The sequence below is a fragment of the Hyperoodon ampullatus genome (assembly GCF_949752795.1).
Source record: "Hyperoodon ampullatus genome assembly, chromosome: 11".
NCBI classification, from domain to species: domain Eukaryota; kingdom Metazoa; phylum Chordata; class Mammalia; order Artiodactyla; family Ziphiidae; genus Hyperoodon; species Hyperoodon ampullatus.
In genome coordinates this window covers 98962318-99104923 of record NC_136924.1, presented here as the reverse complement: position 1 = coordinate 99104923, position 142606 = coordinate 98962318, and the positions used below count along the sequence as shown (strand labels likewise).

General features: G+C 51.8%; 2 protein-coding genes across 2 annotated transcripts; both read left to right on the top strand.

Annotated features, from left to right (window-relative positions):
- Window positions 1-57248: 57248 nt before the first annotated feature.
- On the top strand, window positions 57249-136809 carry PRMT8 (protein arginine methyltransferase 8; the record flags this gene model as incomplete). The annotated part of the gene is made up of 10 exons (XM_079715126.1): window positions 57249-57323; window positions 86142-86327; window positions 99171-99326; window positions 101457-101520; window positions 114242-114384; window positions 114954-115041; window positions 122244-122359; window positions 127533-127683; window positions 135843-135964; window positions 136726-136809. 10 exons carry the CDS (start codon window positions 57249-57251, stop codon window positions 136807-136809), a joined length of 1185 nt encoding a protein of 394 aa, XP_079571252.1.
- On the top strand, window positions 112121-112753 carry LOC307059965 (forkhead box protein R1-like; the record flags this gene model as incomplete). Its single annotated transcript, XM_079714235.1, has 1 exon — window positions 112121-112753. The coding sequence occupies one exon, from the start codon at window positions 112121-112123 to the stop codon at window positions 112751-112753; it is 633 nt and encodes a 210-aa protein (XP_079570361.1).
- Window positions 136810-142606: the final 5797 nt, after the last annotated feature.

The window sequence follows — 142606 nt, the reverse complement described above, 5'->3', positions numbered from 1 at the left end:
CTGACGCCACTCACCGAGGGAGGCTCGGCACCTGCAAGAAAAGGTCGCAGGGAAACGCAGGTTTTTGTCAAGTGCCATTCGCTCTGTAGTTTCTCACGTGCGCACAATGAAAAGCAGCCCCGCGTTCGCCTTGCCATTTCCGGGATAGACTAATTTTAACATAACCTGAGCGAAAGCTCCCCCTCCCAGCACACCCCCCCACACCCCCTCACGCCCACACATACACCATAAAGTAGCACTGCGTCCAGATTCTCGGCGGTTTCATCCGTGCTTTCCCCTCTCACCATGGGATAGGTCACAGAGGAGCTTCCAAGAAAATTTAGCTGAAGGAATTTCCAGACACTGAAGCATAGAAGCAGGTGTTCAGGTGTGACATGGTGTGTGTGTGTGTGTGTGTGTGTGTGTGTGTGTGTTGGGGGGACGGTGAGCATGGATGAATCTCGGTCTTTTTTTTTTGTTTAATAACTCACTTTCCAGCTGCGATTTCCGCAGGGTCTGGGAGTTTACGTGATCCATGATGAAAGGGCAGGACCAACTGGGGGGCCCTGGGGAAGCGCCCCAGCTCACCTGTGGCTGGTGGGATTCCTCGCTCTGGGGCAGGGCTGGTGTGTCCCAGGGAGAGGCATGTCTGGAGAGGTTGTCTTTACTCTGCTCTGTAAATGGTGCAGAAAGCGAACCGGGCCCGGGGGTAGCAGAGCCCCTGGTCTCGGTTCTGCCGCCTCCCCGCTGCACCAATGTCCTCCTGTATTAAATGGGGATAATTAGGCCCGTCCTGCCACCCCACAGGGGAGGGGCTTGTCATACAAGGTTCATGAGGTTCCCCCTGCAGAATGCTTTCCAAACCGCACAGCGCTGCATGGCTGCAGAGGCTGATTGTTTCCTTCCTGTGATAACATCACATGTTTTCATCGCACCTTCTCCAACCTCACAGGCTCGTGGGTTCTCTCCGTGTCCTAGCTGTGGGATTCAACGTGTTACATGTCACCTGTACGGAACCCAGTGCTTGGTCTCAGATACCACTCCGTGTCCGAAAGGCAACAGAGGCCCGGATCTGACCGATTCCTTCTTAGGAGGAGTGATGGTGGTTGGAGGGAGGGGTGGGGACGGGATGGGTCCAGGACCAGAGTCCACATCGTGCTGAGGTTGGTCTAAGGCGAGGCCGTCGCTGCCCTATGACTTTGAGTGAAGGTTATTGGGCTCCTCGGGTCCCCTTTACCCACCTATAAAAAGTCACGACTGGGTGAGGATGGGCGTGATCCAGCTATGCAGTGAGTTCACCTAAAGTCCTGAGATATACTAGGCTTTTCTTGCCTCACGGCTCTGTCACATTTGTCATTGACACTCACTTGCTTTTAAAACACCTTAATACGGTTTCCACAGGAACGCTGGGTAACTTTCAAGTTCATGCCTTTGAAAGGCAAAAGCTCTCCGTCTTTTCAACGCTGGCAGCCCCAGGTAAGCCGGGGGCTGAGCCACTGTGACAAAATTCCGGTTTCATCCATCGGAACCCATGTATCGGCTTTCTCTTTTTATGAGCTGCTACTGTCAGAGTGCAGGAGATCTCTATTAATAGACTAAAGATTTCATGCTGCCGGTGGTTTTTCTAAGAGGAGGCAATGATGCAGCCGGCCAGGCTCAGCTGCCCCATTTTGCACAAAGTTTTGGCTGGGTGCACGGCCGTAATTGGGTTATGAGGCTGCTCCTGTGATCGTGCGGCCTGGAAATGCAAAAGCCATGAGTCAGTTAAACATCAAGCTGCAGTTATTTCCAGCTGATCAGTTGCAGCGTTGAGACCCGGGTGATGGAGAGAAGGATTCAGCAGGGGAGGCTGCCCGTGCTCTCCACCGGTGCCCTAGCCTCTGCCTCTGGGAGTACAGCTTCCCTGTGCCTGATCTGGGCAGGCTGCCTCGCTGGTGGGGGGTCCAGCAGACTGGAGGGTCCAATCGGCTCAACTTGATTCAATTCAGCAAACAGTTACTCAGCTCCTACTGTGTGTCCAAAGTACACAGAAACAAGGGTCTTCTTTTTGCTTTTAAATTATGGACCTTAAATATTCTATTTATTGAGATTGATCTATTGATATGCTATTCTATTGAATTGTGTTCTAACAATTCAGATGATAAACTAGATGATCATCCTCTTCTCCTTCAACCACCCCCCTGAGGTATCCAAGGTTCCTTTGCACTGTATACTTCCATAGGGTTTCTATGCCTCTGCAAACATAGTCACACGTGTAGGAATGTTATCATAACAAACATGGCATAATACAATATGTATTTTCTGTACCTTCCTTTTTCCCCCTCTTAACCATATAACAAAGTGTCTAGGTTAATACATATAAATCTGGCTCACTTCTGTTCAATAGCTGCATACAATCCCATACTACTTTTACGGAGCCAAACTTGGGTCCACTCCCCCGAGCGAGCAGTAAAGCCAATCTACTGACACCAGGTTTTGGTGAAGGAAAGTGCAATGTTTATTGTAGGCGCCAAGCAAGGAGTCCAGGTAGTTAGTGTTTAAAAGCCCGGAAATCCCCAAAGGCTTTCAGGGAAAGGTTTTTAAAGACAGGGTGAGGGAGGGGTATTGTGGGATGTGTCATTGGCTCATGGACATTCTTCTGATTGGTTGGTGGTGAGGTAATCAGGAGTCAGCATCTTCAGCCTTCTGGTTCCAACCGGTCTGGGGTCTATGTGCCTGTGGGCAGCATACCATTAACTTCTCCCGCCCAGTGGGGGCTTCAGTATCTGCAAAACAGCTCGAAGGTCTTGGCTCAGGATGTTATCTATAGCCCTTGAGGAGGAACTAAAAGTCCTTGACTTTGTTTAATGGCTAAATTATTACTATTTTGTCTTGCTTGACTGTTTTTCTTTCTTTCTGCATTTTCTCATTTCTCTGATTAGATTTACTCTTTGGAACTCGGGGAAGGTCTAGGAGGCTAAAGGTTTTCTACAGACAAGAGGCAGGTGGAGGACATAGGGGGTGGGTGTCTGGTCCGGGAAGACCCCATAGCGTCCTGCTCTGTTCCACGATGGGGACTGCACGGTTCCTTTAATCCTTCTCCTTCTAATCTACTTTCAGGTTATTTTCAGCTTTTACTCCCAGAAACACCTTCTGGGAGTGTTTGTGCCTAAAACAGGGGTTTTGGGAGTAGACAGACCTGGGTGTGAATCTCAGCTTTGCCGTTTACTGTGTGAGCTTTCGAACTGTCTCTGAGCTCTTCTAACCTCAGTGTCATCTGCTGCAAAATGGGGCCAGTGAACAGCCTGAAGTGATTCAGTGAGGTTCACAGGACATGCTCCAGATCAAGTGCTTACATGAAGGGCCTGACACGTGTGGGTGCTCCAAATATGTCAGGGGTACCTGTGGGTTTGGAAGTCTTTCTCTGTCTTGCCTGATTTCTTACTGCTGAAATCAAAGGCTAGGACTCTCCAGGGTCTGGGGAATGCAGAGCTAGCTATGCCAACCCTTTAATACCTGCAGATAAAGACACAGCATCCTCTGGGGGGCGGAGCCTGGGGACACCCCAGGGAGGAGCTGGGCCTCCTGCCTCTGCTCTGTGGGCTGAACACCTTTGAGGCTCCCCATCACCCCAGATGGGTATGTTGCGTCCAGAGAAGTAGAGGGGGTCTCATGCAAGGTCCCTCCCCTGCTTCAGCCCCAGTGCCAGGCACCCACGTGGCAGGCAAGCTCCTTCAGCTGCAGTAGTGACTGCCACCACCTGTGTGAATGTCACTGGTACTTCTCCCCAGGGGCTGTTGTCGTTTATCTAGATTTATCTCAATTCTCAGTGGCTGCAGCTGACAAGTGCCATAAAGCTGGTCTTGAACCGTCATTCTCCTGTGATGAAAAACTGAGAAGACACAGGGTCTGGATGTCAGGCCCTTGTGTCCAACAAACAGGTCTCAAGGCAGGACATTCTCCTGACCACACCTGCGTTCATGGGCTGCCCTCCCACTGCCCCCCAACCAAGAGGTTGACGTGGTTTTTTGTAGACCCTCTTCATTCTAGGGTCCTGGGGCCACTGGGGTCATTCCTGAGTATTTCCACTGTTTCTCTCTGGAGGCTCCAGGGCCATCAGACACATGCACCCCAGTGGCCTCCTTGACAGCCCAGCAACCCCCGGATGTCCATGCGGTTTGGGGCCCTCCATCAATTTGCACAGGTTTGCCGTGTGCTCAGAATTTTCTAGGTCAGAGATGCAAATAGTGGCCCCCACCCTGGTTTTCCTCATTGGTTCATGGTGAAATAAGAAAAATAAGAAGAGTGGTGAGTTTTCCTAATACTAGGCATAGTCAGTTTCAAGGACTGTTCTTTACCCTCTGAGATGGAGAGATTACCTTTTGGGCATTAAAATGTCGTTTTGAAAATGGTGGTCATTTCTTTTTTGACAATTGGAAGCATTTAATTTTCAGTGATATTTTAATTTCTGTGATTTTTCTGTTCAAGAACTTGGCCCATATGTCCACTGGGCATTAACATTTGTCATGTTGATTTGTAAAATAGTCTAGAGTTTAAAAACGTCGACCCCTAAGGAAAATATTCGCAAAAGTATCCCAACTTGTCATATGTCACTTAATTTTATGGTTCACACTTTTTGATGTGTCGTTTAAATTTTATATATTCATATTCTTTTTGCAATTTAGATAAAGCAGTGAAAAACAAGTCTCTTTTATACTTTGTCTCAAATTTGTATGTTATTTTTTCATTTAAACTTCAATGTCTTAAATTTATTGGTTTCTCCCCTATTTGTTTTTATGCCCTTATTTGGACAGATCAAAAAACAAGCAATCCGGGCCTCCCTGGTGGCGCAGTGGTTGAGAGTCCGCCTGCCGATGCAGGGGATACGGGTTCGTGCCCCGGTCTGGGAGGATCCCATATGCCGTGGAGCGGCTGGGCCCGTGAGCCATGGCTGCTGAGCCTGCGCATCCGGAGCCTGTGCTCCGCAACGGGAGAGGCCACAACAGTGAGAGGCCCGCGTACCACAAAAAAAAAACAAAAAAAAAACAAAAAAAAACAAGCAATCCTTTATGGAGTCCCAAACTTTCAGAATTTCCCTTATCTGCTAAATCCCAATGCCTGGAGACACTGCTCTAGGTGGCCTCTCCTGGGTAGCGCTGGTCTCAGTGGAACAGGCTCATCGGCCCCAGTGTCACACCTCATTTAAGGGTGATGTCACCGACACAGCTGAGGGCATTGTCATCTGTGATTGATTTAAAAAAACAAAAACTGATGTATTTTCTGATAACTTCCTTATTTCTCTACAATGTTAGATTTGCCTTTTCTCAGCTTCCATCCCAGTGTCTTTCCTGATTGACTTGTTGGCGTAAAACTCCACTGTTAGCTCACGGTTACAGCCTACATTCTCAGCAACGGCTACTGATGCTTACACTTTTCAATAGGCACTAATTCAATGTGTTATCATTTCAGTTGGCAACAGCTACTGTTACCATCTGACTCAGAGTGATCCATGTGGGAAGTAAAGATGGGGGTGACTCTCTGGGACCTCACATTTATCCAATAGTCATAAAAAGTGGTGCCTTCTGTGTCACCCAGACAAACTTGCTCTCATCCACCCATTTGCTCTCATGCGTGAAACTGTTGCCTTAATTTTGGAGCATTCATTGTTCTCTGTGGGAATTAGGCATCCCAAACAGGGCCAGGAATGGAGAGGGTGGTGTGGCAGAACATTTAGGTGCCATGTGGTGTGGAGAGAGCCCTGGGTGTTTGATGTAGCCAGCTCTTCTTCGGACTGTAATGTTTGTGTGACCTTGGGCAGGGCAAGTCATCACTTGCATGTGCCTCATCTTTCTGCATCTGGAAAACAAATAGGGTGGCCTCTACTGGGATGCCCACACAAACCACTGAGGCACAGGATGAAGATATTAGACCTTGTGTTGATTCTTATTTTATCTTTAAAAATAATCTATCTGGATAGTGATTGGAGCCCTGTGCCAGCCCCTTGTATGGCGCCCCCTGTAGGGTGCTGAGGGAAGGTTCATTATGCAAAGGTGTTGGCAGTGGCCTCCCTACTGGTTTGTGAGCTTTCAGCATGCTGCAAGGTTTTGCCATTTCCCCAAGCCACGTTAAAATGTATTATCTAGTTTGAACCAAACTAACCCTTAAAATGGGTGAGTGACTTAAAGATTCCTCGAATAAATGCATGGATTAAAGACAACAGTGATTTTGCAAAGACAAGAAAACAGCAAGAAAAACATCAGAATCAACCCTTCTTCTGTGCCTGGAACAATCTCTCCATCACTATCATTATGAGCTAAAAAACAATGAAAGACTTAATTGGATAAGAAGTTGACTTAACCCCCCCCACACACAATTCTCTAGGCTTTAAAAATACAGACTTACTTCCTCTTGTTAATGATGCACTTTGTGTGGTGTGTCTCCTACCCAAGTGCTAACCAGGCCTGACCCTGCTTAGCTTCCGAGATTGGGCACATTCAGGGTGGTGTGGCCATAGACTGTGTGGTGAGTCCATAGTGCCCTTGTGAGTTACCTTTCTTAGCTCTGAGGATCATAAAAGAAAGCATGAATTGATGTATTAAAAGTTTTATGTCTGAGATATTTGAATTGATGTATGTCAAAGCATAATACCAAAGTTTTTTTCAAAAAAATGATGCAAATTCTACCACATTGCTCTCACTAAAAATATGGTTGTGGCTAACATTTTAAGGAGAGCAAACATTTTGCATAATTAATAAGTAAATTTAAATATATTGGGAACATTTTAAAATTTTCATGGCATTCTTTCAAAAAGCATTTTCTGTTTGCTTTACAATAAATATATTAATACAGAGGTACACACATATAACTTATATACAAAGAAATACCTGTTTGGGGGTGTGACCCAGGATTTTCACTGATAGAGATATCCCATCAAAGAAGGGTAAGGATGTGAATTTGGCAATTGTGGAGCAATCTTCTGGCTGTGATGTTTTCCTTGGGATCTCCTTCAGAAGCCAGGTCACATTAACAGGAAGAAACATTTGGGAGGGGTATATCAGGATCTAACATTTAACATTAATTTTTAAAAGATCAATCATAATTTATTGAGATCAACAAATAACTTCCACCTTTTTGTCACTGAGGAACACAGAAACATTAACAGAGGGATACGGGTTTTGCTATTTCAAATGTCCTTTGTTGCTGAACTGCTCAGAGATGCTATATATTTTCAGGGAGTAGTGGAGTGAATCATTAAATGAAAATTTACTACTTATATTTTTCTAGAAAAGATAATACAATGGGAGCATCTTAAATGATCTCTATTTTCTAAAACTGTCCTGAAATGTATAATTCTATCAAGGTGCAAATAGAGCAAAAGCACAATTGCCATTTAGAAGTTTTCTAAATGAAAAATAAATGCAGATAATACAAAAATGTTTTGAGAAACAAACAGTGTCTTAAGGTCCTCTTGGTCTTTCGTGATTTTGACGAGTGTGGCGGGAACCGGTGGCAGCTCTGTCCGAGCCTCCTGAGCAGCAACCCACCCCTGACCTGTTCCTCTCCCCCGGCACGTGAACTGCCCAGTCCCTCCTGGGGGGATGGGAAATAGGAAATTCCCAATTGGACCTACAGTGTGGCTGGGATCCCAGGGTGGGTCCTGGACCTGTTGTGAATCCTCTCGGATGCACTCTCTACTGGGGGATATGAGGCCATACTTTGGCCTCATCTGTATTGCTCTGTGCCTACATCTGCTACCAAAGATAATTTTAGAAAGTAAAATGACAGATTCTAGATCCAAAGTCTTTTATGGGTTGGATTATTATGAAGCTTGAGGAAAGTGTAGACCTTCTCTCTGGGACATACATGTGTGTTTGTGGGGTAAATGAATGAATGAATGAGTGGTCCGAGGACAAAGCCATTGTTTGATGACCTTGAGGATGATATATAACCCTGTGGGCCCTGCAGGTGTTCCTCCCTGTAGACCTTAAAACCCCAGGGAAAAAGCCGCAGCTCCAGGGAAGCGTTATGGGTCCTATGATAGCATTACATTTTATAAGCTATTAATTCTCAAACTCGACATGTCCAAAACCAGCGTTCTTAATGACGACTCCCAAACCTGCTTCCGCTCCCCCTCCATCTACGTGGCCCACCATCCACCTAGGGTTGCTCAAGGAAAACCCTAGGGGTCGTCCTCGGTTCCCTTCTCCCCCAACTCACATCCAATCTACCATAAGGTCTTGTCAAGACTGCCTCTAACACATTTCCCAAACCGGTACAACTTTGTCTCCCACCCCGGCCAAAGCCCTCATGATTTCCCGCCAGGAGCGCTGCAGCCAGCAGCTTCTTACATGGTATTCACCCTGCTGCTCCTTCCCTCTTTGGATTTCTCCATGGACCATGCGGAGTTATCTTTAGCCATAAACTGACCACACCACCCTTCCTGGTTAAAACTTTCCAAGCGCTGTCCATCCGACTTGTGATAAAATCCAGACCCATTTCCCTGGCCTGGGGTCTCGTGACTTAGACATACAACCCGGCCCCTCCAACCTAGTCAGTGTCAGCCTTGCCTTTCTCCCCGACACCTGGTACTCCCCGGCCACAGCTGCCTTTGTTTCTGTTCCCCAAGTTTGTTCCTACCTTAGAGACTTGCATTGGTTTCCCTTCCCGTGATACACTCTCCCAAATCTTCTTATAACTGAATCTATTTTAATAGCCTGCTTTCAGCTTAAACATCATTTTTTGAACCCAGTTCAAAGTGCCCACCCCCCGCCCCACCCATTCACTCTCACATCTCCCTGTGATATTTTCAATATATTATGTACAGGGTGATCTCAAAGTCTTCGTGCTTTTCCACACATCTATGGAAGTGGCCAGGAGTGAGGAGGCTGTTGTCCTATTCCTCCTTAGCCTGGAACCCAGACAAGGATTTGGGTTAATTTCCTTTCTTATCAGATGTGCTATGGAGCTTTGTTTCCCGGCTATTCTGGGTCAAGGAGAGCGCAATTCCCAGATGCTGGGAACCCTCTTCTCCTGCATGCGATGCCTTCCTGGACCTCATGGCGATCACCCTCCCGGGCATTTCTCCGTTCTGGCAACTTGCTTCTTGTACTATTTTGGCCTGTTGGTGTCTAAGGGGATGGGGACAAGGGGAAGGATGCCTGGTCTAGACAACAGCCTTGGGACCACGGTCTCTGGCAGCCGTGGAGCTCACCTTCCCAGGGCAAAGTCCCAGGGAGACCAGCACATTTCCCCCAAAGTCACCCCCTTTTAGTCTTTTTGCAAAATCTGATTTTCTGGCCACATTCTCAGTTCCCTCTAGATATTTCTTGTGATCAGTGTGTGTTGAGTGAACGTCTTGGTCAGAGGGGAAATGTAGAGGTCAAATCTGCCTCGGCGAGAAGGGCTAGGCATCCAGGTCGTGCCAATAGCACCGTTTCAATGAGAGGAGCTAGGCTGGTACGTTCAGGGCAGAGTGTGGATGCCGCTGCAACCCCTGGGGCAAGAGAGCAAAACAGGGAGAAACCCAGGCGATGCAGTGATGGGCTGGCCTGCTTCCAGGGGTGAGAGTGGGGGCACCGACGTGGTAGCCTGGCACTGTTAGCTATTATTTGAGTCTTCATTGTTATTGTTATAGCAGCTATGGTGTTTCAGCCACTAGCTTCTGATAAACTGGGTAAACAAGTGCATCTCAGGGTTACTCGAGGGTCATTGGGGCAGCACCGATGGGTTCTGTTTGCTGGTCTGATGGCTTTAACGGGCTGGGAGGGGGAAGGTGGCCATAGTCGCTGGCACACAAAGCAGTTTGTTCTGACCTAACACCTGACATTGGATCCTCCTGTGGATGAAATGCTCGCCAGCCTGGAATCCCCCCTTAGCGATGGCCCCAGCACACATGTATGTGCAGCCTGCCCGTCCATCCATGGGACCTGTGATGGTGGGTGTTTCCTGTGGTCGGGTGTGAGGTCCGTTGGTCCTTCAGGACAACCATCTCTGAGCCGTGCACCTCCTGGTCCCACCAACAGGGGCTCCTGTATGATTCCACCTGGATTTAGAGACTCGACTGATAAGCCTTCACTCTAGGCCTGCATCCTGGCCCGGGATGGTGGGAGGGGCCGCGGCCCTCCTGGGGATGCACAGCACCCTCCTCCTTGCCGAGCTCACCTTCTCAGGCACGCGCACTGCCCGCAGGCCTCCCGGGCCTGGGCCCGTAGATGTTCAAAGTCCAGGAGTGATTCTCCACGCTTGGGTTACTGACCAGAGGGGTGTAAGCGAAGCCTCTAAGGGTGAGACCCTTGCAGTCAGGCTGTCTGTCCCTAAGTACGGACTCGCTCGTCACCCACCGCTGGCATCCTCACGCCTTTGCTGTTTGCCCCCAGTCTGCCCTAAATGTCCCATCTCAGCTGCTGCTGGGCCTCTGCCCCTCTTGGTAGCTTCCTTCTCCTGTTCGTAGAATCACCGGCCCTCCTTCCCAACAGCTCACTCCCCCATCCTGACCCCCTGCACAGCCCCACTCTGGCCGTGCTGCATAGGCTGCCTGCTATTCTGGGAAGACGCCCATCCTGGTTTGACCCTTGTGGGTCGCCCCATGCCAGCCCGCCTAGGCCCTCTGAGCGGGTTCTGGGAGCCGAGGCTCCGGGCTGGGCACCGGCTAGAACTCTTTAATTCAAGGGGGACCAATCAGACTTGTACTGGAAGCAGTGTCCCAGATGTGTGCCAGAGAGGCTTCTTGTGCAGCCAGCAATGCCTGTTGGAAAGGGCTGGCTCTCCCCACTGAAGCCTGGGAAATGGGAAGCTATGCGCTTCCCATCAGCTCAGCCTCTGATGGAGGCTGTTGGTGGGAATAGATGGGCAGTGACGCTGTTAGAAAATGGTGCTTTTCTCTTCCCGTTCCTCTTTTATTTTAAGCAACTAGCAGGGCCTCCTCCCACCTCAGTGTGCTTTAGTGCAGTGGGCTGGCCCCGTTTTCCAGAATGGTGTTGATTTACTGCTTCAAAAATAAACGTGCAACCACGTTGACGGATTCCTTTGGTAAGAAAAACAATTGTGCGTGTCTTTGAATGAACTAACCAGGAGGACCCTTTCTGAAAAATGGGGAGTGAACTCTGGGGCGTCCGTGAGAATGAGCTGGGAGGGTGAGGGCTTCCCTTTCTCAGCAGAATCTGCTGACCCACAGTGAACATTCTAGAGAGCCCTGGTGGACCCGAGATGCAAAGAGTGTCAAGACAGAGAAGGGTGTGTGAGGGGGTGAAGGGAGCCCGGAGCATTTTATGCTGTGTCTGGACAAGAGAGCGAGGTCTCATTTTTGTTTTCCCAAAGAGGTACTTCGTATCAGAATACCTAAATGATGAACCAGCTGATTCTCTTCTAAAAATAGATATGTGATAGTATCAGAGCTGTTCTTTCTTGATTTACAAATGTTAGCTTTACTGGTGGCGTTGCCTTTGTTTTGTTTGGGGGGCGTACCTAGTCCAGCGTTCGTTTTCTCCTCGTCCTTTCATACCTTCTCCGGATCTCCTGTGCCGTTTCGTACCTGTGTGCCTTTGCCTGTGCTGTTCCCAGTGCCTGGAACGTCCCCTTGTCCTGCAGGGCCCCTGCTCCACTGCCCCCTCCCTCACCCAGTGACCAAATTCCTACTCATCCTTCCAGACTCAGCTCAGACATCACTTTCTCAGGGGAGCCGCCCCTGTCTCCTTTACCTCCACCCCCGCCCACCCCCTCCCCGGCCCCCACGCCAACCCCTAACCATAGGCTGCTGCCCGCTGATGTCACTAACCCCGTGCGTATATTTCCCTTCTTCCTACCCATCTGTTAATTACACTTGCAGTTCATGTGTCTCTCTTCCTGTCTAGACAGTACTTTTGGGGAACAGTGAATGCATTTCAGTCCTTGCTGTTCCCCTCACAGTGCTTCTGCACCCTGACACATCACAGGGTACCCTGATGTTGGTGTCCGTCCCCCTGCACTCGCCTCTTCACCTGGCCTCGCTCTAGACGCCGTCCCTCCTCGAGAAGAAACCACATGCCTGTGGCCACACCTGCCATGAAGGGTTCTTATTTTTATGGTGGCCAACGTGTAGACTTGCTCAGCAAATTCCATTTTGTAATCTCTACCCTCTCCTGCCTGTCTCGGGAGTCCTCCATCGTTTTGGCTTCAGAACCCCTGTATAATCTTGAAAGTCACTAAGGACCCCAAAGAGCTTTTGTTTAGATGGGTTACATCTATTGATGGTTCCTGTATTACAAATTAAAACTGTGAAATTAAAAATAATCTATTAACTTAAACATAACAATACGCCCATTACATGCTCACATAAATATTGGTGAAACAAAAAACTTGAGTGAGGGGGTAAGTGTTATTTTTGTATCAGGGTTTCTCAACCATGGCACTCTTGAAATCTGGGACCAGATAATTCTTGGTACTGGGGGGCTGGCCTGTGCATTGTACAGCATCCCTGGCCTCTGCCCACTAGATTTTAGGGGCACCCCTCCTCTCAGTTATGACAACCAAATGTCCCCGGGGGCAGTGGGGACAACCTCACCCTGGTTGAGAACCACTGTTTTACATTTGCAAATCTTTTTGATGTCTTGATTTACAGAAGACAGCTGGATTCTTTTATTTATTTATTTATTCATTTTAAAATTTATTTATTTTTTTTGCGGTACGCGGGCCTCTCACTGCTGTGGCCTCTCCCGTTGTGGAGCACAGGCTCCGGACGCGCAGGCCCAGCGGCCATGGCTCACGGGCCCAGCCGCCCCACGGCATGTGGGATCTTCCCGGACCGGGGCACGAACCCGTGTCCCCTGCATCGGCAGGCGGACTCTCAACCACTGCGCCACCAGGGAAGCCCCATGTGAGATTTTTGGAACATCACACATTAAACTTCTTTGGAAAATGTTTGTGCAGGTCTTTTCAAGGTTGACATATCTCGTTATAAAAGAAATTATATGTGTTCATACTAATCTTATTAGAAAAGTTTTTAAGTACTGGGCAGCTGTCAAGGTCACAACGACAGATCCAAGTTTTCCAAAATTCTAGTTTCCTCTGGAAAGATCCAGTTTTGTCACTGGCCAAAAAAATACTGTGAATTTTTCTCCTTGAAGTGACCGGCTCACTGAGTTTTGAAAAAAATGGTTGTCAAGTACCAGAGTCTACATAACTGTAGTATAAATTGTTCTTTTGAGTAAAAATACTGTTCCGTGTAGAAAACAGCTGCTTCGGCCCACGACTCACCGGCATGTGGGCTTTTCCTCCTGCCACCCCACCGCGTCCTGATGTGCAGCCCAAGTGCTTTCTGGGTACCTCCCTCAGCATCCCAGAGAATATTATACAAAGTGTATCAGGAGTCAAGATGCAATAAAATTCACGTTTACTGCTTCATCAAGGGCATTCCTAAGGGAAACTAGCTATTTTTCTTCTGCCATTCCCCACCTTCAGCTCCCCGTGATGACCATGATGACCAGCCCTGCCTTGACTGGCCCTGGGGCCCAGCAATCCACCCACTGTACACTCAGCACCATCAGTGCAAGTATCAACACATTGGCAAAGGTAAACAACACCTTAGATTTACGATGAAAATAGTTTTGATCCCACTGAGCCCTGAAGGGGTTTGGGGGACGCCAGAGGTGACCAGTGGATGCCTTCTGGTCTGCACCAGCCTTGTTCTGCTTTGATGGTGAAGTGAAACCACTGCAGGAGTCCATCTTGAGCAAACAGGAGCTGTTCATGTGATGTGCTGGGGAAGTGCCAAAGAAGGGCCCGTGGAGGTGATCTGATCCAGCCCCTTCGGGTTACAGATGAGCATACTGAGGCCCAGAGAGGGGAAGTAACGGACCCGGAGTCTCACAGCTACTTGGGGCAGAACCAGGCCTAGAACCCAGGTCTTCTGATTCCCAGTCCAGTGCTCTTTCTACCACACCCCTTGGTTCTCAAGCACTCTTGGGGCCTCTCACACACGTCCACCAGCAAAAGGATGCTTGCGAAACGCGGGGTGACCGTACTTCCTGATACTTGCATATGGACTGTCCCTTTGTAAGTTTCCTTTTGCCCAGCAGCATTTGGGAGGCTGCATGTTATCTGCAGTTGCTTGGCCTACCGTGACTCTACCTGGCTACAGGTGGACAGGGGGCTTAGTGATGCCTCCGTGCTCTGACAGTCAGGCCCCCTTCAGAGTTGAGTAGCCAAGAGAACCCTGTGGATTTTTCTGCTCCATTAGGTCACATCACAATATGATTACTTAAGGACTCCACCTTACACCTTGACTCACTTAAAAGAAGCCTCTGGAACATGTTCAAGGGGGAGCTGCCCTAACACCTTCACCTTGACCTTGCTCACTTCCTTGATCCCAGCCATCTCTTTGATCTACTGTGCCTCGTGCCGTTTCACGACAAAACTGCAGCCATTTTTCTTGGTCCGGCAGGTGGGGAGTAGGGAAGATAGATGTGGCTTCTCCCCATAGGTAAGCTGCAGGACGCCGAGTCGAAGTTATTAATGGCGGTGAAGATGAGAACATCTTCCCGGTGACCTGCAATTTTCTTTAGGGAGAAAGTGCCAGGCCTGCTTGGCCTTCAGGTGGCTGAGCTGAGAAAATGGGGGCCCCCCTTCCTCTTGGCTTCATTCAAACACCACGGAGAGAGGATGAATACATCCTCTCTGGCCAAATGCCAGAGCACGGGAAATTTTAGAAGGAGAATCTGAAATGGGACTTGAAAATTATTTCCAGCCATGCGCTTCTTGCCTTTCCTCCCCCCAGATAGCTCTAAGAGCTAATGTCCTGAGTGGTCTCCTCAGAAGCTGCCCTGGGCTGGGGTCCCCCTGTCCAGGGCTGGAGTGGGGGCTAGGCAGCCTCTTCTGGTCCCTTCCTGCAGTTCCCTGCTGGTAACTGAAGGCCAATATCCAAGGCCGTACCAGAAGGGCATCTGTGTGGCCTGGAAGCCCCTTGTTTCATAGATAACCCTGTTGCAGCCTGCCTGCACCCCCAGGCTTAGGAACGGGGCTTGCTGTCTTCTGGGCCTCTTCCCAGGACATCTACCTCCCTAGAGTGGGATTCTGGGGTCGGGCTTCCCGAGGTGGAGGAGCCCTGGATTGCAAGACTTGTTCGTCTTGGGGCCCCTGAAGGGCTGAGGAACGTTCAAGCCACAGCCCCGGTTACTGTGGGAAGGCTGGGCCCCCGGCCAAAGGCTGCCATAGAAACATCGAAAGATCCGAGAGGCAAGTATCTCTAAGACATGGTGGGGCACAAGGAGGGTACAAGAGGGGCCAATCAGAGGACTGCTCGGCAAGCCCCATGTATCCGTGGGCAGAGCGCAGCTTGGTTGGCATTTCAAGAGGAAAAAAAAAAAAAAAAAAAGACATTCCAGCCTGTCCAGAGCTTACAACCTGATGGGGGAGACAAGTAAGAACTGGATGGGGTCATGTTTTCATGTGATCAGAGAGCCCCTCCCGGACTCCTGGGGCCTCAGGCCTCAGCGGGCGGGACCGCAGACCTGGCGCTGCGTCCTGAGGGTGGCGGTCGGCACATGATCTTGGGTGCGGATCCGCAGATGAGGCTCAGGACGTGGCCTCTGACTTTGGAAACCTTGCTTTCTGCTGGGAAAGGCCAGAGGCTCCACTCTCCATGCCGAGGTGACCTCGAGGTGGGCCTGGGGGTGACGTGTCTGGCTCAACGACTGGGGGTGGGGGGCACAGAGTCAGGGGGCATCCTTAGAAGCGAGCTCCCTTCTCGGAGCCACCCCTGCACAGCTGGAGAGGACCGGCCTAAAGCAGCCCACCCCGAGGGCACTGCACCCAGTCCTGACTTGTTCAGGCCTCCAGCCCCCTGCTGGCTCAGATCAGCCCCGCTGGGCTGCCCCCTGCACGGCTCACATCAGGCCCCCCGTGACCGGGTCCGGATGTGGCTCAGCTCATGTGGTACCCTGGTGCTCTCGTTCATGGAATCCCCCTTCTCAAGCCCAGCCCCCAAGCCAGGGCTCCCGGCGGGGAGGGGCCTCCGGTGGAGCACGGTCTTCAGGGCTGGGACGACGGGGTCGCCCGTGTCTCTGGCAGAAAGTTTACGACGGGCTCTTTCAGCTTTCAAGAAGCAGTGATAGGCTCAGGTCACTTCCGGTAACGGGGGCTTATTGTAAGGCTACATGAGGACATGGCCAAGGCGGGCGACCTCTGGCTCTCAACCGCGTGGAGCCCTGGACGGTCTTGGGAGCCCAGCATCTGATCTCACCTGGAGACTGCTTCCTGCTTCCGGCATTTCATTTGCATCTCTCTCAGCTCCTGCGGCCACCGCCTGCCCCCCCGGAGGCTCTGGCTTCTCTGTCCTTCTGTCAGTATCTCCTTAAGTTTCCTCTAAGTCCTTAAGAGGGAGGACACGGCTGGGCTCTCGGGGCTGGGGCCCCAGCAAGCCCACGTCCTGGACCGCTGGTTGGCCTCAAGGTGGCCGCTGTTGGCTCAGGCACTAATCCCACGTCCAACATTTGCGGCCAGGGTGGTGGTGTCACAGGGTACAAAGCATGGTGACCCGCATGTGAGGCGTGGCCTATGGATGCCCTCTTGAGATCTGGACCCAGTACTCGAGGGGAGCCCGTGGCAGGGCCTGGGGTGAGGAGAGAGCTGCGAGCTGGGGTCAAAGGCCCCGGGTAGCGCGGGAAGAGCCTCAGGGACACTTCCCCACGTTATTAGAGGTCCTCATACGTGCCCACCAAAGGCCCTTCATAGACCCCTAAGAGGTGGGATGGGAAAGGACTGTCGGGAGGCCCAGTGCAGCAGCTGCCTCTCCTCCAGCTCAGGTGCTGAGTCTCCTGGACCCCCGCCTGCATCAGCCCCCTCCCCTCCCCGGGCACCAAGGCATCTCCCACCTGCCCCTCCGGGCTTTATATGGGAAAGGCGGGCAGCAGCAGGAACCAGATAGGGACCAGGCTGCTCCTTTCAGAGCCAGGATTACTCATTTTAGAGGAGAGTATTTACAGTTTGATGGGAAGTGAATCACCAATCTTGATGAAGGACCACATTAAGCGAAAGCTCTTTAGAGGAGGGCTGAGGGGGGCTGGAAAGGAAGGGAAGCCACCGCAAAGGAAGTCGTTCACGGCTTAGCATCTGACGCGGCCTAGGCCAAGGCCAGGGAAAGCTGGGTCCCTGTCCCTCACCCAAACCCGACCGTGATTCACCCGCTCGCCTTTGCCTTTGCCGCCGGCAGGTTGGCAGGGGAGAGCCGGGGCAGGGCTGGGCAGGGGCCTCCAAGCCTGGGGGTGGAGGCGTTAGAGCAGGAGGACCAGGACCCTGAGACGGGACGGGGGAGCGGGGGAGCTGGACGAGGGGTGGGGCGCCGCCCTGACGTCTGCTTCTGTGCCCCCTCCCGAAACTGGACAAATCCTCCCACACCCCCAAAAAAGACAGGGCCATTCACTGAGGTGTGGGTGCTTCCGTGCACGCCAGGTGGGAGCTGCTCGGTGGGGGGTTCAGGGCAGCAGCCCCACCTGACCACCAGGGGTTCTCTCCTCAATCGTGTCTGAACTGCCACCCCAGGCGACAGAGAGGACGCAGAGACAGGCAGCCCGCTCTCTGGGCTCTGCCCTGGCTGAGGGCACATCCGGCCAATGGCCTTGACCTCCAACCCTGCTGCTGGTGGCGGAGGCCGGGGGAGGGATGGTGCAGTTGAACTCGTTAAACTGAAGATGGCTGGCTAGGTCCTCCCACCTCCCTTCCACAGACGGCCAGACAGGCGGGGGGTGGTGGAAGACCATTTTGCAGAAATGAGAGCCTGAATGCCCAGGAGGTCAGGTGACATGTCTCTGCCCTCCCCCCACCCCATCAGGGACACAGAGAGGGGACAGGGCTGCAGAATGCAGTGAAAAGAGCGCGGACCATGAGCATGCAGTCCCGGCTTTACATCCAGTTCTGCCTCTTGCTAGCTATGTGACACAGGGAAAGTTCCTTAACTTCTCTGAGCCTAGTTCCTCATCTGTAAAATGAGGATAATAAGTCCCACCTCGCTGAGGAAATGTGGGGATCAAGCAAGGACACGTCCATGGACTGTTTAGCCCAGCTCCCGGCCATGACCATGTGCTCCATAAAGGTCGCCTTCCTTCCTTCTCGGAGCCACAAGTCCTGGCAGCCACATCACAGTATGCTAGGGCAGCCACACACACGCCACCCCCAGAAGATGGCCACCTCCTTGCTGATTCACCATCCACTGCGGCCCAAGCTACAGTCTTTGCTGGGACAATGACTCTCTCTCCAACCTGGGGGACAGGGCCATTAGACGAAATGTTCTCGACATTTTTCTGGATCACAGACTTCTTTGAGAATCTAATGAAAGCTATGGATTCCCCTCCCAAGGGGGGACGGAAATAAAACCCCAATACCCACACATCCACCAACACCATTTTCTATAGAATTTCAGGGGACTCCCAGAATGTCCTGCAAAACTCTTTTGCCAGATGGAAAGCCAAGACACATGAGCATAAATTCAGCATTGTGAGTGGCCTGCTGTGTGGCCCAGCTGTCCCCCAGTTTGCAGTCTTTCCCTTGTGAAATGGCCAGGACCATCCTTCTGAATCTACCCAATGGGGTAGGAATAAAAAGTCAAGGCATGAGAGTGGGTGATCAGGAAGGTGACCCTGGAGGGGGAGCCTTCCAAGATTGCGTCGTCTGTGCCTGGAGGACACATAGCAGTGAGGATCAGATGACAAGGGGCTGAAACACTGGTGGTGGCCACCATCTCTTCCCTCTTGACTAAGGATTGAACAAGAGAGGGGAAAAAAAGGCCGGGAAGGGGAGGGGCATGTTATCAGACAGAAAGAATTGAAACCCTCTAGCAGGGAAAGTAGGTGAACAACAGAACAGAAGCTATGAGCTCTCTTAACTCAAAGGCTTCTTGGTATGGCCAGGACTGGGGGCCTGGCCCGCTGACTATCCCAGCCGTGGAGACACTAAAGCCAGAGAAATAGTGTCCCGGGGGGATGGTGCCACAGTGGTTCAGAGAGCACCAAGGCGCCCCCCGCCGGAGGCTCTGTCCATCTTTGGCAGCGAAGGCATCTCATAAGGACGAGATGCTCTTTGGAGTTTCCGCTCCACCAGGATCGAGTGAGGTCCGCAAGGGCTGGAGCCCAGGCTCACACAGCCACCCTGTCTGTGGGGAAGCACAGATAGCCTTCTCTGGCTTCCGTGAGGCCCCAGGCTCTGGCCGGCATTGGGGCACCCGACTCAGCCGCAGGCTCTGAATTCTCAACTCCTGGGTGGGGTGGTGGGGGTCGGGGGAGCCTCCCCGCCACGCTGAGTACACACACCACTGACTCCACAGCCACCTTGACCTTGAGTTCATCCTGACTGCATCAACATGTTTTTTTTTCAAAAACATGATTTGAAAACCATACATAGTAGAACATTTGGAGAATATAGAGCATCAATACAGGAACGAATAACATCGAAAACCAATACAGAAAAGAAGAAAATAAAAATCGCCTGCAATCCCACCACCCAGATCTGAGCACTTGTTGACTTTTGATGAGATCTTTCCAGTCGGCCTCACCCCACCCCGATTCAGCAGAATTTAAATCATATAGTCGCCATCGCCAGCTTGCTGGGGCTGGGGCCCTGTGTCTCAGATTTCCTGTCTAGAAAATATAGCTACCTGCTAACAAAATTAGCCAACTGCTTTGCCGCTGTGATTGCATCTGTTTGGCCAGGTGAGAGGTGTGCCCATCCATTATAGGCAGCGAAGATAAAGACAGCTGGAGTAATGGCCTCTTTTAAAGCCGCGCAGCAGCCGAGCGAGGGAAGCTCGGGGCTCCTAACTCTTCACGAAAGTACGTGTTAAAGAAAAACTTCCCTGACTTGAGAGCAGGTATATCCACACCAGTCTGCTAGGACCAGGCACCACAGATCCATCTGGGATCTGTCCAGACCCGTGCCCTGGCCTCTGTGACGCAAAGTCGGAACAGCAGCCAAGCCCCAAGACAGAGTTTACAATTTGCTTTTTGAGCCAATCAGAAATCTGGACAACACTTCCTCTGGTGCACACTCTCTCTGTCCCATGCCCCTTCCATTTGTAGGGCCTTCCCCACCTTTCTTAATGCGATGGGACCCTCCCCTTGTTTGGCAAGTAATAAACTCCGTGTCTGCTTTCCACGGCTTGGGTGGCCTTTGTGGAGTTTTCCCGTTCTCTGGGTCTCACGCCACTCACCTCTGCGGTCAGTGGCTAGTTACTGCCTCTCGAGGTTGTCACCTGAATTCCTCTTTGTGTGCCCTCATCGCGGCGGGGGGTGGGGAGGTTTTGCCGAGTCTCTGGGGAGAAGGTCAAGGCCTGGTTTATTTGCCAACTTGCTCAGAGGGCCTCCACTCGAAAATGATGGGCCCCATTGGGTTACTCCTCACCCACTTGCTTTTCTAGGTGGGAAGTTTTCTTTTCTTCAGTCACGTGTGTGTAGAGGCAGTAGGGGCGTGACAGTTTATGTTTGTCAAGGTGGCCCGAGGACCTGACGGCAGGGGCCACTATTCCAACTTCCACCTTTCGGTCAGATACCTTTTGGTCCCTCAACGGTTCTGGGGACACTTGTTTTGGAAATCAGAGCCTGGTTTGACTGACTAGAAATACAAGAACTTCTGGGTGCAGTTACCAAATATTCACTCTTTGGCGATCAGCTCTGGACTGGGGTTCTCGGGGGCCCTTCAATGCTTCCTCTCGGATGGAATAGATGGGCCCGCTCACCTCTCCCCCTCCCCATTCTTCCCACATGTCTGGGCAAAGTTTTTTTTCTTTTTTTTCTTCTCCCCCTATTAGGCATGACTTCAAGCCAACGTTGAAAGAGTTCCCATTCTCTGGGCCCAGTGTATGGCGGGGGTGGCCGTGGGAGCTACTATATGGGCATCCCAGTCTAACACAGTGGCGGCTGACTCTCCCTCCTGCCATGGCAAACCAGCTGTGCTCTCCTGAAAGCCTTGTTTTGTTTTGTTTTTATTTATTTATTTATTTATTATTAGTTTCTCCTTTATAACAAAGTGAATCAGTTATACATATACATCTGTTCCCATATCCCTTCCCTCTTGCGTCTCCCTCCCTCCCACCCTCCCTATCCCACCCCTCCAGGTGGTCACAAAGCACCGAGCTGATCTCCCTGTGCTATGCGGCTGCTTCCCACTAGTTATCTACCTTACGTCTGGTAGTGTATGTCCATGTCTCTCTCTTGCTTTGTCACAGCTTACCCTTCAGCCTTGACTGCAGATGCAGTCATTGTGTTTTCTTTTGCATAACTGGAATCGGGACCTCTTGAACCCTACCTGCAAATGTATGCAAACAACATGCAGAAGTTTGTGACAAACACTGGCAAAGGAAAACCTTTTGCACGTGGAGTGCAGCTGGCACGTAACACCTAGTGGGGCACGGTTGGCGGCTGGAGACACAGGAGTGAGGGGGCTTGGCTGGTGTCTATAGCAGCAATGGGAGACCTTGGGGTCTCCTTCTCAACTGCCTTGCAACTCGGGGGGGTGGCCCGTGAAGGGGCGGGTAGAGTTGGGGGCTCCCTGTCTCTTTCTCACTAACGGTGGTGTCTTCAGAGCCGGGTGGGGATAGAATCTGTAGGCCGCTCCTGGGACAGTTACAGGTGCCACATCTGGTGCTGAGAAAGCGTTAGAGAGGACCCGAGCCCTCCGACCTCCCTATGCCATTACATTTACATTCATCTCTACTGCTTTATAGTTAACTTCCAATGAATACATTTCTATTGCCCCTCTGGGAGGTTAAGCTTTGGGTATTTTACTTTTCTAGGACCCCTATGGACTACCAGAAAACCATTTAAACTCTAAGTCTTAAAAACTTGAAGACACTTCAGTGAATATCTGGTGCGGCCCCTTTGTTGTACACACGAGAGGACTAAGACACAAGTAAAGGGCTTTAGCTCTGTTCACAGGTCTAGACTCTTAACCTGCCATGCATACACCTCTCTGGGCGACATTAATGATTGAACAGCAGGCTCTCGGCAATCCAGGGGCCATTTGAGATATCCTGGGGACAAAAAATACTTGACTTCTTTTAAAGGGTCAACGGTTAACTTTACCAATGAATACACGCCTCTGTCACTCTGTGGAGTCTACATGGGCTGTGGACATCACCAGCTTCTAATTGTGCTTTTCCAAAGACCAACCAGTTGGTCGGGCTGCCATGGTTGCTCTTAGACTTGCCAAGAATTTCTGGGCTTTCCAAAATGACCTACTTTTCCTGATCACTTTACTTTCTGGCTACTCCTAGGCAATGATGTAGTTAGAAGTTACGAAGAAGAAGATAAAGAAGGAAATGGCAGAATAGGGTGCAGGAGTAATGAAAATAAACATTTATTGAGCACTAACTATATTCCTGACATTATGCTTTGTGCTTTACCCAATATTATCCCCATTTTACAGATGGAGGAAGTTGAGGTTTAGAGAGGTTAAGTAAGTTGCCCAAAGTCTCACATCTAGTAAGTAAGAGGAGCCATGGCTCAAACTTGGGGCTTCCTGATTTCAGAGCTCAAGCTTGTCACCACCATGTTTATGGGGCCATGGTAGAGGGAGAAAGCCAGCTTTCCAGGAAACTTCTCAACGGCCACAGCAAAGAATGTTTCTTTTATATCCTATCCTTGCTGTTTTGATGACTGGTCTTGATGGGATTTTTAGGACCACAGTGGAAGTGAGGGCAAGAAAAGGGGGACAGAAATTCCCTGGATTCGCCATGCTCAGGACTTGCTTCTTCTTGCCCACTTTTTCCTGCGACTGATAGACCGCAATTTTTCCAGCAGGTATGGCCTGAGGATGCTGCGGCTTTACATTTGCACTGGTAAAAGCACTTTTCAGGCTCAGATAAAAATTCATTTCGCTGTTTATTTATCCATCCAACAAGCATTCATTAAACACCTCCTGTCAATTCTTGAGCCAATAAATTAGCAAAGTCACTGACCGACAAACCTAGCTCACGTTCAGAAACAAAGCTTTCTGTAGATTCTCCAGGGCAATTTTTTATAACCCTTTATACTTCCCACTTCTCAGCCAGTGCTTCGCCAGCAGGACCCTCTACCGTGAAGGAAGGGGGAAGAGATGGAGATGTTGACCTGCTTAGCGCCTGAGCTCAAGGTTTTGGGAAGGATATGGAAGCCAAGGACTAACAAGAGGCTTTGGCATTATTTGTGAGTATCCCTTCTCCCTGCTATTCCATTTCCTTGGGCACTTAAGCTAGGCTCTTGATATAAGGGCCAACTGTTCCCTTAAAAATCCATCCCAGCATCCTCAGCGCAACCTCAGAACTAACTGCCGGTTGCCACTCACCTGCCCCAACGGAATTAACGGAAACTGCCAACAGCCCTGCCCTGACCTCATTGGACGGAATCACGTCCTCAGCAGACAGGAGCTTCTTTTTCTTCTGAAACAGCCTCCCTCCTGTCTTGGAGCAGGAAGTGCTCCCACGTGCAGTCCACATTGCAGACAGAGAAGGGAGTTGGACTTCTTATTTATCCTCATGACAAAGCCCATTACGTGCTCACGTATGAGTGTCAGGACTGGTCCTAGGAAGAGCTGCTGGCAGGGCCAAAGACAAGCCAAGGAGAAGGTGTGCCAGGGAATTAAAGTGCTTGAGGAGGGTCAGCGGTCCCCTGACTGCAACCAACATCAAAAAGCATAGTCACTTTGGGCTGAACTGGTCGAAGCCAGTGAGGTCACAGAAATGTATCTGTTAGAAAGATCTGACTGGTCCTTTCCCCAGAGATCTTGTAGCATAGATACAGGCAGATGGAAAAGACATGCAAAGCATGCATCACTGCATGAGTGTAGGGGTCAGTACCTATTGGAGAGTGGTGAGTGGTGGAGGTCACAGGAGTGTGTGTAGAAGGAGTGAAATTAGCAGAAGAAAGGCCCTAGGATTCAGGGTTTGCTTATGGTAAAATCAGAGACACCTGGAAGGATGGGGCTAGAAACCCGAGTCAGAACTGCCCTTGAAAGTGAGATTTATGATTGAAACAATGGTATCCTGAGAATTTCTAGTTTCTGGTTTCAGGTGTAAGATTATGGCTGGTGGGTGAATGTATACACCTACAGGTATACACGTGTACCTATCTGTCTTGGACTTTTAGAAGATTTTCTCTGGCTGAAGATTGTTGGCTAGGTTAGAATATCAAGGAAGGTTATAGTTGCTTTTTCTCCATGTCTCCAAGAAGTTGGACTTTCATAAACTCTAGTGGAGGTTTGTAGCTGCATAGAGGGAAAAGCACTGGATTTAAATTTGAATCTTGCCCCTGCCAAGCTGTGTGCTCTAGGACAAGCCATTTACCATTTTTGGCAGTGCTCTAGAGAGTAACAGCTATCTTGCAGGATGCTGTTAACGATCAAGAGGGAGTACAACCAGGAAAAAGATATGTAAACTGTAAAGAGCTGTCATCACCTTACAATGGTGATGGTGATGATCTTTATACCCCTGGGATGTTGGTGCATGTTCTCGCCTAGAGCAGTTGTATGTGCAAGATGATCCTTCCAGCTTGAGGATTCTCGTAGTCAGGTTAAAGGATGCTGCTGTTACCTGGGGTTTAACACACTGGGCCCTACCACCTACTGCTTTATCCCAGAAGATGTGGGGCTGAGGGAGCCTCCATTAGTAATACTCAAGACCTGGGTTACAAATGAGTAGCATGTATAAGGGGGAGGGGATAGTTAACAGCTTTTGAGAGCCATCTGAACGGCAAGTTATTTTTGTTCAGGAACACAAAGCAAACATTAGCGGTGAAAGAATGCAAACCACATCTTGCCTATTTAAAGCAATAAAGGAAGGGAGCACAATTACACAGGCAAAGAGGCTCTTTCGTTTCCCCAGCCATGAATTCTGGTTAAAAAGTGCACACAAACCGCAAAGATAGCCGAGACCGTCTCCTCAACTGCTAATGCAATGTGTTTCTTCCGTGTACTTCTTTAAGAAAGAAAAAAATACCCTAAAAATAAAGCAGCGTCACACTTTCTCCAACTTGCTATCTCATTTGAGCTTTCTGTTTATATTCTGTTGAGAAAATCTCAAGACATTATCTGTTTTCTGTAAAGTAGCAGTTGATTTTTCCCAGGCGTGGAGGGGGAGGAGAAATGTAATTTTTCTAAGCACACACTCATTCATTTACTCACTACTAAGACCTGTCACCTCCCGAGCTCTCTCTTAGGTGGGGATTAACAAAAATAAACTAAAAAGACCCTGCCCTTTGGGAAGAAAAGACATACACCCTAGCATCTCTCTTTGATTTGTCAAGAGAGAGGTAAGAGGTTTGAGGGTGAGAAAGAGGCACAGTTATTTCTAGTATATCTGAGCTTATCGGGGTACATTGAGTGCCTGATGGGGATAAAGTGGGCATTAGCACTAGAGGTAGGCTTAAAGCAGATCACAGGTGGCCTTGGACAATGGGTTAAGGCTTTGTGACTTTATGTTTAAGGCACAGGGAGTAACATTTTTTGAGCAGGGGAGTAGCAGGATGGTCTGGCTATAAATAGAAACTGAAATTTGGCATCTCAATTTTGAGAATGAACCTAGAAGATAATTGCACGGGTGGATTTAAGGTGACTTGAGAATGTTTGAAAGGGAACAGCAGTTTGGGGCTGCCCGCCCACTCGTGTCATCCTTGCTGTTTCTCTTTATTTGGCATGGAGAACTATGCACGTGTACCAAGGAGAGCTGGATTCTTTTGTAATTCACTCTGTGGCCGAAATAGACAGTTGAGAAACCTAGAGGACGTGTCTGAAATGCTGAATGGGAGGAACTGGTTACCCCAGGCGGGAGATGTCTCTTCCTAAGGCGGGGGTGGGCACAGAAGCCAGACACGATAACAGGCTCTGGTGACCGTGATGAATGCATGTTGATGAGGGAGGGGAGGGACGCTGCGGGCGCCAAGCTCTGGCGATCTCGGCTCAAGTCTGAGCGTTGCCACTAATCTGCTGTGTGACCTTGAACAAGTTGCTTTTCTTCTCTGGGCCTGAGTCTCCTCCTGTGTAAACTGAGAGGTTAGACTGGATGGTCTCTAAAGTTCCTTTGAGCTCTGACATTCTGTGGGTCGTGGAACTGAGCGAGGCTGCGGTCCCTCTGGCATGGCATGTGGGGTCCCCAAGTGTCTCTTCCCACTCTTTGGTGCTGAGGAAGACAACTCAGCAGGGTGTGCTTTCCCCCAGATCCTCGGCCAGGTCTTACAACCTGAGTTCAAGTTCTGGCCTTGCTGTCTCTCAGCAGTGTGAACTTGGGCAACTCACTTAATCTCTGTTTCCTTTTCTAAAAAATGGGTAAATTCATGTATCCATGTCCTCCAGCCAAAGACTCTTCCTTTTGGCCAAAGGAGATAGAGCCAGGCTGTATGACATTCATCTCTGACATCCAGATCTTGCTCACTGCTGAATTTTTGCAGGTCAAGATCAGGAGGGGGTCCAGAGAAAGTAGTGTGTAGTTGGCCTAGGGGGTCAATCTTCTTCTGGTTCCTTTGCTTCAAGGTGAGTTGTTAGCTCCTGTGACTTGCTCATGGCTGCAGAACAGCATCAAAGATCCTGGACAGAATATATCAACCCACTGCAACACAGGCAACCATTGGAAACAAAACGATGTTTAGTTCTTGTGACTGGTCTCAAAGCCAGGGAGCCTAGATAAAACTCAGACAATGAAAACATGTCCCAGAATCCATCTGGGTCTGCTTTAGAGAGCCAGGTGGCTTCTTCTTGTACCTGGTCAGATACCGTCCTACTTGTCCTGAAGTATTGACATATAGGGATAGCAAGACCTGTTTGCTGTAACATCAGTTTCTCTTTGACTGCCTAAGAAGAAACTGAGGGGTCTGTGATTATCCAGCATGAGTTAGCTCTGGCTAATGACATTTGAACTGACCTACTGGATTTCTAGGGCAGAGGGTGCTGTTTTTTATGATGTCTGTTAGGGTCAGAGACAAGTTTGGACCACCTTTCTCAGTCGTGTTAATCCCCCTCCCCGTGGGAACTGTGGCTCTCAGAGCGCGTGATGTGCTCAGTGCTTGCCTCTTCTGGAGGTCTCTGAGTATACGCTTCAGGGAAACTTGGAGGGGTGGTAATTTGAAGCATCTGAAAGTCTCCAGTAGCTATCCTTAAGAGATAGAGTACGTTCGTGTGTTGGCGGGTGGGTGTAAGCATCATGTCCACAGGAGAAGTAATCCCCTCGTGGGGCACATACCGTACTAGGAGAATATGGTTTAGCACCATAAGGGTGGGCCAACTTTTTGTCCCTCAAGGTGGACAGATTCCTTGAGTGGATTCAAATAGTTCCTGCAAAGCAAGAACAGATGGACTCTTGTAGCTGGAGGAGCCGCAGTATTAGTTCCCCTTCCTGGTGAACTAGGTTTCGCCGATAGGGTTGTAATAACCTCAGCAGAAACATCTTGTGGAAGTGCAGGCAAATTTCAATTTTTAGAGACTCAAGTTTGGAATTAATAATGTGAGAGAAACTTAAGAGCCAGAAGGGCCCACAGAAGGAAATCCACCGTCTTAAGTGTTTAAAGAAGTGTTATTAGAGTTTGTCAAAAATCAGTTAAATTCAGAGCAAGAGCTAAGTTTGAAGAAAAACAAGAGTTTTGGTTTTTCCTAAGTGGCAGAAGAACATAGGGAGTCAAATAGCAGGAGGACGGAGGTAAGGGAGCTCGTGCTGAGAAAAGAGAGCAAAGCACAGTGATAAGCAGTAGATGACACGCACATGAATGAGAATCTCAAGGGCTGTGCACACCCCCTACATGAGCCATTATCACTATTCTATTTAGTTGAATATCATATGTGCATATGTATAATTTTTCTTTTTAAACAAGTTATGGAAACGGCAGAACTTACTTCATGAAACCAGTGTAGAAAACTTAGGAAGGTTGAGTCGTGAGAATTTGAACCATGGCCTCATTGAAAGCAAAATATTGTGCTGACATTATTTGTATAGGGCAACTTATTTTTGAAGACCCTGAATCAAGCCCGAGACTCTACCTCAGAGCTAAAGCCTTTTCTAAGCAGCTCAACAATGTAGTAAAAATAAAAAGACTATTATGTAAGTATACTTTTCAGTGTCCACGCAAAGAAACACAATTGAATAACTTCCCTTTCAGATGGTTTTGACTGTTCATCTGGGCTCTAGATGTTCCTGGAATGTACACACAACTACTGATGGATATTTTGGGTCAGTTATCTTTAGTTTTCCAAGAGAGGGAAAAATAGAGGGATAGAGACCCAAAAATTAGAGGAAACTGGTTTCTAATAACATGAAATTATCATTATAAGGCTAACGAAGTCTCTTCTGCATGAAGAGCTAAGGAAGGTTAGATATAGAAAAGCAGAATTTGACATATGCACTCGAAAGAGTGGCTTCACACTGTTTTAGACAATAGCATGGGCCCTTGACAGTTGTATCGAGCTGTATGGTCAAAAGCCAGCACTTATTTATCCCCAACGTATGGAAACTAAGGTGGGGGGTTGTGTCTCCTGGATTAAATGAAATAATCTCTGTCTTAGACAAGACAGATCTTCATGCAGATTCCTCTCAAATGAACCATCTTGTTCTTGCCAAAATTCCCCCAAGTGGCCATTGCAATTCCAAATTGTCTCTCACGTTGTGTTAGAGAACTGAGAAATGGGTTAAGACAACAGAGAATGTGGAAGCAGCAGGCGTGAGGCCAAGAAGAGTGCTGTTTTAGGTTAAGAAGAAAGACCCCGAGAAAACCAGAAGACTCAGGAAGGAGGCTGTGTGTCTCGGGACCCTGCTCAGAGGCCAACGGCTGGTCGTCAGTGGTCAGGGGCTGACCTGAATCCTCCAGATTCCAGGCAGATGGAACTTTAAAGAAGGCAGTTCCCCAGAACAACACAAAGACAAGATTGGGCAGGGGCCCTTTGGAAGGCTTTGAAACAGTGACCTGGGGTAAAGTTGGTCCCAAAGGATGCCGGTCTGAGGAGGTCTCCTGAACTCCTGCATCCCAGACACCAGTGCCAGGACAGACTACTTGATACCGTGTCTGTGCTCTTCCTGTCGGCTTTTCCACACACAGCCCTTAAGACATTAGACAGACAGACAGACATAGGAGCAGCAGTTAGAATGCTAGACAACAAGTTCCCCAGGGAGCAACCCAAGTCTGACCAGACAACCAAGCATTCCCGCAGCATCTCATTCCTAGGAGAACAGAATGAGCTCAGAGCTCAAGGGCCTCGAGGTGATCCTGGAACTCAGTTTGGGCCGAGCTCCCCTCCAGCCATGGGCCAGCGGGTGGGAGGCCTGGAGGCATCAGATGCGAGGTCCACAGCAGGGAACAGAGTCTCTGGGTTCCAGGAAACGAGGCTTCTCGGCTGTGGCTAAGCTCACTCTTCAGGGAAACCTCCGTTTCTGCCAATTGCCTCTAGTCAAAACCCACCCAGAACACGCCTGCAATTGAACAAAATGTTTATTTCCAAAATGTTTAGTTTAAGCAGGCAGGGGAGCAGGTCTTCGGTAATAAACTTGTAAAAAAAATAATTTCTTTTAAAACCACCAACCTTTTTTTTTTTTAAAGAAAAAAATTTATTCAGAAGACTCAATCAATCCATGATAATCACAAAACAGCTGGGCGATCTCTGTCTCCCTTCCACACTAACCATCCATCCCATGGAAGACCAAGGAAGGTCAGACCTTCCAGACTTATGCAACGCCTGGCTGCTGCAAAATTCTATGGAGACTTCTTGTGGGGCAGCAGTTTCCCAACTCTTGTGTCTCTCCCTGTCATGATGATGCAGGTAGCAAGTCTGGCTGTGCTATTCCTTATCATTGTCTGTCACCCATCTGCAACACGATATTGTACAGATAAGGAAAAAGTAGTTCCCTTTCCCCCAGAAGGTTGAGGCTCAGGTACAGGGGTAATTGTCCTGTGCACACAGGCATTATTTAGGCCGACTCAGTGACTTCAACAGGCTAAACCATGTGGTCAGGTTGGTTGCCAGCTGCATAATGCTCCCACATCTGTAGATAGAGACGCTCTAGTTCCATTGTGCATTGTTTGGTGTTGAACAGAGGGCTAGATGTTCTCTGCTTCCAGACTTTGCCACGAATTTTCTTCAGGTATTCTAGATCAGTTCCCAGTTTCACAGCTCTGTCTTCATATTCTTGCCTAGTTTTAGCAATAAGCTCAAGACAGCCTAAACAAGTGAGCTGGGAAGCTGCAACTCGGGAAGCAAGAGTCTCTCCTGGCACAGTCACCATGGGGGTCCCTGTCCAAAGGACATCCATCCCTGTGGTGTGTCCATACAGAGTGGAGTGTCCACGCAGACATCAGCCAGCTGGCCTCTCCTAACATGTTCCTCCCTAGGAGCAACAGGTGAAAAAATGATACGGTTCGGGGGAAGGCCCATATTTTGTGCGTGCTGTTGAATATTAGGTTCTCCTGCTGCTGGAAAACGCAACAGCCACAGTACACTATTGGGAACACACTTCAGAATATTTGCGCACATCTGCAAAGTAGATGGGTCAATTTTACATAACTGATTAAAGTTACAGTACACAATGGCATCTTCCGGTAACCCGTACTGAGAACGTGTGGTTACAGTAATGGTACGGGGAACCTCCTCTCCAGTGGCGGCCTTCTTGTTGATCTGGGTAGTTGCCAGCCCATTGCTAATACTGAAGCCATTCATTGGTATCTGAATTTGTCCTCTGTTAATCATTTCAGTAACTGCTTCTGCAGTAGTATTCATAGGAAAGACAGGCATATGTATATTAAGAGCTGTACTACGGCTGTCTGCGTTGTCTTCTCCATCAGGACATTTCGTCTGGACAATTTTCACACCTGGTAGACTATCAAGAAATGCTTTGAGGTCGATGCCATTCAGCACAATCCGATGGTCATACATGTGCCCATTGGACTTAAAATCAATGACGGCTTTTTTCTTCAGGTGAGGGAACATATTAGCATGATCACCAATAAAGAAAGTATGGGGCATATAAGCCAGTTTCTCAGAATACTGCTCAGCAACTTAGGCAGGTGAAGTTTCCTGAGCCATGATGATATAATCCGTGAAAAGCGCACCACTAGTCCCAGGGTACCCCAGCCACATTGTCTGAACAGGAGCTGGCCTGAGAGCAAAGAGTTTGTTTCGAGCACCCTTGGCATAACCATTCATATTCACAAGGATGTGTATACCATCTTGATGGATGCGATCAGCTGCTTTCCCATTGCATTTAATCTGAGAAAGGTCAATGCAAGGATTGGCTTCTGCCGTCACCTTCACTCGGAAGTTTGTGCCATCGTCTGGGCTCAGGGCATAACAGAATACCTCGAATTCATCAGGATTGTGTGTGCCTGGAATAGACTGCATAAGATGAGAAGGAGGATGATTCCCAAAGTCAGAACTCACGCATCCTACACGCAGTCAACCATCACTGTAAAACCACCGACCTTTTAAAGAAATATGAAAACTTCTGGCATCCAATGTCAGTGAGCTAGAAAGATAAGGCATGTGGAATGGCTCGTTTCCCAGAGAAGCGGGATGCTCGCTGTGTTTGCGGAAAGGCAGACGTCCCCACAGACCTCCATAACCCCGGACAGCCGGTGATTCCCATGTATTCCGAATCCGCCAGCCTCCTGCGTCTGGGATCTCACAGCGGCTGCCCCCGTTGTACTAACTCTTGTTATTTTGCCAAAAGACTCCATGTGCCTCTCACTCAGAGGGCCAAGAACACAGAAAGCTGTAGTGGAGGGAAAGAGGACCCAGGAAATGGGGGGCTGTGTTTGGGGGCCGCTCAGGGGAGCCCTGATTAAACTCCCCCTAACCCCGTTCTCCAGGCTCTACATCATCAGTTTTGCTCAGCGAGTGGAGATCCGTGTGTGCCTTTACCTCCAGGGTTTTCCGGGGGAAGGAGGTGGGGAGGTGCCAAGTGAGGGCCCACCTGGGACTAGCAGCTGTTGACAGGACAAGCGAGCACTGCTGTAAATCACTGCCTCAGGTGGACAGCTGTGGCCAGGGTGGCTTAAGAGGGGACCATGGAGGCAGAGGGAGAAGGGAGTGGAGGCCTCTTTCGGCAAAGCATCAGCCTGGGACGTGGGGGTCCTTTGCTCGAAATCGTCATTTCGGTACTCAGGCCACTGCCAGGGACCCTGGGTTCTGACTTTGCCACAGGCTTTGGGACACAGGGCTTGCTTTTCCAAATAAACATTTAGGAGTTTTCAAAGCCTTGAGCTCAAACCTGCCCCTGGAAATGATACGTTTAAAGGGAAGACTCCCCCGGCCGATCTTGCCCTGGCTTTGATGTTGAGGCTTTCCGCACTTGGCGGAGTCCAGGGGCTGAAAAACCAGGAGATGGGGACCCGTGTCTTGGGAGAGTAGAACCAAGCTGAATAGGGGCTGGGGAGTGGGGGGCAGAAGGGAAGGTGGTTTCTTCATGGAGAAGGACGTGGTGGCCGTGGAGGTGCCTGGGGAGGGTTTCAGTGATGGACCGCCGGAGACTGCGTGGACGCCCGGGCTCCTGCCCCTTGCTGGGCTTTGGACAGGCGTCCAGGAGGGCAGCAGGGAGTGCAAGGCAGCAGGAGTCCGAGTGTGGAGACTCACCCAAGCCCCCAGCCCTCTTCCGTCCTCTCCCCGTGACCCCCCGCAGGTTTAAGGAGCTCGGGGGTCAGTCAGACTCTCTCAGGGGCACAGAAGCCCTCTGGGGTGACCTTCAGAAATGGGGATTTATTGTAAGGCTATTTCTGGAAATTGGAAAGATTCCATAAACACTGAGGGCAGATTGGCTTCCAGGAGTTTGGAACAGGATTCTGGATCTCAAGCAGCTCCAGGGATCTTGCTTATCCTGGCTTTCTGGCAAGATGGACCCCCCGGACCATGCCACCTGGTGCTCGGGCCCCCCGCCCCAACCCCGCTGCTCTCAGCCACCTGTGCTTCTGCTCACTCTCGGCCCCGAGAAGCTCACTTGCGCTTCTCTCTCTGTGCCTTTTAGCTTCTAGTCACACGACCAGCTGCCTTTTCTCTCGATGCAAATCTCTGGAAAGAGTTCGATTAGACCATTGTCACCACGGCCCGTGTCAGTAGCCACGTGCACGCGAGCCCACCTCCGGGAATGACACACTGGCCATCGTGAAGTGAGATGTCCACCGGTCCTGTCGGCTGTAGCTTGGATAACAGAATCGCAGATGACAGCCGGGTGTCCTAGGTGGATGCAGACCGTTTGTGTTGGTGGTGGGATGGGTGTGTGTGCAGGGCGTGTGGAATGAGGGAGCAGCAGGTCTCCTAAGACTTGGCCTGTCTGAACTTTGTCCCGGCGATAAAAAGTATGAAGCTGGTGCACACGGGAGACAGCCCTGCCCGCAGAGCTCTTTCTCCCCGAGTCAGGTCTCCCCGAGCGAGGCTGGGAAGTGCCGTCTCGTTCCCAACTCTCTCTCTCTTCCTTTTTCGGGTCCTGTAAGTGAGAACAAGAAGAGGCGACTGGAAGGTTTGCAGAGCTCCTTCTGGCTACAGGAGATAATTCTCAGATCGCCCTAAGGAACGGGCTCCACCCTGCCCCTGCTTACCTGACACCTCAGCCCATCCGAACCTGTTCCTTTTTACGCCAAACTGAACGTTTCTGAATTCCAAAGTAGTATTTGGAACCTAGTGAGTCCTTAAATGCTTGGTAAATGAATGAATGGACGAATGAATGAAAGCCATCAGCCCCTCAAGGAGGGCTGGCTGGGAGGGGGTCGAGGCGTCCGACTTTGGTAGAAGAAAGGCCTCTCTTTGAATCCCTTGCCAGCTATGTGACGTCGGGACAAAGTACTTAACTTCTCTGAGCCTGCCTTTCCTCAACTGTAACGTGAGGATAATGCCCATGGCTAAGTGCTTGGGGCATCGCCGTGACCATAGGGTTCCCAGCACAGGGCCCGAGGCGAGGTGCTCATGTTCTGAGAAGTGTAATGACCAGGCTGGCCCCAGGGGGCTGGTGGGCAGGGGCCACTCACCCACCGCATGTGGGCACGGGGCGCGAGCCCACCAGGAAATCAGCCGCCCGACCGTGTCTGTGGACGGGGAGGGAAGGCCAGGCCCAGTCCCAACCCTCCTCACTCCCAGGGCGTTAGCAAGGCCGCCAGGACTGCGGTCCGCTTCCAACCAGGGCTAGGCTAACAGTGAGGCAGGCGGGCCGTGTCCCAGCCAGGCAAGAGCAGGATCCAACATAGGGGTGACACCACCAGTGGTGCCATGGGGTCCACGAAGTCTTAGAGGCCAGAGACCCATTGCCATGGGTCAATGCGGTGGGGGGTGGGGTGGGTGTGAATGGGCAAATTGAAAAGCCGAGAGCCAGCAGGATCAGAGAACAGGAAGCCCCGGGGCTGGGGGCTGGGGGGAGACACCGGCTGCCGGGAGGGTGACCTCTGGTTGGAGGCCGGGAGCGCCTCCTTCTTGTCTGCCCCGTCAGTCCGCCGAGCGCCAGCCTGATGCCAAGCAGGCTCTTACAGTCGGAGTCTGTGATGCAGTGCGGACCGGAGACGGGGGAGGGGAGGGTCTGGGCGGGGAAAGGCACTAGGTGCCCAGAGAAGCCCCAGCGGGGGGACCCCTCGCTGCCGGTGGCTGCTGTGCGCTCGTGCACTGGTAGAGACAAGCCGTCCCCATCACCGTTCCCCTCCCCCCACCCAGCGGGTCTCCTCCATCACGGGTCCACCTGCCCGCGCCTCTCGCATCCCGACTTCTCATCCCACGGTCCCCCAGCATCAAGGGCCTGGGAGTCTTCCTCCAAAGACTCCTCGTAAGTCCCCCGCGTCGTCGTCACGTGCTTCGCTATGACCCGCCATGTCAACCACTCCTGCACTAAGCATGTCGCCTCCTCCGCCTCCTCGTCTGCCCGGCTGAGCCACCGCCGTGGGAGGCACCTGGACTCAGTCTCGCTGGGTGGCCGCTCTGCTTCTGCTCGGGCTGGCCGAGAGCGGCTGAAGGCCACACGAGCTCCCGGCTTCAGGCCAGCACGGGGCTTCCCAGCTGTGCTTAGTCCCTGATGAGGCCCCAAGGTCGCACACACCCTCACCCCGGGTCCCCACAAGTGCCATCCCAAACCCTCAGCTGTCTCCCTGAGCTCTGTTTCCTGCTAACCTCCCCTCCCCAGCCCCAGCTCCCGGCAGCCTCACCTTGTACTTCAAGGTGAAAGTGAAGTTCAGGACGTGGGAGGGCCCTTCGGCCCGCTCCTCCTGGCAGCCCCTCGTCCCACGACACTGGTGGAGGCCCTTGCGCCCTGCGCCTCGCCTCTGAGTCCCATTCCCTCCCTGTTGCCTGCGGGGGGGGGCTTATTCCATGTTTGGTGGTTCTCTCCCTCCCTGGATCTTTTCCTCACCGCCAGCTCCTTTCCCTTGGTGTTTAAACTCGCTCCTGGCTCTTTCAATACAATTTACGAGAAAACCCTCTTTCAACCCCAGGTCCTTCTGAAACTGGGGACCGGTCGCCGCTTCACTTGACAGTTCAGCGTTCCTGAAAGTACCGTCTGCGTTTACTGTCTCTACCGGCATCCCCTCCTGTCCACCTGCCAACCCTCACAATCCGGTTTTCATAGATCGCCCGCCTCTGCTCTCAAAGATGCTGTGCAACTACTCAGCTGAAATCACTGCTGACCTCCGATTATAAAGCCCAGTGGACACCCCTCCCGGGCCCCCCATACCTCCAAGGCTCCTGCGAGGGTTGCCGTTGACCTCGCCTCCCCCGAGATGCCCTCTTGCCCTGACTTCCCTGACGGTGCTGTCTCTCAAGCCCTGCTTTCTCAGTCTCCTTGCTGAGATCCTCTTCCTCTGCTCACCCCACTTAAAGATTGGGGTCTTCCAGAATTCTGCGTCTGACCTCTGCCGTTCCCAACTGTCGTGTTCTCCTTGAGTTCAAATGTTATCGTGGTGGTGATGACTGCCACCTGGCATGGGCGCTCGGCCAGAGGTCTTTCCCGAGGACCACCTGTCAACGGGGGACCTCCTCCTGGCTACCCCCAAACTGAATTCCTTCCCTTACGCCCAGCCTGCTCCTCCTTGGTTCCCTATCTGGGTAAATGTTGTCTCCGGCCACCCACTGGCCAGATCGACCACTGCACTGAGACCCAGCTGTGGCTCAGCCCACCCGGGTGCCTGCTCTGCACGCAAACCCAGCCCTCACGCTGTCGGTGGAGTTCATCCTTCATCTCAGCTGCCACGGTGTCCTCCAGACCCCTGACATCTCTTGCTGGGGTGTATGCAGCCTCTGTCCCCCGCCCATGCCCCCTCCCATTCATTCTCCACGCAGCTGCCAGGATGAGCGTCTACAAATGCGACACTGCATCCTCCCACTTAAAATTCTTCACGGCTTCCCCAGTGCCTTCGGGATAAAGTCCAAACTCCTTAGCGGGGTGTCCAAGGCCCCCCCACATCCCGTGATCTTGATGAGCCTGGCGAGTGGGACCCGGAGACTTGTGCTCAAGTCCCAGCAGCACTTTTGCTGTGTGACTTTGAGGAAGTTACTTAACCTCTCTGAGCCTCTGTGCTCTTCTGTGTCCAGATGTTGGCGGGGGGTGGGGGAGGGCAGGGCAGGCGACGCCTGCTCTTTGGAGGCTGAGTCTGTTTCTGTAGCTGTCTTTTTACCTCTGTCTCAGGGCAGGTGCGCAGCCAGTGGGGCCTGCTGTTTCCTGCCCTGGACCAGCGCCCGCTCTGTCTCTGGCCCATTAGCTTATCCCCCCGATAGTCGCCCGGTGCCTCAGCGCTGGCTCCTGAGCTGTGTCCTCCCCAGAAGCCGCCCCTATCTGATCCTTTCCTTGTTTCCACGCCACTGCCACTGTCTGCAGCCCCCGCCGGGGCCCGGTGCCTTCCACTTCTATTTGCTTAATTTCTCACCACTGTTTAGGGTTCTTCTCAGGCATCACCGGCTGGAAGTTTCTCCTGCACACGCCTAGGCTAGTTGCGGCTCCCAAATGTTTCCATAGAGTCTTTCCATCGTCCCGTCAAGGGCCTCACCTCCCATCTCTCTCTCGAGGGCTCTTGGCTGAGCGAGGCAACCCCGGAGGGTATAGGGACCATGTCTTACTTATCTTTATATCCCTAGTGCCCAGCCCGGCACCTCAGGCTGTCCATAAACCTTTGTTGAATGGACAGCTTAAACTTGGACTTGTCTCCGGGAGGTAGTGGAATCCTCACTTTCATTATTTATCAGTTTATAATGCTCTCCTTGTTTGTTTCTGTTCCTCCGGAGAGTCGGGGCTTGTCAGTCCATCAGATTGTAAGCTCCCTGAGGGCAGGGTCCCTGTCTGAGTGGTGCAATCAGCACACAGGTGACCTTCATCTGTACTGCCGACTGCTCGGCCTCGGAGAGGTGGGAAACGTCACGTGGGGAGACTGGGTCCTTCTCCCACTTTGTGCAGAGCAAACCCAGTGGCGTGGAGGGTCCAGGGCTGTCCCCGAGGCACCGGCTCATGAGAAGTGGCAGTGGTGGTATGAGGCCGAGCACATCTGGGGGATGTGCAGAGCTGAGGCCTGGTTGCCTGGGAGGGCGCTGGACATCGGACCTGGGGACCGTCAGCCAAGGACTGACCTTTCCCACCCAAATGGTTTGAGCTTTTGTTTTAAAATCAGTTTCAGGTCGGTCAGAGCATCTCTGAATGTCACTTGCCACCTGCTGAATCAGTGAACTTGCCTGTTTGTCTTGCGAGGGATCCCTGGGGGTTTCTTCTGCCTGATGACCTGGGCTGAGCTGCCAGCCCCCTGCCGGCCGAGTCCTCGTTGGCTCCGCAGCCTGCCACCACCGCCCGAGCTGTTACACTCCTGGGGTACACATTGCTTTGATCTCTAGCGGATGTGGAGGTGGAATGCAGGCAGGCGATCCGCACAAACCTCCCTAAGTGTGGTCCTGCCAGAGCGAGCAGCGGCTGTCCCCTCGGCCTCCCTAGGAAGATGAGCTTGCCTCTTCCCCCTGGCCAGGGGTCCCCGCGCTGGGGTCCCAGGAGGCTGATGCTGGGGTGGGGAGGCACAAGCAGCTGCTGTGCTCAAGTCCTGGGAGATCCCTGTGCCCCAGAACACTCTTGTTTGTTACGGTCACTCTCTTCCCTGTCCTGTGGGTGTGTGATGTGCGTGGAGGAGGGCGCTCTGAAGGACGATGAACTTTGTGCCTCTAGTTCTGTGCTTTAGACATATTTTCCCATGTTAGAGCTTTGAAAGTTGGTTTTCTGATAATTTGCCAAGAATGAGGTTGGGCTGGGTGCTCAGCCTAGCTTCAGGAGTCATGTGCTTTGTCTACTAAAAATCTAGGCATGTTGGTAGAGGGAAGACCTCATTTGGGTCACTGGTCCTAAGACCGATTTTAATAAAAATTCCTTTATCTGCCCTCCCAAGACTGGAGCTTCCAGAGCAGAGGCCCAAATGTTTTCTGGCCCCGTTGGGAGCCAAGCAACTTTGAGGGGAGCTTCAGCCGGCAGTGGGGGTGGGTCAGGCCAGGCACACAGCAGCCCTTCTTGCTAGGAGCTGGGTGTCTAGGAATGAGGGAGCCTGTGGCCTTGCCTCCAGAAGTCTATGGAAGGGGACAAGCCCTCCTCCACGTGCAGTGACAGAAATGTGAGCCTGTCGGGCGAGGCGGGTGGAAATTAAAACGTCTTCTTTCAAGTCTGATTCTCTGCATGAAAGAGGTTCTGCTATTGGCAGGTATATAAACAGTGAATCAGGCAAGCGCCTGCGAGCGCGTCTGCATTTACAGGCCCTGGAGGACTCCCTTCGAGCCCCAGCCCTGGTTCGGCCGCAGACACATGTTCTCCCTCCCTCTCCCCTCTCTCTCTTGGGGCAGGCTTCTTGCTCAGGGCTGTGCAGGCAGGTCAGGAGAAGAGGCAGACGGGATGAGTCCCTGCAAAACAGCCTTCTCCGGTGGAGCCCTCCCGGCTGGGTTCATAAGGATGGTCGCCCTAGAGCTCTGATGGCCACCTCTTGCCCTCTTTCTCTTTTCTGCCTGATAGAAGGTCTGCAGCTCTTTGCACATTCTGACGTGAGCATCCAAGCATGCAGCAGGGCTGTGAGCCAGATAGGGACAGGGCTTGGAGTCTGTCCACTTGTGCACGGTGGAGGGAGGAGGGGCCCTCAGGAACCGGGCTGGCCAGGCCCGAGTCTTGGAGAAACCAGGCAGCATCTTGAGCGAATCAGCATCCTGTATGTGTATGTATATTTGCAGGAACTTGCATTTGTAGGGTCTGCCTGGAGTGTGATTGGCTGTAGGTGGGAACCAATTTTCCTCCGGCAGTGCTGGATGTGAGGACGATGGGGAAAGGGGTTCGCGAGGGCTGTGGGGCTGCAGGGGTCTATTTACAAGGCTACCTGGTTGTACAAAAGTTATTTTAAACAATCTGCTTCCTAATCTTGCTCCAGAATAATTAAAGGTAGTGAGCCTGAAAACAAGGGTTAGGGGGAAGGGATCAGAACTGGGATGTGGCCATTGATTCATTCACTCTCTCACTCATTCATTCATTCAACTAGTGTGTATAAGCACCTTCTGTGTGCTCAGCAGAGAGTAGGGCCAGGCACGGAGAGGGGGACACACAGAAGGCCTGGCTCCGTGCTCTTGGGGCTCACAGTGGGGAAACCGAGAGGCACGGCCAGGACACGGCGGAGCCCCCGTGCAGCACAAGACTGGGAGGTAGTTGCACTTTGTTCATCTTGGACTGGAGAGGAGGGACGTGGGGTGCCCCGGGTACCTGGATTTCCCTGTGGTGGATATTTCTATGGTCTTTAAGTTCGGAAACATTTCATCTGAGCCTTTTGATGGGGATCTTTAAAAGGACACCACCCTCTGCCTTAGGAAACGGAACCCATGGAACACAATTTCATCTCTTTGTAATGGTTTGGTCCTAACCTTCCCTTCCCTTGACTGTCCCCCAGCCTGTTCTTGCTTTGCCACTGCGGTACCCTAATCGGCCGTAACCCTTACCAGTCGAGGACTGACTGGAGGAAGGACAGAAGCGATTTTGTTTAATGAGCAAAGCTGAGCCTCGTATTCAACCTAAGCGTAATCAGCTTTGGCTTGGTGACTGGGGTGTTGCAGGGACAGTGCGATGGCTGTTCTTGTACTCTTCTGAGAGCGTTCTCCTTGCCTTGAGCTGTGTTCTGCAGATTCACAGTGGCTGGATGTGACTTTTGACTAAAGTAGGACAAAACTCTGTAAGATGCTGTGTCAAAGTGAGTGACATGGTGTATAATACTTTGAGAGTTTAAAGAAAAAAAAAAGATTCCCCTGGGGCTGGGAGGCCATAGGAAACGTTTTATGGAACGGAAGGTTAGCTAGACCTTGGGAATGGGATGGTGAGTCGAGGGGAAGTGGCCACATTATTGAGAAGGGGTACACTGAACTCTCCAATGGAATCAGGACATCTTCATGATATGTACACATAACTCTTCATGAATCTCTATGTGATGCCACATCCTCCATCCCACAGCCCATGCAGGAATTTATCCTGTAGAACCTGGGCCCCTCCGCGTTCCACGGGAACCAGTGGCACATTTGCTGGCCATGGGTGCTGCCTGGATTGTGAGTGTGAATCACAGGACAGAAACTTGTTCCCCTGGCTTTGACTCCAATGACAAAAAGTGGGACAGCATCACGGAGCTTCCATGTGTGCTTCAAAGGCAGAGGAGGAAGACGGCTGGTTTCATCTCCTTCTTGTGCTGTCAAAGGCCCATCCCCTTCTCTAGAATCCAACTTTCCCTAATGTTTCAGAAGGATGACAAAGTTACACTTGGAATCAGGGGCCACCTGTGGGTATCAGCTCATGTGTGCACCTGTTATTAATGAAAAACGTGAGGAGGATCTTTTTTCACTTTATAAATCCTTGGGAAATCCAGAATAATAGGGAAAAGCAAACAAAACAAAACAAAAAAACAACAACCATCCAACTGGGCCTAAGACCCTTCCAACAGATGGCCAGTTGTTCATCCACTTAGAATGGGAGGGGGAGCTTGTTGAAATCAGTCACTGTCAATGAATCAACAACTATTTTTCCAACGCAGGAAAATTTAAAATAAAACGTGGAGTGAGGCATTAGAATCCATTCATTCATCTAACCACTCTTTATTGAGAGCATATCACTTCTTTGGTTCAAGATGAAGGTTTCAGCAGAATTGGCAATCTCACCCTTCCATCCCAAACTCCCAGAAATGACAGAATATATACTTTAAAAAAATATAAGCAGTGCCAGAAATCAAAAAAGGATGTCCCTGGTACGTCAGACATGGACAAATCCCTGAAGGATGGAAAGTAGTCAAGATCAGACTGATGAAGGAACTCACAGCTCCAAACATCCCTACAGAAGGATTACTAAGAAATGGGCTCTGGGACTGGAAGTGGCGGACATGGGGCAGAGGGAAGGCGGGAGGACAGGAGAGGGTGAGCCGTTGGGGTTACCAGGAGGATCAGGCAGGCAGGTGAATCCCTCCACACCTCCACATCTGACCCCCATGGGGTAGGCAGTGGGCAATAGAGATTGCTTGGATGCTTGGGTGAGAAAGGCAGAGCAGTGTTCCGGGTGGCTGACACAACCCAGGAAGAAGACGTCCACTTCTACACTCCCTGCTCACTCACTCTACCAAGAGCAGGGACTTTCCCTTGCTTACATTGGAAAGGCTGGGGTAAAACCTGCCCCACCATATATCCAAATCCTTCCCTCTGCTGACCAGGCCCACATGGACTTTCTGATACAAAAGATGAGTGTGCCTCCAGGATTCACCAAAGAGATGTGCAAAAGGTACTGATTGCAGCAAACAAAAGTTCACACTCAAGGAAATGCTAACGGTGTAAGCAGAATAGGACTTTCCCAGAGCCTTTGGAATAAGTACAGCTATCGGATCTGTAAAAAATCAGCCAGAGACCTTGGAAACTAAAAATGTTCACAACGACACGTAAAAATCAACAAATGGGCTGGACCAGCAGAGTGGATGTAACTGAAGAGAAATTCGTGCACTGGAGGAGTTCTCTGCAGCATGTGGTCTAAAGGACCACGAGATGGAGATATGGAAAGAAACACTGAGATGTGGAGGACACATTCTGTCCACAAGAAGTTTCCAAAGGAAGGAAAGGATGGAATGGAAAGAATAAAGTAGAAAAGAAACACTGCTAGAAAATTTACCAGGAGATAGAAAAGAAACCATTTAAGACAAAAATCCCAAGATTAAATAGGCTGACCAAGGAACAAGTAGGGAGAGCGACAAACACCTATGACTAGTTACAGCACAACCGCAAAGTTAGAGGAAGACTACTAGAAAAAACAGAAACAAAAACTTAACTTCCAGAGAGAAGGAGGGGGAGAAAAGGGTGATCTAAACAGAAGAAAGATGAGAAGGACAACAGACCTCTCACTGGCTACACTGGATGCAAAAAGGCAGTGGAACCACGGGCATGAACCCTCGGGGGTGGGGAAGACCGTGAGCCAGGAATCTGTCCCCAGTAAAACTCTCCCTCAAGTGTATAGGGGAAAAGAGTCGTTTTGGACACTAGGGATTCAAAGAGTTTACCATCCACTGGCTCCCTCTAAAAAAATTAAAACTGGTCACAAAAAGCAGGATAAAAGTGGGAGTGAAGAACCTCCTTTTGGCCAACTGCACACACTTCTGTCTCTGAAAGAGACAGTTTGCTCCTAGTGGGGGATGAGTGGACTCACCCATCCTCTCCCCAGGACAGCTGGCTGAACAGAAGCAACGGCCGCTATAGAAGGTCTTTGGCTGCCTTTGCGCGGTCACCATGGTAAAGTGTGCAATGGACCTGATGTTGGCGATCTCCTCTCAACCTCCATCAGAGGCTTTGCTTTTGTCTCTGGAGCCTAAAGAGGCGTGGCTACCTGGCTGGGGCTGCCAGCATCCCATGAAGTGTTGGCTGTCTCTTAATTCTCAAATCCATCCCATGAGTGTTCAGAGGGGATGAGGCTGGGAGAGTCTCTCTCTCCCAGCCTGATGTTCTGGGTGGCAGTGGACACACCTGTGTGACCTTTACCCATTAGAAGCAGCGCGATGGCAGACTTAGGTTGCTAAGAACAAGCAGGCATATGCCTGACTGGGAGGTCTGCCCAGTGGCCTGCCCCAAGGTCCCCGGAGTCTGAGCTGGCAGAGCCAGTCCTGGCTGGTAAATGGTCTGGACCCCGTGGCAGGCCTCTCCACAGAGAAAGGCTTGGAAGCTCTTTAAAAATTCATGTTATTAAAGTAACCTTCTCCCTCCAATTTCTCTCCTCTGCATAATTGTGTCTGAGAAAACCAAGCGAGGTTAATGTTCCAGGCATGAGTTTGTGCTTCCCTGGTGGCAGCTGTTCATGGCTGGGCCTCGTTCCCTGTGGGCCAGAGCTGGTCCCAAGCCTCCTTTACCCGCATGGGCCTTGGCCCAGGTTCTCCCTGGCTCTCCAGGTTGGGGGAGGCTGGGAACCAGCCGTGCCCAACCGGCTGTCTTCAGAAGGGCCCCAGGAACTTGGCTAGTGTTTTTATTATAGTCCTAGACTGTGCAATCTAGTGGGGGGCCCTTGAAGCCCTAGGTCCTGCCCCCTGGCTCCAGGCATCACTAGATTTAAACCGTTTTCCTTAGATAACTATCTTCATTGCTTAAAAAAAAAAATGTCCAAAGACACAGCTACCGTGACATCTCTTGAAAAGGCTTTCCTGCTTTTCACTTGCTGATGGCCAAGAAAGGTTAAATCACTCCTGTGCAAACCCACTGGGCTCAGCGGAAGGACCAGCCTGAGGGCTGTCCCCACTCCCGAGGAATGCTGGACACACATGGACACACATGTGCAATCTTTGCCCCGGAATGAGGAGGCCTCTTGGTTCTTGAACCTGCTGTGTATGTTACATATTACATGTTTTTACATGTTACCTGTTAGTGTCGGGTTTGGCCCTCCAGTTTCTTTATTCATGCTTCAGGCACTATCCACTCATTTAAAAGCATCTCAACGGAAGTGGAGGACACTGTGGGAGTGGGGGCAGAGAGGAAGAGGCAGTGGTGGTGGGGAAGATGGGAGAGGAACAGGAAGTCGTTTGTGACTGCCTTGCAAATAGACGCCCAGCGGTCCCAGTCCACGGATGCTTTGCGCGGGCACGGAGAATGCGGAACCCTGGCTGGCATATTTCTCCATAAATTCCCAGCTAGAGGGACCCTTTCTGCAAGCCTCACTCGGATGCAGTGGTTTAGAACAGATGATTCCTACCAGGAGACCATGAGCATTTGAGATCCTCAGGGGGAAGAGGTGGCATTTAAGTTTTCTTTTTTTTTTTAAAACAGAAAAACCACTTTGAAGATAGGTTGGGTTGGGTGTTCTTGTGGCCCACATGCTGGAGCCCTTGGAGCACAAGCTTTCCCAGTACTTTGTCTTTTCTTTCCTTTTGTTTGGAGCTGGGGAAGCATCTCTCCTCTGGATGCCACCACGGTTCCCAACGACAGAATGGAGAGTTGAGAGTGACCCACGGATTCAGCTCGTCGAAACTCTACAGAGGAAGAAGATGGCCAGGAGCACCAGGGACTCGAAGGGCCGGGATGGACCTTAGCCACCCCCTCCCACTTCTCTCTTGATAACTCCCTCCCCAGGGTCTTCAGCAACTTGTGGCAGAGCTGGGATTAGAATTTGAGACTCCTGATTTCAGTTCAGTGCTTTCTTTGCCCACCCCTCCCCAGAGCTCCATGCTTTCTCTGCAGCCTACCAGCCAGGGCACAACTTGCACCATCAGGCAGGAGAATGAAACCCCGGTGTAACCTGATCGGGAAGAGTGCGGGGTGAACTTCCACCCCAGAACCATGCTCTCATCAGCGTGGAAATGATGCTTGATCTTCCACCATTAGAGATTCATTCCTCTGTCACTTGGAGGTGAAGCCGGCTTCCAGAGTCTCCTCCTGAAATTTACGTACCTCTGGGAAGGCCACCCATGGCTGACAGCTAGCAACCCGCTTGGGCTGTTTCTCCAGGAGAGGTGATAGCTGATGGTGGAGGGGAAGGCGGGGCAGAGAGATAGGAAACTCGCTGAAGCAGGAGGACAGAGCTGGGACTGGTGTGAGAACGGGTCCTCCCTGTTGTGGACCTTCCATACGTGCCCACTCCAGTATACTTGCCCACTACATGTAGGGCAGAACATGACCAGATACACTGGTGGGAAATTCCTGTCACCGAGGCGTGAGCAAATGTTTGGAAACTGAAAGGGAAAGACAGGGCTGCCCACCCATCTGCCCTCTGAGTACGCCCAGCCCGAGCCATCGACACTGGGGCAGGCCCCGTCTGCTCTCCCAGGGTATCGTTTGCATGGATTGACCTGCATGGGCGCTTTCATCTATGGCTGAACGACAGAGGTGCTTGTGCTGTTATTTTGTGATCGGAAGACAGGCGAAGAGACTGAGGCGGCGGAGGGGATGGGGTGTGATCTGTGTTCCACCCTGACATGGTGCCTTGTGTCCTGGCAGACGAACGGAAGGGTTAGGGTCAGAAATGGAAAGGGCTGTTTCCCCAGAAGGCTCAGTGAGCCTCAGAGCACGAGAAGTGAGCTTGGGGGCTCGGCAGATCCGTCCCAGCTTCTGCACGACATCGGGAATTGCCAGGTGCACAGGGAGACAGCAGCCTCCACGGCCATCAGCATCCTCCTGAAGGACATTGACAACGGCAAGGCTCCGGGAAGCAAGTTCAAGGTTACTGGACGTTGACCAAGGAGAGCAGAGACGAAGAAGAAGAGTCAGCGTGAGTGCGTGCAGTGCGGTCCTGCAGGGTCCCCTAGAGACTCTTAGGAGGGTCTTCGGGGGCTAGGGCACTCTAAGGGATTCTCTGTCACATGAAGTTTCAAGAAGAGGAACTTTGGACCATTGTTACTTAGTTGTGACACAGGGTGGAGTGGCCTGGTTATACTGGAGTTCCTCTTACACCAGCCCAGCCCTGCCTGAGATGCTGATAGACAAAAATGCCTCTGATCCTAGGACAGGAAAGGAGCCCTTGGCCCTGCTTAGAGAAAGTCCAGTAGTTCATGGGTGCAATCTCCTTCTCCCTCACCCAAGTCAAGGCCATGATTCTACAGGACTGGAAACTTTGTCCCAAACTCGGCTTGGGAAAGGGCAGAGTTTTCAGGGACTGCATTATCCAATCAGGAGAAGAAAGGGGGAAGCCTACCCTTGTCTTACGAACTTGAGGGTAAAATGAGGCGGAGGAGGGGGATGAGATTTGCTCAGAGCCTCCCAGCCGGAAACCGTGACCTGGACCTTCCAGGGCTGGTTTATGGGACAGCGGGGAAAGATACAGATGGAGATTTGTTTCAAAAAGAAAAGGCCATCTTCACAGGCCGCAGAAGAGCCAAGGTGTGTAAGCAACGCCGTTCTGATGTCATTCTCCCCCTCTTCCTCCGCCATCCACCTGCCAAAGTGCCGACTCCTTCCTCCCGGCCTGTGATTAATCCCAGTTTGTTCAGGATGCCTTCACTGAGTCCTGAAGCTGTTGAGTGGCACATGTGGCCACTTGCATAAGCTGAGTTTTCCAGAAGTTAAGGGAAAAGGGCAATGTCCTCCACACCTGCCAGTGGGGTATGCGACCCGGGGTGACACCACTCAGAGCAGTTACTAAGCAGATGTGACAGAAAGAGCTGCAGCAAGAATGCGGTTTGATAGGTGCCATTTAGATGGAGTGGCCCTGTCTCGAGCCATCGCCCGGTTGACAGGTACTGGGCCTCTGGGGGTGTCCTGTTTGGAGAGTCGAACAGAACAGCAGATGCCATTTTGCAGACTGAAGTTGGTCACATCCACACCCAGCACACCGTCGCGCCCGTTTACTGAGGTGTGCAATGAGCCTGGCTCTGGGTCAGGCCTGCTGCACAAACCTGACCCACCTTTGTTTTTTTAAATTGAAGTACAGTTGATTTACAGTGTTGTGTTAATTTTTGCTCTATAGCAAAGTGATTCAGTTATATATATATTTTTTTTCTTTTTCTTTTTTCTTTATTTCTTTTTTGCGGTATGTGGGCCTCTCACTGCTGTGGCCTCTCCCACTGTGGAGCGCAGGCTCAGCGGCCATGGCTTACGGGCCCAGCCGCTCCGTGGCACGTGGGATCTTCCCGGACCGGGGCACAAACCCGTGTCCCCTGCATCGGCAGGCAGACTCTCAACCACGGCACCACCAGGGAGGCCCCATTTTTTCTTTTTAAAATTCTTTTCATTATGGTTTATTACAGGATATTGAATATAGTTCCCTGTGCTCTACAGTAGGATCTTGCTGTTTATCTACTTTTTTTTTTTTTTTTTTTGCGGTACGCGGGCCTCTCACTGTTGTGGCCTCTCCCGTTACGAAGCACAGGCTCCGGACGCACAGGCCCAGCAGCCATGGCTCACGGGCCCAGCCGCTCTGCGGCATGTGGGATCCTCCCGGACCGGGGCACGAACCCGTGTCCCCTGCATCGGCAGGCGGACTCCCAACCACTGCGCCACCAGGGAAGCCCTTTACCTACTTTCTATGTCATGGTTTTCATCTGCTCATCCCAGCCTCCCACTCTGTCCTGCCCCCCTCCCCCTCCCCCTTGGCAACAACAGGTCTGCTCTCTACGTCTGTGAGTCTGTTTCTGTTTTGTAGGTAGGTTCATTTGTGTCATATTTTAGATTCCACAGATAAGTGATATCATATAGTATCTGTCTTTCTGTCTGACTTTCTTCACTTAGTATGATCATCTCTAAGTCCATCCATGTTGCTGCAAATGGCATTATTTCATTCTTTTTTATGGCTGAGTGTATTCCATTGTATGTATGTACCACATCTTCTCTATCTGTTCATCTGTCGATGGGCATTTAGGTTGCTTCCATGACCTGGCTCTTGTAAATAGTGCTGCAATGAACATTGGGGTGCATGTATCTTTTTGAAGTATGGTTTTCTCTGGGTATATGCCCAGGAGTGGGATTGCTGGATCATATGGTAGTTCTATTTTTAGTATTTGGAGGAACCTCCATGCTGTTCTCCATAGAGGCTGCACCAACTTACATTCCCACCACCAGTGTAGGAGCGTTCCCTTTCCTCCACACCCTCTCCAGCATTTGTTATTTGCAGACTTTTAAACAATGGCCATTCTGACCGGCATGAGGTGCTACCTCACTGTAGTTTTGATTTGCATTTCTCTAATAATTAGTGATGCTGAGCATCTTTTCGTGTGCCGACTCGGCCCATCTCTTTCTGCAGGTGGGGACTTCGGGGCTCAGAGAAGTGGAGCGATGTGCCCAAAGTCACAGAGGAAAGTATCAGAATCTGGATGTAAAACCAGGTCTGTGCTCTTCCTCCTGGTGGAGTTGTGGGGAGGCATGGGCTCTAGGCTGTGTTCAGTCTCCCACTACGAGCGTGTTCACCTCTGGGCTTGGTGTGGACTCAGTGCCTGGCCTGGCACTCCTTGGCCTGCAGTCACTGCTCTGAGGTCCCCAGGCTCCCCCTCCTCCTGTGAGGCCCTAGGAGAGAAGCAGCATGTCCACGGGAGAGGCCCTTAGCTTTTCCAGAATATTTCCATCCCAGGAGGGGGAAGCCCTTCCCTCTGTAAGCCACAGCTGCATTTGAATTAAACGGATACCCGGACGGTCCATGGAACTGAAGCCACTCTTTCCTTGCTGTGTGATTTTTAAATGTCACCCAACCTTTATGCAGTTTTTCCCATGGAATAACCCTGAGAGAGATGTGAGGATGATAACTGATTTTTGTTTTCCCCACAGGCGAATCAGCCCCAGAGTGGACCGCTCCTGATAGGATGAGAGCTCTGGCCGGTTCGCCAGCAACCCAGCTGACCACTGTCTGGACCATCACCCGTGGCCAACGTTGTGTACTGGGGACAACACATTAATCTGAATAAATTTTGAAGCCAAGACTCATGAGACAGGTATAAATTCTATTTGCACGTACCTGGAAACATAAAATGAGGCAGACAAGCGATTTTTGTGTAATCTGCCAATCTGCATGATTCATGCATCGATACGGATCACTGAGACCTGATAGGGTTGTAATTGACCAGAGCCCCGCAGCCTGGGCTGTCAAGGAATTCGCTGGTTTTCCCATTGACCTCTGCTCCTTGGTAAGCGTCTGGGAAATCATGTGATGACTATTTATAACGACCGCTTGGTGATGACTTTGAGACTGCTAAAGTCAAACAGGATGGTTTAAAAAAATGGAATCTGCCCTTTGACCTCTGGAAAGCCCTAATCCTGGCCCAGTGCTGGAGTGACCATTGTAATGAACATTAGCTGCAGGCCCCCTTTGTAAATCTCTGACTGGACAGGAATGAACCTTCCATTTGATCACTCTGACACGTTGGGGGAGAGTGTGTCCCACTCCTCAGCCTTTGTTTTGGTCATCAGAGTTGAGTTTTGGTTTGAGATGCATGTGACCGGCCTTTGTTGTTATGTGGGTGTGGTTAGAAACATAATTCATGCCAGACATAAAAAGGACAAAGCAGAAAGGGGATGTGGGGCTTGTCTCATGCAAACCCCTTCTTTTAAAGAAGAGGCAGGGGGCTCAGAGAGGGAAAGTGACTTCCTCAAAGCCACCCAGCTATTGAACAACAGAGCTGGGACTAGAGCACAGATCCGACGGCCCCCGGCAGTGATGTTCTCCCCCCGCATCACGCCGTAACTGTCCCATGTGGATAGACACGGTCTTCTCCGGAGAGATGCTGGGAAGGAAACTCACTTTTCTTAGAACGCTATTTCCTAGGAAATGTGCTTAGTGCTTTATCTACATTGGTTCATTTTATTCTCCCAATGCATCTGCCAGAGAGCGATCACCAGGAAGCCACTTTTGTACCGATGGAGAGGCTACGTACTGGTCTGTAAGACCACAAAGCCCAGGCCCTTTCTCCCAGGCTCTGGCCAAAGGTCTCTCCTTCCTTTTGCTTCTTCTTCCCTTGGCCTCTCTCTCACACTTTCAGGCATCCTCTGATAGCCTGAAATGGGAGGTTTTAAGTGGTGTAAGGTTTCCTTGGGTTAAGGGGTCACGGGTGGGTCACATCTCATGGGCAAGTCTGAACACGACAAATGTTATCTCAAAAGGGACCAAACAAGACTCCTCTGGGAAGTGGAGGTTGTGGTTTTCCAGGTGGCGGGTTTCTATCAGGCCCCGTGAAAAGTGGCAGTGGCATCCTGCCTCCAAGCCAGGCTCTCCTTCCGGCACAGCCTTCTGGAAGGAACGGGAAATGAAGGTGGCCTCAAAGGCCTGAGTATCCTCTGTGGCTATCGCACCCAAGTGGCAGGCAACTGATACCTACTTTTTTTTGGTCTTTATTATTTTTCAGACTATAGAGCCTCTTGGTCACATCCAATTCATGCCTGGCTGCCTAGACTTGGAATCAATCTGGTTTCCCTCTAGGGAAAAACACCCCATGTCTCAGCCCATTTCGTGAACACTTTGCCAGGCTGTAGAGCTCTTGGTGTAGAAATGCCTTTTAAACAAGGATCGTGTCTTTTATTTCATGGATCTTCCCTCTCAAGTGCTTAATCCAGGGCTTTGAATGCAGTCAATATTTTTGTACTCGACATTGGAATAGCAGAGGGGAAGGCAGGCTGGATGTGCACCTTCCAATGGAGGCTACACTCCAAGGAATCAAATTTTGGAAAGGATCTGGCAATATATACTAAAATGATATCACTTTTGGGAAACTATCTTATGGAAGCAAAGCTCCTGTTTATAAGGGTGTATGTAAAAGAACATTTATTGCAAAATTGCTTAGAGTGACATTCAAGATACTTAGAATGACTTGAAAATCCATCAGTAGGGTGCTGGTTTACAAAAGCATGGCTTATCCACACGTTGAGACGTTTTACAGCTTTTAAAAATAATAACTTGGATTTACATGTAATAACATGGAAAGGAGTCTATAATACACTGTGTAACAAAGAAACCAAGTTGCTGAGCCGTGTCTATTATTCCACGTCTATACAACACATATACAGAGTTTCAATGTACGATTTTACGACTTTACCATGGTGTGAAAGTGATCTGCATTCAGTAGGAACCATACTTTGAATGTTGAGTTTTGATCGTTTCCTGGGCTAGCGATAGGCAGGGAAACCCTCCCTCATGATGCTGGGCAGTGGCAGTGACCAGGTCTCCCCGTCAGCCCCGAGATCACAGTAAACAACCGAACACTTATAACTGTTCTGTACTCAGACAGCCGTTCTGTGTTTCACTTTCAGTTCAGTATGCAATACATTACATGGTGTATTTGACACTTTATTATAAAATAGGCCTTGGGTGAGATGAGTTTGCCCAACCGTAGGCTAATGGAAGTGTTCTGAGCATGTTTAAGGTAGGCCGAGCTAAGCTGTGATGTTTGGGAGGGTTAAGTGTATTAAGCACATTTTCGACTTATGATATTTTCCATCTGGGAGGGTTTTATCAGGCGGTAACCCCATTGTAAGTCAAGGAAGATCTAGTCATACGTTTGCATGAGAAACAAATGGAGGATACACAGCAAAATGTTAGTATCACCGTAGAGGGGTAATATGTTACATTAAAAAAAATCTAGCAGAGGTTTATATTAAAGAAAAAAACCCTTTGGGAATGGAAGAAATAGATCAGGGTGGTTAACTGGTCCAGAAAGGAAACAGGTGGAATCAAGCACAGCTTTCTTTGCCGCCCCCATTCTCTGTGCACCTTCAGGTAGGGCCACCCCTGAAACTCCAGAGATCAGCCCTGCACTAGGGCAGGTCACAGTGTGTTATATGCCCCAAGAGGCATCAGTACTTAATGCTTTTGGGGGGCCAAGGCTGCGAAACTTCCCATCCATAAAAGTTTTGGAAGCACACAAGAACTTTGGTATCTTGATAAAGAAGGTGTCCCCAGCCTTACCTGAATGGAGGCTACTATGCTTCTGGTCCAGGCCTTAAAGCCTCCAGGGTCTCCCTGTCCATATCTATAGATAGCTCTTGCAGGGCCTTCCTGACTCTAAGCCATTTATTATAGCTGTATTTAACCTATAAGAACCAATCCATATGACCTCTGATAGTACCTGAATCCATAGCCAACTCCTCCTGGAAGATAGGTCATCAGGGTAGGGCTGTCTTTTCATCTTTTAGTCCAGAGTGCCTGGCACAGTGCTTGGCTACTGTAGTAGTTGTTGTATAAGGGCTAATGGAAGAAAATGTGTGTTAAGTTACTGCCCCAGATAGACTGAGTTGATTTCTAGCTGGCTTTGGTGGGGGGTCTCAGGAGAGATTTTCCAGAAAAAGGCGAGCCTTTATGAAAGACTTGAAAAAGAGGAAAGGAGTAGCGTGTACAACTTCCACCAAGAAGAAAAAGCTGATTTTTTGTTGTGACAGCATTTTAGAAAGAATATTTTAGTATCTTTAAGGGCTCTGCTACTGTGTCCCTCTTCTGCTTTCTCCAGAGAAGTTTGGGTTCCACCGTAGGCCACTGAGAAAATGTCTGGATGTCTTCTGAGTCCTTCTCACCCTGAGAGAAAGGCAGGTAAAAAAAAAGGTCTAGCTTTTCAGGGGCCTAAAACACCAAGGATTAAGCTCTGAATGCAGAACTACTAAGAAAATGCCTCCCAAATATAGTGAGAATAAATAGTCAAACCAAACAGTATCATATCCCGCACACAACCACAATGAGTTGATTCAATCAGACATTATCCGAGCAAGGAAGGAAAAACATTCTGGTTTTAATGGCAAGGAAAAAAAAAAAAAGGGAAGAAACCCAAATTACTTTGCAGGCGTTGGTGGCACTCTTACAAGTTGTTTTTCGGAACACAGTTTAAGAAATAATTCAGCCTTGGGTTGGGGAGAATTAGGACTGTAGAGGCTCTTGTGCAGGAGAACTTCCCAGGTGTGGGGCTGTCTGGAGGCTCAGCCAGGTAGTCGGCTGCTGCAGCCTTGGCTTGTCTCCCATCTCCCAGAAGACACGAAGCACACGGCTGGGTTCGCTGCTGGGAGGTGGTGATGGATAACGGCTGTGGCCTGATTCTTGAGGAGCCATGGATTCACTGCAGCGTGTCTCGGCCATATGTGAGCCCTGGCCACGTGTGAGGTTCCCTGAGGAGGAAGAGGGGGAAGACACACGCTATTTCTTACACAGCCCCTTGTACTGAAGCAACCACACTTGAACAAGCAAGAATCTGGGCTTTCCCAGGCAGTATGGTCCGCAGGTCAGAGAAACGGCATCCTGGCCCCCAGGCACTGGATTCGGGGAGGCAGCAGAGGAACGGTTGGTTGGCTCTTGAAGTAGAGCTACTACACACAGTCTTCACCTTCCAGAGGCCTGGGAGGAGATGATTATGGGATGGAACTGCAGAGGCCTTGCTCAACCTTCCAGGGTTTGCAGCTCTGCTACAACAGCTACACCAAATCATTAGTCCAACTGAAACCTTCGAGTGACAGGAGACTAAATTTCTCTGCGGCATCTCGTACAGTGGGATAACTTGTCCAGTTATAGTCCTCCGCCAAGGTTTCGTAACAACCTCTGCATATGCTCAGCCAACCCCCGCACAGCTTCACGCTCTCAAGAAGCTCCTGGACCTCAAGAACCGCTGTGTTAGGGCCAGATAACGTGGGGGTTGTTGTAGTCTTGGGGGGACTCGCCTGTGACTTGGGGATCTTTCTCTGTGGGTCTTTTTATCTCCTCCAAATATCCTTATCCAACTATCCTCAACCATGACTACCCGTGAGCATCAACCAGGGACTTAAAAAAAAAAAAAATGCGGACACCTAGCCCTCACTAGATTGTAGTCTCTGGAGGTGGAACCAGAGCAATGGCATTTCTAAAACTCCCCAGATGATTCTCAACAAGGTTGAGAACCACTCCCTCGTTCCTGGAACCTGGGTAACCTCTTGAAGATCATGCCGGCATCCTGGATTCGCATGCCGACTCTACCACTGGGGCAGCTCTCTGTGTTTTTGTGTCATCTGTTATGATGTGGGGACAGTGACAGCATCTCTCTACCTCCAAGAGTTGTCGAAAGAACTTCATGAGGACACATCTGGGAAAGTCTCCAGCACATAAGGGCTCTATCAAGTTTAACTCAGAGCCTAGCACAGTGCCTGGCAAACGTTAGCACCATGTCCGTGGTCTGACCATAAGCCAGGCATTGTTTTAAGCATTTTACATGTACTATTCAATACATTTTGTTGCACTGAAGATCTAGCAGAAGAAAAATGACATGAGCAAAATGTGTCTTCGGGACCTCTTCACCCAGTAGGACCTACTGTCCAGACCACTCATTTAACTCACATCCTGGAGAAGTCCCCTGTACTCCTTGTCATACGTCCTTTTGCCTCCCAGCAGAGTCCTTTCCAAAGCTCTTCTACAAAAGTTCTCTCTACGTCAAAGCCTCCAGGGTGATTAAATTAAGACCTGTTCAATGGTCATTCCAGTATCTTTTGTTGCCTGTTGCTAAGCCCAGGGCCTATTCATGAGCTACGTATATAAGTGATGCCCAGTAGGTTCTTTGTGGAATGACTAAATCTTGCAAAAGACTATGTGACATACCTATACAAAAGAGAAGGAGAAAGACCGAATTCTTGTGAACAGGGGATGGTGAGAAAATGCTACCGCAAAAAGCCCACTATGTGCTAGGCACTTTTTATGCATCATGAATTTTCACAACTCCAGGAGATGGGCATCCAGGTAATCTTTTGCTGTGTAGCAAATTACCCCCAAACTTAGTCTCTTAAAAGTAACAGTTATTTTGCTTGTGAATTTGTAAAGAGGTGGGAGCGTAGAAGGAGCAACTCCTCTCTGCTCCAAGGTGGCTCTGCAGAGGACAGGAGTGTCCACTTTCAGGACGGCTCAGTCTTGTCCTCCAGCCACTCTGGAGCCACCCTGGTGGCCTGGCCTCCTCAGGCACAGCCCCAGGCTGGCTCGGGGTTGGATGGGTCGGACTAGAAAACTCTTTGCTATGAGAATACAGCTCTCCATCTCAGTCTCTCCACTCCCCCTTCCAAGGGGAGCCGTGCTTGGGGAGAAGCCAAGCCAAGCAAAAGATTTCAACAGAGAATGGAGGAAACACACCCACTGAGGTTCTCATAGCAACATAATCACGCACAGGCAGCAGCCTATTTCGGTGGGAGCTTGTCTGAGCTTCCCTCCCCGCCCCGGTTAGTCACAGAATGGATGCACTGCACAGGCTGCAGCAGTGTGAGGTGGGTTAGGGTGGGGAGAGAGCGCTGGACTGGAAGCCAGGGCGCTGGGGAGCTGCTCTGAGATGCTCCGTCAGCTAGCTGATGGATCACAGACACGTGTCCTCTCTGTGATCTCGGGGTCCTTCTCCGTACAATGAGAGGATAGGACTGAAGACCTGGGAGGATCCTTTCTGCTTTCCGTTGACTGTACAAGTACTGAGCCTCTCTTGGTAGGAGATCAGGTGTCTCAAGATCTTTTGTCTCTAAGAAGGATGCTTAGAGAAAATGGGGTTCAAGAGGGTAAAGGTCACCCCTTAGATTCAGCTCATTTGCCCCCCACCACCTTCTGCGTGTTGGCAGGATGTGAAAGGGAAGGAGAAGGACCAGGTGTTGCCAGACTCTGCTCGCTCACCCTGGACACGCATCCAGCTTTGTGGTCGGAGAGAGGAGAGGGTTAAGGTCATCCTTTCATTTAAATGAAACACACACACACATACACTCACACACACTCACACACACACACACACACACACACACACTCACCCATTAACTCAAGCCTCTTGCCCACTCTCCATCCCCTCCTCTCCTCTCCCTCCTCCACTTATTGCAATGCATCCTCTCTTTCCCGAGGACCAGGTGATGGAAACGTCTTTAGATCCTGGCCCATTTCTTCAATGGACCCGGGTTAGTTAAGGACAGTCAGGCTCACACCTCCTGCTGTCAAAGGTGACGTTAAATAACACACAGGGCAGGACTGCTCTGCCTGGGTAAGCACGGGGGTGAAGTGAAGAGAGCCAGGATGCCCAAGGAGCCCCGTTTAGGTCCCTGCCCTTGACTTGTGAACTGAAAGCTTGAAAGTGCAGCTGTCTTCGAAGGAGTCAGCCCCCGAGGCCTGTTGTAATGGGGGACACAGAGCGCGCCCCCCCCACCCCGTTTTAGTCCCCACCCGCCTGACAGATGGCCAGTAAGACAGAGAAGAAGAAGCTCTCAAAGTGAAGACAGGAATGCATTGTATAAAAATTCACACCCTCTGCTGCCGCCCAAACTCCCTTAAAAAAGGATCAAGAGAATCCTAATGGGTACGTGACATCCTCCTTCTCTCCCATAAAAGGGACTTCAAAATCTGGTGATGCTGGGGGAGGGGCGAGGAGGGAGAAGAGAGATGTGTGGGCAGGGGGCTGCCAGGGGAGACCGGGGCAGGGGGAGCGCGGCGGAAGGCTCACCCATCTGAGTTTCTCCCACCCTCTTTCCCAGGCCACCTCTGGCTGAACCTTGGTCCCACCCTCTCGGCCTGGGCGAGGCTTGGAGCCCCAGGCCCTTGGAGAGGGACAGTGGGAGAAAAAAGGGGTCATGATGCCACACGTAGCCCTAGAGTTGAAAGAGTTAAGGACCCTCCCTCATCCAGGCATCCACCCCGTGGCTCCCCAGACCCCAAACGCGGAGGGAGGATGCAGGAATTGGCAGCGGAGCCGGAGAGCTGGGGGTAGGGGGGCTGGGATGGGGGCGAGGTGACCGTGGCCCAGCCTGGCCCAGGGCCCGTCCTCGGTGGGAAGACGCACACCGGGTCCGAGGACCTGCCGGAGCCCAGCCCCGGCGCCTGCCTTCTCTGAGCCTCACGCGTGGCCCGGCTGCGTCCGCGCAGCCCTCGCCCCCCCCCTCCCCGCCTCCCCGCCTCCCCCCCCCCCCCCCAGCAAGCTGTCCACGGCGCCCGGGAGTGGAGGCGGCCCAGAGACCCCCGGAGCCCGGGCGCGGGGGCCCTCGGTCTGCGCCCAGCAGCAGCCTCCCGCCCGGCCCAGCCTCCTCCCCGCCCCCACTCACCGGCTCAGCCCCCGGGAGGGACGCGCAGGAAGCGTGTTGCTTCGCCCGCTGATCGGCAGAAGTTGAGAGGAGTTGTCGACTGCCTCGGCCGGCCGGACTTTGCGAGCAGCCGGCGAGGAGCCGCCGCCGCCGCCGCCGCCGCCGCCTCCGCGGAGCCTTCGGGGCTCCCTCCCTCCTGCCCGGCCCGCAGCGCGGGTGGAGAGAGGCGGGGAGGGGGTCGCGGGCGCGACAGGAACTCGAAACTGTGTGAAGGAATCCGAAGCCGATGAGAAGGGAGGAAAAGCAAACAAAGTGGAGACTGCAGGAGAGACTCCGCCGTGGTTGATGGTACCGGCTGATGCTCCAGCAGAGGGACTGGGTTGGGCTTTTATTTTATTTTATTTTTTTCCTCCCATTTTCTCTTTCTCTCTCTCTTTTAAAGCTACACCAGCTCTCTCTTTCGGCACTATCTCTGTATCTCCAAACCCTTGCTGGCTCTTATGGGCATGAAACACTCCTCCCGCTGCCTGCTCCTAAGGAGGAAAATGGCGGAGAACGCGGCCGAGAACACCGAGGTAAGGAGGCGAGGGGCCGGGCCCGGAGACCCCGCAGCCCGCCGGGACCCCCGCGCCGCGCGCCGCCGCCGCCGCCGCCGCCGCTCTGCACCTGGTGCCAAACTTTCCCAGCTCCATCCCGCTTGCTTCTGCCGGCCGTGTGCGCGTGTGTGCGTGTGTGTGTGTGTGTGTGTGTGTGTGCTGGGTGCGGGAAAGACAGTGCCTGTCTCAGGCCCCCTCCCTCTTGAAAATGCAAAAGAGTCTCTCTCACCCCATCTCCCTCTCCTGCCCCCCGCGGCTCGCTTTCCATCCCCCCCACCCCTAGTCCCAAACCCTGGGCGGCCGCGCTCCCCTGTCCTCCCCTCTGGGCTCCGTTAGGGCTCCAGGGTGCGGGTTTCAGCCGGATCGGGATGGGTGATCCGGGGGGCAGGTCTGCTCCCTGCTGCGCCTTGACCGTCTCCGGCCGGCCGCTGCCTCGGCGTTACCCTCCAAGCTCGAGCTCTCGGTCCCCGCAGCACCGCGGAGAGCTCCGAGCCGCGGGGATGGGAGTCGGGGAGGGTTCCCCCGCGCGCCGCGCCGGCATGGCACTTGGGCACCACCAACAGACCCTCGCGCCCAGATCCGGGCCGGGGAGAGGTCTGCCCTCCAGCACCTACGAGCCGCCTCTGGGACGCTAACCCCGGGGAGGGAGCTCGGGCCGCGGCCACCTTCAGGACCAGGGACAGCGCCCGTGCCTGCCGCAGCCGAGCCCACGCGGGCCGTGGGGCCTGCGCGCCGCGCTGCAGCGGGAAATGGGTCCGCAGCCGCTCGTCCCGCAGCAGTTCCCAGGAGGTCGCTCTAGCTCCGCAAATTGCGCTCTCGTCCCCCGCCTCCGGCAGCCCAGCGGCTGCCCTTTCTGTACTCTGGAGTTGGCTCGGAGCCGCAAAGACTGGAGGCTGCGTTCCCTGGCCTCGCTCTGACCCTGCTGTCATTACAACTGGGTTAGCCCGTAGGCTCTGGGCACCTGTAGTCACGAAGGGGATCCGCGTGGGCAGCCCCCTTACCTTCGTGGAGGAACGGTGCGCCGAGGGGTGGGGGCGGAGTGGGGTATGTGTGTGAAGATCATCCCCTACTCGGTGGCAGGAAAAAGGCAGAGAGCAAATTCCCGGCTCTATTAATAGCCGGGTGTCTGGTGGGGCTGCTGCCGCGCACTTCACATATGGTTACCATATGCAGCGTGGGGCGGGATGGAGGTGTGGCACGGGGATGGTCCCTCTGTCTTGCTGGGTTGCAGGAAAGGGCAGAGACCCTTCCCGATCTTCTTCCCTCGAGGTCTGAACTGCAGCTACCCCCTAACCCCCCCGCGTAGGCAGCAAAGCTCTTAAACTCTCCGTTCTCTGAGAAACTGGAAGCAGCATGCATCTGGCAACTGTCGATTTCGAAACAAACACGCTCTGGGGGAGAACAGTGGGGTGGGGTGTTCCGGAGCTAATGCCGTCGCCTTGAGTTAGGGCAAAGCATGCGCGCCTGCGGTCCCCTCGCCACTTCCTCCCCCACCCCCGCCCCCAGGCGAGCAGACACGCAGAATGATGTGTAGCGCAAGGCAGAGAGCTAGCCTCACCAATCCCTCGCCCTCCTCCCTCCTATCGCCCACCTGCAGAATGGGTTTCTAAAACTAGCTCAGAGTCCAGGCTGCACTTCTGTAATCTGTTGGACCAGCGAGCACGTAGCAGTCCCTGCAGCCGTGTGGCTGGAGCGCTAGAAGCAAGAAAGAGCTTCTCTCTACCCATCCTCCTACCGCTCGGCTTCTAAAAAAAAAAAAAAAAAAAAAAAAAAAAAAAAGTTTTCGCAGGTCTCTAGCCCCCCGGCACTCTGGTTGTTGCGCCGGGTCTGGGTGCAGACCCCGGCCAGGTTCCGCCGTGTGCACGGCGATGTGAGCTTCCCCACCTCGGCCCGGGTTCAAGGAGTCCGGAGCAGGCAGAACGACGCGCGCCAGGCTATTTTTACATGCTTCCCCCGCAGCTCCGCGCTCCCCCTTCTCGGCGGTTGCACATGCCAGCTCTGCTCAAGGCATCAATGAAAACAGCAGTACAGGCGGCCGAGCTCCTGCGAGCAAAAAAAGAAAAAAAAAACCCACGTCCAACGCCTGGCACAAAGTGGGGGGGGGGGTGGTGGTGGGCAGATCCAGCTGGGGCTCCGGGAAGGGGAGTGAGTCTGGGGTTCAGTTCTTCACGGCTTCCCCTGAGAACGGGAAGAATTCAGACTTGGTCAAACGTGCCCAATGGAGGCATCCAGGCAGCGTGACAATCACTTGGTTTTCTTCCAGGAACTGGCTGTTTTTGGAGTGAGCCAGGACTAGAGCAGTACTTCCAAAAGTGGGGTGTTGTGGGTCTGCCTGCATTTATGGAGAGAGAGAGGGAGGCAAGGATGCCTCTGTGGGGTGTGTGTGTGTGTGTGTGTGTGTGTGTGTGTGTTGTGTCTGTGGTGGTAACGCTCCTTGTTTTTAATTCAACACATCTTTATCAAACACTGACTCTGTGCCAGGAATGATTAGGCTCTCGAGATCCAAAGATGAAGACACCAGGCCCCTGCCCTCAAGGAACTCACAGTCCGGTGGACGGTAGTGCCGGATGATCCAGATAGTTTGGTAGCACCTTTTCCTGCCTTTCCTTGGTGTGGTTTACAAGCACTTTATTTCATTTCATCCTCACCATGATCCTGTGAGATAAGCAAAGATTTGTTTTCATTTCTTAGCCCCATTTTACAGGTGAGGATGCTGAGGCTGAGAGGTCCAGCAAGTTCTGAAAGTTACCTGGTCAGCTAGGACAGACAGCCTTGGAGCACAGACTGCCCCCACTTCTGATACACTGCCTTTTGCCCTACATTACTACTTCTATTCTTTTATTATTATTATTATTATTATTATTTTGGCCGCACTGTGCAGCATGCGGTATCTTAGTTCCCCGACCAGGGATCGAACCCATGCCCCCTGCAGTGGACGCAATGATTCTTACCCACTGGCCCGCCAGGGAGGTCCCTACGTGACTTCTAAAAAGATGCCACGTTTGGATGGGAGCGGGAGAGAGGATGTTTGGGAAGGGAGAGAGGCAGTGTTGGGACAGGCGAGGGTGACCTCTCACAAGGTTTTTAGGGAGAGATATTCTAATCCTTAGGCAGGAAGGAGAGAGTGGGGAACAAAACTACCTGCTTGTGAGCAGAGCCTCCCTTGACCGGTGAAGTTTGGAGCTGGGGCGGGGGCGGGGAGCATCCAGGGTGCAGGCTGGGTGGGCACGGTGAGTTCCATTTCCGCTTTTTCTGGCTCCGTCCCTCAGATGCGCTTCTCCTCCTCAGCCGAGGGCATCATCCCCTGCTCCGCCTGTGTCATTAGAAACCTTCTACTGTCTGGTCTCCTCCCCAGGCGGCTGTCCGTGCAGAGGCCACCACCCTCACTATGCCCTCACTAAGGCGACGGCCTCTCTCCTGTTGTCCTCTTCTCGAATCCAGCCCTCGACGGGCTTTCAGAAGTACAAATCTGCTCATGATCAGACATTGCTTTCAAAACCTACCGTGTCGCCCTGTTGCCTTTAGGACACAGGATAAAGCCCATTTCCTTAGCCCTTCAGTACCTGCCCCATGCAGTTCTCTGCAAACACTGACTTCACGCCTGAATGCCTTTGTGCTTCCTGGTTCCTCTACCTGGGCTACTCTACCCACCCGCCCCCACCCCACCCCCCACCCCCCGTCCTCTCTGGAAACAAAAGATCTTCCTCAACCAGCAAGACCCAGTTCAAAGGTCTCTTCCTCTGAGCAGCCTTCCCAGATCGGCCATGTATCCTCCACCCCATGGAGAGTGAGTTTTCCTTCTCCTTCTTCTGCGTTCCTAACACCTGTCTCTCGCTTTTCCTATTACAAGATAATTGGCTTTTTTAAAAACATCTTTATTGGAGTATAATTGCTTTACAGTGGTGTGTTAGTTTCTGATTTATAGCAAAGTGAATCAGCTATACGTATACATATATCCCCATATCCCCTCTCTCTTGCGTCTCCCTCCCACCCTCCCTATCCCACCCCTCTAGGTGGTCACAAAGCACCGAGCTGATCTCCCATTGGCTTTTTATATGTCTGTTTCTTCAGTTGGATAATGAACTTTTTTGGGGGGAGGGTGTCTACCCTGTTCTTAACACTGTGCCTGACACACAGTAAATTAAAAATGCTCACAACTGTTGACTGATTCATGGGATTATGAACAAGCTCGTGAGCCTTCTGGGTGTTAATCACTCACGGCTTTCTGAAAACTGGGTTTCCCATCTCCCACTCCTGTGCTTAGGTTATTGTGGACCCTGAAAACTCAAGCAATGAGTAGAGTTTCTGGGAATCGAGGTGCTGCAAAGCTCAAAGCATGGGTGCACTTTGGTTGCCTGGGTACCTGCTTAATAGTCCATTACTACTGACTCTTCCCGTGGGGTGTTTGTCTGAATAGCAGATAAGTGGATTAATCACAATGCCCAGTTATGAAGCCTGGGGGATGATGGACCCTTCTGAGCTTCTGCTGGCTTTACTGGTTCTCGGTGAAAGCCTGACGCATTATTTACGGTGCGACTCCCTGATGGGGTTTTTCACACCTCAAAGGAGAACCCCCAGGGGTGAGAAAGCAGTTTTAGCAAAGGAGTCATTTTGGAGACTGGTTTTTGAATGTGCTATTGACTTACTGGCCTGGGGAGAGAGATGGGCTGGGAAAATTCCTACAATAGGACAGTGGGGTTAGGGTACCAATGGGTGATGCCCTGTGAGTTATGGGGAGAACTGGGCTGAATTCCGACCTGGTGTACGTTGGTGGCTTTGGTTCATGGTTCCCTCTTCTCAGGGTTTTTGGCTCAAGCGTGTGGTCCTAGAGCACAAAGGTGAGGGGAGGAGAAGAAAGAGAGCAAGAGGAGGCTGGACCCAGGCCCACTTCTCTGGGGTCTGCATCGTGTCTCTTTCCGACGAGCGTGGGGCTCTGGAGCCAGACTGCCTGGCTTTACACTGAACTCAGTGGACGTGTTGTTATGGTGAACAAGTCCCCGAACCCCTCTGGGTCTTGTACGGCTGTTGCGATGATTGAAAGAATTAATTCGTGCAAAGGGTTTAGAGCATGGTGAGCTCCCGAGGCCCGCAGGATCGTCAACCTGTCAGCTTTTAGGAGTCGCGCCAGAAAAGTGCCAGCTGGATGAACTCTACTACTTCCTTATTTCTCCAGCTGAAATGATCGCCAAACCACAGTCTACATCCCTCAGCAAACACGGGTTTCAGCCCTGAACTGAGCTCAGGAGAATTAAGAAGATGCCCACGTATCTTTTGCGCCCCCTGCCCCCGAGAGATTTGGCCCTTCAGAGAGTCCTCCGTTGACTTTTGGCTGTCAAAGAGGGTGAAACCACACTCCCGTCTCTGACTCAGGAGTGGCTTTCATTTCCTCCTCGGTGCTAACTGCGATGTGAAGTGATTATCACATTCCAGCGTGGAACATGCAAAAATCTGTAAAAACAGCATTTACACCTTGCAGTCTACGGTGCCAGCAGGAAAAAATGGGCAATGTGGCGAGATGTGGGCTGCCAAGGTAACTGGAAGTGGGACTGACTGTGTTGTTGTGTGACAGGCAGGCGTGTTGTCCCATTGTGCACCGACTTGGCGAGAGGAGGGGAAGCGCAGGTGGGAAGGGCCCTCCGGAAGGCCACTCTGTCCGCACTTCCAGCCCTGAGCCCACTTCTTGCACCCAGGATGCAGTTGGCCCCTTGGTTGCTTGTTACAGAGCTTCACAGGAGGCAACTTCCCCAAACCCCTTGTGCAGCTCAAGAGTCAGGAAGTTAGTTCTTCCTCAGGTCTGAGCTCCATCTCTTCCATTGCAGTTGGAGTCACCTTGGTTTATGTTATTCTAAAAGGAGATTAAAAACCTTCTGGTTGCCTTTGCATTTGGGGCTGCAGGAGAGGTGTCTCACCCTCTTTACCAGCCTCTGTTCCGAGTGATTCCAACGCCTTCCTCTGAAATTCTGGATTAGCCAGGAGAGGCGTGTTTGAGAAGACATGCCCCTCCGGTGGTACCCGGCCCGCTGGATATTTCACACCTCAAATGGCTTTTCTCCTTCACTTGTTATTAGAAGTCCCTCAGGCATCACAGCTTTCTCCAGATTTGTAATGGGTGACCCATAAGCAAAGATCTCTTTTTAAAGTGTAATTTTATAGGAGCAAACAGCTCGATGTATACATTTTCATAAAGTCATAGAATCTTAGAGCCGGATGGGAACTTCAGAGCATTCAAATTAAGAGACGGGAAAACATTGCCAATTTCAGAGTGCTTCGGTGTTGGTGTCGGGTCCATGTTTCCTCTTAGGTCAATGCCATTTCTACCCCCTTTAGCACCGGCTTGACTGTTTTTACATTTGGTGCTAATTTTCTGGTATATCCTGATATGTAATATCGAAAACCAGTGTTTCCCTACGTAAGAGCTAAGAATTGTGCCTAGCAGGATCTCTCTCCCTTTCGTACGACACGTAAAATGCTTTGGCATATATTGTCTTGTTTAATGGGTGCCATCATACATTACATACTTACACACATATGTTACATCCTGTACACCATACGTAACATGTCAAGTTACATATTATTCCCATCGTACAGATGAAGAAACCAAAGCACGGAAAGTTAGTGTCACTTGCCCAAGATCCCACAGCTAGTAAATGATGGAACTCAAACTCTGGTTTTCTAGCCACTGAGACCTCTGCTTTTTCCGGTCCACCGGGCTGTGAAGACAGCAGAAGGAACAGAGTAGACACTTACAATACAAAGAGAAAGGATGGAGAAATTAACAGGAGAAACAAAGAATGCTGGATTGGGAAGAAACCGAGGAAAAGATACCAGCCCCGGCTTTCTTCTCCTGCTTTCAGTTCTCACTGCTATGCCCCGTGGGTGGCGGGGACCCAGTATAACTTGTGGCCAGGACAGTCCTCGTTCCTCCGGGATGTCCCTGGGTCCGGGAGTCCTAGCTGGTGGGCCAGGCAAAACTCTTGACTAACCAAGTGTACCTTTTTGGAAGCTGGACCAAGGCCACCATGTTAAACCTGAACTCTCGTCCAGCTTCTTGCATGGGCTGAGATGAATAGCAGAGACTTCAGGACAGGAACTTGGTTTTTTACATTTATCTTTGTAGTTTTATTTCATTGTCTGGGGCTCGTGCAACAAAGTACCACAGACTGGGGGCTTAAATAACTGACATTTATTCTCTCACAGTTCTGAAGGCCAGATGTCTGAATCCAGGCGTCAGCAGGGTGGGCTCCTGCTGGAGGTTCTTAGGGGGAAACCTGTTCCCTGACTCTTTCCCCGCTTCTGGTGCTTGTCAGCTACGCTCTGGCTGGTAGACACAGCACTGCCCCTCTGCCTCCGTCTTCATGTGGCCTTTTCTCCTACGTGTGTCTGTATCTCTTCTTCTTGTCCAGTATGTCCCTGTCTAGTATGGCCTCATCTTAATCTGATTACTTCAGCGAGGTTCTTGTTTACAAATGAGGTCAAATTCACAGGTAACAGGGGTTAGGGCTTCCATACGTCTTTTGCGGGGACTCGATTCCACTCATAACGTCATCCAACGTGGCGCCCACACGTAGTAGGTCTGAGTAGAGAGTGGCTGGCAGATGGCAACGAATCTGTAAAGAGGGCTCGGAATAGTTGCGGAGTCAGTGAAGGTTGTGTGTCTCCTTGAAGTCTCTCTCCTGCTGCTTGCCTACTGTCCACCTTGCCCACTATTTCCGCAGAACCTTGGTCAGGCCCCCTTGCCTTGAGTTGCGGCAAAATTATAACAAGAGCTGCCATTTTCACGTCCCTATTTTGTGTTGGGCACGCTGTTCAGTGCTTCGTATGCATCGCCTTGTTTAATTTATGCAACACTACAAAGCAACGCTTCTTATTCCCATTTTGTAGTTGAAGAAATGGAAACTCACAGTGGTTGGTTGTCTTGACGAAGATGATAGGACCCGTAAGTAGTCCTATACTACAGTCCTGCTGCTGACCGGGGCCTCTTACCCCTCTTTTATTCACATCCCCAGCGGGAAGCTTGTCCTCACTTTTGCCCACACCAGGTCCCACCCACTGAGAGCCTCTTGGGGGCTGGAAGGAACTGGTAGACATCCGTGTGTGGGAGAGGGTGGAGGCTGGCTGGAGCCTGCCAGCCTGTACCCGGCTTCACGTGTTCAATCCCCTCGTCCTCCCGGGGGATTTGCTTTCCATCGTTGTCAGAGAATTATTGTAGTGGTAGCATCGTGAGTCCATTCCTAGCTTCCATGAAGGGCTATTCTGGAGGACAGGAGCAGTAAAAGGACTTTCTCGGCACGTTAAGCCACGTGGGTCACTGGCTTCTGGGCCTGAGGCAGTTTTGTGCAGAGGTTCGGGGCGCGGGCCCTGGGGCTCGTGCCTGGGTGCAGACCTCAGCCGGGCTGAGTCCTGGCGTGCACACGTTACACCGTCATCTGTGCCCGGCTTCATCATCTGTGTCGTGGTGGTAGCACCTTATCCCACGGAGCTATCATGAGGGTTAAATGAATGACTTCGTGGGAAGCTCACGTAGGTACACGGCATATGCTCAAGATGAGCTACGATTTATCATCCGGGCTTGTCCGGTGGTGTCTCAAAGGGGCGGGGGGCTCACAGGTGAATAAAGGGCCTCCACTGGTGACGTGATGGACTCACTGATCCAGACATTCTCAGGAGGGACAGGGTTCTCCGTGCCCCACGGGCTGGCCTGCCCAACTCCACACGCACACTCAGTGTTGGGGTCCAGGGCTCCGGTGTTCGCAATGTCCACAGCAGGAAAACCAAACCTCATGAAGCCCCCAGAGATGGAGAGAAGTGGGGGGGGGGGGGGTAGATGGGCACCCACTTCAGACCTCTGGGCCTTCTCTGGGCGCCCCCAAGCCCTGCTGCTGGGACAAGAGCCACTCCTACTGCTCATAACTGGATTGATGTTCCCCACGGTCCCACGGCAGGAGAACAAGGCCTGGCGGGAGGGCAGGAGGACAGAAGCGTCGCCCAGGCAGGCGCCGCAAATCGGGTGTTAATTCCCGAGTTAAACGCCCTGTCCTCTTGGCCATGAATCCAGTAAAGGACATTCACGGGGGGTGAGGCCCAACCAGAGGGTGGTACAGCTGAGACCAAACCACTATAAAGGGCACTGCGATTAGCAAATCCCTCCTTCAGGTCCCCACCTGTGGCTCTATTGTGAAGGATCATCTCTCGTTAGCGGAAGGGAAGGGAAGGGGTGGCCTTTAACAGCTGGGGCCGCCGGAAAACAAGAGGCTGCAATTCCCCCAGGCGCATTACATCCAAGGGCTTCATCTCGCCCTGACAGGCAGTTATGACAGCACTTCTCTAAGGAGACGCAATCAGAGAATCCCACAAAAATGATTGCAGCCCATCACAAGGGTAAATGGGATCCTAATTAAGGGATGTTCGCTATTAACGTGCAGCAGTGGGATGTTCGCTCTTAACGTGCATCAGTGCAATTCTTGCCTTCAGGTACCGAGCAGGGAAGTGATGAATATTTATTGAATGAATAAAGGAAATAAACTTGCACATCACACGTACACCAGCCAACTTCCTTTTGTTACAGAGTCTGTCTGCTCCCAGCTCTCCAGAGTGAAAGCTGCGGTTCCCAGTGTACAGTCAGGGAGGGTTTTGGAGGCAGACGTGAGTTTGAGTCTCATCCGCATCCCTCTGGGATTAACACCCATTTTTATAATCCATGCAGGTTAAATACAATCACAGGAGAAGACAGAAGGAAGACACTCGACACATGTTTTCACCTTTTTCCTCCTGTTGTAACTTGGCGTTTATTTGCTTAGCTTTTGTTTTGCTTTTGGGGGAAAATTTGCAGTGCAAAGTGGGAAGAGTCCTTTCGGATTTCACGCGGGTGGATGTAAACGACCTGGTCCAGGCTGCGGGGCGGCAGGTGTGTTTATGCGTGGAGGTGTGGACACGCACGTGAGTCTGCGGGGCCGTCACGCAGACGCATGAGCGTGCGCTTATGTACTTGTCACGCGTGGTTTGCAGTTCACAGCAGGTAACACACAGTGAGGTGCACATTTAACCACGAGCTTGGAGCTCTGGGGTTGACCCGGGGACTGATGACTCAACGTGGTGGGGTGTGTTGTATGGGAGGCACCTGGGGGTGGGAGGGGGCGGGGAGTGGGGCCCTGGGTGGGAATCTTGTAGAGCGGATCTGAGGGTCAGGGTCAGGAGGGTTAGCAGCCCTAGCTTTGCAGCTGATGTACGACCTTTGTTACGTAGCTCGGGTGCTGTTTTCCTCAGCTGGGGGCTGGGTGGCCACCCTCCCTGGCGCGACACGCTCTCCCCGGGCCATCTCACGCCTCCTGCCTGATGTGCTGAGGATTCCCAGCCGAAGCCCAGACCCAGCCCCCGAGCTTGGACTGTATGTCTGGCTGCCCGCAGGACACCTCCGCTCAGGTGCCACAAGGGGACCTCAGACTCCTCAAGGCCCCTCCTGGTGTCACCTCTTCCCACCTCTCTGCCCCCTCCTGCTTGCTGGTCCTCATCTTGCTGAGCGTGAAGTTACTCAAGGCACAGGCCCCGTCTCCTCTGCCCCGTCTCCATGGCTATCCTGGACCTCATCGGCTTGTCCTTTGCCCTGAGTTTGTCCTCCTCCTTGGGGTCCCACTTTGACCGTCCTGGGCACGCCCCCCCATCTCTTGCCTGAATCTCTGCATCACCTCCTGGAGGCCCCCCACACAGCCGCGCCTGGCTCTGGTCTGTCCTCACAGCAGCACGAACATGCCTTCTGGAGTGGCGACCTGACTGTGCTTCTCCCCTCCTCAGATGCGCTCAGTGGTTTTCCCATTATCATCGGAGAAGGACCCACCTCCTTGCCGTGGCTTAGCTGGCTCTGCAGGCTCATCCCCCTGAAAACTGTTCTCTGAAGTCCCTCCCTTCCGCTCCAGCTACACTCACCTCCTTCCCTCCCCTCATCACCTCCTACTCTTCTTCAGGTCTCAGCTTAGATGTCACCTCTTCCAGGAAGCCTTCCCTGGATCCACCCCCTCATCTAAGTCAGGCTTAGCTCTCCCGCCCTGTGATCCTACAGTACCTGTGCATCCTCTGTCGCGGTGTGTATCGCTTTGTACTCACTGGCTGACTTCCTCATCTGCGAGTCCACCGTAAACTCTGTGAGGGAAGGGCCTCCATCCGTGCTGTTCACCGTCGGATCCCAGCACCTAGCACAGCGCCTGGTACCTGTTAGAGGTTACAAACCTTTTGTTCTACGAGTGATCATTGTGACATGGACCTTTCCTGCACTGAAAATGTTCTGTGGATGCTGGCGTTTAAATCATTATCTATGGCTCCCTTCTTTCTACACTGGCTGGGACTGTCAGTCACCCAGCGTCCCCTAAAGAGGAAGCCTCTGAGGTCATAGCCATCATCTGCCAGCCCAAAGCAAGGCTGCAGGTAAGCTGCCCCAGACACATGTTCACCGCTGCGCGACAAGGGCAGGGCTGCAGAGAGAACGGTGACACTCAGTGCAAACTGGGTAAGAGGAGATTTTTCAGACAAACAAGGGCATACGTTTCGTACCCTCCTGAACAGCAAGCCTTAAGTCTCAGAAAGGGCGGAAGGGGGCGGTCAGGGCTCTGCCTGGGCCGTGGGGGGAATTCCCTGCACTTCTGCGGTGGGAAGAGGGGCAGAGAGGCCGTGGAGGAAGCCCTGCAAAACCTCACTCGAAGCAGGGCAGTCTCGGGGTTTGTATCAGACAATGTATTTTCTTCCCACTAGGCCTGATGCTTCATCATCGGCTGACGTGAGCAGGGGCCGTGGTGGGGTGGGGGAGGCAGACATGTCCAGACAAGGGGTCTGAACAGCCCTGAGGCTCTGGCTCCTAGCTGCAGGCTCTCGGGGGCCCCAGCCTCCTGCTCCGGGGCCGGCGCTCTGCGGGAGGATGCGACTGTCTTAGGCCGGCGCTGTCATTCACTCTTCTATTTATAAAGTTAAAAATAAGATGCTCCATATTCCAGGAGGGAAGGAAAAGCAAACCAGCGGCTTGGGCTGCCGGTACAGCAGGGCCCTGGGCTTCTGTCCACACGGCCAGCTCTGGTGGCTTTTCCTGGAGGCGTCACTGAAGCTCGGCCAAGCCTGTGCCCACCTCCCTTTCTTCTTCCAGCTCTGCTTCAGCATTAGAGACCAGAGCTCTCAGCCCCACCCCCGCCCCGGGAGGGTACTGCACACGCCCTAGTCAAGGCAGCCGAGTTCCATCCTGAGCACCAAGGGGGCTCGGCCTCGGCCTCGGCCTCCCTGGATTATTCACTCTGGTTCCTCGGGCCCTCGGCGGGTACCAGGTAGCCTGGGAAGAGCCGAGAGGCTTGAGGCTGAACCCGCGGCCCTGACTCTGTTGCCATCTGCCCTCTGACTCTCAGTCACCCGTGTGAGAAACGCCTGAGTCGGTCCTTGTCTATCCCACCTGATAGGGCGGCCCCGAACTAGATGGAGGCCAGGGCATGAGGACCTTTGAAAAGCCGCGAGGCTTTGTGCAAGTCTTAAACTTTGCTGTGACTCCTCTGCTGCTTCAGGTGCCTTCTGGGCCAACTTTGTGCCTGTTTGCCCTTATCGAGCTGCCAGCGGGGATGGAGACAGCTCATCACCATCCTCCACATGGCTTCCCCTTCCAGACTTGCCCACGTGTGCTAAACTTGTGCTGTTGAGCACGCGAGATGCTTTCCCCTCGAGGTGGCAAACGGTGTAGAAAGTGGAGGTTTGGGGAAAAGCAAAGAGGTGCCGTCCGTCTGGGTTTGGCGGGGAGCTGACCTCTTCTAGGGTCCTGGCTCGAACAAGGGCGGAAGGGGAGGAGGCTGGCAGGCAGGTGTTTGTCCCGGAGGACGAACCTCCCTCCGGAAACCTCTGCCTGCGCTTCTGCTCTCCGCCTGCTGGCTCGGGCTCTCCCTTCCCCAGGCTGGGCCCTCTGCGCTGCTGAGAGCAGTGGCTCTTTCCTTTTCAGGCAGGAGAGACGTGCAGGGCTCGCGGTGCAGCTGGCGGGGCAGGCAGCCTCAGCTTCTTGGCCCCGGGCTCTGGGGACCTGCATCTTGGAGAGGCGCCCGTCTTGGGCAGTGGTTCCTTGAACCCCCGCATGACCAGACACTTGAAGTGCCATGGGTCTCGCCTGTTTCGAACGTGTACGGGGTAGAGGGAACGAAAGGGAAGGCCTGAGTTTCAAATCTGTTAGTGCCATACTTCCTTGTCTTCCCCAGTGTGCGCTGCTGGACCATTATTTCTAAAGTACTGGGACCTGCCATGTCTCCCAGAATCCAGGCCGAGCCAGGACGTCATATTCCTTTGGTACCGTGGCTGGTGCCAGCAGCCGAGCGCCATGCCAGGGGCCCAGAGGAGGGGCGATGCTACGGCCATCCCTGCAATCACCATCCTCTGACACCTTCTCGCCCCAGGCCTTGGAGGCCCCCTTGTTACCGACGGCAAAGATCTCTAATCTCACCTGGTCGATCGACGGCCTCCGGCGCTGTTTGTGTTTCGTTTTCCCCGATTCCCTCTCCTCTTTGGGGTCCTGCGTCCCCCCTCCTCCCACCTCTCCCGCACCTGTGACTGTTCTCTCTCCAGCCCTCCCGTGGATCCTTCTTCCTTCCCCCTGGTAGTGACCCTGACCCCGGCTTCCCGTCCCTGGATGACCTCATCCTCCTGCACGTCTTGTGACGTCCAGACCTGCACTGCTGGCCGGGTTTCTCTTCCTCAGGGTGCGGCAAGCACTTCAAGTCCACCACGACCCAAACCGAGCTCCCTACCTTTCCTCCGAGCTTGTGCATCTGTTCCTGCCCCGGCTTCCTGCCTCCTTGAAGGGCACTAGTCAGCAGTCACACCAGGGGCCTCCCCAGAGAATTTGCAAGAGACTCCTGCCAGATCTACCTTCTTCCCATCCCATACTCGCATCTCCCTCTCCCTATCCTGCTGCCTCCATTATTATCCATCATCATCCTTTGTCTGGATCACTGCAGCCGCTGCCCGCTCCTGTCCCTGCCCTTGCCAGCTCGTCCTCTTCGTGACAGCGTGATGCCTGCACTCCAGGAGGCCTCAGTGGACGCTGGCTGAGCGACTGCATGAGTTATGGGTAGAGATGCTCTGCTCAGAGGAGCAAAGGCGGGTGTTTGTTCTGCAGCTGCTGGACGTTGTGAGTTAGCATCAGGGTCACCGTTCTCCTTGTCTTCTGGCCCTGGTGGAGATGCTTGGGTATCAAAGCACCTTAGGTTTGAGCTCATGGGGCTCTGGAGACCTGGGTGATAGTCCAGACTGTGCAGCGTGCTTACTAGGGGACATGTCTTTTCTGAGCTGTCTTTGCCCCTGAGAGCACAGCAGAAAACAAAAGCAGGGAGTTTGAGGTTCTTGGATGCTCCGCGTTTACCAAGGAGCCTTAACCTTTAGGAGGAAGAGGGACAAAGATTATGGCAGGCAGTGAACCTGGAGAGGCGGCTGAATCCGTAAGGAGAGGTGCTCCGCTCGTTCCTTCTGTGAAGCATCGTTCAATCCACCCAGCACCACCCCACCCTCCCAGAAAGTGCTAATGGGAGGCTGCCAGGCTGTTCTTCTTCCCCTTGCCGTCGTGACAAAATGGGCTGGGTCTTGGGGGTTCCAGAAGCCTCTCTGCAGAGCTCTGATTCCTAACCCAAATAGGGCAAGTGCCTATTGAGCAGATAACTCTTAAGTTTCCGTATGTTTCGGGGTGAGTGGGGATTTTGTATTCGGGTTGAGGGGCTGGCTGAGTGACCCCCAGGGAGTCCCTTGGACCCTTTGGGCTGGTTGATCACATCTTACCTGAAGCCAGGGGACAGGACCCGTGAGTCACTGAGATGCCCTTCAGGTTTCCAGCGCTAACTCTGCTCTTCCTGTCACAGTGTTCGGTGCATGAATTGTGCCCGTGACGGGGTGCATACCATCTTCTCTCTTCAAGGTAATCTCCCTGTCGCAGTGTCTACACCTCGCTGTGCCTGGACCTTTTTGGAAAGCCGGCCGCTTGCCTCTTGCACGTGACTTTCCCGTCAGTATCAGGGAAAGTGTGTGGTACCCAGCATATGAGTAAAGAGAACACCACAAGTCACCAGTGGGAAATGTTTAACAGTGATGGTTTTAATTCAGTCCGTTGCCTCGGCAGAACCATTCCCTACAGTGTATTATTTTGCAGTACTTTATGCCGTCCAATTTTAGATAATGAATAATCACAGTCATATCTATGACTGTGGCTAGATATGGCTCTAGTGATTTCATCCAAGGAGCCTAGTGTGACTTAACACACCTGGGAATCCTTTTCTAGGCCCCAAATCCTGAAGGCTAAGGAGGAGCTGGGCAGAGAACCAGGCAGGAGTGATAGTGACCGTCCTTTGGAGAGGGAGGCTCCGAGGAGAGGTCTGCTGTCAAGGCCAGAGAGTTGATTTTAGGGCCAGAGCCGGGCTCTGAGCCCTGACTGTTCCAAGTGTCAGGTTGCTGTGTCTATTTTCCAGTCTCGGCTAAATCCATCCTCTCTCTTCTGCTTCCTGCAAGGTGGTCTCTTGTTCCCCACAGAAAGCCAAAGAGCTCAGTCTCCTTCGAGATAGGTGCCTGGATGGCTCAGTGCCAGAGTCCTGGCCGGGGGTGGAACCAGGACCCTCCCGCTCACCTTGCTGGGAGCGCCAGGGACCAGATCCGTGTTGGGGTATGGCTGGTGTTTCTAGCCGCAGGATGTGGTTTGGAGGGGAGCTGCTCACCCAGAGCCTCGGAGCCTTTCCGAGTCCCCCAGCTCTTTCACTGGGGATCCCCATCATGGCTGGATTAGGGGGTCGCCCTGCCCCAGGGGGAGGGGTATGCATGAAACGATGTGCAAGCGTGCTGGTGTCTTACACCTGCTCCTCTAATGTGCTCTCCATCCTTCTCCACCCTGCTCTCTGTCCCCAGAGAGCTGAGCTGCATGGACAGGCTCCCCTCCCACCCCAGCTCCCCCAGGCTGCTGGCTGGCAGGGTCCCATGGTGGGGTGTTGTGAGCTGGGGCGCCACCAGCGGAGCATCAGCAGATCAGAGAAGGGAGGGGAGTGAGCTCAGAACAGTTATTCCTCCAGCTCCTTCCCTGTAGGCTCCACCATCGACTCTTCCCCTAAACCGAGGCTTCCATGTAGCCTCTCATGCAGCCCTCACCACCTCTGGGCTCCAGTAACTTCTCTCTTCTTGAGCCCTGACACGTAGAGGTCACCGTGGGGTCATCTTACCAGCACCGGGGGCTTCCGCTAAGCTGCTTTTACGAACAGAAATACTTGACGGTGTTCACCCAGCACCGACTCTGCCCCAAGCATCTTCCCAAGCTCTTTCCATGGATAATCTAATTTCATTCTTAAATAACCCTGAGAGCAGATACTCATAATGTCCCTGGCTTGCGAGAGAGGGAACTGCGACTCAGAAAGATGCAGTGAATGTCCCAGGGCCACAGAGCAAGGATGTGGCGGATGCTGGATCCAAACACGAGCAGCCGCGTCCCAGGACCCAAGTTCCTGCTGATTACTGGTGGGATCCCTGGACCAGCCACGTCCGCATCATCTGGGGACTTGGGAGAAATGCAGATTCTCAGCCCCGCCCCAGATGACTGGATCCGAGGCTGGGGGTGGGGCCCGCAGTCCCCTCTCCAGGAGTGGGATGTCCCCCGGGGTTTGAGGACCACTGCTCTCACTGACCCTGGCTACCTCAGCTGCTGTCCCTTTCCCCCAGCCTTGTGTGGCTGGGCTGCTGTGGCTGGTTCCTCCTCCGGCCTGCTCTGGGGAACAGGCTCCGTCAGCACCAGCCACTGCCCTGGGCTCCTGTACTTGCTGTTTTCTGTGTTTGGTGACTGTGACCAGCCCAGGCTCTCCTCCCAGCTGGCTTCTCAGGGCTGTGCTCCTATTTTTCTGGGCTCATCTTCCATGGATCTCCTCCTTTCCCTGGGCTTCAGTCCTCCAGGTGTGAGCACAATGCTGATAAGTAACAGGAGGACATGGGCCAAACCTCCCTGCACAGATGTTTCATTTGGCCTCCCGCTTCCTGCTCCCCACAGGGGTGTCCGCATCCACCCCCTCCCTCCGCTTGTCCACGCGGCCCACGTGGTCTCCGCATACATGCCTGCTTGGTCCACAGTCTCGAATCCGGTGCCGCCACTTTCCACGGATGGGAATCCAAAGCCAGAGAGGGTAAAGGTTGGTCAAGGCTGCCCAGCGAGGCAGGGGCAAAGCCGGAGCTGGAGAAAGAGCCCCCAGGTCCCAATGTGGCCTTTGCTCATCACGTGGTCCTTGCTCTGGGGTTGAGGGTCGCTGAACCTTCACTGGCTGCCCAGTCAGACACTTGCCTCTTCAAGATCTTTTACGAACCTACATACAGGTGGGCCCTCGCCAGTTTGTTGGAGATGGGGTCCAGGGAGGGGTGATTCACGAGAGGGACAGATGTTTGTGTTCAATGGGGAAAATGACCAGGTGCTTAAGAGGGTCCAGGACGCTGCACGGTGGGACCTAAGTGGGATGACTTTGCCGGGAAAGTGTTTTCGTGGAGGCAGGGCTGTCATTATTGGTTTCCTGCCTGTCAGAGTCTCGGCCTTGGAGCACCACTGCCTCTCCTGAGTCTGACTCCACCTTCCACCAGTTTCTGACTCTATGACCTTGAACCAGTGACTTGTTGTCTCTGAGCCACAGGTATGCCCTGGGAAAATGGCCTCTTGGGCTTGTCTTCATCCTCTTTCCCATCATTATAACAATATACTTTCTTCCTCCTCTCAGGAGTCGTCCCTTTATCTTCTTTGTTGTTATGTTCCTGGTCTCAGGTAGTTTCTTCACATGCATAATTCGGTCAGTCTCAGCTGAAGACTTGAGGGGCCCTCACTCCAGATCTCCAAAGCCCCCTCTCTGTAGAGTCTCCTACCCTCCAGCACTCTGCCTTTCAAATGCTAGCTGTCCTGCTTTCCTGATTCCCACATCTGTCTCTTCCACCAAGGAAGAGGCCTCACTCTGCCTGGGTTTCCCCTCCCTACAGCCCAGCTCAGATATACCAGGTAAGAAGCTGAGCCGTCATAGGGTTTGCCTTGTTGGTTTGTCATCTTTCAAAGGTACAGTTCTTCATTGCCTGATGTTCAGTGTCTTGAAAACTGTTATTTCACATGTTTTGTTCAGCATTTAAACTGACTGTCAGAATTGCCTGGGAGTGCTTTGAAAAATCCAGATTCCTGGGATCTGTCATTGGCTAAGTTGAGGCCACCTTTGGAGCGGATCTGGATATTACTGGATGGCTGACATTGTTCCCTTTCTAGCTGGAACATCAGTATTTTCAGTAAATACATTGGAATCTCTGATTAAAGGAGTTAGTCACTTCTGCTAAGAATCTGGGTGGAAGGATATTTATTTCGAGCAAATGGGTTTCCTAGAACTGGATGGAAAGTGTCTGGAGGAGTCCTGGGAAACCAGATGGGAATCTGGATTTAAGCTGATGTGGCTTTGGTCTTGGCCTACAACTTGTGATTTTCTTTCTGATTTATGACTTTGTAGCTCGTTTATCTCCAGCCATTGGCTTATTGGACAGATGATGGGGCCAGAGACTCTGTGAGGGGCCAGTTCTTGGGTCCTGAACAGCCCCACTGTGGGGACTAAATCAGCCAGTCAGTTTCTCTGAAACTCAGCACCATTCCCTGCACTTCTGGTCTTGCAACACTTTGCTGTGAAGAGATGGTTGGAAAAACGTCTACAAATACACTTGAATCTGTACTTGAAGCCACTTGCAGTCTACATGGATGGAAATATGGGGGTTAGTAAATGCATTCTGTATTTGCAAGATATTTCCTTTTCCTAGAAATCCTGGGAGATAAGACAGTTCTCGGTAAAGACATTTGGAGCACCACTGAATCCTCCAAAGAGTGTTGAGTATTATTCGGATTCTTATGATTATTCTTCTCAGTTTTGTCTTCCTTGCTGGCACCTCCCCGCCCTCTCAAGGGGCAAGAAAGGTGTCTGGTTGCATGGTGGGAAGGAACCTTGCATAATATATTTATGAAGGGCAACACTGACCCGGTAGAAGCGTAAGGATACTTTTTTTTTTTTTTAAAGAAGATGTTGGGGGTAGGTGTTTATTAATTAATTTATTTATTTTTGCTGTGTTGGGTCTTCGTTTCTGTGCGAGGGCTTTCTCTAGTTGTGGCAAGCAGGGGCCACCCTTCATCACGGTGCGCGGGCCTCTCACTGTTGTGGCCTCTCCCGTTGCGGAGCACAGGCTCCAGACGCGCAGGCTCAGTAGTTGTGGCTCACGGGCCCAGTTGCTCTGCGGCATGTGGGATCCTCCCAGACCAGGGCTCGAACCCGCGTCCCCTGCATTAGCAGGCAGACTCTCAACCACTGCGCCACCAGGGAAGCCCCTGTAAGGATACTTTAATCATCACATCCTTATTGAGCCCCAGCTCTGTGCCAAGCATTAAGGGGGAAACAGTGACACGTAAGATCTGGGTACCGGTCTGAAGGAATTTACTTCTTGGCTGTAGAAGCAGCACCTACAATAGTGAGAATATTTGCATGAGACTGTTTGCCGGTAAAAAGGGACAGGACAGCTTTGGACCAACAGATGCCACAGGAATCCAGAAGAGGAGGAGGAGAGGCCAGGTGTCAGCGTCTGGAGAAAATGACTGAGTTTCCATGATGGGCATGTTCTTGAAGAGAGCAACTGCATAATTCTCCGAAAGCTCTGGGGAAGAGGGGTAGATCAGAGCCCAGGGAGTAGACGGTGTGGAGGGTGAGGACAAGGGTCAGGCAGCCAGAGGAACAGAGCGCTAAGGGCAGCCAAAGCCACTGTGTCCAGGGCCAGAGAAGGGCGCAGGCAGCGTCCCCAAATAACACCAGGGCAGAGAGTCAGTTGGCCAGAGATGCAAGTCTTGTTCTCCTCTCTCACACTTTAGAATTGCCTCTGAATATTTACACACACAGCATCTTTAGTCATCACAGAAGCCCGTGGAAGAGGCAGGACACATAATTACTGCCATTTGACAGAGGAAGAAACTGAAGGTCGGAAAGGTTAAATGGATTTTGCATCATAACCTGAATAGGGAGAGACCCAAGACCAGAACCCACAGGTGCCCCGAATGTGTGACCTCTGTCTGACACCCTCTGCCTCCACGGGGACCCCGGCCGAGCGTAGAGTCACCTGCCCAGCTCAGGTCCCACAGGGATGATGTGACCCATATCTGGGATGAAGGCTTCGTCCAGCTCCAGGCAAGATGAGGGTGGGGGAAGAGATTGGCTGTATCCTTCTGCACATCTGTCCATAAAGGAAGCAGAGAGGGTGCTTGGTGACGTCCTTCAAGTCAAAGGAGAGAGAGGCCCCTGTTGGCTTGCGGAGGGGAGAGGGAGGGAGGGGAGGAGATGCGTGGCAAGTCTGCTTTGTAAGCCCATTAAGGAGGAAGAGCCAGGAGCCAAGCATCCAATTAACTTGACATCTCTTGCAGCCAAAGTATCTGAGGATATAAGAAGAGAATTCAATAGGTGGAGGCTTGGGGGAAAAGTGACTAATAGCTGGAAAACAGCCCCAGTTTATTTAAAAAACAGGTCAGGCGCAACAACTCCAATAGATTCCTTCCCAGCAGTTCCAGATCTGGGAGAGAGAGCAGATGCCGTGCGGCTGCAACACCATCCTGATGTGAAGCAGGCATGGACGTTGTGCCACAAACAGACTGCCAGGGGCTGCCGGGAAGCGCCGGGAAGCACCGGGACACCGTACACGGCTGCCAAGGGCTGCCCTTGGAGTTGAGCCATGCTGTGACCCTGGCCGTGACTGCAGGATAGGGATCGGCTCAGGTCACCCAGCCCGCAGGTGGCAGAGCCCTCACCCAATCCAGGTCCTTTTGCTGTGAGAGCCAAGGTGCTTTCTGTAACCCGTGGCTGCCTCTCCTTCAGGTGACCTTGGCCCGGCCCTGGCATTGTCTGGGCACCTCAGTAGCACCGAGGCAGAGCCAGGCTGGCCTCTGAGGGCTGCGCCAGGGGTCACAGAGGAATGGCTAGAAGCTGTCCCCAACTTTGCCTGGACCAGGGCTTCACAGGGAGCCCCGGGAGGGCTTGTTAAAGTGCAGGCTGGCAGTCCTCACCCTCACAGGAATGGATTCTGCTGGTCTGGGGTGGGGCCTGATACTCACCCAAGGTGACCGACACAGACTGTAAGAGAGAAACACTGTTCTCAGTCAGAGGCCTCAGAAGTCTTCCCTCAGAACATTAATTTCTAGAGGTGTTTATAGCTCTCTCAGGGAAAAAGAATGCCACAGCTATTACATTGGTAGCACTAGACACCCTCATTCCCTCTTGGAGATGCACGATTCCTTTTAGCAAATTAAAGCCTTAAAAGGATTGCAATTAAGAAATCTCTTTATATTTTGTAGTATACACATATATCAAATTGTTACACTGTATGCCTTCAACTTACACAATGATATATGTCAATTTTATCTCAAGAAAGCTGGAAAAGAAAAGAAATCTCTTTAGCTTTTTTTTTTTTTTTTTGGCCCAAACTCACTTGACCACAGAACCCCTTGTTCCAGGAGTGTCTGTTCTGTGGGAAACAGTGTGGAAAAACGCAACTCCAGACGAGCCGTTCTGAGTCTCTGGGATGCAGTGGAATCACGTGTGTGTTGGAATAGATGGCTGGGCTCCACCCCAGAGAGTCTGATTTAGTGTTGCCAGCGAGGCCCGGGAACATGCATTTCTTACAAGCCCCCAGGTGATGCTGATGCTAGCGGTGTGGGAACCACCCAGTGAGAGCCACGGGCACGAGGCCTCTCTCTGAGCCCTAGGGAAAGAGGGATGGTGAGAACTGAGAAGGGTGCATGGCAGGACCCGGGGGAAGAGGCTTCCAGGGAGCACAGCCTTGGAAGGGGCTTGAGTCTGAAGGAATGAAAAAGCATGTGAGGGCGGGCTCTGCTGAGATGCCAGAGTTAGAGTCAGGGACACAGTATAATAGAGAGATGCCAGCTGGTGACAGCAGCTGACGCTCTGTGACATGCATCAGTGTCTGGCCTCACCACGGGGGGCTCTAGAGAGAGTCTGTGCCTTTAAAAAGCCAACGTGAGAGAGGTGCATGAGGGTGACAGTTGACAAATGAGCAAGCCTGGGAGCCATGCACAGGGAGACAGCTCCAGCTTGTAGGACCAGCGGTGTCTAGACCCTTCTCCCCGTCCCCGAGTCGTGCAGGCTTCCGGCCCCCAGGGGGAATAGCAGTGAGCCAGGTCCTGGCACCTGCTCCAGCACTGTGTGCTTCCTGCTGGGGAGGCTGACTGCAAGCCTGCTTTGCTGAAAGCTCCTCCCTCAGCCCAGGTGATAGGAAACACGGGTGCAGGAGAGTGGATGGGAGGGTGGAACCAGGCCCATCTCTGGCCAAAGGCAGGCATGAAAGCTTTGTATCTGTGGTGTGGTCATGGGGGACAGGAGAGTCCCAGGTGCCCGACACAGCCACGCCTGCCTTGCTGCTGCCCGGCACCCACCCTTAGAAAGCTCCCCCTTCAGCTGAGCTCTGACCCCTACCTAGAGGCAGACAGATGGTGCTAGAAGATCTAGCTCCAGGTCACTACCGACTGCATGGACCACGGTCAAGATGGCAGTCTCGTGAGTAAACACGGGGGGAGAAAAGGGTGATCCCAGGCTGGGTGGGGAGACGATGAAGGCAGCTGGGAAGGAACATGCAGTGAGACCTGGGCCGGGAGCCCCCTGCTCCCACGCCCTCCTCTGCTCGCCCTGGGCCCCCCCTACCCGCTGAAGGCCCCTTTCTGTCCCTCTGCGGGACCTCAGCGTGGCAGGCCGACGCTGAGGACAGACTCAGGTTAGCAAAAGCTGCCTTGACATTTGGAGACAGAGCAGGATTTGGCTCCTTCAGGGGCGCCTTTTGTTCTCAGGAAAATCATTTGTACAGCTTGGGCCAGTGCCAGGGACTGCCATTTATAGCCCAATGGGCTTGGGGTGGCTTCGGCTGCCTGGTGCAGAGAGCGCTGGCTGCTCTCCGCCCCCGGCCGTCTGCCTTCCCCTCGGGTCTCCCCCACTCCCTCCTCTCCCTCCTCAAAGCCTCTCCTTCCTCCCCCCATCCCCTCCCCTATTTTCTTAGAGGTCCCAGTTCTAGGTTTGCCCACGTGACCCCAGACACCTTCCCTTCCTCACGTGGACCTCCGCTTCTCCTACAAACCGGAGCCCACTGTCTGCTCCCTTTGGAACTCAGTCACCTTGGCGAGGTGCCTACCTGTGCCAACCTCCACCGAGGCATTGTCTTCTGTTTCCGCATTGCCTTTGACCTTCATTCTCCCCTCCCAGGGCTGGGCTTCCTGCCGGGACTTGCTTTGCCACCCACTTCTGAGCACAGGGCCTGGCTCCCAGCAGAAGCGGTCAAGCTTGGTGGGACTGAACTGGCCCAACCACGGTATCAGGGTCAAGAGCACAGCTTTGCTGTCAGACAGATAATAAATGGTTCACATCTTGGCTCTGTTAGTTGCTAGCTCTGGGCTTAGCAATTGACTGAACTTTTCAGCTTCAGTTTCTCCGCCTGTAAATTTCAGTACCTCACTTATTATTAGGCTTTTATGAGATAATATTTGTGAAGTGTTTAGCACAGTGCCTCGCACTCAGTGGGCCCTCAGCCACCGTTAGGGATCATCACCATCACCACCACCATCATCACCATCACCATCACCACCACTGTCACCATCACCACCACCATCATCACCATCACCATCATCTTTACCATCATCACTATCAGCAGCAGCATCACCATCATCACCACTACCACCACCAACACCACCATCATCATCATCATCATCATCATCTACCCTCATTTTTAGGTGCAAGTGGGGTTAGGTAAAAAAATTCTGTCCCTGAATCCCCAGCCCTGCCCATGGAAATCCCACCCACCCTTTGAGGACCAGCTGGACCCCTCTTCGGCAGGGAGCCATCCTCCAGTCTCCAGCTTTGGTGTTTCCATAGCCTTTTATCTTATCTCAGCATTTAGGAGCCTGGGCCTATTCGCTGCAGTGGGATGGGGTGGACCGGGGAGATCGCAGGTGAAGTACTGGGGAGAAACACTGTGCTGAAGATGCCCTGGGGAAGGCCAGGCCTGGGGGCAGGACACAGCCTCTGAAGAGTCCCGATCAGCAGTTGGTGCTAAGAATAGAAGACAAAGTCACAAATCCTCTCAGTGGAAGGTGACCCTGAGCAGACTGGGGGGCAGGCAGCAGTGGGAGGTTTTCCACCAGTGCAGCGCCCTGAGCCCTGGGCCCTGGGGAGGAAGTGGGAGAGCAGGACAGGGCAGGCCAAGGCTGGAGACAACCACGTGGATACGTTACCAGAACCAGACAAAGAGTCTCAGGGGACCCCGTGGAAGGGACCTTGGACTCAGAGTTGCATGGAGCTCAGGGGTGCAGGAGGCCCCTGTGACCCTGACTGTGCAACAGCCTGGTCCAGCTGGGACTTTTTCTCTCTTTAATGTATTTAAATGGAGTCAAGATTGGGGTGAGCTTCACGCACAGAGCCTCCTCCAGCTTTAGAGGTGACTGCTCAGCTTCCTGAACACAGCATCCTCTGGACACATGAGGCTAGACAAAGGCTGGCTTTGTTTTAGTGCCCTCGTCTGGTCACTGGAGTACAACACCTGGGTCACACATCTTTAGAGGAGAGGCGGTCACAGAACTGGAGGCACGAGGACACGTCCTCCCAAGCCCCTCCCCCCAGGTCCCCTGGTACCTCCAAGGTCCTCGGAGAAGGATGCTTCCTGCTTCCCTCCCTGCCCCGTCCTCACTCCCCCTCCCCCCTCCCTGGGGGTCTCTCCCAAGGGAACCCCTCAGCTCCGCTCTGCAGATGGTTTCCAAATCCAGAGAGCCAGCCTCAGTTTCCCATCCGAGGTCTGGGATCACATTTCCAAATTTCTCCTTTGGGCTGTTTACAAATGTAGTACTTGTTAGTGGCATACATTTAAAGATATATCTATATATATATAACAAGCACAAGGAAGGAAGCATGCACTGTTCACAGCCCGTGAACAAGCACCGTGACAACTGCGGCCCAGCCCACTGCCGTCCCCTCCTCTGTCACAGGCATGAAAACGTTTTAATTCTAAAAATGCGATCGCACTGTCTACTCATCTCCCACTGGTTCTCCTCAACCCACAGTTTGTCACGATCGCGTTTCTGTCATTAAACACTCTTCTGCGACATTTGAAGTGGCTGCGTAGCCTCCGGTGTGGACGCACTGTAGTTTGTACAATCGGTTCTGTTTCATGGAACCCCCAGGTTGACTCTTTATTTTCTGCCATGACCAATAGTGTCGTCACAAAATGCGTACAGCTACGTGCTCGAGATTATCCACGATCCTTTCTTTAGGATAAATTCCCAAAAATGGAATGGCTGGGTTAAAGGATTTGTGCTTTTCAGTGCATTTTGTCAAACTAGTTTCCCAGAAGTCTCACTAAAGATATATGTAAGCACCTATTTTTCTGCGACCATTACAAACGCAGTTTCAATCTTTTGGGGAGGGGGAGGTTTGAGCTTATTTGGTATTTAAAAGTTATAACTTTCTGTGTTCGTTTGAAGTTACCCGATTTCTAGAGAGGTTAATATATTTGCAGCACGTTAATCTGCCGTTTGTGTTTAGCCTCATGTGAATTGACTGTAAGATCCTCTGTCCAGCGTTAAATCGGACTGGCTTGTCAGGGCTCTCTCCATAGTTAGGTTATTAACCTTTGTCTGCCATGTACGTTAGAGATATCAGTTTACCGTTGACCTTTCGGCTGTGTTTATGGTACTTACCGGCTGGGACGGCATCACTGCCTCCGGCCAGGCATCTTTCCTTATACGATGCAATGACACGTCCAACTTCTCAGAGCCAAATCGAAGTTCATTATTTCCCCCCGCCCCACACGGCTCTTCCTGCTGACTCACTCATTTCTGTTAATGTCACCACCACTTTCCTAGTCACCCAGGCTTGAAATGTTGAAGTCATCTCTGATTCCAGCTTCTCTCTTCTCCTCTCCGTTCCGCCAGTTGCCAACTCCTGTGGGTTCTATTTCTGCTATTTCTTTTGCAGGCAGCCCTTCTGACACCACAGCGGCTCGTTATCTCTTGACTGGACTTTGGAGCCAGCCTCCGAGGTCATACCTGCCTCCCCAGCCCGAGGGCCCCCCTCTTCCTTCCCCCTTACCCCTCCTGCAGGCTGCCGGCACATCAAGTTTCCCCGGCTAGACCTCAAACCTAGAACTCCCTGGTTACAAACTGCCAACGGCTCCCCGTCGTCTAGTACTTAAATACAACCTCTTAGCCTGGCTGTAATCTCTGCCAGCCCAGTCTCCCACTATCCGGGCCAAGTTCCCCAGACACACTCACTGCTGTTCCACACTTTTCCTGGTTGCTGAAGCCACACCCTCCAAGAACTCCCTTCCACTGTCGCCGCCCCCCACCAAAATCTGCGAGGAAGCTCCCAGCGATCCCGGGCCTCTCTGACTCTTTCACTGAAGTGACTTCTCTCTCCTTTGAACCCCCAGAGCAATCTGCTTGACCTTCTCTTGTAAAATAAATCTTTCTCCATCATCCAGCGGAGCCTCAGGGGTCTTCCGCTTCCACTAGGCAGCGTCCTTTGAGGGCACGGTTCCCGCACGTCTGTTTCTTCCACGGGACCATACAGCACTCACAGCCGCTGCCGTTCAGTGGGTGTTTGTGGAATAAAAAGCACCAGCCCGGGTGGTGATGCCTGGGGATCATGCTCCACTGCTGTTCCCCACCCCAGGCCCAGCCTCCTGGGACAGGGTACTCTGTTAGCCGATGGGCAGAGCGCAAGTCCCCTCTGCAGGAGGCCGAACTGGGCTGACAGCCTCCGGCCCCAGGGCCTGGTTCACAGTCACCTCTTTGTCCCCATGACCAGTGGTTATTGAGGTGAACGGACCCTGAATCCATCCATCCTTTGCCTCGTGATGCAACTCGTGATGTGTGATGCGTGGTGTGTGGTGCGTGGTGGGCACTTCGTAAGTTGGCACCGTCCAAAGAATCTCAGGGGACCCCATGAAAGGGACCTTGGACTCACAGTTGAATGGAGCTCAGGGGTGCAGGAGGCCCCTGTGACCTTGACCGTGCAACAGCCTGGTCCAGCTGGGACTTTTTCTCTCCTTAATATATTTAAATGGAGTCATGATTGGGGTGAGCTTCATGCACAGAGCCTCCTCCAGCTTTAGAGGTGACTGCAGCCAGCACGGGAGTGTGCAATTGACAGTCTATTTTTAGCCTCCTGGAGACCGTGACCAACATCCCAAGTGGAGGGTGGGCACACCTGCTGCATTCTAATGAGGCAGCCCGTTGCCTCTGCTGCCAGACAGCCCGGGATCGTGCCGACCTGAAACCTGATGTTGCTAAACTGGGAAGTCTGCCTATTTCCCAGAGGCTGTAGCCTAGATACACCAGGAAAACAGGACCATCACCCCACCCTCCCCAGCTCGCTCCCCTCCAGCCTGGGACTCTAGGCAGTCTTGGGGCTGTGCCCGAAGCACGATGGAAGGGATGGACTCGGATTTCTTTATTTGCTCTAGGACCTCCCTGTTTCCCTTGCTAGAAAGGAGAGAGTAAGTCTGCATTGACCCAGCTTACAGATGAGAAAACTGAGGCATAGAATAGGGAGATGTTAATGTACTCTGAGTACTGCTGCTACTACTAATGAGAATAACAAAAATAGAGCACTGACTATATGCCAGAAACTGTTCTAAAGTCTTTACAAATATTAACTCATCACTGAAAATAGATTTTTCAGAATTCTGCCCCTTTTGAGGCCTTTGCTGTGCCGTGCACATCTGGATTTCCTACACTTCAGGGAAAGGTGTTTCTTCTCCTGGCAGAATGATGCTTCTGCAGTGAAATCTGAACCTCTGGGCTTCCATCTCCTCCTCTGTCCTCCCGTTAGCCCGTGGAGGAGGAAGGGCTGGTCAGTGCCGGGCAGCAGCTGTGGGGTGTGGAGCTGAGCTGGCTGTCAGGGTCGGGGAACCCAGGAAAGGGCAGTGCGCTGGCAGGAGGCTGGCTATCAGTGTGGGCGCTTGCATTTCAGAGGAAACTTCTGCTGAAGTTCAGAGTAAAACTGTGAATCAGAAACTGGGGGTGGGTGGAACAGCAAGACAACAGGTGTGAGAAACCGGAACCTAAGAGACCTGCATTTTGGGAGCCAGGTGCTGCTTGCGGGGTGGAGAGAAGTCCAGGGGCTTCATCTGCCTAAGGACGCAGGTGGGAGTCCTTTTAAGAACTCAGACTCACGATGCGCTGGGCCCTTTTCTAAGCACTTTCCAGATACCAACTTGTCTAATCCTCAGGATGACTCTAGGACATGTGGACCATTTTATTCCCATTTTAGAGTTGGGGAAACGGAGGCACCAAGAGGTGAATAACTCTGTCCAAGGTTGTGTAGCTGCGAGTGGCAGGGCTGGGGTTCACGTTTCGGGGGGCTGGCTCTGGAATCCATACTCCAGCCACTCTGCTCTGGGATGCTATGTGATGCCATTACATCTTTCCCTTTATTCGCCTCTAAGGGATGGCATTATTGTCCCCATTTAACTGATAGGCCAACTGAGGCCCAGATCGGCTCAGGTCACCCACTAGTAGGAGATGGAACTGGGTTAAATTCAGGTTGGTGGGGCTCCTGGGTAGCACACCACCATCCCACACAGCACAGCCAACAGCTTGGGGACACCATCGCCCCTTCGCTGTGGCTGCTGTGGCTGATTGGAGCCGGCTTGGGGCGGGGCGGGAGGGGGAAGGAGGGAGGGCGGAGTCTCAGAGGGCAGGACCTCATGGGTGCTGTTCACACCTGCTCCTTCTCTTCCCCGCAGGTGAGCAGCCCACCCTCTCAGCCCCCGCAGCCCGTCATCCCAGCCAAGCCTGTGCAGTGTGTCCACCATGTGTCCACTCAGCCCAGCTGCCCGGGACGGGGCAAGATGTCCAAGCTGCTGAACCCGGAGGAGATGACCTCGAGGGACTATTACTTTGACTCCTACGCCCACTTTGGGATCCATGAGGTAAAGCATCCTGAGTTGGTGGCCAAGCGGGGCAACCTCGGTTCTGCTGTGGCCGCGCCGTTTCCTTGGACAGCATCATGTGCGCAGCTCTGTGTTGTCATTTAGGGAGTTCTCCCCATCGCTCGAGGGCCCTGGCCCTGTCTCCATCCCAGGGGACCCACGCCGGGGGTCAGGGCCAGGCCTGCAGTAGGTGAGTGAGTGAAAGCATGTGTTTGGGTGTTCCTCAGCCGAGAGCCAGGGGTGCCTCCGTGGTCCTTGTTTTACAGTCCAGCACCTTCACCTCTTCCTGACCCTGAGCCTGGGAGGTCCGGGAGGACCGGACGTCCTTGGTCCTTTGCTACAGGAGCTCGGGTGCTTTGCAGCTAGCGTCCCAAGGCCCCAAGGACCTTCTGGCATCATGATGTCCAGTCCTCAGTCAGGCACGAGCCCTCAGCTTCATCCTGGACCAATGAGCACTTCCAGGGAAGAATCAGCAGGCTTCCTTGGAAACCTGGCTCTGTCTGACAACCTGATTGATTCTCAGGAAATTCTTATGTCTAAATGCTGTCTTCCTCCATAGCAGGGAAGATGGATGTTAGCTGTAGAACAGAACAGAGCTTCCCAACTAGAGGCTTCCTGGCTGCAGCGGGAGCCACAACAGTATTTTTACCTCCCTCCACACCATCTCCAGCACTTTCTCACCCCAGATAAACAACTGACATGAGCCGAGTGCTTGCTCAGGGCTGGCCACTCTTCTGAGTACATTATATGTGTCGTTTCATTGAATTCCCAAGAACTCTATGAAGAACGTATTTCTATTATCCCCTTACAGTGTGAAGACATATCGAGAAAGGAACAAAGGCTTGCTTGCTATGCAAATGCTTTTTGAAAATAAGTCTCAAAGCTCCCCTTTCAATTAGATGCTTCTGTAAACGCTTCCTGTATCCAAACGGTGATGCGGTATTGCCAGAAGCGTGTTTAATAAGTAATAGGCAACATGTTTTTGAGTGCCTGCTCCACACTGGGTGTTGCTCCCAGCATTTTATGTTACCGGCTCATTTATTCCTGAGGTCAACGCTGTGAGGTTGGTATTATTATTTGTCCCCATTTCACAGATGAGGATATAAGACCTTAAGAATCTTATCAACCTTCACTCATCTTTTCTGGTTCCTTTCCGTGCAAGGTCACGAGCTGATACACGCAGAGCTAGAAATGAAGCCTTCACGTAGAAATGAAACCTTCACTTTTGGGGACCCGGGGCTTCATTTCCTAATTTCCGGGCCATACAGCCTTTCTTTCTTTCTGGAAACTTTGGCTTTGTTCCTGCTGGTCCTTTTGCAATTTCCCATGGAGGTAGAGGGTGGAGGGGTTTGGCTCTCCCCATCAGAGCATTAATTAGGCCTGGGGCCTGGAGGGGAGGGGCTGGGCCCTGTGTTTAGTTCTGGGGACCTGGCCCAGGGGGGCCTGGGCAGCTGAGGCTGCAGCTTTTGGTGGCTCCCACTGGGGTGGGGTTGCGATGGTGCACGGAGCCCAGTCCTAGACCTGAGAGGTGAGAAGGTCTGGGAGGCAGGAAGGATGCTTTCAAGAGCTGCCCTCCTCAAGACCCTGCCTCTAATTAAAGGACAGTCCTGTGTCCTTGGGCACCTGTCTCAGAGCAGATTGCTGGGAAGAGACAGCAGTTCCAGGGATCCTAAAATGCCCCCTTGGGCCTGCCTGGACCCCCATCAGGGACCAGCCGAAGGCGGTGTGTCCCTCCCATCCGCCCTCCTGTCCTCAGGCCCCAGCCCCGCAGATCCCTCCCACTGATTCCTCCCACCCCTCCCTGCAACACACGTAGGCCCCTAGGATGTGCCCTCTGGTGCCGTTACATCTCCATGATTCCTTCAGGACGGGGTTCCCCGGCACTCGGCGCACGGTCTGATTTGTCTGGGTTTGATGAAACAGCGGCTCCTCTCATCACTCCGGCGCTGCCTGGTCCCCACGAAGGCCGGGCCTCCGGAGGGTCTGATCTCCGCTGGGAGAAGACACCCAGGGTCACCAGATACATATAGTATGGACCAGGCTCCATCCATTTCATGTATTGCTAGGAAAATCAGACCTGTTCCTGCACATATACAAACACAGTGCAGACTGAGCTAATGCACTTGGAGGAAAGGACCTGCAGGTCACCATCTCATTTCTCTCCTTAGTAACCTGTCCGAGAGTAGTTTCAGCAGTGCTTCGCATTGGGAACTACTTCTGATCACCCAGCTTAAATCCTTCTTGCTGCTGCTGGGGGCCAGGCCTAGACCCTGGCTCCTGGGGAAATGCATAGGTCTTTAACGCTGGGGCCGCTAGCTGGCCTCCCTTCATCCCTGAGCTTCCCCCGCTCCGGCCTGTTTGGTCTCCACGATCATCTGCTGTAAAAGGAGGTGAGGGCAAGTCCATGGCCTCCTACTGTCGTTCTCTGCAGACAGGGCCTGTTCATTTCTCGTTGTCAAACACAAGGGATCTCCTTTCCATGCCAGACGGCTCGTGGCGATGCCTTTGCCTCCTCAGTCTGGACAAGACCCACGTCTCGCCATCCCATCCGGAGCCGAGCTGGCCATTTGGCAGCCTCTTCCCGTCATTAACAAGATGCTCACACGGGTGGGCAGCCGCACTGCCAGCTCGCTGATTAACAGTGATCAGTGAGTGTTTGGGAAACATGGTGCAGGCTGGATAGGGGTGGTTTAGTCTATAAATACAAACAAGAAGTGCCGAGCGGCAGGGGGACAATACAGGGAGCTGGAGAGCACAGCAGGAGGTGCTTCTGGACGCTTTTCTTCTTGCATCCCATGGCCTCTCCTGAGATGACTCCGTGCTCAGCCTCCGGAGGTCAGGGGCCAGGGAGAGGAGGACTGTGCCTTCCGGACCACGGCCTCTGTGAAAAGAAAGGAGTCCTGAGCAGGAGCAGATGTGACAGATGTGTCCTTGCACACAGAGGGGAGGGGCCCAGCCCCATGACCTCTGAGATCCTAGCTCTGAAGCCTCAGCATCTTGAACAGTCGGCCTTGGGCATGGGGCCTCAGCTGCCAGAAGAATCCACCCCAGTGGGGCCCTGTTCCCAGCCCCCCAGCCCTGGGCGCTGAGCCCACTCCTGGCCAGCTATCTTCTTTTCACAATCTTACTGCAGGTTTTTTTGAAATAGATTCTTCAGGGCCTCATTTCCCAGCAATTAGTCAACGTGCTGCCATGTGTTCAGTGGGCAGCAGATAAAGTCACCCTCAGCTGGGGGTGGGAATTGTTTTCACTGAAGAGTGGCATGCTCCTGGCTGAATGTCTGGAGACGTCTTTGGGCTGTTCTCTTTCAGGGGTGATTAAAGCAGGGATACAGGAAGGGTGGGGAGAGACAGCTGTTTCTTTGAACAGGGTGAGTAGGGGAAGCCTTGCTAAGTCACAACTTCTCCCCCGCCCCCAGAGCTTGTGCCTTCGGAATGAACTCCTGTGGTCTGGAGCCTTAAAGAAGGGAAAGGGATATCCGAAGAAGTGATGAAAGACAATGAATTAAACGGGGGCCCTTGGGGGGACCCCTTTTAGCAGCAACAGGACCCGCAGAGATACTGGGCCAACCTCATTCCATCGGGAAAGGCAGTGAGAACTTTGAGCTACGAGTATGATTGAGAGATTTCGGAACCTTTGTCATTATTCTGCTTCCGTTCCTTACTCGCCCTCAACAATTTCTTCACAGAGATGAAAAGGTCACAGTTTTCCCAAAGAGCAACACTAACTCTACCTATTTAGTCATGACAACAACCCTATGAAACAGCTGCTCTTTTTACCCCATTCTCCAGATGAGGAGATTGAGGCACGGAATGCTAAATGCTGTTCTGGGCTGGCCGGAGAGCTCAGACACTTCAGAGCTATGATTCGTGTGCAGGAGTTGGGCTCTGTCCTTATAGAGCACCAATTTCACACCGTGCCCTGTGCCTGGTTCGAGGGATACCGTCTTGCAGTCTTGTGGTCTCACAGTTCTTGTCCTTGTGATGTTGAGCAGTCTTGCAGTGTTTGCTTCCAGAGAGCTTCTGGAGGGAGAGGCTTGAGCTCACTTTCGAAGTAGTTCCGAGTGAGACATGAACTCAATTTAACCAAACCCTCACCTTATTCAGTTTCTAATACGACCAAAGATATAAGCCTTGGGGCAACACAGGAAGTAGTGCTGGGCTGAAAAGCAAACACAAATGTTTTTAGCCCCTGTGGGGCCCCAGGCCCTGATATAGGAATTAAAGTCCCACATCCCAAACTTATTCAGCTCCTAAACCTGCTCAGCCCCTGATTGGATTGAACTGACCAGCCCATCATTCTAGCTGCCTAACAAAAGAAAGGCTATTCCCTCCTGGAAAAACAACAACAACAAACTAACTTCAGCTACTGTGGATCCTTGGACACCATCTATGGCATAAAATAAAAATGATAAGGCCTGTGAAGAAACAAGAGAATTTGGTTCGTAGTCGAGAAAAATCAGTCAATAGAAACAGATCTGTAGACAGCCCAGGTGTTGGAATGATTAAATAAAGATTTGTAAATAACTATAATAAATATGATTTAAAAAAATTTCCAGGAGGAGATGAATATAATAGGTGAAATTGAAATCCTACAACTGAAAAATACAATAGCTAAACCAAATATTTGCTGGATGGGATTAATAACAGATAGGATACATAGAAGAAAATATCTATGACCATGAGGATAGGGAAAGAGAAATCATTGAAACTGAAGAATAGAGAGAAAAAAAATTGACAAGTGAACAGAGCCTCAGTGACTTTTGGGACAGAATTAAGTGGTAAAACATGTGAGTGATTGGAATTCCAGAGGAGAAGAGAAAGAACGGGACAGAAAAAAAAATGTTTGAAGAAATATAGATGGATAAATGTCTAAAATGGATCAAACAAACAAACAAACAAACAAACAAAATCCCAGCAACTCTCTGGAGTGATTTGCTCAAACAATGAATCCACATCTGAAACAGCCTCTGCAATTGTAGTCACCTCCTAATTACGTTTATGATGATCTATAGCCATTCTCCAAGCTCCATCTCTCTTCTGCACAGGCCAAATGGGCAAATTGGATGTGGATGTGGATTTCCTGGAATTAGTCTCCTGGATTAATGGATCTCATGGAGCTAGTGTTCCAATAGTTTGGAGCCAGTGTCCAATAATCCTCAAAAATCTGTTTATTTTCCTTTCTCCAATGCACACATGCTGGTAAATGCCTGCAGGTCATCTTGGGGAAGACTTGGAGAAAGATTAACAGTACACATTTTTGTCAACATAACAGGGTTTCTCCTCATGTGACATGGCCGCCCCTTTGTTTAAGGGCTCCTACATCTGTATATTGGCTCAAGTCTGGGAATCCACTGAGGGGGCCATGACTCCCTGTGTTGGTGATTCAAGACTGACGTCCATTCATGAGACCTATAACTTTTCTGCTTAAACAGATCAAGTAAGAATTTAGTGTGTTTTCCACTGTTTATTTTCTAGAGGTCCTTTAATGAACTGACCAGCACCATAGGCCTTGGTGAGCCAGACTATCCTGAATACTACTTTGGCTCTCCTATCCTTTACAGTAACCATGCCCACCTCACCTTTGGTGATTACCCACTACAATTTGACCCCCGATACCCCAGGATCCTAGTTGGATATTGTTCCCATGGCAACTCGGAATCTCAGTGCCCAGTGGAATCTCTGATCTATAGAGAAGGGCACACAGAGCTCTTCAAGGCTACTGGACTTCCCTCAAAAACTTCTTCCTCACAGCTGTGGTGAGAGGTCTGTTCTCTGGCATTGGTGAGCGAGTCTCATGTGACAGATGCATTTTAACATTCCAGTCTCCTGAAGTCTTTGGATACCTTCCTCTTCAGCAGATCAAGGAAGTTCTGGCATTTCCACTTCATTTAGTGTAGACTAACTTTTGGTCCATGTTTCAGTCAATCAACCATACCAACTGTCAGAGGCATTCCAAGCCCCTGGAGGTGAAACAGCGAATCCACAATCTTTGCTTCATGGACCTATGTCAATAGACTTGGCTCAATCCAACTTTAAGTTCCCTCCATCTTGATCCCTCACCCTTACTATACATCCTCACATCTATTCCCTATATTTTAATCTATATGTTAGAAGTATCATGCAGTTCTTTTGGTGCGTATCACACCTTCTCATGGGTCGCTCTTTGTGCCTTGTTCTTTGGGGTCTGTGTGGAGTCAAATCCAGTTATAGGGTTGGTGGGGATGGGTCCTGAGGAGTATTAACATTACCTGGCAGGCAACTACCTCAAAGGACACCAGTACGACTCTTCAGGACAAGGAAAACGAACTTTCCTGGGCAGGGGTAGATGGTGTTTCTACTGGCAGAGAATACGGTAATTTAGGGACTTGAGGTCCCAGCTTCATCTGAATCTGCCTGTCTGTTCCCATTCCAATTTTCAGGACCCCATTCTTTCCCAGCAGATGACTCAGCTTTAACAAAAGAGGCCTTGAAAGGATGGGAATTCAATTTGTGTTGTAATTCAGGCAGGATTAGACTTTGGCTTTGGTTTTCAGAAATCTTGACCCTGCAAGAAAATAAGGGTTTTGTTCCTTTCTTTTATTTTCTTCCTTTTCTTTTCCTTTTTTTCCCCAGAAGTCATAGAAGTTTTCAGGTGCTATATGAAGACCTTGAGCTGGGAATTTAAATCCCTGAGCTCATCATTTTCTTTTTCTAAGTTTTCTAGCACAATTAGCAATAACCAACCAACAAATCCACCCCACTACATTCCCTACTTTGACTAAAATGTTCCAAGGTGGCAAATACTTGGTCATCCGGAGCCTTGCCTCTGTAGGAACGTTGTCACCAGTGTCTAAGGCTAAAATTTGAGTAACTCTTTTGCCATTTCACCAGTGCCCTCTTCACCAATGACAATAGACTTCTTAGTGCCTTTAAATCTAATCAGATCAGAAAACCAATTCCAGAAAACTCAGAACCAATTCAGAGAACCCATTCTTAGATTCTGCTCCTTAGGAGCTATTCTTGGTAAGAAATTTTGTATCGGTCAGGGCTCAACCATGGAAGCATATGTATAAATTCAGTTCAGGATTGCAGGGAATTGGCTCATGCGATTGTGTAAGGTTGTTGTCTCCATGTCTGATGATGAAGCTTGAAGTAGGTAGGTTACAGGGTAGGTAACCAGGAAAGGACTATGAATGCAAAATAAGGGGAGATCAGGAGTAGCTACAACTCATAAGCACAAGCTTGAACCCTCTGAGGACGGACTGAAACACACGTCCATTCTATTGCCTTTGACCTTGGTGGGGAGCATATCCTACAGAGGCTGGAATGTTTCACCTTGGAGCTAAACACACACACACCTGGCTCAGGAGTCAGAGAAGCTGAAGGCAAAGGTAGAGCAATTGTAAGCCCAGCTGCTGCTTCGTGCCAACAAGGTGGATCAACCCATCAGCAGTGACAAATGTGAACTACAAAATGCTTCCTGCTTCCTTTGTATCTTCTGAATCTCGTGGGAATCTCCCTCATGAACCACCTTGACTGGAGACATAGTAGAAAGACAATTCTGGGAAATATAGCTCCACCTGGTAAGGTGACTGATTACAAAGCCATCACACATGTGTGTACAGAGCTTCAAAAACATGAAGCAACATCTCCAGAGCTAGAGGGAGAAAAATACATCCCACTGTTGAAGAGTTTTGAACACTTCTTTCTTGGTGATTGATAGAACAGATACACACACAAAAAACAGTAAGGGTGTAGAAAATCTGAACAACACCATCAAACAACCCAACGTAGTAGGCATTTATACAACATTGCCTCCCCAGAGTACAGAATATACATTCTTTTTAAGTGCACATGGAAACATTCACTAAGATAGATCATATGCTGGCCCATAAACACATCTCAATTAAGTTTCAAAAGACTGAAATCATGTAGAGTATGCTTTTTTGGTCATAATGGAATTAATTTAGAAACCAGTAAACAGTAAATTATCTAGAAAATCTCCAAATATTTGGAAATTAGGCAGCAACTGAGAACAGGGTCAGAGAAGAAATCACAAGAGAAATTAGAAAATATTCTCAACTGAATGATAGTGAAAGCACAGTGCTGTGGATCTGATGTTTGTGTGTCCACCCCCTTCCCAAGACTCATGTGTTGAAATCCTAACTTCCCATGTGATGGTATTAGAAGGTGAGGCTTTGGGGAGGTGATTAGGTCATGAGGGTGGAGCCTTTGTGAATGGCATTTACGCCCTTATAAGAGGCTTTGCGTCCTCGCTCTGCTCTCCATCATGTGAGGATACAAGAAGGCAAACCAGGAAGTAAGTCCTCACCAGACACTGGATCTGCTGGCACCTTGATCTTGGACTTCCCATTCTCCAGAACTGTGAGACCTACATGTTTAAGTCACCCACTCTATGGTAATTTGTTATAGCAACTGAAGTGACTAAGACATACAACATATGAGAATTTGTGGAATGCAGTTAAAGCAATCTTTAGAGGGAAATTTATAGCTTTTTAAACATTATTTATTTATTTATTTATTTATTTTTGGCTGCACTGGGTCTTCATTGCTACGCGTGGGCTTTCTCTAGTTGCGGCGAGCGGGGGCTACTCTTCATTGCGGTGCGTGGGCTTCTCATCGCAGTGGCTTTTCTTGTTGGAGACCATGGGCTCTAGCACACGGGCTTCAGTAGTTGTGGTGAGTGGGCTCAGTAGTTGTGGCTTGTGGGCTCTAGAGTGTAGGCTCAGTAGTTGTGGCGCATGGGCCTTGTTGCTTGGCAGCCTGTAGGATCTTCCCAGACCAGGGCTCGAACCCATTTCCCCGGCATTGGCAGGCAGATTCTTAACCACTGTGCCATCAGGGAAGCCCCGGAAATTTATAGCTTTAAGTGCTTCCATTAGACAAAAAGAAATGTACAAAACTAATGATCAGAGCTTCCACCTTACAAAGGTAGAGAAAGAAGAGCAAATAAAGCCTAAGTTGAAGGAAGGAAATAATAAAGATGAGAGCAGAAATCAATGAAGTAGAAATCAAATATTAGAGAAAACCAACAAAGCAAAAAGTTGGCTTTGAAAAGACTAATTAATTTGATAACATTTAGCTAGACTGATCAAGAAAGAAAAGAGAAAACAAACATTATAATACCATAAATGAAGGCAAGGACATCATTACAGATCATATAGACATCTGACAAGTGACTAGAGAATATTATGACAACGTTATACCCATAAATTTGACAACTCAACCGAAATGGATAAATTCCTTGGAAATATACCTTGTTAAACCTGATGTAAGTATGCATAGAAAACTAAAATAGCACTCTAGTAAATAAATGAAATTCGTACTTTAAAATTTTCCCACAAAAAGAACTCCAGACCCAGATGGTTTTACTGGTGAATTTTATTAGACATTGAAGGAAAATATCAATCTCATGCTAACTTTTTCAGAAAATAAATGAAGAGAGAACACTTCCTAATTTGTGTGATGAACCCAGCAGAACTTTGACAGAGAAGGTAACAGAAAATTACAGGTCAATGTCCCTCACAAATATAGATCAAAAATCTGCAACAAAATATTTATAAATAAAATCAAGCAATATTATAAAGGATAATACGTCATGACAAAATGTTGGTTCAACATATGAAACCGATCTATTGAGTTCAACATATTAAAGAACAAAGGAGAAAAGTCATATACAATTTCAAGAAATGTATAAAAAGCATGTGACAGAATTCAACACCAATTCATGATAAAAAGCTCTCAGCAAATTAGAAATACAAGAACACTTTTCCGATCTGATAAAAGACATTTATGGAAAGCTCACAGCCAAAATCATACTCAATGGTGATATTTGTATATCATTGGAACAAAAGAAGGGTGTGTGTTCTCTTCTGTTCAGCGTTTTACTGCATGGTGACCTTTGCAAGTGCAATAAAGCAAGAAGAAAGAACAAGAAATAAAAAACATATAAAGTAGGAAAAAAAGAAAGAAAGTCTTCATTCACAAGTGATAATATTTTTTACAGAGAAAAATAAAGGAATCTAGGGAATTCCCTGGTGGTCCAGTGGTTAGGACCTGGCGCTTTCACCACCGAGGGCCCGGGTTCAATCCCAGGTTGGGGAACTAAGATGCCTCAAGCCATGAAGTGTGGCCAGGAAAAAAAAGAAAAGAGAAAAAATGGAATCTACAGATAAATCCTACTAGAATTAATATGTGAGGTGAGCAAGGCTGCAACATGTAAGGTCAAGGTATATACTAACATAAAACAATTGGAAAATGAAAATTTAAACATATCTTTTACAATACTATAAGGTGTCATAAAATAAAATAGTTAAGAATAAATCTAATGAAAGAAACACAAGGCCTCTATACTGAAATCTATAAAACATTGCAGAGAGAAATTAAACAAAACCTAACTAAAGGGAGAGCTATTTTAGTGTTTTGAGTTGTAAGACTCAGTATTGCTAAGGGGTTAATTCTCCCCAAATAGACCTATAGATTCAATGCAATTCCAATCAACTCCAGGAGGCTGTTCTGTATGAATTAACAAGTTGGTTCTAAAATGTGTATGGAAATGCAAAGGATGCAGAAAAACCAAAATAATCTTGTAAAAGGAGAACTAAGTTGGAGGATTTACATACAGTACTTTGTTTCAAAGTTAATACAAAGCTACAGTAGTTAAATGACAGTTAAATTGATATATTAATGGAACAGATCAAAAAGGCCATCCATATATAGTCAATTGGTTTTCTGACAAAGGTGGCAAGTTAATTCAGTGGGGAAGATGATAGTCTATTCAGCAAATGGTGCTTGAACCATCTATTTGTATGAAAAAAATGAACTCACCTTATACCATATACATATGTATATACATATATACTTATACCATATATAAAAATTAATTTGATGTGAATCAAAAACCTAAAACTAAAAGGCACAACTATAAAACTTCTAGAAGGAAACATAGGAGGATATCTTTGTGACCTTGGGGTAGGCAAAGATTAGGCAGGACAGACAAAATTCTAATCATAAAAGAAAAATACCAAAATACTGGTCTTTATCAAAATTAAAAACTACATTTCAAAAGACAAGATTGAGAAAATGAAAAGGCAAATCACGGATTGGGAGAAGATATTCATAACATGTATATCTAACAAAGGATTTGTTTCCAGAATATAGAAACTCCTACAATTCTCTAAGGAAAAGATAAATAGCTCAAAAAAAAAGAGGACAAAACAGATAATTTACAAAAGGTATATATGAATAGTCAATAAAATCATGAAAAAATTATCTTCATCAATAGCCATCAGGGAAATGAAATTAAAGTTGCAGTGCAGTAGCAGTGCATATCCATTAGAATGACTAAAATGTAAAAAAATTAATAAGACTAAGTGGCCAGCATATGAAGAAACTTGAACTCTGGATCATAAAAAGACAACTATTTTGAAAAATTGTTTGGCAATTTCTGATGAAATTAAACACCTCCCCTAAGACCCAGCAAACCCACTTCTAGGTATTTAGAGAAATGAAAAGAGAAATGAAAAGATATACAAATCTTCCTCAACTTACAGTGGGGTTAAGCCCTCATAAACCCATCGTAAGTTGAAAATATGTTAAGTTGAACATGCATTGAATACACCTGACCTACTGATCATCGCAGCTAAGCCTCGCCTACCTTAAGTGTGTTCAGAACACTTACATCAGCCTACACTTGGGCAAAATCATCTAACACAATGCCTACTTTATAATGAAGTATTGAATATCTCATGAAAAACCACCGTAAGTCGGGGATGTCTGTATTCTCAAAAATACTTAAACAAGAATGTTTGTAACAGCTTTATTCACAGCAATCCAAATATCCATCATCACATGAATGGATGTGAACATGTGATATGTTCATACAATGGAATACTAGTCAACAACAACAATAGCGACCTTGGATACATGCAATAAGATGAATGAAATCTCAGAAATTTTGAGTAGAAGAAGTTGGACACAAAAGTGTACATACTGTATGATTCCGTTTATATGAAATTCTGGAACTGGCAGAAGGAATCTTTGAGACAGAAATTAGATCTTTGGTTGTCTGGAATGGGGGAGAGGATTACCTGCACAGGGGCATGAAAGGTCTGGAATGATGGAAATGTTCTATATCTTGATTATGGTGGTGGTTATACAGGTGTATGGTTAGCCATATGTTTAAAATCTGTGCTTTTTATTGTATGCAAGTTACATTAAAAATTATACTAAAAATCCCAATACTATTGATTAGTCAGAGTGCTGGCTGATATCTTTAATGGACGAAGATCCCCGCCTCACCACCATACACAGATAAATCATGTTCTCCTTGGGTTGGAGACAGTAGTAAAGGGTAATCGAGTTCCTCTCCTATTAAAAGCACTTAAATAATCGTGGATAAAAAAACATGTCTTCTATTCTTAAAAACAAGCAAATAGAAAAAGTACACACACACACACACACACACACAGCCTCCTTTAATAACCTGTTTCACGACAATTCTCTCACGATGGCAGAAAGTTCTGCCTCAGGTCTAACTTCAATCTCTCATGCTGTGTTTGTATTGCTCCTTTCTTTGGGTTTTTGTTAAGTTGGAGCTTTCCCAGGTCTGGACGTGAGTTTCTCCTTTAATGGTACGAGGCGCTCTTTCGCCTTGTAAGGGGCAGAGTTTTAGGACGTTGTGTGTACTGAGCCCCTGGCGCAGCTGTACTCTTCTGTGGTTCTGCCTCATGACAGAACTGAGGTCCCTGAGGAATTTGTCGGGACAGCCCTGGGCCCGTGACCTGGCAGGTGTGCACCCAGGTGCCCTGAATACATCAGCTCTACCTTTCCTTCCATACAGGAGATGCTGAAGGACGAGGTGCGGACGCTCACTTACCGGAATTCCATGTATCACAACAAGCACGTGTTCAAGGACAAGGTCGTACTGGACGTGGGGAGCGGCACTGGGATCCTCTCCATGTTTGCTGCCAAAGCAGGGGCCAAGAAGGTGTTTGGGGTGAGCGTGCCACTCCCTCCCCTGGCCTCTGCGGGGACGCCTCCTTGCTGGGGTCACACCCTCCAGGAGGACGTCAGACATAGCTCTCAGGAGGTGGGCAAGTTCCCTGGCTCCCTGTCACCTGGGCATTGCTCCTGGCCTTGTCCTGGAAGAGCTGACATTTGTGGAGGACTTATGACTTTTCTGAAACCATTTTGGTGTCATCATTACCTTAGAGTCCTTAGCCCTACTGTGGGCTGTGGTGGCAGGGCAGGGTGGCTACACCTGTGAGCTGTGGTTGGAATCTCCACTATTCCACTCCCGAGAAGTGTGATCTGGACAATTCACTTCTCTTCTGTACCTCGGTTTCCCCATCTATAAAATGGGCATAATTACAGTACCTTGCCCACGGGGTGACTATGAGGAGTGAGTGATTTTAATACGTAAGTCAAGTGCTTAGAATGGCGCCTGGCGTAAGTCAGATGCTCAGTATTTATTAGTATAGTTGGGGCCCTAGGTGGTAACAAGACGGTCTTCTTTCTCTGTTCTTTAAAGGCAAGTTGGTAGATTTAATTCTGCTGTTCTGGCTACTGCTGCCTCTCCAGCTAGAGGTGGTAGTGGTGGACCTTCTGGGAAGGCTCCCACAATGCAGCTGCACACAGCCTGAGGACGGGGGTCTGGGAGGGTCCGGAGCCGGGAAGAAACTGAAAAAGAAGAGCTCTGAGCTTCCGACTGACATTTGAAAACTGCAGGGGGTCTAGGGCTGGAAAATGGGAATTCATCTTGATCAAAATTCAAGGCACACTGCAGTCAAACAACACACAGCACGTGCACAGGACAGCCCAACGCAGAGGCTGGCGGGGAGCTTTCAGTGGGGCTTCATTAGCTCGGTCATCCTGCAGCCTGTCCTGAGACACCCTGGCTCCTGGTTGACTAGAGCCCTCCAAGTCCCCGTGTCCCCCCATCAGTGCCTGTCCCTAAGCCCCTGGCAGGGACAGCATCCTCCTCCATGCCTGACCGGAAGGTACCGGGGCCTTGGCTGGAGGGGGTCTCTGGGACACCTGAGCTGTCTCAAGACACCTCTGTTGTAGCCTTGACTGGGAAAGCTATGATGTACTCACCTGAGGTGCGTGTTGAGGGTACGGGGCCAGCCCGGATGCCCAAGGTCAAGTCCTGTGCTCTTCACAGTACTGTCCCTCCCCACCGGCCAGCCTTCCTTCCTTCACAGGGCCTCCCCTCCAGGACTGGGGCTTCCGGCCAAGGGACCGACTGCCCTTCCAAGGCGCTCACAGAGCCTCAGGGCAGGACGTACACCCCCTGTAACGCCCCACCCTCCCTCCCAGGATGTCTCTGAGGCCCCAGCTCAGCTCCGGAATTGGACGGGAGCCCCGGGCTGAGCCGGGCAAGGCAGGGCTGCCCGTCCTTCTCTTCCAGATGCGGGGCTCCAGCCGTAGGTCTTGGCAGCTGTCCCTCTGTTTCCAGAAACCTGGCCTCCCCACCTGGCCCAGGCCTCCTACCCCCAGGCTGGGGCTTGGTCTGCTGTTCCCACAAGGTCCTGCTCTCAGCGGATGGTCAGCGAATTTCTCAAATACCTTGGCCCTTTGCTTAGGAGATTTGGGGAGCCTGGAAAGACTTCTAGATTCAAAAGAACCAATTCTTTCAAAGGTGGAGACTGCGGAAGGAATGAGAGTTAACAGACATCTGCCCATGGGGTGGGGAAGGATCTTAAGATGCCCTGAGGCCCTGACTTGCCATTTTCAGATGGTCCTTCTTGTGGACCGTGCTGTTTAACCAGGGAGGGCTGGGGGTGGGAGGATGACCTCAGGGAGGCTCACAGCCACTCTGGGGGTCTCTGCCTCCTACCCCCTCTCCCGGGAGGGCAGTGACTGTGCCAGGAGAGTGAGGCCTGCCAGCCCCTCCCAGATCTCCCAGCTCAGAGACTGGGCCCTCCATGGTGGGGCAAAGGCAGACCAGTGGAAGAGCCACTGGCCTGTGAGTTGGGAGGGCCGCGGGTTAGGTTTTCATCTGCCACAAAGTAGCCGTGCAGCTGTGGGCAGGTCACCGCACCCCTCCAGACCTCTTCCCCTCCCTCTGTTAAACTGGCCCTGGACATCCGGTGATTCTTCCTCCTTTGCTCTGTGTCCTTTCTAGATTGAATGCTCCAGTATTTCTGACTACTCAGAGAAGATCATCAAGGCCAACCACTTGGACAACAGTAAGCCTTACCTCTGCGTGATTTCCCGTGGATGGAAGGGAGTGAGGGGACTTGCACTTCCTTGTCTGGGTGGCAGAGACTGACCTAAGAGCGCTTGGCCTTGGAAACGTGGAGGCCAGCTGCGGCCCTGTTAGCAGGGCCGTGCCCACGGGGCTCCGAGGGTCCCGATCCCTGCCGGGTCAGCCAAGGGCACGTCTGTCCCAGCTCAGCCTCCAGTGAGCCCAGCCTGAGGCTAAATCCTTCCTTTCCAAGCCCTCTGCCTGGCCCCCAGCCGTAGGCATCTGTTGAGTTTTGCAAAATGGCAGCCATTCCTCCACCTCTTCTCTCTCCGCGAACCCTACCCCTACCTCTCTTGACACCCACCTAGTGGCACCCCCCCAGACCCCAGGCTCTTCCTTTGGAGAAACGCAGTCCTCTCACGCCACAGCCCCTGCTGCTGATGGGGCTGTCTTGGCAAGTAGGTTGCCCTTGGGAGCGGGACCTTCTTGCAGCTGGAGTCTTGAGTATAAAGATATGCGCGTTCCCTTCCCTTCCTCTCCTCACTCCTTTCCCACGTGTTCGTGACATCCCTGGCCCCTCCCTCTGGGACCCGTCTTGAACAGACTCACCCCCGCGAGGGCCCCCGATCAGAAGAATTTCTGTATCTCCCATCAGTCAGCGGGATGAGATTTAGTCCCCAGGCCCTGTGCCGAGCGGGGCCAGATCACCCAGGGTTTATAAACTAGGAAAACAAGGTTGGACTTTTTTCCTAAGGATGGTGAAGACTTTTTGAAGGCTTTTAAGCAAGGGAGGAGCATTCTCTATGGTGAACGGGTTGGGATAGGCTGTAGGCATCAGAGTGCAGGTAGAGACTATTTCATAGCCCCGGGGGGAGGATAGGCCTCTTGTGTGGCCAGGGTGGAAGAAATCAAGGGTTCTCCTTGGCATGGGTTAGGTTTGCAATCCCTGGGGAGGTGCAGGTGGACGTGTAGAGTGAGACTCGGATATGAATCTGGAGTTCCAGGGAGGGTCAGGCTCTGTGGTTGGGGGTCTTCAGTGTATAGATGTTATTCAAAGCCCCAGAACAAGTTCCCTCAAGGATAATGTAGAGCTACAGGAGAGAAATGGGCCAAAGATGGAGCTCCAGCGCATTTCAACATTTGAAGGTCAAGCAGAGGAGAAGAGGCCAGCAAGAGGCAGAGAAGATACAGTCAGTGAGGTCAATGGACCTTCGGGAAAGAGGAGTAAAGGAGGAGGATGCCAAGGGATCAAGTAAGATAAGAACAGAGACGTGACCGTTGGATGATTGTGACGCTGGAGGATATTGGGGTTCTTAACAGGCGCAGACTGGATGGAGGGTGGGGATGGAAGTCCAGGGAAAGTTGGTTAAGGAGAGACTGTGAAGGAAGGGCTATAAATAACTCCTTTTGCTGTGATGGGGGAACAGAAAAACGGAACTGTAGCGACAGGGAGAGGTGAGGCCAAGGAAGGGAGTTGGTTTTTAAGGACAGGAGATATGGAAACGTGTGTACGATCCCACTGTCCTGTAGATAGACAGAAAAAGTGCAGATTTGGGAAAAAGTAAATTCAGAAGCAAGGACTTTGAGAAGGTAAGAGGGGGTGGGATCCAGAGCACAGGTGGAGGAGTGGCTCTTCTTCTTGGAGAAGGGACAGCTGCGCCACAGTAACGGAGGGGACGTGGGGGTGTGGGTCCGATGGAGGGGGGCTGCTGGAGGGAAGCCCCGATGTGTCGCTTCCATTTTCTCAAGGAAGAAAGAGGCCCGTCGCTGGCGCGGGAGACGGGGAGGGGAGGGTGTGAGGGTTTTGGAGGGAGATGAGACGTGATGGGATGGTCTTGCAGAGGGAGGGAGGGAGGGCTGGTGCGGGGGAGGGTCAGCGCCCGCTGGGGATGGGCAGACACAGACCTGCAGGGGCCCTGTCCTCCCGGGTATGTGGTTGTTCCCGACCACGTTCCAGCTGGATCTGGGCGCCGCTGGGGACACAGTGGAGGGAGGGAGGAGCCGGTGGTTGATCACAGTAATGGACCACGGAGGCTAAGCTGGGGGAGGAGGGAATGAGGGAGTGAGGGGCGGTGGTGGGCAAGTGATAGCGGGGAAGGGGCAGCGTGGAGGGGGCCGTGAAGAGTCCAGGCGTCCTTCCAGCCTGGGTAGGGGAAACGTGGCTCACATCCCCCCGCCCTGACCTCCGGCTTGGTGTCCAATCTCGCTTGGTTCGGGGGAGCAAGGTGTCTCTGCACACTCGTTGGGAAAGCCCTTGACCCAGGCAGAAGGGACAGAGAGGGGACCTCTCGACTTGCCTACGAAGGACGGAGAAAGAAAACCGGCCAATTCTTTCTCTACAAGGGAGACGGAGCCTGGCGTTCTCGTGTTTTCATCTGACCTCCCTCCCCCAACTCTGAGAAATACGGCAAGTGCTTCTCCCCACTTGAGAGGCGTGGAGACTGAGGTTAGGAGACGTGGGGGCAGAACCTCTGCTCTTGGCTCCCGTTCCTGTACTCTTTCCCCAAGTGTGTTTAGTTTGACAGGGAAGCACCGGGAGTGCCTGCCAACCCTGAAAGTGAACGTTCAAACCTCTTAGGAGGGGAGGGTGTGTGCAAATACCTGTGGGATCAGATTCCTCTCAGAATTCCTGAGTCTCAACCCTGGGGGCCTTCAGGAGCCTCCAGAGAATATTTGGATCCCCCCCACCTCTGCCCTGGTGTCACTGCACAGTGATTCCTGCCTTTGCGGGTCTGTCCAGCTCCCTTGCCCTGTATCTGTCTCTCTCGCTTCCAGCTTTTGGGGTCTGGTGGGCCAGCCTCCCTGGCTCACCTCGGTCCTCTGCAGAGGGTGATGGCCCTGCAGCCACAGCAGAGTGGGGACGGGTGCCCAAACGGGAGGAATCCCTGACCTTCGGGAGGGGAGGGGAAGCCCCCTCAGAGGCCCCTCTGGTTCACAGCTCGAGGTCCCTCCTCCCCTCCTCTGCCTCCAGCTCTTGTAATTTTTTTATTCCCCTTCCTTTTTCTCTTTCCTCCTTTTCCTCTTCTTTCTTTGAACCTTCGGAAAATCACAATTTACAGAAAAGGGGCAAATACAGCTGTTTTTTCCTCTGAGTCTTGGAGCAGGCTGTTGACACAATGCCCTGCCATCCCTAAACATGTTAGTGCGTGTTTCCTACAAACAAGGGCACTTCCTACGTAGCCACAGGCAACCACCCAAATCGGAAGGCCAGCTTCCACCGCCGTCGTGGTCTCGTGCTCAGGCTCCATCTGAGGTGGGCTTTTGATGCCATAGCATCCTTCTCGGCAGGAGGACTTGCTTCTGACCCGCCCCCTGCACTTTGCTGTCCTGTCCTGGTTTCCTTCAAGCTGGAACTGTCAGGCTCCCATTAACCTTCGTGGCCTTGATGCTTGACAACCACAGGCCAGTGTCCTGTGGGATGTCACTCAGTTTGGGGACGTGGGACACCTCCTCACGGCTGGATTCAGGTCACCCGTCCTGGAGGGATGCCTCGGATGGGATGCTGCATCCTCGTGGCATCCCGGGTGGCGTCCTCGCAGTGTAGATGTGTCCTGTTGCGACGGCGTTTGCCTTGATCCCTGGCCTGGGTCATATCCGCCAGCCTCCTCCCCCTTCATGAGTGATTAGTAAGGTTTTCTGGGAGAGGTACTTTGAACCGTGGAAGTATTTCCTTCCTCCCCGTTAATTGCCTGTCTTATTCAATCGGTTATCACTGTTAGTGTCAGTACTTTTACCCTGATGCTCAAATTCTCCCTGACCTGGCCCCCGGGAGCATCTTGGAGCTGCCTCTGTGTCCTGTCCACGTAACCCCCTCACGTTGCGTGAGCTTTTTCTTATCTTCGGACCCAAGTGTTCCAGACTCATCTTGTACTTTCCACGTCTCTGTTCTGGAATCAGCCATTTCTCTGTGGAGTCTTGAATCCTCTCAGTGGACAATGGCTTTTAGAAATGAGGACATGGGGCTAGGTGTGCCCATTGATTTTAGGGTGTCGAGGCTCCCAGACTGTCTCCGTGGGAAAAATTTGCGTGTGTGCTCACGTCTGTGGTGTCACGTATGTGGACGCGCATTGGCGTAACGCATGTTTCTGCATCTGTGCACATTGTCCAGGACACCTTCATGTGATACCCCTGCTTCTAATTCAGCACCTCGGGGTTTCCTCTCATCTTTCCCCCTTTTCCATGTGGTTCCGTCCTCTGACAGTGAAACCCTGGCTGTCATCCTTCTTAGTATGTTTACATACTGGGTCAGTCCCCGTATGTAAACAGTCGCCCACTGTCACCACCTCCTGCCCACGCACCTGCCACCCTGTGCTGGGCTCCGACCCCCATGCTGGGCAGCCCCCCGTATGACCACCTCGTCTCTGGGCTCAGGCTCCGGTGGGTGCAGCCAGGCTGCCTCTGCACACAGGCCGCCCCCCCCCAGCCAGGTCCCTCCAAGGGGCCCCAGATACCCCCTGGCCTGTCGTGTGCTAGTGGCATCTGGTTTGCTCAGCCGGCCTCATGACCCCCGGAGGGAATCGTTCCCTGCTCTGTATGTTGATGGCTCACACTTGATTCTGTGCCAAGGAGGTGACGGCCCAGGAGGGACAAAGTGTTGTCCCAGGTGCATAGCCACCCCCGTGCCCCGTGCCTGTCCTACGCCTCACAGGGTCCTGAGGGCCTTTTCAAGGCAAAGCCGCCTCTATTTCTTCTTCCCCGGGGGTAGCAACAGGCGGGTGGAGCTGGCGAGGCCCCCAGGGCGCTGTCCTCGGCCCTAGCTCGCTCTGCCTTGGCACGTGTACTAGAAAGAGGACAGCTTGGCTTCCATGGAAATGCTTTTGAAACGCTGCAACAGCCAATTGTGTGGGTCTCGGGAGCGTAGGTGTAGAGACATAAATAACAACCCAGGACATAAAATACCTGCTACCCAGAATCAATCAATCTCCCTCCCTCTCCACCTCCGTACGGCTCCCGGGATGGGTTTGTTCCCAGGCAGACACACACCTCCACGCAGCCACCTGTGGACGTGCAGCCTTCACGTGGCTTGTGCCACCGAGAGGCCCACACACGTGCTCAGACTATCCTCTTGCACTTCAGCACCGACAGCTCCCATTTCCTCTCTTTCCCTGCCCAGGAGACCAGTGGGCTGCCGGGATGCTTCGGAATGTGGGTTCATTTGTGAAGGGTGACAGAGGAGCTCAGGGACTGAGACATTTCTCTTCTTCTGCCCTGGAGCATCAATGCCATAGATGGAGAGGCCTGAGTGGCTCCCCATGGAGGAGACACCTCCATGCACAGCTTGCAGGGCTCCTGGGGGATTAGATATAATACATGTGAGGCGCCTCGTACTACAAGCATTAACTGTAGGTCCTTCTTACATAAAGGAAGGACCTTTATGTAGGAAGGACCTACAGTTCTGCACTTTGCTCATTCCTGGCCACTCGCCCCAAGCCTCTTATAGACGATGCTTGAATTCTCCGTTCCTGTGACATCCCTCCATGCTTGCAGCCGTCCCGTCCTGGGATGATTCCCCTGATGGGGACCCCACTACCAGCCGTCTGGGGCTGTGACTGTTCGAAGCACTTCCTCCCACTGAGGTGGAGCCTGCCTTCCTGCAGCCTGACCGATGCTCTGTGTCGTTGCTTGGGGACCCCAGAGAATGAGGGGGGCGCCCTTTCACCTGGCAGCCCTTCTCCCACAGATCCAGGTGACACACCCCCAGTTCCCTCACACTTTGCTTTGGTTTCAGCCCCCTTCTCCTCTGGCCCTGCTTCAGTGGCCCTCTCACCCCGCCCAAGGACCCAGCCGGGTGGCTGGAGGGGCCCAGAGGCCTCCCTGCTAACGTCTCCAGCTTGCTTAGCAGCTGCGGGGAACGCCGTGCCACACTGGCGCTGAGCTGGCATCAGCCACGATTTGCAATCTACCCTCACGTGGCTGCAGAGCAGCAGCTCCTAACCTGTGTCCAGTCTGTGGCCGTTTCGCATCCAGACTGAGAATCACACTTTACATTCACATCAAACCTCATGTTGTTAGATTTGGTCCTTCCTTACAGACTACTTGGACTCCCCAGAGCCTTACTCTTCGGGGGTCACTGTTCTCTGCGTGTGGTGTCATCTACACACTGATAGGAGCCCTGGGGGAGTGGGGCAGCTCCCATGGGCTGGTCCGGTTCAGCTCTGAATCAGCACCTTTGAATACAGTCGGGGAGCAGCTGTGTATCATTGGTCAGCTTCCGCGCCATGAGGCTGTGGAGGGGATGCCTTGTCAGACCCCTGTGGAAGGCTGGCACGGTGGTTAAGAGCTCTGGCCGGTTCACACTCAGCTCCGGCAGACCAGCTTGTGATCTTGGATACCTGACCTCCTGTGCCTCCGTTTCCGGCTCTGTGAAATGGGAATAATAGCGGTACGGACCACAGAGGGTCATTGTGAGCCGTACATAATTACTGTATGTAAAATCACGGCGTGCTGGGGCCCGTAGTTAAATGTTCAGTGAATTTGCGGAACGGATGCGGGCATTTTGGTGGCTTGAAATTGGCCACAGTGGGAGTATTTACACGGAGAAATCAGCAGATGCTGCACATCAGGGCTTCTTTCCTGGAGAGCCCAATGGTTAAGTGTCTCTCAGCACAGCCCTTTGTTAAACAAAACAGTGTACGATGTGCAGTTAGCAGCTAATAAATGTTAGCTATTGTTATGATTACTTCATTCATTAACTTGACTAATAGCCCTGTCCAAAGAAGGCATGAGATTAATCAGATATAATTGTTTTTAATGAACTTGTACTAGTGGCTCCTGGCAATGGCTGCTTTCCTAACTAATCAGAAGCAGCCCATGAATAATCTCAGGATTGGGTTTTGTGCACCACTCCAGGGGAGCGGGGGGAGTTGTCAGCCACCCTCGGGGCCCTGCTCCAGGTGCTGGGGAGTCGGCAGAGGACGGCACAGACAAGGTCTTTGCTCTCATCGTGCTTACTGTCTCAGGGAGGGGACAGACAGGAAAGCAAGTGGACACACAACATCACAATAGAACCACAAGCAGTGATGGCGCTTTGGAAGGACAGGATGGAGTGGTTGAGAAAACTGGGGGTCTGCTTTGAATGGGGTGGTGGCCCAGGCATGCCGGACCCGACTCACACCGCCTGGCGAGAGATTCTCTCCCAGCCCTGCTGCCGGTGCCGTCGTGGGTGAGCCGGAACTGGGTGCGGTGGGAGCGTTTACACTGCTGACAGCGGTGGGTAATAGGGTCGTGATTCTGTGCGCTCGCCGATGCAGGACAGGGGTCTCAGGGAGGCTGGTGACGTGTACCAGGCTGCACGACAGGCCTAGATCTTGGCTCCCCTCTGGACGTCCCAAACTCTGCTCCTGTCATTAGACACATGGAACAATAAAACCAACCACACCCGTCCCCGTGAAGATGATCGAGGTAACATAGGTGAAATCACTCTGCCAGCTGCTAGTCAAACGCTACTGGTGTTTTACTCTCAGAATTAGGACCAGTTTGAAGATCTTTTGTCTCTGAACCCCGTGCCCTCTTTTGAAAATTGCTTATTCATCCATCCATCCATTCACTCGGTAAGGAGTTCAGTGAGCAGTCAAGGGCTCCGCTCCGTTCTGGAAGCTGAAATAGACACCGGAGAGGAGGGGATCAGAGGCTGCAGGGGGGTCAGGCCCTCAGGAGGGGTGTGCAGCCGGCTCTGTGTCGCCCAGATAGGCGTGTGGGTCACGTGGCTTTGGGGCCACGGGGGCGGGGGTGGTGGCATCAGGGCAGCTCCACGGCCCAGTGACCTGCTCTCTGTCCTCACGCTCACGGCCCTCATGCTCACTCTTCTGTGGCACAGGGTCTGCTCTGCGAGCCAGGGAGGGGCCTGAAACGGGGACACCATGACTTCGGGCTCTGTGGGGTCAGCTGACTCTGATGGACACAGTAGGGGCCCAAAGGAGATGGGTCTGGGCTGATTTTTTTTTTTTTTTTTAAGTCAAACTGAAAGATGAAGGCTTTGCTGGAAACCAGCAGCCAGCGGCTGGGGGGTCAGGAAGGGGCCGTGAGAGCCACCGGCCCCGTGATGTTCAGTCTCCAAGGAAACGCTAATACTGGTGAGAGGAATCACATTAATTTACTTTAAAATATAGTTGCCTTTTTCTCCCAAAACAAACAAACAAACAACAACAAAAAAAACAAAACAAAAAAATAAAAATAAAAAAGTCAAATGAGGGACCAGGAATCAGAGTGATTACATTTCTGTAATAATCACTCAAGACAAAAAGAAAAACGATCCCACTGAAAACTACCCCCCAAAATATCTGGGTGTCTAATTTGAGAACTTCAAGTTACAGGGGAAACATCTCCCAGGTTAGAGTTCATGGGTCCCCATTGTACACGTAACGTATGACAAATCCTTCTAAAACTTACCAGCCAGGGTCCTGTCACAGCTGGTTGAACAAAATTTCATCATCCTTACAGAATAGAAGCACAGCTCCAGAGGATGACCTCAGTGCCATCCTGAGAACTGACACAGTCTTAATGATGTGGGATCCAGATTGGGAGTGGGGTTCTGGAGCCGGTAGCTAATCAGAGCCTAAATATCAGTGGCTAAGATCCCCCTTGAAAAGGTTTGCCATGGAGACGAGATGCCCGGGGCTGCATGTGCCCGCACAGGCCTCAGAGACAACCCAATGCCCTCACTTGGTTGCCATCAACCCCACCACAAGAGGCAGCATTTTGCAGATTGGAAACTTACATCGGGGAGTTTCAGTGGTTGCTAGTGTCGACTATGGAAAACAGGAAGAATATCCCTGATGATGCAGGGGGGTGATTGTATTTGGGTCCATAGAGACAATGTAGCCTCTTTTTCAAAAATCAGGATTGAGGAACTGCTGCAATTTAGAGTCGGACTGGACATGAAGGCACTGCTTCTTCATCGATGTCAGCCGTCTCCACTGGCCAACTTTGCAGAATGCCTTACACACGCTCAATACATATTTGAAGACTCAAAGCATGTTGGAGCTGGAAAGTATCTTAGGGATTTCTAGGTTCAATCTCTCTCCCTTTTTACCCTGATAAGGAAATTGAGGAAAAGAGGGGAAGAACTATTTGATGGAGGTTACTTGTCAGATGGAACAAGAATATAAGTCGTCTGCCTCCAGGACCCAAGCGTAAGGTTGTAAAGGTTGGGCACTGCACAAAAGCGCCTGGACAAGGGCATGAAAGGGGCCTGGAATCCAGGCCACAGCTGGACTCAGTGAGGTGTGCATTTTTCTTTTCACAAAGGGCCCATCTACTCAACAAGCCAAGTTGAGGGGGGGGTCATGCCTGTTCCCAGAAATATTTGGATGCAGAAGGGTGATAAGCAGACAGAGGTCCAGGCTGTTCAGCATTGTAGGGGATTAATTGATTCCTTCTGCCTTTGGTAGGCAGAAACTGTGATTTTTGCTGTTTTGTGATCCACTGCACCTATGATCTATCTTCTATCTATCTATCTATCTATCTATCTATCATCTACACCTATCTATCTATCATCTATATCTATCTATCTATCATCTACATCTATCTATCATCTATATCTATCTATCTATCATCTACATCTATCTATCTATCATCTATATCTACCTATCATCTATATCTATCTATCTATCTATCATCTACACCTATCTATCATCTGTATCTATCTATTTATCATCTACATCTATCTATCATCTATATCTATCTACCTATCATCTATATCTATCATCTATATCTATCTATCTATCATCTACACCTATCTATCATCTATATCTATCTATCTATCATCTACATCTATCTATCATCTACACCTATCTATCTATCTATCATCTATATCTATCATCTATATCTATCTATCATCTATATCTATCTATCTATCTATCTGTCATCTGTTGTATCCATATTGATCAGGATAAGCAGCTAATGGATAGGAGGGCTAGTGCAGAGAGCAGGAACAGCATACACTCTCACTGGGGGGGCACCCGAGGAATATTCTGTACATTCCTGTCTGTTGGACTGGGTTAGAAGTTCTTGTCCACCTCTGCTTCCCATGGTCCTATGGAGTGCTGTTTATGGAATCACGGGTGAGCCTTGTCCTAGGCACCCAGAGTGGAGGCCATGGGGCACCAGAGGCAGGAGAAAACATCTTCCTGGGCCTCAGGGAGGTCGTGATTAATGCAGGAGGAGGGACCGACCCGTAGCCCCACAGTCATGTGCAGACATTACGGAAGAGACTTCAAGAGATGTGCAAAGAGAAAGAAAACACTCTCAAATGTTTACAAAAATAAGACAAACCAGGCTTTGCATGCAAATGACGGAGCAGGTGGATCCGGCATGTATCTGCCAGGTCTTTTTCGGAATAAGAACTAAATTAGGTACTCTATTTGCCTTTTCAAAAATCCCGTGCTTTGTCCCCTTGTGGATGATCCTTCTGCATCCTGGGTCCTGCTCTAGCTTGAGTTCCTGCCCTTGGGTCTCAAGCCCCCGAGGAGCGGAGCTTTGACAGCCCCCTCCCCTTCCGAGCCCTTTGGTGAAGACTAGCCCTTCCTACACTTCCTTCCCAGGGGCAGGGCTTGTGCGCAGGAAGCAGGAGGACCACGCAAGCCGGGAAGTGATCAGGGCCAATGTGCCCTCAGCCTCCCCCAAAAGAAGGAGACTCTGCCAAATGCCCAGAGGCCACAGTGGTGGAGTCGCCATCACTTTCTGGAGACCAGTATCCCCCTCGGAAGCGGTTTGCCTCTTCCCCCAGCAACTGGGAGCTCACAGAGGAGGAGGAGGAGGCTGAGGACCAGGATGACAGCTCCACTGTGGCTCTCCCGTCCCCTCACAAAAGGGCCCCCCTCCAGAGTCGGAGGCTTCGGCAAGCCAACAGGCAGGAGGGGAGGCTCTGGTTCCGGGCCCCTCTCAGTTACTTCCACCTACTTGCACTGGCATTAAGAAATGGTTCCCCCTGTGGCCTCAACGTGCAACAGATCTACAGTTTCACTCGACAACATTTCCCCTTTTTCCGGATGGCTCCTGAAGGCTGGAAGAATACCGGGCGTCACGATCTCTGGTTCCGAGACAGCTTTGAGAAGGTGCCGGTCGGCACGCAGGGTGGGACCAGCACACGGCCCCGATCCTGCTTCTGGAAGTTGACCGACGAGGCACACCGCCGCTTTGCAGAGGAGGCCCGCGCCTCGGACTCCACTCGGCTGGAAAGTATCCAACAGTGCATGAGCCAGCCAGACGTGATGCCCTCCCTCTTCGACCTTTAGTTCCACAAACCAACCATCAGCCCATATGCCTTATTAAAGTTATCTGCGGGAAAAGAAAAGAAAAAAAGAACCCCACTTTGTGCCCAAAATGCCTGACTCCTACTCCTTCCAGAGGGGCCTCATCTGATTAAGCTTTGATTAAACACCATGCCCTGGAGAGCTAATCATCATTAGACACTGCTGATGGGCACCCCAGCACCATCCACTGTGAGGGCGGGGAGTAAAGCCGGTGACCTGAGTGCCCTTTGCCATCCAGGAGTCTGTCATGCACATTAATTTTCAGGAAACTCAGATTCAGGACAGAGGTGGTGTTTTGTTTTCTTTTGTTTTTTACTCCTGAGTACAGGCCATTGTTTAGTTTTCCCAGAAAAGCTCAGGCATTGGGTGGTTTTTTCAGAGGATGGTGCAGACAGAGTTTCCTTCCAGAGGAAAGGTGCTGATGGGACCAGCCAACCAATACATCACCCTGTGTCAATTGCACAGCCAGTGGCATCTAAGATAGCTTTTGCTCTGATCTTTACAGCAGTGAATGCAAAACGAGATTCTAAAACTCTGTGTATGTCTACGTCAAATGATCGAAAACTGAGAAGTTTCTCCTGCCATAGAGGGATGGGTCTTGGAAGGGACTCAGGAGCAGAGGCCGTTGAGAGAAGGGCCTTTGTCCTGATCTTCCCCCCTTTACCTCTCCATCGGCCGGTCACCAAGGAGACGGTGCCAGATAATGCTTTCCTTCTCTAGAGCCCCAACTGCCAGCCTGCACCTCACCTGTGACATTTCATTACATCAGTACAACCTCCCACTATGTAGATATCACTTCCCCGGCTTGTTCTCTGGGGAACTGGAGTTCGGTTGGGTCAAGTAACTTGTGGAAAGTCATACAGCTAGTAATGAGAAGATCCAGCACTTAAACCCAGGTTTCCTGAGTGCGAAGCCCATGCTCTTGTCAAAACACCAATTTTCCTTCCTCTCCAGCTCTAGATGGGCACCCCCTGGGGCTAAGCCCGGGCTGTGAACAGAAACAAGCATAGGAGAGGCAGCCTCTCTTCTTGCTGTGGATTTGAATCATCACGGTAGCCTGACATGGGGCGGGGACTCCGATAAGTGTGAGACTCGCTGCTTATCAGACCCGGGCTCTGTTTGCACGGTCATCCTTTAACCCCTCTAAGCCTCAGTTTCCTTAAAGAGGAGACTAAGAATAGAGTGTTTACTGCAAAGACTTGTTGGACGATGACAGGACAGGTGCCTGTCTTGGGCTTAGCACCATGCCAGGCACATAGCAACTGCTCAATACGTTTTAGGGGGAACATGCAAAGAGTTTTCAATCCTCTTAGGGTAAACTAGCTTGGTGAAGGGGGAGATATGCCACCTCCTAGAAGGAGAATCAGGACCATGCTGACACCTGTAGGTCGATCGGGTCCTGATGTGGGGTGCTCATGGCTCCCGGTCAGGGTGCCCCAAAAGTGTGGCCATGGGGTTCTTATTTTCCAGTCATCACCATCTTCAAGGGGAAGGTGGAGGAGGTGGAACTGCCCGAGGAGAAGGTGGACATCATCATCAGCGAGTGGATGGGCTACTGTCTGTTCTATGAATCGATGCTCAACACCGTCATTTTTGCCAGGGACAAGTGGCTGGTGAGCCTGCTGCAAGCTGTCCCTCCGCTGCTCTGCTGGCTGCCTTGCTGCCCTACCCTACCGCCTGCAGCCTCGGAAGAATACAGCCACTGCTTCCAGGCCCCTCTCTTTAAACTAGATTTGCTTCTGGGGACAGAATGAGCTTTCTTAGGTCTAACCTTGGCCTCTTTTGGTATAATTGACACCCATTCTTGGCTGTCCAAAGTCTATGCTGGTCAACCAGTGCTAGGGACTTGCATGGCTGCCAGAGAGCCCAGTGTGCTTTTGACCTTGGCTTCTCCAGGCTCAAACATTAAAGCATCTTCCACCATCCCTCACTGGACATACCTTTGCCCCTCCTCATGTGTCCCATGGACCCCACCTCGGCCCCTTGAGTTTTCCCATGTACCAAAGTCAAAACTGAGCTTCCCCGCCCAGCCCTAGTCCCGGCCAAGGTGACAGACAGTCTGCTGAGTGAGAAATACTGGCAAGGGGGTGCCTGTCTGGTGACTCTATGTGCAGTTCAAAAATGTGATGTCTTTGTCAGGTGAATAGATTACGAGACCCATTTCTCCACAATTCATCAACAGAAACCTGGAGGGCTTATGTTTCCAGACCGGGCAGCATTGTACGTGGTAGCAATTGAGGACAGACAGTACAAGGACTTCAAAATCCACTGTAAGTCACCACTTGATTCTCTGTTGGGCTTTTTTATTGATTTACTTTTGCGCGTTTGGGGTGGACAGCACTTCAGAGGGCTGAGGATGAGCAGCTTTCTCGCGGACACAGCTGCTGTGCCTCTGGAGTTCATCTGCGACGCTTTCTGGATTCTTCTCTCTGGATGTTTTCCCCTGGTCCCAAGAGTGGGGTTCTACAGAGAGGAAATAAGCAGCGTGGCTGGTGGGAGATAAAGCGGGGAGGGAATGAACACAGTGCGAATGGAAAATGAACAAAACAGCAAAAGCCGAGTTTTTGCAGAGCTGTCCGGGGGGCTGGAAGCTGTTAAGGGTCATTTATCCCCAGCATCCACGCAGGGGCGGGGACCATGGGTCTCCAGCCAGGCCAGTCATTTTGAACCCTGCTTTTGTACCCTTCAGACTTTTCAGCATAATATTGATTCTCCTTCACATTAAGGAAAATATGGGGAGAGATGGGGTCTGGGCATGTAGGTGTCGGGGGCAGGCAGGGGACTTATCCGCACCTGTGTTCATTATGCCTCATCAGCTGAAAATGTGTTCTCTTAGAAAAAAGCCCCCCAAACCCTCCAACGTTTTATCTGGTCCCCAAAGGGTTGTTGTGTTCTATTTCATTTAAAGGGTAACCATTCTCAGTGACACAAACCTGGTCCTCCATGAGATTAAACGGATTATGTTTTCATAAGGTTTAGAGACAGCCATGTGTCCTCAGCCAGAACTAAAACGACCAAGGGGCAAAGACACACAAGCGGGCATGCGTGCGATGCAACCAAAGCACAAGCAGAAATTCCAAACGGTCTAATGGGCTCTGCAGATCTGGGTTCCAGCCCCTGCAGTGCTAAATCCCCTTGGCAAGACTACCTACAGTGGAGGGGTTCCCAGACGGGACAGATGGGCCTCCTGCCCCCAGAGGCTGGGCCTCCAGAGTTCAACAAAGTCTTGTGCCATCTAATCATTGTGCGTGCTGCTGGCGATACCACAGCTGGGCTGTGCCACAGAATGAGTGCATCTGCGTGTGTGTTCACACCCTCCTGGAAATATAAACTCAGAGCATGAAGTTCAGAGACGGGTTCAGGAGAAGACAGAAATGGGACGATGGTCTGAGGCTCTGTGCCCTATGCCTACAGCCCTTCTGGCATCATTTCCAACATTCGATAAACAATGAGAGGTAGGGGGGCCGAGGTTAGATGATCCTGCTATGAAGTTGGCCAGCCCTGGCTTCACATCCTATGGGTGACCGTGAGCAAATTACCTAACATCTCTGAGCCTCGGTTGAGATGAAATCCCCAATCCTATAGACTTGCCATGAGGATTAAGTGAGGTGATATATATTAAGGGACGTGAGAGTTCTTGGTGCTGTGTGCACCAGCCTGGTCTCCGAATGTATCACTAAACCCCTTCCTGCTCATGGCTCTGGCCCCCGAGCCTGACTGCCAAGCTTGTTGGCCTCCAGTGGCTCAGAATCTAGGACAGATGTGCCCCCCTGATAAGTTTCAGAAACAGCTCAACAGTGAATGTTGATCAAATGCATATATAAGTAGGACATGTTTTGCCCTGGAGCTGCGTGGTAACGCTTTTTTGGAGTTCTTGCCGTAACTGTATAAATCGTGTTTGGGGGAGAACATTCAGGCCCATTCTTTGTTCTCACGTGCGCTAAATAGTGATTGAGCTCCGACCCTCGGCACAGTTCTTTAAGGAACTTCCTCATGGTTTGAAAGCAAACATACCTCACCCTCCTCCTTGCCTGGATCATGGACCTTGACTCACGCATCTTGCAATGAGGACTGGACCAGTCCTGACAGGTGCTGGGGCACTGGCCGCTTCTCAGGTACCAGCCCAGGACTGGAGACCGTAGGGTGGAGTCTTGTCCTGCCCATTGCAATGTTCATACCTTCTGAAAAAGAAAAGAAATTTAAAAGTCAGCCCCATTTTTTCTTGTGGAATCTCTGTAGCCTGTCAACACCACTCCCCCCAAACCCAAAAATCACACATACCTTTAAATTTCATTTAACATATTCTCAAGTTTTCTATTTAAACTTTTTTTTTTAATGCCCTGTTTCTAGTGAAGGAAGCAAGCCCATTTAGAAATCTGTTTTAAATAAACAGGGATTTTGATTGCTCTGAGCTCTTAATCAAGAGTGAAAGCATAAAGGTTAATGATTGCCAAGGGAACAATTGTAAGCAAATTCCAGTTGGCTCAAGAACCAGCTAAAAAAGAAAAATCTGAAAGTGGGGCAGGAGAGGGAGACAAGCCCAGTCCCTTGCAGAAAGGAAATGAAGAAAACAATTTTCCCTCCCCTCCCCTCTTTCTCAACCACGTGCAACGCGGGAACACAAGCATGAGTGAAATACAGAGCCTGCCCTCAATTTGCTCACCGACTACTAGAGAACACACAGAAAGAGAGGCACGATTGCCATGTACGAGGCTCACAGCGCATATTTTGTTGAGTGAATGAATGAGAAAATGAATGAACGAATAGAAGTAAACCAGCAGACGGGTGTGCAAGGTGGACAGTTTAACCCTGAGAGAGGAGCAGTCATTAAAACTTTTTTTTTACTCTGGGGATTTCTAGAATCTCAAAATTGGAAGGAAATTTGGTAGATATTCTATTTGATTGTTTTGCCCAGTACATGAATCTAGAAACTGCTGAGGGTCCGAGGATGGGCACCAGCTTCCCCACCGACGAGAAGATGACAAGGAACCCCTCATGTAGGTTTGGTGGTGCCCGTAGCTGAAGGGTTGTAGGGCAGAGCCTCTTGGAGGGCTCAGGTGCTCTCCATGGGTTTCCCTTCCACCACCACCCCGACAGCCAGAGTTCTATTTCTAGCCTATTTTACACAAGGAGCTGACTTTGATCTAAGAGCCTAAAGTGTATTAAACTATTATACACAGCTTCCTTTCTGACTAGAGGAGAAGCTGGAAGTGGCACCTGGTGGCACTTGCTCTGATTTTCTCTGAGGCAGTCCCATTTGCCCTAGCAGGGAAGCTCCAATTACTTGGGCCAGGGAAGGGAGGGATTATGTAGCTACAGGTCTCTCCAATGAAGAGTGAAATCTGTTTTCTGGTCTTTCATATTCCTGTCTTTGTTTTCAGTTTTATTATCTCCTCTGATATATCCATTCTGCTCATAAGCCCATTGGAAGAATTCTTCATCTTTGATATTGTGATTTTCACTTCCAGCATTTCCATTGGCTCTTTTTCATAGTTCCCATCTCACCGATGAAATTGTTCATCTGTTCATGCATGTTTTCTCCATTAGATTCTTTTTTTTTTTTAAATAGGCAGTCTCTCTCTACAGGTTACATTCTTTTTTAAAAATAATTTATTATTTATTTATTCATTGTCTGCGTTGGGTCTTCGTTGCTGTGCGCGGGCTTTCTCTAGTTGTGGTGAGCGGGGGCTACTCTTTGTTGCGTGTGCGGGCTTCTCATTGCGGTGGCTTCTCTTGTTGTGGAGCACAGGCTCTAGGTGCGCGGGCTTCAGTAGTTGCAGCACTCGGACTCAGTGGTTGCAGTGCATGGGCTCAGTAGTTGTGGCTCGTGGGCTCAGTAGTTGTGGCTCGTGGGCTCTAGAGCGCAGGCTCAGTAGTTGTGGCGCATGGGCTTAGTCGCTCTGCGGCATGTGGGATCTTTCCGGACCTAGGATCAAACCCATGTCCCCTGCACTGGCAGGCTGATTCTTTTTTTTTTTTTTTTTGCGTTATGTGGGCCTCTCACTGTTGTGGCCTCTCCCGTTGCGGAGCACAGGCTCCGGACGCACAGGCCCAGCGGCCATGGCTCACGGGCCCAGCCGCTCCGCGGCATGTGGGATTTTCCCAGACCGGGGCACGAACCCGTGTCCCCTGCATCGGCAGGCGGACTCTCAACCACTGCGCCACCAGGGAAGCCCTGGCAGGCTGATTCTTAACCACTGCGCCACCAGGGAAGCCCTGGGTCATATTTTTCTTTCTTTTCCATGTGTCTTGTAATTTTTATTAATGCTGGACCTTGTGAGTAATGCTGGACAGTAGAGACAGATGCATAATTTATGCCCAGAGAAGAGCATGCCTTTTCCTCTCCCAGGACATTAAAGTGGGACTTTTAGTCCATCTGGTCTGTAGTTATGGTAGGTCTGGGCTTTGTTGCTGCTTTAGTTACATTCATTGCACCATAACATGGTCCTTTTCAAGAGTTTGTTTTAATACATAAACTAAATTTCACAGGTCCTTCTGATGTTATTTTTTTTAATCCCCAGAAAATTAATTACAGTATTTCCTGCTGGCTGATGACCCTCACCCCCCATTCACTCATTCAATAGACAAGACAGAATTACAACAAAAGATTAACGTGCTTGATGTCTATCCTCTCCCATCCCTGCCTCGCGTTCGGTAAAGAAGCTAGTGGGAAATGAATGGTCAGCAGAAAGGAGAGAAAAGTCTAAGGTCCTGGATGATCAGTCATTGAATAACTGGAAGTGGGGCAGTCTGGCTGGGGAGATAAGACACGAATTAACCCCTAAGAAGAAGATAACGAAAACACGAGGCACTGTGAAGCAGGGCAGGCTTAACAGCTTGGGAATACATTCCAGTTAAAACGGCTTTATCTGTGGACCTCTACTGTGCCAGATGCTCTGCTGTAGGTGCTGAGGATACAGGAGGAGAGGTCCCATGGTTGAGAGTCGTTGGAGAAGGTGTCACAATGGCCATTTGAGACTTTAAGTCCCTTTGAAAGGGACTGGAAGGGACTTCGAAAATTATTTAGCCCAAGGATTTCTAACTGGTTGGAATTGCCTATGTAGAGGTGAAAATCCCAGCTCACTGGGGCGCACATCTGGAGATTCTGATTCAGTAGGTCTGGGTGTCGTCCAGGAATCTGTATTTTAAAGAGTGTCCCAGATGATTCTGGAACACAGAACCACGGAACCAAACTCCTCACTTTACAAAACAAACCAGAGATAAGGGGACTGATCTGCCACGGTCACACAGCTTGGATGGTGGCAAAGCCAGAGCGCAAACCACATAACGGCAGCAACCATTGTGTATCAAGGGCTTTCTATGGGCTAGGCACTGTCTTATGTACTTTACATACATTATCACATTTAATCCTCTTAACAGCTCTATAGAGTAACTATCATGATCGTCCTCTCCATTTTGAAGAAGAAACCAACTCTTTGGGAGGTTAAATTCTTGCCTAGAGTTGCACAGCAAATAAACAGCAGAGCCCAGATTTGAAGCCCAGAGCCCAGGACTTTAACCATTACCCACATAGACTCTTAGCTATCTGCCTAACTTTTTCACTGAATCTTAACTTAAAGCAGGGCTGGGAGAGGCAAAGAGCAGGTACGTGGCTGCAGGTCTCTTGAGAAGGGTTTAAACAAAGGCAGTGTGTTTTGGTGCATGTTCTATCTGGGTGAGCATGGACAGCTATTTCCAGATTCTAGAAGGAGGTCTTCTCTGAAGCATGTGCTGTTGACACACTTCCCCAAACATAGGTAGATTCAGTTGGGACTTTGGCACCAGCCTTGTGTATATAATGGGATATGATTGGCATCTTATCCTCAAGCCAGAATTTCGCAAGTGCTCACTCTCTGGGAGATGATTATTTTCTCGGCCTCTTCTCCCCGAGGAAGGTCTTTGTGTGCCCTTGAAAAGAATCTGAGTAAGGGCTTCCCTGGTGGCGGCTTCCCTGGTGGCGCAGTGGTTGAGCGTCTGCCTGCCGATGCAGGGGACACGGGTTCGTGCCCCAGTCCGGGAAGATCCCACATGCCGCGGAGCGGCTGGGCCCGTGAGCCATGGCCGCTGAGCCTGCGCATCCGGAGCATGTGCTCCGCAACGGGAGAGGCCACAACAGTGAGAGGCCTGTGTACCGCAAAAAAAAAAAAGAATCTGAGTAAAAGGGGCACAGCTTTCCCTGACCATTCACACCTTCCTCCTCCCACCCCTTCTCCTAAACACATGCAGGCTCATGAGTTCCCTAAGGTACCATTTGTTTGGTGAACATTTAAAAAAAATTTAATCCTGTAAGATTTTAGAGAAAGGCGTCTCTACTGCAGTGTATTTCTAAACCCCTCTGAATAAACAGACAAGTGAGATTTCAGCTGGCCAGTAACTAAAGACTCCGCTGAGACACTCTCTGCACTGTGGGGGGAGCTAATGGCATTCCTGGTTGCTGTCACAACGGAGTCAGTGCAGCTGAAGGATTAGGACCCAAGCCGGGTTTGAGCCCCAGCTCCACGGTTTCCCTGCTGTGGGATATTGGGCCAGATACTGCCTGTGAGCCGGATGCCAGCTTCTGCAAGCCCCTGTTTTCTCATCTGTCACATGGAGGTATCCTCACGGGGTTGCTGGGGAGATTCAGTGAAGGGTCTGGCCAGGGCTAGGTGATCAATCAACGATTACCATCATTTAAGGGTGATCTTGGACCATCAGACCTGCATTCATTTACTCTCCAACTCTGCATCCTGAATTCGTCCCCTGCTTAACGCATCTTATGAGCAGCCCCAAGGGGCCAAGGAGCACTGTTGGGGTGCTTTGTGCCCCAACGGGGGGATATGTCTTCTGAGATGCATCCTTAGAGAGAACATCATGGCCTCTCCTGGACCACTCCTGCCCCTGCCCCTCAGTTTTTCAGTTGAGAAAATGGAGGCTCAAAGAGGTTAGGAAACTTGCACAAGGGCCTGGCCAGTCAGTGGAGGTGCTGCATGCAGACTGCAGCCTGTCTCACTGAAAGCCCGTGTTTCTCTCTGCGGCTTGAGAGCTTCAGCTGGCGGGGCTGGGAGGAGGGAAAGAGATGGGCCTTGTAGGTGTGGAGAACGACTGGAGCAAAGGCTCCGGGGTAGGAATGTGGATGGCAGAGGGGGGAGTTCGTAGGAGACTCTGAGGCTCAGAGAGGCGGCAGGAGAGCAGGTCCAGAAGAATCAGGAATTTGGGTTCGAGTCCTGACCCTGTGGGAGTCTGGCTGTGTGACCTTGGAGACGTTTCTCAGCCTCTCTGAGCTTTACTTTTCCCAACCCTAAAGCGGGACCTGTACCAATGAGATGGTGTGAATGAGCGTCTGGCACATTGCAAAGCTCTCCACCAGGCAAGCAACTCTCCTGTCCTCAGGCAGGGGAACACGAGCGGCGCCCCCACCCTCTAGGACTCAGGAGGGTCGGGAGACTTCCGGGGGTCCTGCTGCCAGTCCTCACTTCTCGCTCTGTTCCCACAGGGTGGGAGAACGTCTATGGCTTTGACATGACCTGTATCCGGGACGTTGCCATGAAGGAGCCCCTGGTGGACATCGTGGACCCAAAGCAAGTGGTGACCAATGCCTGTTTAATAAAGGTCTGCAGACGCGGCTTGCTCGGGCCTGGGTGTGCGGGAGCCCGGCTGTGCCACCTGGATGCTTGGGCCTAGAGTAGAGGCCACGCCAGCTCCTGCAGGGCCCCAAACTGTGAGGCAAGGCCACCCTGGCCAGAGCCTCTGGCAGCCCACGGTGACCCGTTAAAGCCGGCACTGTCACTGAGCAGAGCTGGGGACAGAGAGCCACTGGACTCCACGTGGCACAGTTGGGGGGTGGGCGGTGCATGTCCTTTGGTGCTGTGAGGGGGGAGGGGTGTCGGGTGGGCTTGGAGGAGTATCCGGGGGAGGACATCCTGGAGGCTCAGGTTGGGGGGAGCCCCTCCATTCCGAGGGGGCTGCCCTCTTCGGCAAGAAATCCCACACCTCAGTCTGCTGTGTGAGCAGCCTCACGCCCGCACCTCTAAGCACACATCTGACCCGACCGCACGAAGCTCTCGTCCTCCTGGGTGCCCTTGCTGGTACGGGCCCTCACATCTTGTCCTCCAAGGCTTTCTTCAGCGCAGATGGAGAACAGCTCGCCAGCATCCTCTGCAGACCAGTCCTTACCCAATGCATTCTTATCACTAAATATCCAAACGTGCCGAATTTGCTAGGGGACAGATAAAAGCCCCCCGAGACCTCCCCTCCCCCCCAGCCCCTCCTAGAGGTAACGCTGTCCACAGGATGAGCTGATCTTTCCAGCCCTTTTTCTAAGTATCTGCATTTACATATACTAATCCACCCTGTCTAACGATGGAAAACTCTTTGATATTTCACTGCTTTTTTTAAAGTCTAGAAAGACATCCGTCTCATAGGCTTCAAGTTAATGCTTTAATCGAAGAATCTGGGTTCACTGTGTCCGTTGTCATCAGCCCTCCCAGCCCTCATCTTGCTGAAGCCCACCTTCCCGCCCTGGTCCTGGGCACCTCACTGCTTTTTCGGGAACTCTGGGTGGACGCAACGGGGAAGAGCCCAGGGGTGAGGGGAGGTTTCTGCAGGACTGATGCAAACGGCTGCTTTGTCCAGGCGAGAACGGTCCCTGGTCCCTGGTCACAGTCTTCCTGAGAAGAAACGCAAGCCTGGTCACCATGGCATTTCAAAGGGACCTCAGAGGACAAATAAAACTAGGTGTACCTCGGACAGGTCCCATCGATAGACACCGCCTCCCTTTTGCAACATCCTGCCTGAGGATTCTGGCTCCATGTCTAAGCCTTGGCCTCGCACCGAAGGGTTTTGCTGCTTCTTAACTCGGCCCTTTCTGAGTCCAGGCGGGGTTGATGAGGAGCAAACGTCCTCTTATTTCTTCCCACCAGCCCCTCTGTCCCCGAAGCCTCTCTCTCTGGCATCCCAAACAAGATCCAGCAAAGTACACCCCAAATAACTCACCCGTAGTGCAAAGCATTGCTGCCCATATTGTAGTATGAGTAGAAATCACCTGGTGCAATTGAATTTGCCAAAATGACGCACGGCAGCTGTATGGAACCGATGGGCGTCTGCCCATGGTGGCGTGGGGATAAGATTCCTTCAGTGTGCTTGGGCCCTGGGTCGCTCTCTGCCCCTGCCCTGCAGGCGTGGCCACGGCACTTGTGCACGTCCAAGGCTGGTCCCAGACTGGCCTGCTCCGTCCCCCGCTCCTTCCTCTCCCCCTCCAGCCAGGAACAGGCAAGGGCCTCTCCTTGGTTACACCTGAGTGCAGCCTGGGACTGTGGGTATGGGGTGGGGGCTGGAGCTCTGGGCCCTCCATGCGTGTCACCTTGCTTCCTGAGCTCTGAGAAGGGCAAGGACGGCTGTGTTTGCTTCTGCCACCAGGAGAGCCGTCCGTCAGCTCTCGCGAACGTGCTCAGCACCATCTTCCCTGGGAAAACACTTGCCCCTCCTCACACACTTAAGTGCTATTTTCATCGCTATTAACAGTGCGGCTTGTGGCACTTTATTATAATTAAGACTCTGTTTTGACCAGACTTCTGCTCTGAGACATCCATTTGTAACGTGATGTAGTGATGGGGACAGCCTCGGCCGGGGCCCCTCTGAGTCGCCGATGCCTGCGGAGCCCTGCGCCTGGTGGGGCGGCCTGAGGCCGAGCCGGGGGTCTCGCTGGGGTCTCAGAGATGCTGCGGCGGCGGCTGCCGAAAGAGAAAGCCTTCTGGCAAAGGGATCAGGGCTCTGGGGGCCAGCGTAATGCGTCTGCCTCTGGACACTTTGGGCCTGAGAGGAGGGAGGGCCCCGACCAGAGGCCTTTGTGTCTCTGAGGCCCAGTCACAGCTAACTCACCCACACAGCCTGCCTGTCCCCACTCCAGAGACCAGCAGTCTCCTCCCTCGCGCCCATTCTAACACAGATCATACTTTCAGTCGGGACGGTTTTTGTTCCTTCAGAGGCCCCTATTAAGATGCAGATGTCCATAGGACCTAGAGAACGCTGTCAGGGCATTGGTGGCTGACATTGGTTGATGGACATCTGAGACCCTATAGAGACGGAACCCCTGATAGATGGGGCGTTTCTGTGTGTGTGCGCGTGCGCAGGCGCATGATTGCTCTTGTGCACGCTGAGGGTGGTGAAGAAGTGAGGGGAAGACAGAGGAGAAAGGAACCGGGTCCGGGTGACTCACGGGGTCTACTTCCAGGTCCCTCTCTGAGTCCAGGCCAAGAGGCTTGGATATTTTTAGGTAAACCATAGAAAGTCGTGGAAGGCTTTAGATCCAGGGAGTAGCATAGTGTGAATGCATCTCAGAGAGATTAGTTGGTTGGTCTGAAGGAGAGGCCCGGGGAGGGGATGGGAAGGAGAGTCCTCAGGCAGGGAGACAGTTTTAGGAGAAGAGTGGTGCATGTCAGGGGTTACATAACTCACTGAGGGCGCGCAGACCGTAACGTCCAGAGCCCGCGTCTAAAGGGCTCCAGTCTAATGGTGGGCACGGGGGCAGAGGCGGTGAGACCCCTGAGATGAGCCAGAAGCAGGGTGGAAAGACCAGGCGAGGCCCGTGGCAGAGGGCGCCCGAGAGAAAGGGACGGGGACCTTGGAAGGAGCCTGGAGCCTGGCGGGCTGGCCCCAGTGGAGAAGGAGAGGATACGTCAGTGAATGCAGACAGCGCGGGCCCAGCCCAGTGGACTCTGCCGAAGCCCTTAACAAAATCACAGTTAAGCACAGCTGCTCTGAGAGTTTTTGGGCTGGAGGGACCTGCAGACACATGGCCGAGAGGGATGGCAAAGGTCATAAGCTGACAGGTACTGGGGCTAAAAAGATTTCCCCAACGGGGGCAATGGCCCAAACTAACAAGGGGACCTGTAATGAAGGACCCTCCCTGCTGCACTCGGGTCCCAGAGAAAAGGATTATGAGAGGGGTGTTGTGGGAGGGGCTTGGCCAGGTAAAGGCAGCTGGAGCCGGCAGAGTGCACTTCGAGGTCAGAGGCTGCTGGAAGTGGGTCCGAAATCAGGAGGGTGAAGGCGTCAGAAGTCATGACTCAGGAGAGGCAGTTTATGCTGGAGAAGAAAAGGTTTAGGGACCCACGTGAGCACGAGCGGGTGTTGGCTTGTTCCGTGGGTGGAAGTTACAGAGGCTGGTGTGGGCCCTGCTCGCTAGTTCTGAAGCGGGACCTACTGACTGGAGACATCGGGGAAGGACTGGCTGCCTGGTAGGCGGTGAGTGCAGTCTCCCAGGGGGAGTGCGGGAGCCCACGGCAGCCACTACCTGGGGATGCTCCCCAGGGCTCTTGCATTCTCGGGGTAAAAGGGGACTGGCTTTCTAACCCCATTGAATTCTGCATGCCTGACCTGCACTCAAAGGGACCTTTAGTCCTGTCCCCCGTCCTTGAGCTTGCAGAAGTGATGTCACCGACATCGAGGGCTCCCACAGTCCCCTGCACCTGCAGTCCCACCCTCTTCCCAAGCGACAGGTCAGAGGATGTCACAGCTGCCAGCCCGCACCGTAACAAGGCTCTGGGCTGGCTGGCTGCCTTGACCTCACCTGCGCCTCTGTCCACTGCCCCCCTGTGGAGACAGGACTTGGCTTTGCAGTCCCCAGGATGCTTTGCATCAGTTTTTCCTTTATTCATCCTAGAAACGTGTAGAGATAAAAGTCTCTGTCTCTTTGCTGCTCTTGTCTCCCCGCCGGAGACCCCTCTCTCCTAGCCATTCCCAAGATCTTCCATCATCCGGGTCTCAGGGGCGCCCCTGGGAACCGTTCCAGGCACACAGGTGTCTGTCTGGCCCGTACAGAGCTTTCAGGACAGAGGTCTCTGCCCTACAGCCCAGCAGTGGGAGGTTCTCCCTTAGACCTCACTGAAGGCGGTCTGGATGCCTCCTGGGCCTTGGGGGGCCTGCTGTGTCTCGCTGGAGCCGGCCAATGACGGGTCAGCATCCTTCACGCGGGAAGAAGAGCATGTTGCAAACCATTGTTTATGACTCCCGCTCCCCGCAAGACGGATGTGCAGCCACTTCCCAGCTGAAAAGGCTAGAATTATGAGTTCCTTGTGTTGTCCATTCCTAGCTAGAACTGAAAAATTCTCAGCCCTTATTTCCCCGTTTCATTTTTTTTTTTAACTGTCTGGGCTTGTGATAAATGGTCAGCTGACTTCCCCAGGCTCAGTCCGTGACTGTGTGGGCTTGGTCCTCACTCCTGAGATAATACTCCATCCCTCGTATTGCTGGGAAGGGAGTCGTCAGGTCTGCGGGCATCTGGGAGGGCTTGACAGGGCACGCACTGCTGCTTTGATTCAGTAGGTCTGGGATGCCCTCCCCTCCCCACCCCACCCCTTGGAATTTGCCCCCAGATGGTGCTGATGCTCTCCTCCGGGGACCACACCGTGAGAACAGCTAGCTGCACTAGCGATGCGGAGGGGGACTGCTCTGAGGATATTTGGGTTGGGTTCGCGGATGCTCTAATGCTTCCTCCTCTCCTCTCCCCTCCCCCGCATCAGCACTCATCCCCAGAAGATTTACCTTCCTAATCCTGTTGTCCTCAGGCTCTGACTCAAATCTGTTTGCAGCATCGCCTTAGCAGACTCCACCCTAGAAAGGACGGAGGAGGTCATGGGGAGGGGGGGTGCCTGGGAAGTCCCCCCGAGAGCCATGACACCCTGGGGAGTGTGCCATCCATAGTCTCCTTGGGGGATGAAGCTGAGGATGGCCCAGACCCGGTGGAGGCACTAAGGGTCCGCATTCTCTCTTCTCTGGGCTGCAGGAGGTGGACATCTACACGGTGAAGACGGAGGAGCTGTCCTTCACATCCGCCTTCTGCCTGCAGATACAGCGCAATGACTACGTCCACGCCCTGGTCACCTATTTCAATATCGAATTTACCAAGTGCCACAAAAAAATGGGGTTTTCCACAGGTGAGCCTTCTGCGGGCCTTCCAGACCCTCCTGGCCTCGTGCCAAGGCTCTGTGGGGAGTGACCTCCCCGGCCTGGACGTGGGGCAAGGGCCGGGGGCATCAGCCAGGGGCCCTCACTTAGCACCTCCTAAGCCTCTCCAGCCGTGGAGGAATCGCACGTCCCCACGGTTTTGGCTGCCCGAGGAGAAGGTAAAAAACGTGTGGCTGGTGTGGCCAGAGCTGAGAGCAAGTGTCGGGTGGGGAGAGGCAGACGTGGAGGCCACCTTTCAAATGCACGTTTGTTCATTTAGTGTTTCCCGAGCCCCCTCTGTGTGGGCGGAGGATACGGAGGGGAATAAGATCTCTGCCCACTGCCACGCCTCATGACAGACTCAGCGTCTGCTTCCCTAGGCTGCAGCCCGGCTGTACGTCTCCTTCCTGTCTTCTCAGCTTCTGTCCGTCTTCATTAGGTCCCTGACGTGCTCCAGACTCCTTCAGAGGTGCCTCATTGCCTGTAGCAGATAAGCCCAGATTGCTTAGCCTGGTAAATGACAGGGGGTTGGTCCCCTGACTGGCTCCATCCCACTTCCCCAGCCTCATCTCTCAGCACCCTTCGCGCTGTGCCTTCCACCCCACCCCTTGGCTGCTGCTCACGCAGCCCAGCACACACTGGCCCTGCAGCTCTCTGCGCCCAGGCATCTTCAGTCCCTCGGCCATGGCCTCTGCACGCCCCAACCCCTCGTCCATTCAGAGGGCAGGAGGGTCTTCTGTGACCCCCTGGGGCCACTGTAACCAAGTATTCCTCATGGTTCTGGAGGCCTCTGGAGTTTTCTCCTGAGGCCTCTCTCCTTGGCTTGCCAACGGCCGCCTTCTCGCCGTGTCTTCACACGGTCCTTCCTCTGTGCTCACTCCTGGTGTCTCTGTGAGTGTTCTAATCTCCTTGCTCTACAAGGGCACCAGCCAGATTGGATGAGGGCCCACACTAAGGGCCTCGTTTTAACTAAAGACATTCTCTCCAAATACGTTCATATTCTGAGGTCCCGGGGGTCAGGGCTCCAGCACATGAATTCTGGGGGGAGATGATTCAGCCTATGGCAACTCCCCCATCCCTCTCCTCACCTGGCCACCTCTGGCTCAGGCTGCATCTCTCAGCTCAGGTATTAGGATCCCCTCCATCCCTCTAGGGTCAAGGTTAGGCCTCCTTCTTGGGGCTCCGTAACATCCTGTGCTTATGTCTGTCATGGCCATGCTTAAAGTGATACGGGTGCAGTCTAACAAAAAGATAACAAAAGGGTCTAAAAAGGGGCATAAAAAGTTAAGGAAAAAGACCTCTCCCCCATCCATCCCAATCCCATGCCTGAGAGGCATATTTGTTAACGATTTATTTCGTAGCCTTCCAGAAAATTTCAGTGGTGCACAAGCAACTACATACCTATATACACTTTTTTTCTTTTTATTTGAAATAATTATAGACTCACAAGAAGTTGCAGAAATAGTACATAGATTTCTCTGAACCATAGACCCAGCTGCCTCCGCTGGTGGCATCTTCCGTGACAGGAGTACGACATCCAGCTACACTTTTCTTGAAAACACAGGTCGGCTCGCACCATAACACACTGCCCCCTGCTCCCTATCTTTATTTAACCATATGTCTTGGAGATGCCGCCATAGCCGCACGGAGATATATCCAATCTCTTTTTTTTTAAAACAACCCCCCAGGATTCCAATGTAGGCTGTGCCATTATTCACTGAACATTTCCTTCGTTTTCTGCAGACCTGGGTCTCCCCACTGCTGGGCTCACATCTCATTAATCTCTGCCTTCCTAGCTCCTCCCAGTGGGGCGTGGCTCCGAGATTTCTAAACAAATCTCTGTTCAATGCGTTTGTGAAGCTAGGGTTCCTGCCCTGAGCATGTGTTCATCCTGACCACTCATGGGAGGTCTTCCTGGGAATTGGGAGCTTGGCGCCGGGGCTGAGTGAGCGTGCATGTGGCAGGGATAGGTGAGTTCTACCAGAATTTGAAGATACGATTGTTCACTTCCGGAAGCCATGGCATCAGTGGTCCTCTTTCACGCGGTGACAGTGATCCCACTTGATCATGTTTAGTCCTTTGTCTATGTTGCCCAGTTTTCTGACACCTTATTGATGTATTTTACATCTATACAGATGAACGACACTGGGTCTGTAGATTTGTTTTCTTGTGATCTCTCTCTCTGACTTTGCCAGCAGAGTAATTCTGATCTCATAGAATAAGTTGGGGAGTGTTTCCTCCTCCTTTATCTGCTGGAAGAGTTTTTGAAGGATCAGTGATATTTCTTTTTTAAATGCTTGCTGGAATTCCTTAGTGAAGGCACCTGAGCCTGGAATTTTCTTTTTTTTTTTTTTTTTTTTTTTTTTTTTTTTTTTTTTTTTTTTTGCAGTATGCGGGCCTCTCACTGTTGTGGCCTCTCCCGTTGCGGAGCACAGGCTCCGGACACACAGGCTCAGCGGCCATGGCTCACGGGCCCAGCTGCTCCGTGGCATATGGGATCCTCCCGGACCGGGGCACGAACCCGTATCCCCTGCATCGGCAGGCGGACTCTCAACCACTGCGCCACCAGGGAGGCCCTGGAATTTTCTTGTGGGAAAGAACAGACAAGAGACTTCACCTAATCCCTCACAGAAGGGCTTTTTCCAGAGTTGGTGTCTCCTGACCATCAAGACTAGGGTCTTCTGGTCTCCATCAGCCAGGCCAGCGCTGGTGCCTCCTCATCCTGGGGAAGACCAGAGAGCCCCGATCCGGGTCACTGTCAGCTGCTACCCTCCCTACGGGAGCAGCAGACAAGCTTATCTTCTCAGTGGGTGCGCAGGAACAGCCAGCAGGAGGAAGGGATATTTTACCTGGGCCTTGAAGGGTGGGTGAGACTCAGCCTTGCAATGGTGAGGATTGGGGCAGTGAGGGCTGAGGAAGGGCCCGATCGAGGACGGTGCCTGTGACTGGAGGCCAGGGATGGAGCCACGGTGGCTGGCTCTGCTTCCTCCATCCCTGGGTGATGCCTCCCCCAGGGCCCGCCCTGCTGCAGGTGATGGGAAAGTCAGGGGGCAAGGGTACTCAGGAAAGAGTTCTGTGTCTCTAAAGCCTGGGCTCCAGCCCCGTAGCTCCAGGATGCGTTTTTCTTTCCCTGAGATGATCTGTTTCCGGTGGATGACAGTGTGGTTTTGGTCCAGCATGTAGCAGACGTCTTTACCATCTTGGCCATCTTTACCAGCTGGCATGGCTTTGGCAGTGGGCTTTACTCAGACCCTCTGCACTCTGACCAGCAAGGAAAGAATATTTCTTCTTTGTTTTTTAAGGACCTCAGATGCACAGAATTAGATTAATCCTAATTCGTGGTTCATGACATACTACCATCATTGGATCATGCACAGTTCACTTTTTGCTTACTTTTTAATTAATACAAGGGACACCTGTGAACTTGCCACCTAACTCAGTAATAGATTGTAAATAAAGTGTTATTAATTAGAATGTAATAGTAACCAGAATGCATTATTAACTAGAAGGTAATAATTCTAATGATTATTAGAATGTAAATACATTAGTTAATATCAAGAGATAGACTATTGTTAATTAGAATGTAAATATTAACCAGAAATACATTATGAATAAATATAATATGATTATGCTTATAATTAATAAATGCAAGTAAAGTAATTCAGAGTCCCATAATAAATCCCGGTGAGCTCACCATCTAACTCAAGGACTTAAATACTACCAATACCTTTGCAGCTACCGCTACCTGGATGGTCCCGTCTTATCCCCTCCCCCCACATCGCCTCTAAACGAACATTATCCTGAATGTTCAGTTCCTTATCCCCTGCTATTTTAAAAAAGTTTTATCACGCGTATGTGTAGGCCTAAACAAGGTATCGTTTGGTCTCAGCTGGCTTTGAACTTCAGGCGAAGTGCAGCCTGCTGTAAGCGGCCCCTCCCCATCGGCCCCCAAGGTTTGCAGCTGCTCCGGGACACCCACGCGAAAGCACGTCACGGACTGTGCAGCTTGGAAACAGTCCCCGTGAATGGTGCTGGTGTCTGCCTGCTGCGGCTCCGGGCAGAAGCCGCTGCAAACGGGCACAAGCACCCAGGGCTCCAGGCTGTGCCAGCACAGCTGCCCCGCCCCTTGGACACAGCCTCCTCGGAGGGCGGGGTAAGAAGTGGGAACTGGGCCGCCTGGGGCTACTGCTGCAAGGGCAGTACCCAGAGTAGAAGCAGGCCTGCGCCAAGTCCTAGTTTTTCCAGGAAAAGCCGCAAGGCAGGGCGATCAGGCCGTGGAGGTGCTCTTAAGTGAGCTCCTTTCCGGGCCTTGGGCTCATTATGAGTGAAATGACATGGTTGGACCTCGACTGCCTGGCAGCTCCTTCCCAGCTTTGCCACCTGTGACACTGAGCCATTTTCTCAGGTCAGAGAAGCTTCTTCATGCATAGTCTTGAATTCTCCGAAAAGCCTGTGAACCCCCCGGGGAACAGAATTACAAATTTACAGCTAGAAAAAGTATTAAATTCCAGAAAGAACTACCAGCCACTTAGCCATTGGGAAGAGAAAGAGGAAGCAGGATTCCACTCTCTCTCCAGAAGCACCAGGAAAAATCTTCCTGTGAGAGGCTCCAGCCATTTGTTCCTGCAGCCCCCTGTGCACCCCACCTCCATCCTCAGTCACAGCTCCCACTGGACTTTATGGCCAGCTACCTGAGTGTCTTCTCACTTAGGCTGCAGGATCTCAGGGGGCGAAGCTGCACTGGCTGCTGTTCCCCACATTTAGGACCACATCAGGCACATGGCAGGCATCCTGAGTGGATGTCTGCTGAATGAATGAATGATTGAATGAATGCCTGAATGAGTGAATGCATGCGTGAGTGAATGTATGAATGAGTGAACGAATGAATGCCTGAATGAGTGAATGCATGCATGAGTGAATGTATGAATGAGTGAACGAATGAATGCCTGAATGAGTGAATGCATGTGTGAGTGAATGTATGAATGAGTGAACGAATGAATGCCTGAATGAGTGAATGCATGCGTGAGTGAATGTATGAATGAGTGAATGAATGAATGCCTGAATGAGTGAATGCATGCATGAGTGAATGAATGAATGTGTGAATGACGGTATGGTCATAATGAGGAAGCCTGAAAGCCACTTACACTATCTTGAGGGTTGTAGTTGGAGCGGAGCGGGAGGGAAAGGCTTGTCCACTGACCAGAACTCTGGATATGGTCCACGGTGATACTGAACGCTCACCCTTGTGCACAGCAACTTTCTGGAGAATCCCTAGAACATTCCAGACCACGACAATGAGGCAGCACCGCTTTACAGGCCAGAGCCATAGTTGATGGATAAATGAAATGATATACCACTTTCCACAATGACTAAATAACCACCTAATGCAATGGCTTGGCAATACCCTAACCTGGGCCTGCTGTGTTACAGATAAGGGGACCATATAATTCATCTTTCAAATGAGGACACTTTGAGAGTGAAAGGGAGAGCTACAGATAATCACACCAGGAAAACGGTCCTGGGCACAACCGGAGGCTGGTCATGCTCAGTGTATCCTTTCCCCTTCCCATCACCTATCCTCACAGTCCCTTGGGAGGTAAACTTTCTGCAGATGTAGAAAATGAGCCCCAGGGTCACAGTGCAAATGCATGGCAAAGTGGAAACTGGACACTGGGCCTACTGTTGCCTAATTAAATGTCCCTTCCACTGATACCCACCCAAGAGATGTATTAGATGTAAATGATTGAGTCTGCACAGCAACTGGCTGTGTATCTACACCACCTGGGGGGAGACTTTTACGTCTTGGCAAGCCTGCCCCCATCTCACATCCCAGAATTACTGAATTCACATCTCTAGGACTAGAGTCAAAACATCTGAATTGTCATCAACTTTTCCTGGACACCTTGGTGGAGAACCTGCATTGAGAAAACTGCTTTAGCAATGAGTCCGTGGACCCATCGTGGAAATGAGATGTTTGGGGAAGTTCTTAACCTTTTGATGTTGATGTCAAGGGGAAATATCAGTCTCCTCCCACCCAAGGTGGGTGTCTTTTGGGGGACCAGCGTCAGAGGTGGACTTCTGGGCTTGCTGGCTGGCAGAGCTGAGCCAGTGAAGTCTCTGGAAGTCTCACAGGCATCCGATTAGGAGGCAGAAGGTAGCTGCTGGAATCTTCTTGCCTGAAGGGCTTTAAGAACAGGAGACACACCTGTCTGGGTTGGCGTGGGTGGCAGTGGGGGTGGGAGCGCTGTCAGTCATACGCTGCCATCCTCTGCACACCCCGGAGATGATCTTTTGACAATTCGTTTAGATGTCGTTGGAAGGGAAGGTGCTGGGAGCAGGTGGACTTTGCCTGTGGACCGCAGTATGCCTTGGAGGCCAGGAAGGCTGGGTGTGTTTGGGGATCCAGGATCCGAGCGGCACAGACTCTATGTTCATGATCCTCCTTCAAGCCCTTCCAAATCCTCAGGCTGCCTCCCCTCCACTAGACCTTGAGTTTGCATCGATTTCCTAAATGCACACATCGAAGGCTACTCGAGTATCCAAACCACTGACATTTGATCAAGCTAGTTCATTGCAAAGGACACAGACAGGCAGACTCTTCACCACCATTAAAATAGATCTTGGGGTCTGAACGATCTTGGTCTGACGGGGCATACAATAAATCCCCAGTCGGGCTGTGTGTGCACTCCTCCGGGCTGGACCGCAGGTGTGCATACAGTCGTGGGACAGTCCCAGTCCTTCCTGTGATTAAAACTCTGCCTTCTAGTGATTCTCAGGGCCTAGCCTTTGTTCTGCCTCCAAAGCCATCTATAAGGCCACATATAAGTCTTTCCATGTGACAGCCTTTGAAGTATTTGAAAGGCACTTATTACACCCTCCCTAAGTCTTCCCACCTTTAGCTCTGGTCCTAAGCAAAGAGGGAATCAGTGTTAATGAGTCCTGAATCCTGGTGGAGGGAGGGAAGAGCCTGAAGGGCATGAGGAACTGACTGTAAGACGGGTTCTTCTACAGCCCTTAGGTTCCAAAGCTGCAGTGTCACCGAACACCTCTGGGTACCTTGAAGCGTCACAACACGCCCCCTCTGGGGCTTTCTGCCGTTGTTCATTTATTCGGTACTCACAGACCTAGCAAGGGTGGTGATGGGCTCTGAGGATAGAGCAGTAAGCAGACCCCGGCCCTCACGGAGATTGCAGTCTTGTGGAGGACACAAACACGTAAAAAGAGACAGAGACCGTTATGTAAGGGCATGACAGCCACCGTGGCAACATAAGCCCAGGGTGCCCTTAATCCAGCTGGGTCAGGCAAGGCTTGCCCAAGGATGTGACCTTGAAGAATGAGGAAGGGAGAGGCTGGTGATGAGGGAGAGAAGAGTGTCCCAAGGACGGCTGCTGCTGAGGAAGGGGGCCCATAAGACAGGACCCCTCGTCTAGTTGTAGAATTTGTAGTGTGCCCAGAGGGATGGATGGGATTTCACGGCAAATACAGGGGAGGGGAGGTGCAAGCATCAGTCAGTGTGGCTTTGGATCATGCATGAGGTGTGAGCTGTGGATTAGCGTTGGGTCCGTGGAATGAGAATCATTCCCAATTTCTATTCATCCAGGTAGGAAGGCACAGCTGAAACCCCAGGACAGGCCTGGGCCAAGGGAAGTAGGATTGGCTTTAGGACAGAGAGGCAGGCAGGGAAAGCTATGTGTAGGCCTGGGGTGTCAGTGGAATTGGCGAAACTGGCTTAGCCGTGGAGTTGGCATGAACAGTGTCATTTAAGGGGAGATGGGACGCACCACCCTCCAGATCTCTCCCCTACAATGTCTGAAAGTCTTCACTCTGCTGAACTAATGAAAAACAGTAGCGTTTTGAGATGCGTTGTGTTAATGCCGCCCCTTGTATGGCTTTGTAATATCAGCTTGTTTCTCTTCTGATCCCCAGCGAAGACCCGCAGTCCCGAGGGGGTGGGGCCTTGACCCCGGGAGGAGGCCCTGGGCTGAGCAGGATGTCCTGCGGGCTTGGAGCAGGCGCAGGGGCTGGGTGCCTGACCCAGTGAGAGCGCTTGCTGCGGTGTTCAGTGAGTCCCAGAGGAAGCCCAGCAGCGTCCGCGCGGGGTCCCGGCCCCTCTGAGACGTCTTCTCTAACCCTCCTTCTCATCCTTCAGCCCCTGACGCCCCCTACACCCACTGGAAGCAGACTGTCTTCTACTTGGAAGACTACCTCACCGTCCGGAGGGGGGAGGAGATCTACGGGACCATATCCATGAAGCCAAATGCCAAAAACGTGGTGAGTGCTGAGGCAGCCTCTGTGAGGCCGGGGTCAGAGAGGAGGAGGGACCCCGGGGGCCAGCTTCCAGGGAGCTGCCAGGACCCACTTGCCCGGGAGGCCTGGCTGCCCTGTGCACAACCAGAAAAGTTACAGGGGAAGCAGTAGGAAGGCGGGTTTGGATGTGACGGCCTCCTTAAAGGACTCCAGCCTGGACCCCTTAAGACTGGGGAACTGGAGCCTTACTTTAGGACACCCTGGGCACCCTCCCAGCCTTGAGGACAGCTTCCCGCCCTTGGTGGGAGGTGTTTTGAGAACAGAGGCTGTGGCCATGGACTTTGCCTCATTTAGGACCAGCTGAGCCAGGAAAGAACAGTGTGTGGTGGCTTTTGGAAGACCAGGTTCGCATTCCTCAAGCTGGCCTGGGGGGCTGGAGGCCGTGTGATTCTTTCTGAGCCCCCTGGAGTGCGGGCACGTGCTGGGCAGGCGCCGAGGGTGCTCCGAGGCTTCCGCCCTGGGAGACTCAGCCGCCCCACTTCTCCCGGGGTGAAACCAGAGGGAACATCTGTGTATTCTAACAGGAAGGACTTAGGTTAGAAATCAAAGGCCTTCCCGTGAGGGTAACGAGGCACCGGAAGAGGCTGCCGAGGACTGTTGGTGGGGAGTGGAGTCCTGAGCTGGAAAACCCTAGCGGCGCAGAAGCACCCGGCCCTCTGCCTGCGGGGAGGGGGGCGTTACCCGCCTCCTTCCGCGCTGATGCCCTGGCTTCTCCTTCTTTGCAGCGAGACCTCGATTTCACAGTAGACTTGGATTTTAAGGGACAGCTGTGCGAAACATCTGTATCTAATTACTACAAAATGCGTTAGCACACGTGGGAGGCTGCAGAGAGCGAGCGAGCACGGAAACTCACCTCCATCTGAGGCGCCGCCACAAGGGACCCTGTTTGCAGGACTACACGCTCCAAACCGGAGTCTGACACTCTGCCCTTGAGCTTGGTGAACTCAGCCGGCCTCCTGAGGGCCCTGCCACTGGACAGAGGGCCTCCAGCTCCTCAGCTCTGCTCTGGGGGCCCTTCTCAGAGGCTCTGTCGTCCCGACAGAGAGCCACGGCCAGCGCGGCAGCCGGGCCCCAATGGAGGAGTCCACGCGTGTCCCCATCGTCCTCCTTAACCGTGACTCTCAGATCTTCAAGTTTTGCATGCTGCAGGCATCTAGGACAGATTGCTTCACTAGACCCTGGAGACTAGCGTCTTTGATAGCATAAGCCAGACTCTGTGCGTGCGGCGGTGCGCGTGCGCATGCGCGGACAGCATACCTATTAGTTCCTTTACCCGGCGCACTGGTATGTGCTTGCCTATCCAGCCAAGCGGTAACGTCTGTGTTCATCCAGGGCTGTGTGCGTGTGTGCGTGCGCGTGTGTGCGTAGAATATATATTACTCTCAGAGGAGATTCTGTTGCTTTCGAATAGGAATTTGTTTTGTGATTAGTTCTCCCTCTTCCCCACCCCTTCCCAGCTATGAAATGTCCTCTGTACTAGCTCCGGTCTCCTTTTGACTAGACTGTGGCTCCGAACCCTGGACATAGGACCATGCACTCCGTGGGCGCTCAATAAATGCACATGAGAGCGAAGCGATGGGGCGGCTGTGTTCTCGATGCTCTGGGCGTGGTGGGGCGGCGCGGCGGGAGGAGGTCAGAGGCCACAGTGGAACAGAAGATGCAATCGTGCCGCTCCCAAAAGGAAGGCAGCTCCTTGGTAAAGGGAGCCTTGCAGCTAGGACCAGTCCAAGGGCTTCTCCCTTGTGACCCTCAGGGGTGGCAGGAGAGTCCTGCAGCTGGGGTGGGGGGACATGAGTTAACCTCCAGTGCTCCAGAATGGGAGGCGAGGTGTAGCCTGGAGAGAGGCCAAGGTTGGGGCGGGAAAGGCTGGGAGGGTCCAGAGGAAGCAGGAGGTGGTGCGAACTCACGGTCCTGGGCTGCTAGTGTGAGACGAGGGCAGGGTCTGAGGGCAAGGCCGGTGGAGGCACGGGCCAGGGCGTGGTGGTGGACAGTCTCGTTCCTGCTCTCCCTCACCCCATTACTGGCTGCCTCGGTGGGTGTCTGCCCTGGCCTGCACCCTCCTCATCAGTGGGACCCCCACCCTCCACGTCTTGAACAGGGCACCCACAGAGCCCAAGTGAAAGAACTTGGGTCCTGGAGGTGACATCCTAGGTCCTACGGAAGCTCCCTTCCCAGAGTGGTTGCTAAATCTCCAGTTCCCAAAACGATTTCTGCCCTGCCACCTCTACCCCTGTAGACTCTGGTCCCATCGTGGAGAGGGCAGAGCCGGATGGGGACCTGCCGGGTCAGCAGAGGCCTGGGATTCTTCGAAGGCCCAGAATGTTCCCTGCTTGGTAAGGAGCAGAAGGTGTGAGCTCCTGCAGGGGCCTCAGGGAAGTGCCTGGTGACCCCTGATGCCCTCCCGGGCTGGAGAGAGCCCTGGGCAGGCAGAGCTGGTCCTCCAGCAGGGCTGCCTCATCCCATTGCCTGCAAGTCACACACTGTCATTGCATTTGCCATCCGGCTCCGAGGGACAGGTGTGCCCTGGACCAGGCAGGGCCTCTGGAGATCTTTACCTGTCCCCGGTCCCCACCTTGCTGCTCCAGGGCTCATCCGCGGCAGGAATGAGATCTCTGTGGTCGGGATGATCACTTGATGAAAAGATGGGGCCTCACCCATGGGCAGGGACCAGACCAAGCTGCCTTGAGGATTCAGTTGCCGAGGAGCCTGAGGGCTGCCTCTTTGGTGTGGGAAGGAGCGAGCCAGGCTGGCCTGTAGGTGGGTGTCCTGGGAACGGCAGTGCCCAGGAAAATGACAACTGACTCCAGTGGCGGTGGCCCCTGCCCTTTCATTGCCCTCTGGCATCTGTGTACATGTTGGCTTCCCCGAAGCCCTGGGAGTTGGGCACGGAGGCCCTGCCCACATTGGTAGCTGAGCCTCTGGGGCCCGGGGGGAGGAGGAGTGGGGTCCTGGGGGAGCTGGGCCCCCACCTCCACACCTGCTCACGGGTCCTCTCCTGCCCTGCTCAGTCCCCTGCATCTCCGGCTGGGGAGGCCTCTCTTTGTAGCTAGAGACAAACACAGTGCAAATCGTGGAATGCTTTTGTCCACATGCTTTGGACAAGAAAAATAGAGAAACTTAATCGGGGAGAACAGTGAGTGCGTTACAAGAAGGAAGGGGGTTGAGGAAGGACGGGGGGTCCCCCAGAGGGCACACGAGGGGAGCCCCTTAGTGGGAGTCGGGGAGCCCCTGGATTCTGCCCATCCCTGGGCAGGGAGCCCATCCAGCTTTGGAGAATTCCACCCATGGTCCACAGGGCCAAATCCCACATGGCCACCAAGAGCCAGCAAGGTTGATGACCTTCCGGGAGCTCTGGGCATTTGGGAGCTGCAGGCGTTCCTGACACCCCTGGGGGCCGGGAGGGGAGGCCCAGGCTGGGCAAAGGCCTGGCAGTATTGCGGGCCTCTCCAGCCAGAAGATGAGAAGCGGGCACCCCCGCGGCCTCACCCGGGCCTCGGGTCTTCAGCACCTGCCACCCTGGCTCCCTGCTCTGCCTGTGGGCTGCAGGAGTGAAGTCTGGAGAGTGTGGAGGAGCACCTCCACCACGGCCCCCTCCCTCCTGCCCGCGGCAGCGCTGCAGTGGGACTGTCATCTCCCCTGATTCAGTGGGAAATAAGCAGTGTCTGCTTTGAGCACATTCGCGATGGGATAAGGGCTCAGCTCAACAACAGGGATGCTGCGGAGACCACGTCACTCGTGAAAACTGTTTTTCCCTGACTCTGCTTCTTTCTTTTTTCCTTCCTTCCTTGACTGTACCCGACTCAGTAGTGACTTTCTCTGTGTCCCTCTCCTCCCTCTCTGGGGAATTTCTCCCTGCCATCCCACCCCACTTCTCCCCAGGCCTGCAGCCGCGGTGCCCCTTTCGTGGTCTTATTTGGCCTGGATAGTTCATGGGCCCCTCTGCGCTTGCTCTGAGGTCCACTGCAGGCTTGGACTTCCCCGCTGGGCCACAAGCTCCAAGGGCAGAGATCTGCCTCCTTCTGCTGGAGTTTCCCCTGGACAGAATGGGGGTGCAGGTGGGAGGGACAAGGCAACAGTGGACCAGCTTGACTCCCACGGAACGTGCCCTGGAACTACTCAAGGACGCCCAGGCTCCTGTCCCTGCGATCTGTGCCCCTCGGGGGATGCCCATCTCCCCTTTGCCAGGCCCTCCCTGGTCCTCTCTCAGCAGCCTTCCTCTCCTCTGGGCACCACACCTGGTACTGCACCGATAGGCCCAGCGAGGTTCCAGACCTCGGTAACGGGACGAAATTAAGCCAGACCTCCCAGCCCATCCCCATGCCTCAGGGTGGTCGTCTGGTCAAGCGCCTGCCCCTGGCCTACTGGCCAGTTCAGATCCTTGGGCTCCTGCCCTGCCTCGTCTCCCATCTGTAAGTCCCAGGTCCCACACAGGACAGGAGCTCCGTCTTGTTTTCACAAACCCCCCTCTCGACTACTTGGAGGGTCCCCAGCCTGGTTTCTGGAGCCCTCTTCCTAAAGACAGGTTTTTCTGGATCCCTGCTCCCTGGCTGGCGTCTTGAATGGCACCTCCCTGCATGCCTGGTTTCTGAGCGCAGCCCCACCTGTGAGGCATCCTACCTTACACGCTTGGGCGTGTGGAGCCCAGACCCTTGGCCTGTGGTCCTGTGACCGCTGGGAGGAGTCTGGCTTCCTGGGGATGGGAGATCACCTCACACCTGTCTGACCACACTGGATGTGCCCGGCTCACGTCCAGAGCCTCCGAGGCCACTCTGCCCCCATCCTGTTGGAAACAGCCCATATTCAGCTGAGACTCAGACACAGCCTGCTCAGTGAGCTGAACTTGAGCCAACAAACATGTATTGGAAACAGCATGGGCTCCAGGCACTGGTAACAGAACAGAGTCCGCAGCACCGTCCCTGCCCTTGGGGCTCCAGGTACGCACTGCGGGCTGGTCAGTCTCTGGGTGAGCGGGGCCTGCGCTTGCCCCAGAACTGAGAAGCGGGGTTCCTCAGCCGTCCTCCCTGACCACCCCACCTCTCCCCCGTCCCCTGCAGTCTTGGCCCCCTCAGCAGGGGACACAAGCTGTGTCCAGGTGGTGGTAGGGGGCCTGATCTGCTCTAGAGAGAGAGACCCTGCTGAATGTCCCTGCTCTCCACAAACTGCCCACGGCGGCCCAGCCTGTCACTTTCAGAGAAGGCCCGGAGCCCTTCCCGTACCCTAGCGATAGGTCATCTCTCACCGCAGAAGTGAAAAGGGTCTTTACCAACCTCTAGGCTGTAGCCAATGACTCGGCCTCAAGAGAAGCCAGAGCACACGGGGCAGAGGAAACCCCTAGGGTGCTGGGTCAAGGACCCAGGCCCATGCGATCCCCACCTCCCAAGGCAAGCGTCCATCCCTGGATGACTCTGCCACATGACGCAGGTTTGGAGCCAAAGGACCCGGTCGAATCCCAGCACTGGCGCTTAACTAACCGCATGAGTCTGGGCCACGTAAGACTGAAAGGAGGTAACACGGATGAAATGAAAGAACTAGAAAACACGTTTGGAAATGGAAAGAAAGTACAATGGAAGTTCCAGTTACGGTTACTATAGTGATAACGTTTCTGCCTGCATTCCAACCCTGTCATTGAGAAGCATGGCTGGGTGCCCGCGCCTGAGGCCCACGGGCCTCTGAAGGCCCTGGGGGAGCAGCAGGCACTGCCATCCACGGTCAGCAGCTGGCTAGGCCCTGGGGCTGCAGGCTGAGGCCCCAGGTCCGGGGACAGCACTGCACGCGACACACGTGTAGAGTTCTGCCAAAAGCCTTGGGCAGGAGTGGCCTGCTTTGTGGCTCTGCTCATTAGCTCATTAAAGGCTTCCCACGTGGCTTGCTGAGGTCTTGACGTTTGTCACCCAGCCCTTTGGCAGGCAGCGACCGCCTGGCACCAAGACACATGTGGCCTTCCATTAGAATGAAAAGCTCCTCAATTACTGAGACGCCACAGCCCCACCTGGAGTGCTCTGGGCAGGGCCTTCCCTTGTGGCTGTCTCTACCTGCATTTCTAAGAACCTCCTGGTGACCTTGAGGCCCAGCTGACCTGGGGACTGAGATGCATCCTGGAGAAGCACAGAAGGAATCTGCAGCCTTCACTTCACCTTGAATTCAACTCACACTGCTTTTCCCAGGAAAAGTCATATTTGGTTTGGGTCAATAACATATTCAGTTTCTCTAATGGGGACACCTATTCTCTTTGATGGCTAGAGTGAGAGGCTCAGAAGTACATTCTGGAAACCAGCAAGAGAGAGGAGGCGGGGACCAATAAGACCCGTCAAACCCATCTTGACTGCAGTAACAGCCACAGAAATGCTCCAGAGCTGTCTGGCTATACTGAACAGTAAATAACCGGCCAACACTCCACTGTCATAAATCGTCATTACTGTGACAGAGGCATGTGCCACTACGGCGTGGTGAGTCGGGAGAAGAACAGAACAGGAGGGTCCTTCTCTGTGCTCAGGGCCAGGAGTGCGTCTCCCAGGAGAACACCTATGCGGGAAGGAAGGTGTGATCACCAAACGTGGAAGACCTACCTGGCAGGGGAAGGAGACACACTCCCACCTGTTACCTGGA